The following is a 139,103-nucleotide window of genomic DNA, read 5'->3' as shown; positions in this document are numbered from 1 at the left end:
CCAGAGGGCCAGAGGTTTAGATGGAATGTAAGGAAGTTTTACTTTACTTAGAGGGTGGTAGATAAGTGGAACAGCCTCCCGGCAGAAGTGGTAGACGGTAATACAGTGAGGGGATTAAACATGCATGGGATAGACATACGGCTCCTGAATCTAAGACGAGACCAACAACTGATTCAGGTTGGAGTCGTTACAGAAGGAGAAACGGGCGACTAGACGGGGGCCGAATGGGGCCGATCTGCCGGTAAATTCTATGCGTCTGTAGGTCATATGGACACCAAAAAGTCTTAGTAAAGCCAAGTAAAAAAAAAAGTTTTCCCTCTTTAGCCGTTTGAAATGTTGGAAGCCATCTGATGTTTTTGTCTCTCTATCTCTCTGACTTCCTCTCAAAGTGCTCTCCCTCTCTCTCTTTCCCTCCCTCTCTCTCTCCCTCTCTCTCTCTCTCTCTCTCTCTCTCTCTGTCTCCCTCTCTCCCCCCCTCTCTCTCTCTTTCCCTCCCTCTCTCTCTCCCTCTCTCTGTCTCCCTCTCTCTCTTTCTCTCTCCCTCTCTCTTCCTCTCTCTTTCTCTCTCTCTCTCTCTCTCTCTCTCTCTCTCTCTCTCTCTCTCTCTCTCTCTGTGCTGTCTCTCAATGCGCTCATCTCTATTTTAATCAACAAGAGTCACGTGGCTTAATCTTAACTGATTAATTGCACGGTAATAAAAGAAATCCAGGATTATAAACTCTCATTAGACTGAATGGACAGAACAATCCAGCACACCGGGCAGCATACCGGGCAGCACACCGATCAGTACACCGGGCAGCAACCGGGCAACACACCGATCAGAGCACCGGGCAGTACACGGGCAACACACCGGGCAACACACCGATCAGTACACCGTGCAGTACACTGATCAGTACACCGGGCAGTACACGATCAGCACACCGGGCAGCATACCGATTAGTACACCGGGCAGCACACCGGCCAACATCCCGATCAGTACACCAGTCAGTACACCGGGCAGTACACCGGGCAACACACCGGGCAGCACACCGGGCAACACACCGATCAGTACACCGGGCAGTACACGGGCAGCATACGGGGCAGCACACCGGTCAGTACACCGGGCAGCACCCCTGGCAACACACCGGCCAACACACCGGTCAGTACACCGGGCAGCACACCGATCAGCACACCAGGCAACACACCGGCCAACACACCGGTCAGTACACCGGGCAGCATACCGGTCAGTACACTCAAGACCATGTAAAGCCTGTCGTCACCAGCCTCTTCATACTGTCAATAGTAGATCACCAGTAATCTGTTTATCGCGAAACCTGGATTGCAATTATTATTATTTATTTTTATTTATATAGCGCCAACAATTCCCGCAGCGCTTCTTACAGTCCCTACATTCAAAGGGTCTGACAGAACCAGAACCGACAGACTTGCAAGTAATGAATCTATTGCCAAATGCAGGATGGATTAAGGATAAAGGTGCTGATAATAACCAAAGTGTGGATTACTGTCAGTCTATAAGGATTGGAGTATCAATGGCGGCCTATCCGTCGATAGCGATGTGTGAGTGATTGTCAGTCTGTTATCACTGATTGCGGATTACAGACACCTTGTGCTAACGGGTGAGAGAACGGAGAATCTTCCATTGGGTAGCAAGGGTGAAATAGTAGTAGAGGGTACTTTAACATCCCTCTAACACTTGTGTTTTCCAATGTCAGAAAATAATTTGTTTTAGGGCTGTGGTAAATGCTCCTCGGGGGCGGGGCTTAATGACCCATTCATAGCTTTTTATGTAAATGAGACAATTAGAAGAAGGATAGTACATTTTATTTACACAATTTAATTTATAAAGCTGTTTACTGTGGTTTCTATAGGTTTCCTACAGAAGCATTCCGAGCATTCCTAGAAATGAGGGGCATCAGGGGAGGAATGGGGGTATTTAGGGCCAAAAAAGGGACAGTCCCTTCTAAATTGGGAAAGTTGGAAGTGGGCATACAGCACAGCTTATTTCTAGAGGATAAAGTGCTGTCACATAAACTTTGAAGACTCCAGAATGAATGAATTTAGTTTGAATGTTTTCTCTTATTATGTTACTCTGCTTATGAAACGAGGTGGCCCTGGCACTTTAAGGCCAGCGGTCACCTGATGATGTAAGCAAGGACGACAGCTGGATATCGCAGTTGGCCGCACGCTGAAACACCAGGTCTGCTGCCGGTTGAGTATGGGGTTGCCAATGGCCAGCGATCCACCGGATGGCTAGTCCGGATTTATTCAGTGAGTGAAGGGCTGGATTAATGGCCTCCTTCCCCTGCCCGCCGCTGACATTCCTATACACGCGCTATTAATTCATTATTCAAAGCACCTCTGGGGCCGGAGCAGACATTCATTCACTGCTAATTGCCATGAGAAGCCGCTTCTGTAAATGATCTGGCCGATAAATCAGTTTTCTGCCGCTGTCCCCAGATGTCGCATTGTATTAATTACCGTGCTGTTTGTCCTATTTTACTCCTGTGTTTGCGGTGTTCACGTTTAGATGACAGGCCCCTAATTAGGGGCAGCTGGAGCGGCCACTTACCTCCAGTACCAGAACCAGTTTTTCTTCCTCATGTTTCTATATGGATGTAAACGTATGTGCGTCTGCGTGTTCCCGCGTGTGCAGCTATCCGTGTCTGAGTTACAAACGACCCCAATACGTCTGTTTTTTTTTATTCAAGTCACAATTTATTTATTTTGTCGTCTTTTGGCTCATTTTCCAGTGTATTTGTTGTGCGTGTAAGGGGCAAAGGGCCGTGATGGGCAGCGTAAAGCAGGGTAGGTTAGGGCCCTGGCAAAGCCCTCTGCCCCCCACAAACAGGAGTTTTGCCTGAGAACAAGGTAATCGTTGGATGGGGGGGCGCACCCAGTGCAGCTTCTTTGTTCAGCTTGTGGGAGCCTTATGTATCGGGGGGTCTCTCTCCCTGGTTCGTGGCCCCCTTCGCTATGTTAAGAGCCCCCTCTAGAACCCTTTTCAGAGAGTGAAGCTCTTCGGGATTCTGGTGCCCCATGCGGGGCATTACATAGGGACAGGCGTCGCTCCCCGACAACTCCCCAAGCCACCCCTCCTTCTAGCCCCCTCCTTGGGAGGGGGGAGGGTCGGGGTGCAGTACGCACTTTATGAGGGGTCCCGACAGGCGACGGGCAGGGAGTGTCATCAATAAATGCTGTGATCTCATCCCGAAAGAATGAATTGTGGCCTCCTGCCCCAAATCCCGCAGGACCGCCTAAGCCCCCTGCCAAAAACTGCTGGAGAGAGGTGAGGCCGTCATCTCCCTCTACCCGGGGAGCTGAGTGTCGATTCCACTGATGATAGTCGTGTCCACGGCGGGGACTAGAAGGACAGCCTCCCCGGGCCGATCCATTCCCCCCTCGAACATCATCTGAGGAAGACCACCTGATCAGGAGCGGAGAGGAACGAGGGGGGAACATGTCGATTTCATCATGTGACATTCTCCGGGACAGAGGAACCTGTATAGAGAATAAGACAAGGTGAATGGAAGCTTGGCCCATATGTCATTCTGCTCTCCTCCATCACAGCTGTACGCCCTCCCGCTGCATCCCCTTCCCACTACTGAACACCTAAGGAACGGACAAGATGGGCCGAATGGGTCTGATTGTTATGTTATATACTTCTTGTTATGTCCTGTCTACCCATTGTACATTCCTATGGAATATGATGGCGCTATATAAAACAATAAATAATAATAATGATAATCTGTTGGCAGATTCTAAGTTTCTTTCTTTATGGCCCAACAACCTCACGTAAAGCTTTTTTTCACCCCTTCTGTAAATATGACTATGAATTGGGTATGAATCAAGCGATAGATGGTGTGATAGGCTGTCAGATTTTACCCAATGGTTTGGCTCAACCAATCAGATTGTTTTGTGGCTGCACTTGAAGCTTTATCAGATCGCTGAAACCGATACAAAGAAGCAAACTGTGATATAAAGCGTATCTTTTGATGGCATTTTGTTGGAAATCTGTACCGATTATATTTATTGTAGATTTCAGATTTCATTCTTTTGGATATTTTATATATTACATTTTCTCGATTAACTTTTTTTTCACCTTTATCTCAGGTTTGAAGTAACGCCCGGAGACCACATTTGTATATTACGCCCCCCTGTGGCCAAATTAGAATCTGCATGCAATGCTAATGTCTCTATTTTTCTCTGCCCTTTCCTCCTTAATCAGTCTTTGATCTTGGCTTGATTAGTCTTTACCACTGTTGATGAGAGGCTGTTCCATTAATCTACTACCTTCTCAGTAAAGCAAGTCGATCTCATCACCCACCCTAATTCCTCTATGTTTTACCGATAGGCTATATAGATAATCCCATATCCTGCAGATACTGCCAGTGGTTTAACCCAGGGGTAGACAATCTTTGGCTCTCATGATGTTGTGGACTACATCTCCCATAATGCTCTTACAGTCATAATGCTGGCAAAGCATCAAGGGAAATGTAGTTCACATCATCTGGAGAGCCAAAGATTGCCTACCCCTGGTTTAACCCATTGCACACAGTTCAGTGTGCTGGGATTGACAATATGATGACGCTACGCTGAGATAAACTTGGGCTGGCGTTACCTGGTGCCGATGGACCTGGAGATATTGGCTCCGATCCGTTGGCAGAAGTACGTGTCGAACCGGCATGTATTTCCCATCCCTCATATCGCTGCTCAGATAGTGAGGAGGTCTCTTTATGGTGGCTCCATTAGCATCAAACCGAACCTCGCGTAGTCGTCCGTCTGCGAAATCCTCCCGGCCGCTGTCTATGAAGGGTCCACGGGAGAGGAACACAAGGAGGAGGCACACAAATTTTAGTGAGTAAGAGTAGTTGCCAAAATAAAAAGTGTATTTTGTTTCTTTATATGCAGACTTGATTGCTGCCATTCTAAGCAGTCATGTGATCATTTGGCACCGCCCCCTCCTCACAAACTACACCGAGTGGATTGCTTTATGGCAGAATTTAGTAAATTCGTGTTACGTTCATTCCTCGCACTCCTTCCTTTATCTGATACAGTCCCATTTAATGTTAAGGTTCTATCGTTCTTCAGAAGACAACACGATACGGACTTAAGGGTTACGGCTAGAGAAAAGTTCTTCTAGAGCGTGGAGAAAGTGGTCTAATCCCCCATAACTATTCATTCACCACTGGTCCTAAATCTCTCTCCCCACCACCAGTGGTTCCCCATCTCACCATCATCCACCCCGCTGTCGGACAGCATGGAGGCGCAATGTTCCCACACCGTGCGCAGGTCAGCGCGGTATCGAGCGCAGGACCAGATGAACGATGGCAGAAGGAGCGTCTGCGCCATGGAGCACCACAGCACACAAAGCACCATCCATGGGGGGGCGCTGTCATACCGCAGGCTGACGAAACTGACCACCTGGAAAAACAATGGGACCCGGTTATTCACCAACCTTTCCTTCTTGGTTTTATTTAACTTATGCAAGAAATACATCGTTTCAAGACTTTAGTTTAGATGAGAAAGTCCTAAACATCACTGAGTGTGCACTCATCTTTAGTTCATCTTTAGGAATGCCACTTAAGGGGCACTCTTCCTTTAGATCGTATCTACTTGGGGTGAACGGCCTATCCTAGACATGTCCCTCATACCTGGAAACTTTCTAAATGAGCCGTCCTGAGACTTTTGAAATAGTAACCCTGGGGTGCATTCCAGTGTCTGTGGTACATGCCAGGCTGAGCACATGCCAGTCTCCATGGCACTTGCTAGGCTGGTCATGGCAGTTTCTGCGGCACATGCCCTGCGGAGCATATGATAGTCGGCATGGATCATGTCCAACGGAGCACATGCCAGTCTCAGTGGCACATGCCAGGTTTGGCACATAGAACTTTCAATAACACATTAGCTTTTGTGGCAAATACCCGACTCATGTCATATCCTTTGCCCCATGCCTGGTTCTACGCCTCATGCCAGGATCTATGCCCCATGCCAGAATCTACTCCCCATGCAGGGCTCTACACCCCATGCCAAGCTGTATGCCCCATGCCAGGCTCTTTGCCCCATGCCAGGTTCTACTCCCCATGCCAGGGTCTATGCCCCATGCCAGGATCTACTCTCTATGCCCCATGCCAGGATCTACTCCCCATGCCAATACCTACTCCCCATGCCAGGCTCTACTCCCCATGCCAGGCTGTATGCCCCATGCTAGACTCTGAGTGCCAGGCTCCAGTGCTCATTAAAGGGCCCGTCCCTACATTCTCCGTGTGGCTGTGTCCAGCGTTTCCCCCGGGCCCTGTGCCGCTGGCAGCTGTGATTATATGCTTTCTAGATATCGGCAGCCGCCGCTGCAAAACAGCTAATTAACTGAAACTGATTATTACGCTAATTGTTAAAATAATTAAAATAGTTGTTGGGGAGAAAGAGGGAAAAGAGAAGGGGAGAGAAAGAAGAGGCAAGGAGGACAGAGGGCGAAAAGCAAGACGGCAGAGGGCGAAACAGAGGGATAAAATAAGAGTAGGCAGTAGAGGAGTGGAGACCTGCGCAAGTCTCAGCATTTTGCATACAGCATGCTCTATATGCGCTATACATAATGTACATGATGATGGGGCGTGCTGTTCCCGCACTGACCCAGAGAAGCGGTGCCTGACCCAGGGTCTCTGTTTCCAGGGATGCCGATGAGCCACCATAGATGATATCCGTGGTTGGCCCTCTGGAACTTTTTTTTGCCAACCATGTATGGTATAGCTGATTGGCTATCAATGGGCTCCATGGATATTTGCTTGTCCTAAATCATGCATTTTACAGCTCTAAGCACCAGACAACCATGATTACCAATTAAAATAAGCCATACATGTAAAACAAGCAATGCATGTGTAATAAAAGCCCACCTAATGTGTATGCAGAGCTAAAAGTATCTTAATCTCCTTTCTTAGGGCCTGCAAGATGATTCCTCTCTGTTTTCCATGGACTCTGGTGCTTTTTACTGCATGCGAATTGGTGAAGGTATTCTTTAGTTATCGGAGTTAGAAAATGAGACTTCTGTGTCATTTAGCTCCTCCCCCAGCTGCTGCTACTGAAAGCAGACAGCATACCTCAGTATGATTCTTGCACATGCTCAGTAGGATAGAACCTTCAGTAACAAAATAAAATGGGTTAAACTATCTCTTTTTTTTGGGGGGGGGATTTAACATTAAAGGAACTTTCTAGTTTTTATTGCATGTTGTACCCATTTTTATGGTCCCAGAAGTGAGAACAGGAAGCATACTTTCTGCACTTGCTCAGTAGCGCTCCTATTAAAATCAATGGAAGGTCGGCTCCGATTGAAATCACTGGTAGCAGCAGCCAATAGCGTGCATCAAAACATCAGTGTTCACAGAGCGTAGATGTGATTGGATGATGTTACTCCCTTAATTTCAAAGGGAGCACATCTGCCATGTGCAAGGATTGTATCCACAAGGGGGGGGCAAATAAGACAAGAGTCTATCTTTTTAGCCCTGTTAAGTAAACAATGCCTGCCCTTATTGCATGTAGTAAAACGCGTTGGACACCACGCACAATGCCGCACGTGCGTTTGCTGTTTCCAAAATTGGTGGCGACGCTGGGGACCCTGATTAGCGAGACCGAGGGCCCCCCCCCCCGAGTCCCCAAACAGAGTAACCAAGCTGGGTGAGTGTGAGGTAGGATAGGAAATGAATGATAAGAAGGATAATTGACAAAGTAGATGGCGTTATTGGATACAACGTCTGTCTCACCAGAATTGGAAGCCCAGTAAGAGCGTCATACAGCAGGACAATGCCCCCAACCAGCCCGGTGACCTGCGCCGCGGTCCGAGGGGATTCTGACCCATCCAGTGATGAGCGTCTCTTTCCTTGGGCGTCCTGCACCACGATGGCTGGGACCTCCAGCTTACCCTCCGCTCCCCCCTCTCCTGTTCCTCCTCTATCTGCCGGGCAGCAGCAGGCATGGTATAAAGTCACCCCCAGACATCCAAGACCGGTGCCCACCCCTCCCAACAGCAGAAGTTGGAAACAGAGTCCGAAACCCAAGCCAATGCGGCTGGCTAGGAAGTGGCATCCGCGTGTGTAGAATCGGCGTGCGTTGTCATGCCACCCGATGGAGGGCAGCGTGGATAACACGAAGGAGGCCGCCCAGATGCCCAGCGCCCCCTGCAGTGCTTGTCTTCGAGCACCTCCGAGCCGGTAGCTGACTGGCCAACGTACCATCCACATCCTGTGATAGGAGAGGCAGGCCACAGTCAGGCACGTGGACAATGCCAGGGTGTAATACGTGGACACAAAGACCTTGCAGAGACCCTCGTTCCATTCATACCCCGGCGAGTGTCTCCGTCTCAGCTGAACCACCGAGAACAAAGACAGCGGCACAGCTGCCATGAGTAAATGTGTCCCGGCCAGAAGGCAGAGGAGAAGCTCCAGGGGTCGAGGGCGCTGACCGCTGCCTCCGCGGCTTGCCAGGCTAAGGATGCTCCAGCCGTTGGCGAGGAGTGAGAGAGCGCCGCATGCCAGCCAAGACATGGAGTTGTTCTGATACAGCTCGTCAGCTTCATCCTGCTCAGAGGCTCGTGGCATTTTCCGGGCCCCGGGGGCGACAGGTCTCTTCCGGATCCCGGAGTTCGTCCCTCTCCTTATCTGTTAATTATCCTACCTGCCTGACCTTTATCTTCCGGTCAATGATCTGAATGTATGCTCTTTGCCCCCAAAAAACCCTCTACTCACCCTTTTCTTCTTCCCACACCCACTCTGTCTCTGCTAATTTATACCTCCTCTCTTGGACCACCAGCCCACCGAATATCTGACTACTCACACAAACACTCAAATTCTCCCCGTTCTCCCTTAACCTCACACGTTCAGACCCTTTCTCTCTCTCCTTACACGATCTGTACCCCACTACTACCCGTGCAGGCACTACGCCACCCGCACCTTTCAACTCTACACACAACGTGCCCCCTACAAGATGCTCAGGCCCTGCTAGATGGGCAAATGTCTCGCGTGACATCCATTACCGGTCTGAGGAACGCTCAACATGTAATCAGCTACCAAAATACCCAACTGACTATTCAGCCTGTGCTGCCCATATCGCTCTCTGGTATCAGTCTCTTAGGAGCCTCGCGGAGCACTCTCTTTGTTTCTTGCAGAACCCTCTATTTTTCCTTAGGACGGTCTCGTGTGTTTCTCACGGTCTCTTTCCCCCCTCTGGATCCTTCGCTTTGTCGAAGGAGTGGTAGAAAGCCTTGCGATAATTGCAGCCTGTCTCAGGTGGACAGCTCATGACACGCTAGGTGCAGAGGACACGTTTCCAGATGGATGTCTCTACAGAAAAAAAAACACAGGAATTCTTTTTATTAAATGCGTAAAATCATACATACAGAAGGAAAGGAGAAATTAAATGAGCTGTTCCCTCTGCTTTCGTTCGATTACTCGGACTTAGAATTATGGGGGCCACTGTCCTTGGTGCGACAGAAATTAAGGAATCTGACCTCGCTGTATAGGGAAGCCATTTATTTGGCAGGTGTCCTCGTACTAGTAAATGAATTGGATGCTAGAACGTCTAGATTGTCACCTTTTACCATCGGTACGCACCAAAGACCCCGAACATAGCATAAAATCAGGAAAATAAGAGAAATAAGCATTAAAAGGGATTAAAATGAAATACACTACAAAAGCTTTAAAACTATAACATGACAAAATGAAAGATACGCTTCTAAACGATCTGAAATGTTATATTTTTTAAGCTAATAGTTGCATTCACTTCTGCTTCACTGTAACAGTAAAATACTACTATAAGTTTACTTTAAACATCAGAAAGATGGAGGACTGAGTGTTCCTGGTGGGGGGGATAATTTAATTTATAACTGGGAACTTTCAGGGTTCGAACCCGAGTGTCAGGGTTTTTGCCCCAATCTTAGGGTCAAAGGGGCAGATTCTCGGGGTCACCCAGTCTGGAGACTCCTTCCTATTCTACACGGCTGACATCATAAATAAGACTCCTAGTTAGTGCTTATATATACTATGATATGTGTATGTGTGTGTTAGCGTGTGTGTTAGTGCGTGTGTTAGTGTGTCTGAGTGCGTGTGTTAGTGTGTCTGAGTGTGAGTATATGCATGTGTGTTAGTGTGAGTATATGCGTGTGTGTGTTAGTGTGTGTTAGTGTGTGCGTGTGTTAGTGTGTGCGTGTGTTAGTGCATGTGTTAGTGTGTGCGTGTGTTAGTGTGTGCGTGTGTTAGTGTGTTAGTGCATGTGTTAGTGTGTGCGTGTGTTAGTGTGTGTGTTAGTGTGTGCGTGTGTTAGTGTGTCTGAGTGTGTGTGTTAGTGTGTCTGAGTGTGAGTATATGTGTGTGAGTATATGCGTGTGTGTTAGTGCATGTGTTAGTGTGTGCGTGTGTTAGTGTGTGTGCGTGTGTTAGTGTGTGTGTTAGTGTGTGCGTGTGTCTGAGTGTGTGTGTTAGTGTGTCTGAGTGTGAGTATATGTGTGTGTGAGTATAAGCGTGTGTGTTAGTGCATGTGTTAGTGTGTGCGTGTGTTAGTGTGTGTGCGTGTGTTAGTGTGTGTGTTAGTGTGTGCGTGTGTCTGAGTGTGTGTGTTAGTGTGTCTGAGTGTGAGTATATGTGTGTGTGAGTATAAGCGTGTGTGTTAGTGCATGTGTTAGTGTGTGCGTGTGTTAGTGTGTCTGAGTGTGTGTGTTAGTGTGTCTGAGTGTGAGTATATGTGTGTGTGAGTATAAGCGTGTGTTAGTGCATGTGTTAGTGTGTTAGTGCATGTGTTAGTGTGTGCATGTGTTAGTGTGTGTGCGTGTGTGTGCATGGATTCCACTCTCTTTCTCTGTCTCGCTCTTTCTGGGGCTCCTTTCGTAGATGAAACACATGGGTTTATAAGGGAACACGATTCATAAACATCTCATACACCCAGCAACGCCTGACAGATGGAGCCGCCTTTTAGAACATGAGACACGATGTTGCGTAATACAGCAGTATGGAGGATTTGCGGCCCCGGGTACTGTGTATTTCAAGATATTTACCCCTGACCCATGTGGTTTTCATTACTTTTGCCCCCTCTTTCGCTCCACTCATGCACCCTCTGTCCTTTTTTTCTAGAAAGTTTTGCACCACTCTATCCAGATACTTCTCAGCGGTTTTTCCCCAATCAATTTCTTCCTGCCTTTGTAAATATTCTGAATGATGTAATGTTGTGATGTCATCAAAATACAGGAGCTGGAACTTGGTGGCCCTGGCACCTGCATACATTACACTTTTGGCCCGATGGATAGAGGCAGTCAATGGCAGGGGCAGAATTATCCAATCAAATTCAATCTAACAATCGACCATCACTTACCGAATGGGAATCGCGTGTTTATTATTATTTATTGTTTTATATAGCGCCATCATATTCCGCGGCGCTGTACAATGGGGTGTATCTAATGTATGGGTCTGCCAAGTTCTGGTGCCAGCCATCGCTCCTCGGCTCTTGCCACGCTCCCCACCCCCAACACTGGTGTGGATACCGCGTGATTTAGGGTTATTTGTTCAATAAACACGGCTTTGGATTGGGGGGCGAATTTAAACTTATTTATAAATAATAAAAGTCGTTGCCAGAACTTGTCCATAATTAAGTGGATGTTTTTGCGAGCGGTGGGTGTGGGGTTTCCATAATCCGCTGAGATTCAGAGCCATCAATTAGAGAAACGAAGAAAACAATAATTAAAAAACTTTGGAGTAAGTCGGTCTCTTGTGTAACGCAGGCGCAGCTGCGGAAATAACCACCAGCTGCAGGGGGCGCTGTGCAGAGGGGCAGTGGTGTATGTACGTGTGTGTATGTGGGTATTACTTTGATGTAACCCCACACAATCATCACTGTATAACCCGCTGCCACCACTACATAACCCACTGCCACCAGTGCATAACCCACTGCCACCCAACCATCACTGCATAACCCAAACCCACTGCCACCCAACCATCACTGTATAACCCGCTGCCACCACTACATAACCCACTGCCACCAGTGCATAACCCACTGCCACCCAACCATCGCTGTATAACCCACTGCCACCCAACCATCACTGTATAACCCACTGCCACCCAACCATCACTGCATAACCCACTGCCACCCAATCATCACTGCATAACCCACTGCCACCCAATCATCACTGTATAACCCACTGCCACCACTACATAACCCACTGCCACCCAACCATCACTGCATAACCCACTGCCACCCAACCATCACTGCATAATCTGCTGCCACCCAACCATCACTCTATAACCACCTGCCACCCCTGTATAACCCACTTTCACCCGCCATCATTGTATAAATCACTGCAAATCTCCATTGCTTTAAATCTCTCTGCCACCAACCCATGACTACCTGCCACCACTGCATACCCAACTGCCACCGGCAACCACTGTATACCCAACTGCCACCGGCAACCACTGAATAAACCACTGCAATCCACCATCACCGTGTAACCCCTGGCCACCGGCCATCACCGTAGAAGTCACTGTTACCTATCATCATTGTGTAATTCACCTGCCACCCTGGCATATGTCATAGATAGATAGCCCTTCTGACATCATAACATACAACATTACTTGTCATCGTCACTATATAACACATATGATCCATAGTCTATCTCTCTATAACCCCCATACCATATATATTCATTATATATACACCATGACATGTCACTGGATAACTCCTTTGCAATATGCCCCCTAGCTTGTTTGCCTTCACTATATCACCCCAAGGCCATATATAACCCTATATAACCCTATATAACCCCTATGCCTTATGCCATCATTGTATAACACCACACGCTGTATACTGTACCCCCCTATATAACTCTCCACACCATTATACCAACACTATATAACCATACATCATTACTATACAACCCGCTACGCCATATGCCCCACTTACCATGACTATTTAACCCCTGTCGCCACCTCACCATGCCCTACGGCGACCCCGGCATAAACATAGAACTTCCACCGATACTAACTCACCGCTATCTCCCCCCTTCCACCATCGACATTTAACTACGATGCCATAATCCACCACTATGTGACCTCCAGCACAGAGCTCCCCCCCACCATACACACCGGTCAATATACAGCCCCCCCCCTACCACCACCACCTGGGCATCGGAGGGGGGCGAGGAGGGAGACTAAAGAGAGACGTGCCGGGAGATAATGATATGCAGGTTTATTAGAGATCAAAAGCATTGGATGAAAGAGCTGTAATTAGTTCTATCGCAAAAAGAAGTGGGGTAAATGAAGAACGAAAAACGAGAAAGACAAAGACCGGGAGAGAGAGAGAGAGAGAGAGAGAGAGAGAGAGAGAGAGAGAGAGAGAGAGAGAGAGAGAGAGAGAAAGAGAGAGAGAGAGAGAGAGAGAGAGAGAGAGAGAGAAAGAGAGAGAGAGAGAGAGAGAGAGAGAGAGAGAGGGAGAGAGAGAGAGAGAAAGAGAGAGAGAGAGAAAGAGAGCGAGAGAGAGAGAGAGAGAGAGAGAGGGGGGAATGGGAAATAGGGGCAGAAAGACAGAGACAGGCAATGACAGACTGTGACAGATACAGAAATAAGGAGAGATACAAAGGAACAAAGAGAGACAGGCGTACGGAGAGGTAAAATCAGCGAGTCGCGCGGAAAGCAGACTGACAGCATAAATAGCAGGAATTAGGGAATCAAGGGGCTGGGGACGGGAATAGTCTTTGGGGGTCCATGGATGGGGAGACGAGGGAAGGGGGAGAGCGCTGGGAGACAGAGCCTTACCTTCTAGTTACGGCTGCCATGGAGACAGTAGCATCTCTGTGTGTGTCAGCGAGTGTGGCATTACACAGCACACACACACACGCACACTCACACCCCCAGGGAGACGCACACAGCCAGCTGTATAGGAAACACACAAGATACAGAGAAGATGAGAGGGAGGAGGGACAGGGTGGGAGAGGCACAGAGAGAGAGATGGAGGGAGGGAGAGACAGAAAAGGAATGTGATGGAGAAGTGAGAGAGAGAGGGGGGCAGAAAGAGAGAAAGGAGGGTGAGAAGGGAGTCGGAAATAGGATGAAAAGGAAAAGAGTGGAGTGATGGAGGAGATGGGAGTGGGGAGAATGGACAAAAAAGTGGGGGAGAGAGGCTTGAGGAGAGAGCGAGACAGCGGACGGTGACCCCAACAATATCAGACTGGAAGAGGGAACAGGTGGCAGAGGGAATAGAGTGAACTGCGTGGGGAACGAATAACCGAGAGACAGCAAGAGAGAGAAGCAAGTTCACAGAGAGATGGGCTGGTGGAGAGAGAGAGGCAGACAGAGAGAGAGAGAGAGTCAAACAGGTGGGCAGGGAGAAAGAGAGTGAGAGAGACAGGCAAACAGGTGGAGAGATAGAGAGATAGACTGGGAGCGAGAGAGAGATGGAGAGAGAGAGACTGGTGGAGATAAATGCAAGTTGATAGACAGAGAGAGAGAGAGAGGCAAACAGGTAGAGAGAGAGAGACAGAGAGATGGACTGGTGGAGCAAGAGACGGGCAAACAGAGAGATACCATACAGTGAGAGACAGCCCTGCAAAGAGAGAGAGACAGTCGAGGCAGAGAGAGACAGTGGCTCAGCTTATGCACTCTGTTAACCCCGTCGCTGCCAGGTCACGGGCACTCAGTAAATTGGGTAACAGATGTCCATCACTGAGGGGGGGTGCGGTGGGCTTGGGTGGGGGGGATTAGCTGGCTGGATGGGGAGGGAATCAGCGGTGAATTAATTTCCCCCAACAGATTACAGACTCATTTGGGAAAGCGAGCTTTTCATAAGCTGTATCTGGCATCAGATGGGGTGGTTTTTAGGTCCGGGGGGGTGGTTTTTAGGTCCGGGGGGGGTGGAGGGGGGTATATCGTCAGGGGAGGCATTTCTCCGGTGACACGCTGCGTGGCACACATTTCCACCTCCATTTAATTCTCTCACTAAAGCCGTCCAAAAAAAGAAAATATGAGACACCCCCTCGTGCTTCCGAGCAACCCATTGATGACATCACCATTCACATTGTTAGCGATACTCTGTCATCCGACCGATCAGCCAATAAGATGGCTTTTTGGAAGAGTGGGGGTTGAAAGCATTGGCCGTAGGCATATCTAATCAAACTGATTCAACTCGATGGGCAGCGGATTGTCAGCTCCGTGGCACGAGGCTCATAGGATAACATTACAGTGATACGCAGTGATATATATTTATAGTGTCCCCCCCCGGGCTCTATATAGCTTTTCCCCAAGGTCCGTACATCGAATGACTGAAACGAGGGAGAAACCTGGATAATTATTTGTAAATACCAAATCAATAATGGAAGGTTCGACTTACGAGGGGGTGATGGGTGCTCGGCAGGGACATTTTAATAACAGGGCGAGAAGGGGCCATTCCGTATCGGAACGGAGAGAGATTTATGAGGTTCTGTATAACAAAGTATTCAGTTGCGATGCTTGAAAGGTGGTCTGGTGGTGGATAAGCGGAGCAGCTTCCCAGCAGAAGTGGTAGAGGCTAACGCAGTAAGTAGGATAGGCATATGGCGGCTGAATCTAGGACAAGATTAAGGTTTGGGGATAAGTACTGCTTTTCCGCTCATACACTGCAAGAAAACCGAGGAGAAATTAGTAAGGGGCGAGTGACTCTGCCCCGAGAAATGGATCACGAAACTCGATTTAAAGAAAGAAGCGCCGAAGCCCCTTATGGGCTCAGATGACATTGTCAACGGCCGACAGACAATTCTCTAATGGACTGATAGAGCCCCCGTCCCCTCGAACGCCCCCCGCATAAATGATTGAGACCCCCCAGGGGGGGCTTCTCACAGCCGTGTTGGCTTTAGCCTCATCATGGCGACTCGTTACACAAGAAACAGAACCGGATTTCAACACGGATTCATTTTAATATATGTTAATACAGAAAGGGTTAACGGTGCAATGTAGGTCGCAGGCAGTGCTGGGCAGAACCTCAGCCCCGAGTGCCCTCGGATGCCTCGGCTGGTCTGGTGTAATGCTCTGCAGGCAGCGGAAGGTTTAATGATGCAATGATCTGCAGGTAACGGGTAACGCGGGTATCTAAAGGTTTAATGGCGCAATGATCTGCTGGTAACGGGTAGCGGAAGGTCGAATGGCGCAATGATCTGCAGGTCTCTGGTAGGAAAGGGTTGTTCATGCAACGCTCTAGGGAAGGTTCCATTCAGAGAAAGGTTACAGGTGCAATGCTCTGCAGACAGGTGGCCGGCTGGTTAATCAGCACATCTCTCTCTCAGCCGTGATGGGGCAAATCTGTGGAAAACACAATAGGTGAGAATCAGAAACATTTCAATACAGAAAGGGGGTTAAAAAAGTAAAGGTCATAATCTAACTCTAGGGTCAGAGGGTTGGATGGTAGATAAATGGAACCATCTCTCAGCAGAGGTGGTAGAAGGTAATACAATGAGGGTATTAAACATGCGCGGGATCGGCATACGGCTCCTGAATCTAAGACGAGACCAACGACCGATTAAGGTTTGAGTCTTTACTAGATGGGGGGGGGGGAGAATGAGGCTGGTGAATTCTATGTGAGTGTGCACTCTCTTCTATCTCATCGTGAGACACTCACCCTCTGCATTCACATATCTTCTGCTGGTGTAACGTCTGTATGAGCCAAGCCCTGTGACTCGCCCGACGCTGGAAAAGGAAATCGTATAGTATTTAAATACATGTGATGACATCATAATAAACTATACCATATGTCATTTTTTGTCTCTTTTTTAAATTATGTAAATTATGCTAATTATCTGGAGGATTCTGATAGCTCTTTCTGTCCAGACTCCGTCTCCCTGCCCGCTGTGCAGCGCCGCGGAATATGATGGAGCTATACAAACGAATAACACTAATACATCGCATCACGCTGTGTCTGAAGACATGCAGGACTTCCTCATTTCTATATGTAGTGAAATTAGCTTTTTAGAACTTTTTGTTTGGCAATCTGTGTAAATGATTCGGGGATAACAGTCTGACTTGTGAAAAGGGGGCCCCCCAGGCTGGTCCAAATTCCTTAAACAATGTAACGCAATGTTACGTGACCCCCCGGTAATAGTGTAGCCGTCCGCACAGTGTGAAGGTAAGGGTGTGATGATGGTGTGATCTGTGTGAGAGTGAGTGTAAGGGTGTGTTAGCATGAGTGTGTATTTGTAAGCGTGTGTTTTTTATGTGTATTGGTGTGAGTGCGTATATGTGTGTTAGCATGCGTGTGTATATGTGTGTGTTTTTTTATGTGTGTTGGGTGGGTGTCCTGTATCGCAGATCCCATCCCGTCTCTTATTTAATCATTATTTTCTCTTTCTATTATTATTGTGTTGTGTATATGTTTTTCTTTTTATATATTTATGAAAATATTGTTTTTTAATCCCATTTTAAAATAGTATTTATTTACAGGACTCAGTGGGTGAAAAATCCATTGGCCCAAGAGCCCGGCGTAATGTTACAGACAGGGGGTATTTGCCCCTAGGCCAAGCAGACAGGCGCTGGGGTATCTGTCTGGATACGTGATTTGGACACCAAGGGAGCAAAGTGCCGGGAATGTTACCAAAGAATCAGACATTATTAACCCTTTGGTGGATGTATAACCCTGGGCCTGTCATGTGATCACCTCTAAATACGATCTAAATATGAGTTTTCAAAGTAGAAAAACAGACGAGGAGAATGCCTGGACTCGATGAGCCGGATCTTTATCTGCGATGGAGAAAACGCACAACTTTTTGAAAGTCACCTTAAGTATAATAACAAAAAGTGCAGCAGGAGGTGAGCGTGGAAAACGGCCAGTAAGCTGGAATAAAATTGGGTAAAATGCCATAAAATGGAAGAGGCAGGAAAGTACGAGACTATCATTAAGTCACTCCGCTTTATGTCTCCCTTGACGCGCTTAAAAGTCTTCCGTCTTATAGAAAACCTGTCCTGTTATTCATTCCGCACGAGTCGGGGCAGCGAAGGAGAGGAGAGTCTCCGTTCACGTGGAACGCAATACGATTAACCCCTAAAGGACAATGGGTGGTCCCTAAACCCATTGAAAACAATGCATTTTGAGCCCGTACATGTACGGGCTTTGTCATTAAGGGGTTAAAGGGACAGCCAGCTGCACCAAACAGCCTCCCCAGCCAAGAATGCTTATCAAAGTGTTAATAAGTACCTACTATACCCTCCTTACCGGCGAAGAAAAAGAAGAAGAAAGTACTGCAGGGCACCTAGGGGCCGAGCCTGGATTCAGGGTTTTTTTTCCCCAATAATAAACTTTTTTTTATTTCATCTGAAAAAGAGACCCCTGAGGTCCCAAAGGCTTATGTGATTATATATCTTCTTCTACTGGCTCAGTAAATTATATAATAAATGCTCCGTCTTCTCTTGGAACACTGAGGCTAAATCCATTTTCCTTACTAATGCTTTTTAACGAAAGAGCATTTTATGCCAATTTTTGAATTTACAGCCATATAGCATGTTTAGAACGTGTAGTAACTTTTTAAAATATATTTAGTCGTGAAGATTTAGTCTAGTTAATATCATTTTTATTAGGTGGCAGACGCTCTTAAATCTTGTGATTATAAGGATCTGTTTGAATGTTTTTTTTAATAAATCTAACAATTAAGATTGAGTGCAGTCTGCAATATGACCACTAGATGGCAGACTACAGCAACGCACATTTTATGGGGTTATGGAAGCCTAGAATTTGCCCCATTCGGCCCCCATCTAGTCGCCCGTTTCTCCTGCTGTAAAGACTCAAACCGTAATCAGCCGTTGGTCTCGTCATAGATTCAGGAGCCGTATGTCTATCCCATGCATGTTTAAATCCCCTCGCTGTATTACCCTCTACCACTTCTGCTGGGAGGCTGTTCCATTTATCTACCACCCTCTCACTAATGAAGCGATTCTTGTGAAAAGTTTGAAAGCTGGTCTGCCTAGCGGAGGATGGGATGGTCCCGCTGACCATTGCATTGGTCTAAGGCTAGTCGGGGTGTTGGCGCATGGCCGGCCGTAAGATTTTCTTTTGTAGCACCCTAGTCAAGCTTTGTCTCCAAGGTTTGTTAGCAGATACCTATCTGAGCGCTACTCACCCTTCTGCGGCACCGAGCCACAACGACTGTAATTATTAACGCAGCCGCCAACAGGAGAAAGACAGCGCCTCCGATCCCAGCCCAGAGCAGGACTCGTTCAATGGTCATTTCTTCCACTGTACAGGGAGAGAAAGTGTTAACGCGATGGTCTTTCAGTAAAAATACATTCAAGGGGACATTTTAACCCCAAAGACAAATCAGATATTATTTACTTGTTACTATTAATTAATAGGAGGTTCCGTTCCAAACTTGGTGTTGAGAACCCCCTAGATGCCCTTGAATAGGGTGACAATTTTAGGGAATCCTGAACTTTTCCACTGCAGTAGCCCCTGCCACCTCTGCTGGAAGGCTTTTCCAAACCTCCATAAAATCATATTTCCTATTTGTTCCTGTAAACCCCTCCGTCAGTTGGCTGCTTCTCTAGTCACTTTCTGCCGGCAGAGCTCTTACCGAGTTCTAGGTCAGCGCTCAGCTGTCTGCGCTCTTCAGTAAACAGACTACAGGTCCAGGTACCGACGGTCTCGGGTAAAACAATCATCGTCCACGCGAGGTTCGTCTGTCCCCTCTCCCCGGATGCTCTGGTGCGATTGTCATTATTGTGCCAGCGCAGAATCCCGTTCATTGGCATACAGCTTGCGTTACACGAGAGAGTGATTTGGGAATTCATGGTGAGGGGTTCATCGGTGTAGAAATTCACTGTGAGAGAAGCAACATGTGTCACTGCCATGACATTATATTATATATATATATATATATATATATGTCAACTGGAGTGTGATGGGAGCATTGTGTGGTTGATAGGTGTGATGGGAGTGAGATGTGATAGGTGTGATGGGAGCAATGTGTGGTTCATAGGTGTGATGGGAGTGAGGTGTGATAGGTGTGATGGGAGCATTGTGTGGTTGATAGGTGTGATGGGAGTGAGGTGTGATAGGTGTGATGGGAGCATTGTGTGGTTGATAGGTGTGATGGGAGTGAGGTGTGATAGGTGTGATGGGAGCATTGTGTGGTTGATAGGTGTGATGGGAGTGAGGTGTGATAGGTGTGATGGGAGCATTGTGTGGTTGATAGGTGTGATGGGAGTGAGGTGTGATAGATGTGATGGGAGCATTGTGTGGTTGATAGGTGTAATGAAAGTGAGGTGTGATGAGAGTAAGGTCTGTTATGATGAGTGTGTGTTCTAGTGAATTTATTAGTATATTAGTGCCAGTCCTCTCCTGTTCATCGATCACACAACCCGAGTGATCCACAACTCAGAGTGCGACTGAAGATGCCCCCCCACGATATTTTTCTGCCTCTCACCTTTAAGTTCAGCAGCACAGATGTCGTGAAACAGAAGCTTATTTCTGGCTTCCATCTTCAGGGTGAGCGCCATGCGATACCAGCCTCCGCGCGGCTTCCACAGGTGAAAATCCAAATCTTGGCCCTTCGCACTTCCGGCAGAGCAGTTCCTTGGCCAGCACACCCCGGGGGAGACGCTGAGGTTTGACAGCATGTGAAGTTCTCTCCCTTTCTCCAGGGAATAATAGAGTCCGCCGCCGGTGACCTCCACTTGGCCGGGCAGCGGGTCTCTCCGTACTGGGAAGTTGAACCTCCATGGAAGAGTCACGCTGGGACCCGATATATAGACCGTGTCAGGGGCTCCATAAAACCCTTACAGAAAGAGGCAAGAAGATAGAAAGGATGGTCTTGGATCCACTGGACTGGTTTTAGAATCAATGAGACTTTTCCTCTTTTTTTAAAAAAAAAAATAAACTTCCAAGTAGTTTAATAAAAAAAATCCCCTCTCCATCAATACATTGGCTGATGCTTTATGGCATTGCTAATGAAGTCCGTTCCTCCATAGACTTTCATTAGTCAGAGAGTCTGGCTGACGGATTAAGACTGAGCCATTCTATTATTTCCCACAGGCAGTATGATAAGGAGTGAGAACTCTAGCAAATTGCCAAAATGCAGCTTCTTGAAAATATGATATCATGGGTCTAAAAACTACAACTGGGGTAAAAAAAACAGCCGAATATTTTTGATAACTTATCTTTTATCTACATTTTTATCCGTATTTCTATCTATATTTTTAATCCAGAAAAAACAATTTGAGGATATCCCTTTAGCAGTCATAGTGATCGGTAAGGCTGTGGTACCTTTTATCTCAATGTCCTTGGTGTAGGAAAGTTCTTCTCCTCCCTCCGTCTTTATGTGGCAGGTGTACTTCCCGCCGTGTTCGATCCGAACATCGGGTACTTCCACCGACTTCCCGTTTGTAGGAACGTTCTTCACCGTGGCGGGCAATTTCCAGGAGACCAGCAGCCCACCCTGCTCCGGAGAGGACTTCAAGGTCAGAGCCAGGTTCTCCGACATTAGGAGAAGAGGAGCGGGGTTTACGGAAACTGCAGGACAAGTTGGACCGTTATTAAGACAGGAACAACGAGCTTGAAACGAACCTTAGATAAAGAGGCGCGATGTTCTCCTCGGCTAATAACAATGACTGAGACGGATGGGGAGAACGCATCGGCCCCGGAGCTGCCCTATTCCGTACTTTCAAAGACGACGAGCTTCACACGGACGGGCTTGATTTTATTTTCACACGTGTACGACCCCGACTCCTCCAGCCGCACGTTGATAATCTCCAGGGAGAGGCCGTGTAGTTTCGGACGCGTGGAGAGAGCTGTAAAAATAATGCAAAGTCACATAATATCTAAAATCCCTGAATCTACACTGAAAGCAGCTATATTCTCTGGCCGCTGGGTGTAAATAGGGGGTTTATTCCATAAGGTCAAGCGCATCACATTCATAAATGTACACGGAATGCTTAATTTCATATAAAAAAAAAAAACTCCTTAGTAGTTTCTGTCTTGGCTCCATATAATTACTTCAAAGATAAAGAATACAATGGCCCTGCTGCTAAGGTTTATTTTTTAACATGCTAAAAAGTGCAATTAATGTTTTAGGTGGAACAGCACCTTTAAAATGAAAGGTATAAGTATTAGTTCTTTCAATAATTTTTTGATCTTTATTGTTCCTCCATAGAAAGTTCCCATCGGTGTTGACTTCGCAGGGGAGAATAATGTTTTTCCCGACTTCGGCATACGTTGTGGTATCAGTGGCCACCAGGGTTAGACCTGAAACAAACGATAAAAGAATTATTACCTGCCCCTAGGATATCAGTTATATGGATGGAGGGGCCAATGTTATATGGATGGAGGGGCCAATGTTACATGGATGGAGGGGCCAATGTTATGTGGATGGAGGGGCCAATGTTACATGGATGGGATACCAATGTGATATGGATGAGTCAATGTTATATAGATGGATGGGTCAATTTTATATGGATTGAATAGTAAAAGTTGTATGGAGGACTCAAAGGTTGGATGGAGGACTCAAAAGTTGGATGGAGGACTCAAAAGTTGGATGGAGGACTCAATGATATATGGTTGAGGAGCCAATTTTATATGGATATAGGAGTCAATGTTACATGGATGGGGGGAACCAAGGTTATGGATGGTAAACCAACATTATATGGATGGAGGAGCCAATATGATATGGATGGAGGAGCCGGTGTCATAGGGATGGGGGAGCCATGTGATAAGGATGATGGGGCCAATGTTACATGGATGGAGGAGCCAATGTTAAATAGATGGGGGCCAATGTGATATCATATGGATGATGGAGTCATCTTTACACAGAAGATAAAGCCAGTTTTACATGGATGATGGAGACACAATAACAACGATGGTGAAGCCTAAATGGGTGTTGAACCCACTACACATGCATGGTGGAGGCAAATCACACATATAATCCAGAGTAGTAATTAGTACCATGTGTGTTTACATTGTGTGCGCCCTCTATCGGTTCAGCAACTGTTTTATCACTGGTCGTCCCTAGGGTGTATGCTATGTGCATGTACATGGCGGGTGTGCTATGGAAGGCGTCACTAGCACGTTGTATCTTGTACATGGTGGTGACAGGTATATTCTTTGTGGGGTTAATACCGAATTGCAGGTTATCTATATTTCCAGCCCTTGTACTGCCAATGGGTTCCGTAGCGGGGTTCACCCGGTATTACAATGTACAGCTTCCACTTACACATCAAATAAAACCAGCAAATCCGGTTAAAACCGTGAAGCGTCCTCTTCATTTTGCTGGGCTGGTGTCTGCTCTTCTCTCGGCTTCGGCGACACGTCAACACCGTGTGGTCTTTACGGGACCATCAGATTACCTGTAAATGGGAAATTATTAAAAGGCAATAAGGTTTAGTAACGCACATTATATAATATGGTATGGCCCAGCATGTCGCCTTTACGGAACCATCCGGTTATTAGTAAATAAGAAACTATTAAAAGGCAATAAGGTTTAGTAACGCACATTATATAATATGGTATGGTCCAGCATGTCGATTGATTCAGGTAGCCTTTGTAAGGTTGGAGGAGGAGAAGGAAGAGAACTTCTGGAGAGGAATTTGATGAGATAATGCAGCGATAGGTAGTTTTTTTAATACATTTATATAGTTATATTATTTATAGCAGGGCTGCACAACTCCAGTCCTCGAGGGCCGTGAACAGGCCAGGAATTCTAATTGAGATGCCTCGGTACAAGTTGGGGTATCCGACAATTGTGACCTGTTTGTGTCCCCCGAGGACTGGAGGTTTGACTAATATGTCTATCTATGGTAGACACGGTTAAACGCCAACCTAGGTAAGCGACGCAGCCGGTCGGTAACAATGTTAAGAGTGTCGACAATATGAAACAATGTATCCGTTCTTCCTCTGAGATTTTGTCAGATTTAGTTGGTTGGAACTGGGGTCTGTGGTTTTGTGGCCGCCTCGTCCTCCTCCAATTTCCTCCCCAATGATTCCCCATCCCTGTACGCACCGGGGCGACAATCACACTTCCTGTTTTTGCTGTGGGAGACCACAGAGGATGACGGGGGGGGGGTCTTAAGAGAGAGAGACTGCAGGTAAACATGAAAGAGACAGTGATAGTGGAAGAGAGAGGCAGTGGGGGGCATAAGAGATGGGGGAGAGAACTGGCATTTAAAATAGTTGTAAAGAGACAGGAGAAAGATAGTGGGGGGCGAGAGGGTGCGTATACAGAGGGGGCATTAGATGTTAATGGAGTGTCGGTAGGGTGGGACAAGGTTCTCTTTGTTGCCTGAACCAATCAACAACAACCAGCAAGTTGCCGATAAGGGAGAGATAATGAGCAGAGACGGGAAGCCCATGGAACACACATGAGTTGGGTTACTTTCTAGTATGTTTGTTTATTTTGCACACACGGTTAAGCAGGTTTATTGTACTGCAGATAAACGGAGGATTTGGGAAATTTGATGAATTTTGGTACTTATTGAGTCAAAAGTTATAAAAATAATAATAATGTGGGAGTTGGTACTTCAGAGACAGAGAGCGAAAGGGTTAATGTATATAAATATAAATACAGCAGGATATAAATACCTGTATGCATTGCACTCGTGGCATACGGTGTAGGTATATATAGGGGGGGATGTGGTGGGTTTTGGGCATGTTTGATGTTCACAGATACGCTCAGATTTACCAGTGACTTCCGAATATCAGAGACACTTAAATCCCCCACCGAAAGACCCCAGAGCCGCAGACCATGCACGCAGACACCTCCACACACACACGCTTTTCTTACACCGAGGACTCTTACAAAGAAGGCTGAATTCATCCCAGGAAACTTTTGGGCAATTTTATATTGATGTTTTGATTTTGACAGATATTTGCATCCCTTATTATAGGTTTGTCAGGCTGGGTGACTAAGACCGAGCCATTCTATTGTTAAGCGCAGGCACTGTGATAAGGAGTCAGAGTGTTTGTTTAGTAGATCGGGGCTCGGATAACAGAGCGAGAAATCATACAAATGGCTGATATGCATCTGCCTTAAAACATTATATTACGGGGCAAAAAAACTACAATTAATTAACTACAACTACAGCGCAATATGTTTTAAAACCTATTTTTAATCAGATACTAGTAATTAAAATTTGGTGGGTTTCTCTTTAACATTTTTAACCAAAACCTGTTCATTTTAACAACCAATTATTTATAAAACATGCACATGAATGTTAGCGTGTGTGTGTGTGTGTGTGTGTGTGTGTGTATGTATGTGTGTGTATGTGTGTGTGTGTGTGTGTGCGTGTATGTGTTTAGGGGTAGCTGGGGATCTTCCTCCGACTCCAGCCCTTCCTATAGCATTCACTCGCCTGTCATTGCCTCGACCGTAAAATGATTCCTGTATATTAATATATACAGCAGCTTTACTACTATATAATAACAGAGTTCTAGTATATAATAGTATAGTATATATAATAAAGATAATAATAATAATAATAATAATAAAAGAAGATTGAGATCAGTAAGGTCAATTTCTCTGGAAAGCATGTAAGCTCGTTTGAGCCGGGCCCTCATCACCGGTTGTGCTATATACTAATTGTTATGTCCGGTCCCTTTGTACAGCGCTGCGGAATATGATGGCGCTATATAAAACAAAGTACTTTAATATGCATTTGTTGGGGATCCGGCCTGGGACACTCTGGGGGTCCCTTTAATCTTTATAATTCACAGTGAGGACACTGAGCCGAAGCCTTCACTCTCCTGCAGACCTGCCCTTTAGTGAATAACCCTTCTGTCTACTGTACTGAGCACTGCCGGCTGCTCATGAGGGCCGAATCCCCTCAAGGGCTAGATCCGTGTTTGTTCTGGAGGACTCGCATTGTTTCTGCTCGAGGGGAAGCAATAACCTGCGCTTTTGGAGGTCTGCGATATGCTGCAGCACAGCGACTCTTCTCCCAGGTGCAGTGGCTTTTGTGGGAGAGATGTCAGAAGCGATTAGCACGTTGTTACAGGATATTGTCATCGCTCGCTGCTGGGGTATAGATGTTACATATGCTAATGAGTTCACCGTCAACAGGAAGTAGTGACGGGCACCAGAGAATTCAGCGCTATTTCCCTAACGAACCCTTCAGAATCCCGATCTACGTTCATAATAACATAAAGAATAACAACTGGAAATGTTTTAAACAAATCAAACATAACCCTTAGAATCCCAAACTAATTCACTTACAATAACACAAAATAATTTGCATATTCACTAACTTGTGACTTGCTGGAAAGGTCATGTGAGTTGAATGACCACTCGCATGACCTCCCCTACAACTCATCAAAAGTTAAAAAGAGAAATTAAACATAAAAATAAAACTGTAACTAATGGAGGGAGGATGAGAGGCATTTTACTTTACTGAGATTGTAGTAGTTAAGTGGCACAGCCTTCCAGTAGAAGTGGTAGAGGCTAATACAGTGAGGCAACACGCATAGGACGGATGGAAGGCATGGGGAGAGGTATAGGTTGACTCTGAGTCTCCCATAGATCATTTATATTTATTATTAATCTCTCTGGCACTGCAGAAGTCAGGAGGAATAGGGAGATGCGCTCGCCAGTAATTTGCATGACCTTGCCAGCAACTCACAAAATGAGTGTAGTGACTCGCGAGCAACGCACTTGTTAGCGACGGCACAAGCTGTTTTGCGAGTGTTCGGAAGTGAGAGGCTGCAACCTCAGCTAAATCTTTATTATAGATTATATGGGCTTTGCTTTTCGTTTTGTTTTTAATGATGGCGAGTGGTGGGTCGGGGAAGCTGTTTAGAACGTAGTATGAAAGTTGCATTGACTTTGGAAATATCCTCCCAATGGGTTTTATTTCCACCGAGTGCGAGTTACAAGAAGCACGTCAGCCGTTTCGGGACTTGGTCTAAATAACAGACGCCATTTGGCTTCAGTGGAAAACATCGTACATTTCCAGAAGCTGAGCCATGGCCGGTGGTCATCATACATTCATTCCTTTGCTAATTTCAGAAGAGAAGTCACCTAGATGAATTAGAGTGGGTGCTCTGAGTGGTAAGGGAGAAGGTGATGGTTATACCGGGAGCTGCCGCTCATCTCAAGCCAGGATATTAGAATACTTTTTCTTTGACAATATGGGTTCAGCCATTACCAGCCTCAATCGCAATGTCTGTGGGACAGTCTAGTTTTGGGCGCCTGCCCAGCTATCCCACAAAGGAGTCATCTGGTTCCCCCTCCACCATCTTCCTTTACTCACATACTGCGGGCACTCGGTGACCCAGAAAGACCTGGAGAGGACTGGTGTGGAGGGAGTATGTCTGCCCTAGGGGGTCCCGCTTCTCAAGAAAATTCCATGAACCCCAATAAACTATTATCGGAAACAGTACAGAGAATCAGTAGATTAAAGGCTTCACGTTATACACACACAGATCTATACATACCACTTATATCCGCTGCCCATTACTTTGACCCCCAACACAGACCAATATTTAGGTTAGAAAGAGAAACCTTCCCTCCCAAACATAGACATTTGAGCGTGAGGTCGCTCCTTATAAGTTAACTTAAGACGAAAGGCTTTTTTGCCTCCTCTGCGTCTTTAGTGCCCCTCTAGAGTGTTTACACTCTTGCTTGGCTGCTCCACGTGGTTAAGACAAGGAGCGTGCCTTGCGCTCTCCCTCTGATCTCCCTGACCGGCCCTGCTGTCTGTGTGGTGGCGCATGGATGCCGTCCACCCCATGCCCCTGCCGTAATGCGCCCTTGCATGGATTCCACCAAAGGCTTGCATAATAAAACTATTCATAAAGCTAATAGTAATACTGAGAATATGATCAACGGGGATTCCTTCTCACAAAAAACTATTACACAGGAAACAGAAACCTTTTTAAAAATCCTGTTTTGTTGAATTTTTCTTTAAATAACCTATTTAGTTACTGTATATATATATACTGTATATATATACATTAATGTTCTAGAGAGAACGTTTGCTCTTTATAAGCTTTAATAAGCTTTACTGTAGAAATGCTGTCCAAAAATGTTAAGGTAAGATTTGGGAAAAATTATGAGCTTTAAATATATTTGTTTACTTATCTTTTATTATCTCCTTGAAGACACTAAATATATACTCAATGGTGGGTTTTTTAGACACAAGTATGAATTTTTTTATATAAAATATTTTAATGTTAATGCATTAAAGTCTAACACACGCTTACACACGCTTACACACGCTAACTCTATCCCGAAGCTACAGTCTGAGAATGGTTACAAAATGATCAAAGTGTCTGGATGGCTTTTCAATAATTTTATCAGCATGTGAAAAATCGACAAATGTGCGTACTATAAAACCGTGCAACATTTGTTTCCACAACACTAATAAAATTGACGCTAAAACTGTAGCGTAAAGTCACATTTGAGGACAAAAAATCACCATTTTACATTTTTATTCACTAGACATTTCAAAATAATAACTGGAATACTTATTAGTTATACCAAAAATTCTAAATTACATATAAAGAGCAATTCTGCTGAAAAATGACATAACATTCTATCGGTTGCCATGGCAATTGCACTATTTCTCCATCTTAACACCACAATTATTCATTCTATATATTCTACTTCTCTAAGCCCTTAGTCTTCCTAATAGCATTTCTATTCATATTTATCCCTAACCTTTCGGATATTAGTGTTACCCCTCTGTGGGGTGGAATTAAGCACGAAATAGCCCCTCCTAATTATCCCCAGATGGATTTCGGTAATTTAAGAATAATCCCCGTGTTACATTAGTCCACCAACAAACACAATTTGTATAATTATTTTCCTGGACGCTGACCAATTCTTACATTTTCATTTAGATCTGTCACAGTATTTTCCCGAAATGGTGATTAACGCTCAGAAAAAAAAAAAACTTTACCTCTTATTTATTAATTAATTTATTGATTTACAAATAAAATATCATTTATAACAAGGCCAACAGATGCCTCTATATCTTGTTACTTTTGACATTTGAAGGTTACATTCTCCTCTTATCATTTATACGCTTATTTAAGGACATTCAAGCAATAAATGCGATAATAATGCAATAATATATATATATATAATATAAGATAATATTGCGCTGCGGAATATGACACTATGAAAAAAAATGTAAAAAAATAATAATAATAATAATAATAATAATAATAATAAAAAATATAATACATATTTTAGATTTTTTATAAAACATAAAAAAATCAGACATCATAAAGCGATAATATCATGAATATTGTGTTATAATGGGATATCTCAATAAATTGGTCAGATTATTTTTTTGGTCCTATGGAATTTTTTGGCATCAAAATAGAATCTTATAAACCGGGTACAAATATTGTCATAATTGCACCCATTTTTACACCTTTTGTAACTCGTTCCAGTATTGGTGGGTCTCAATGGACCCAGATCTAATATAAAGTATAAATTATGGGTATGAATATCATTAAATCTTAGCTTAATCGGCCATGTTTTGTGATGATATAATTTATTTAGCATTTTTTATTTATTTATTTATTATTTTCCCTCATTTTTTAATTATCATTTTGATGAGTTTTTATATGATATAAAAAACTCATTAAATATTTAAAAAAAAAAAAAATTATAAAAATTATTAATGAAACCAAATATGTTGTTAGTGGGATTAGTTATTTTGCTCTATTACAGTCATTTTATAGTTTTTATGTTTTTTCTACAAGTGGAATCCCTTTTTTTAACCTCCGTTGACAAATATATATCGTAAACCTGGAAAGCTGATGTATCTGCGGACATAGATAATAACTTGGGGTAAAAAGAGCAAAATGATTCTAGTGCAAACCCTTCCATTGGTTGCTATGGTGATAAGACTACTTTTCAAACTTTGCACCAAAATAGTTTTCTTAGACATAACCCCCAATGCTCTGTGTGTAATACACATCCGGCTGTGTGTGTAATACAGATACATACACCCTGCACTGTGCGTAACACGTGTGTACACACAAGCACATACAACATGTAATGGAAATGGAGGGCATTTGCCCAGTTGGCTCATAAACATGGGGGCCACTGACATGGCTCTGCTGATTGGCCTCTAGAAGTCGCCTTGGTCCACCACGAGAATAGGACACTCCTGAGATATACATGGCGTGATCATCTAGACACGGAGTCAACCCGTGCGATAGCGGAGATACGTCACGCCTGAGACACATGTTCTAATATTACAGATTACATTTTATTCTCCCCTCTCTTTTGAGCAGGACCCCCTCATCTTTTATTTCTATGAGACCTAATTCTTATACGATGAACTACTTATTATGTTCTGTGTGCCCATTGTACGGCGCTGCGGAATATGATGGCGCTATATAAATAAAACATCAATAATAATGGTGAAAGCGCTGCAGACAAAACGCAAAACCAGAGATTGTGAGGTTAACTAAACCATGAGTTGCGGGTGGGATGAGATCAGAATTGGACTAAAATGAACTTTTGAGGCACTTTCTGTTAAGCGCTATTATTTCAGTTGGAAATTGGAAAAACAAATTATTATATGGGAAACGATTAAAAAACCAAGTACTAATCCAACCGAAAATGGAACAAGGAAGACTAAAATATAAAGAATTTACCCAATTTACAGCCCTGGGGAATATGGTGGCGCTATCTAAAATAATAAATAATAATACTAATAATAATATTTTTATTATTAAATCTCCAACATTCTAATAGTTTAGAAAGATGAATAACAGAATTTGAGACTATTTAACCCGAAAATATCACAAATGTCATTGGATGAGTGATTAAAATAATTCATCTAATTCTTCTCTCAGGGGCCAATATGCTATTTTCTTCTGACTTCTAGATGTAAAATCTAAATAATATAATGTTTTTTGAACGTATTTATGTAATAATATTTTCATACAGATTTGATTATATATGCATATTGCATTTTTGGATAACTTATGTTTTTTTAGCCCAATTCACCGCCAAACATCATCTCATCAAGCTAACGAAGTCTTAAGAAGGGTCGACCTCGACTCACCTATGATCAGGGGATTAAATGAATATTAGGGATTAAACCCTGAGCGTGTTAGCAAGAATACACGGAAACAGGACTTCTTCCCCCAAAATGCTAATATTTTTTGGTGGCCGCGCACGCGGATTTGGGAACGACCAGACATCTCTGACCATGGCCATACATGGTACCTCTCATGGTTTGACCCTGAGTTTCGATATCTCTGCTTGAATGCAGGTGACTGCATTACCTATATCTCTAAATAATGGGAAGTCGAGGTTTCCGCGAGGGCCGGTATTTGAGCCATTCGGTTAATATATTTGGCGACTCGCTACATAGAATCTTCAGAACGCGAGACGCGCTTCAGTCAGGGACGATAATGGCGGGTGACCGGCCGCGAGTGCAACGTCTGGATTTTAAACACACAAGTGAAATATATTGAAAAGAGGCTGAAAACAACGCAGGCCCGCATTATGGGTATAAACCGGAGTTTTTTCAAAATTCCCAAATATTCCATAAATAATAAATAATATTCATTTTCAACATCAAGTAAAAAGGAATAATAAAACCCAACAACAGCGAGAGAAATCTACGATAACATTAAGGGAGTCGGGGGGGGCACTGAAATGTATATAAAACAGTAAAATATAGTTTATTACAGAAAACATGTTTTTATGTATTTTTAACAAAGAAGACTTCAAGTATCTTAAACTAAATAAATAGAAAGAATGCTTAAAACCAAGAAAAAGTCTGAACGTGAAGCTAGCACGTAACAGATGTAGTTACAGGGTAAAGTGTCTAATGCGGATTGGGGCCCCTTGGGGCCACAGTGCTTTGTAGCTTTATTTAAGGAGAGATTCTCCAGGAGTGAGTCTGTACGTCATAAAAAACGGGCCAAATGCCATCCAGTTCTATGTTTCTATGAATAAGAAGCTTCTACGCGTAGGTTCTAATGTATGTATTCTATACCAAGTACCTCGGCATCACATGACACACCTAGAGTGCTCAATAATAATGTGCGTCCAGAATTATATTATATCCCCTTAATATTTCTTAACATTTTCGATATGTCTGCCATGTTCACAAAGTAAATTTTTCACCAACGATACATCGATACATCACGACCGACCTTACTCATCAACCCTTTCTAACGAAGGTGACCTCATTCAAGAAGATACAAAGGTTCTGCTGCTGTCACCCAAAGCCTAACACCCCCAACAACCAGAAAAGTCAGATTAATATACATTCTGTGGACCCTCACGGTCTCATGCGCCACGTTACAGACCAGGAACAAAAAGATAAACACCCCGTCTGTACGGCTCCAGCCGTCTAGGACTGGTTACGCCGACGTTGTCTTTCTAATAAAATCTGATGTTTAGCTATATTTCAAGTAATTCCCCAGATTTAATCAATGATGCATTTTCAATACACGTCACATTCTAACGGGACTCGAGGACAGGAATGAAGTGTATTCATTATTTGACTGTAACCCCCCCCCAAAAAAAAATAACACACTTTATATCTTCAGGAAGCTGGAGATGTTTCCAAATTGTCTTCTCCACTGGGACATCATTCTGTGGACCAGGCAGATCATTGTGCCCGATGGTCCCAAGTTGGTCCCGAAGATGTGCCTGATTTGGGGTAATTATTGGTCACATCTTAGTTGATACAATGGCGGATTGCAGTATTTCCTTCCTAACGCAAAATAATTACTTTGAGGACCAGCATACTGCGAAGTTATAACAAAAATCCAAAAAACATTCACAGAGACACTAGACAAAGCTGACATAAACAGCCATTGTTCTTACCTCCAGGATCTAGGGCACAGATGTGTCTTCTCCTGTGTCGCGTCTCATTCCTTTTGGGGCGACCTCCCTCCCCTCGCCTCACGCACAGGAAGCCTCTGATCTCGGCCTTCAGATAATTTGAAGGAACGCAAGCTTTCAGCAGCTAAAGGGAAAGCAGTGATAGACGTGTTAAATAAATATATTTACACTCAATGGGATAAACACCCCTCATGATATTTAATTACCCCTTCTAAAATCTGACCATACCTGGGCTGGGAACCTCCTCAGTGTAGGTCACCTGGAGCTTTTCCTCTTCTGGGGTAGTGGCCTTTCCAAGGGGCGGGGGCTGGCAGCGCACACAGGGGCAGGGCTGATTGCATTTATGGGCGGGGCCAACCATGTGTATGAGCGAGGCTAATTGCATGTAGGGGTGGGCCTAGCACTGCAAAGCCTTTAGCGGAAAGGGGGTGTGTGATATATCAGCAAAGATGGCAGCCCCTACGCACTGCAGAAAATAGCAAAATTTAATGAAAATAAGAAAAGAAACTCGCCGTATACGGGTATAATTTGGTTTGAGGATAATCTAGAATGTAACGATTCTAGAACCATGAACTTGTTAGGCCTTTTGCTTTTGTGCATTTAATAAACGTAGCTGCCAGTTGTATAATGTTTCTTGTTTTATTTCTTAGATTTAGTGCACGATCAGGAGCCCAAAACTCTACGGCCAATGGTCCCTAAGGCGCTAATACCGTGTTCTCATCCCGTTACTGCAAACAACTCCTGAAACTACACCCGCTGGGGTCACCTTGAGGCAGATTCAGGATGTGCCAGAGTACCCTTTTTTACAGGAGACAAAGGAGACAACAAAGGGTTGTCTGTTTGCACAGGTGCTTGATGTGCTCGGATGGCTACCTTAAAGGTTGGGCAAGAAGGGCAGCTGCCCAGGGCCCGCAGGGTTACTAGGGGCCATCGATGCATCATCCGTAGTCAGGCCCGGACTGGCCATCGGGCGCACCGGGCATTTCCCCGGTGGGCCGGGCCGCGGCAGGGCCGGATCGACTTAGGGGCTGATGGAGCTGCAGCTCCAGGCTCCTACCTTAAAATAGGCCCAGTCAGGACCGGACTGACTGGGCCTTTGCGGCCTCATTAACGCAGGGCATAAGGGGCGCCTGCCCCTTAAGCCCGCTGCAACTGCGACCGGGTCCGCCACTCTAAGGGGCCGGGAAGCCCCCACCAGGGCCGGCCTTACGGGTGTGCGGCCGCACAGGGCTTAAATTAAAACATCGGGTTTTTTTATTTTTACGTTATTTAACATCCTCCATGTTAGATAAAGTTTTTGTTAACTTTATTTAACATGGAGAATGTTAAATAAAGCTAAAAAAAAAAAAAACCCGATGTTTTAAATAAAAATGGGCTGCTCTTGCTTAAATGCCCGAGCCTATTTTTTGTCCCAGTCCGGGCCTGTCCGTAGTGTGTTTTTTGTCTTACTCTCCAAAGGAGAAATGTGGTGCCAAAGGATAAAGAGCGGATCCAAGATGGAAATTGAAGAGATGGAATAGAAGGTGTAGAGATTGGGGTCAAGCCATTGGGTTTAGTCAGCAACCCCTTCTCAAGGCCCGGACTAGCCATCCGGCAAACATGGCAAATGCTCCATGGACTGGTGGCCAGGAGCAAATCTGATCTTTCTGTGTGCGACTACTGGTTGGGTACAAAACGTCAGCTAGTAATAGTAGCCACATCATTTAGCAGCCACTGGCCTTCAATTGGCAGGGCAACCTTATTTTACCAGTGTGGCCCCATGGCTGATCAAATTTTTAGGAGCTTTTGGGTGCCGCTCTGAGTGCACGCCAGTTTCTGAGGCACTTGGGGCTCGTAGAGAGATTCTGAAGCACTTACGTCATCAGGCGGCCGCTGGCCTTAAAGTGCAACGACCGCCTGATAGTCACCAGTCCGGCCCTGTGGCCACAGGCTGAATCTGTAGCGTCACAGTCAGAAAAAAGCATTAGCGAAATATAAATAATAAAAACATTTAGTCAAAACACTTAGTGGCTCGTTAACTCCTTAGTGACTGTTATTAGACGCAATTAGAAGAAGAAAAATAATGATGCTCAAGGGAGATATTTGGGTGCCCCCTAGTGTACAGAGACCCTTATTACAGTAGGTAGATGGCGCTTTGTCTTTTATAGTTCTTTTTATAGATCTTTATAGATTTTTAACATTTTCCACCACTGTGTGGCACCCCGCACCGAAATTATACAATAAAAACAGGACTGCAACAATTCTGTCTACTTCCTAACAGATTGCAAGCTCACAAGAGCTTCTCTACCAGGGTGTCTCAGTATGCGTTCATCTTATTGTTTAATTTTTTATGTTATTGTGCATTTTTATATGCATCTATTATAAATACATTTGCTGGCACTCCATGTGTAATAAGCAAAATTTAATGTAACCCAGAAAATGTAAATGAATAATTAATCAATTAAGATACCCCCTTACCCCAAATGAATAGGGGTCTTAATTGATATGTGATTATTATTGTTATTATTCTGACAGCATTGTTACCATTCTGCACCTTTTCATCGTTTATTATTATTATAATTATTATGAATCTATTTATTAGTTTTATGGCTTTTGTACTATCAAAGCGTGTGTAATGTAACAACAGGGACAGAGGAGGGGTCCTCCTAAACATTATCATTTTACATACGATAATTTACTATGTTGCCGTCTTTGTACAATTTCACATCAAAATGTTCAGGGATATGATGTCATACTCCAGCACTTTGCACCGCAAGGGTCACACCAGGGGACCCCCAAATCCAAGTGAACCACGGTCACAAAATGTGTTATTCTATACATCTACGTCCAAATCCTGGATGACACCGTGCATTGGTGTAGCTGCTGCACGTATGCTAATTTATTCATCTAAGGCACTGTATAGATCAAGTTAGGTACGTATATAAATTGAAAACAATTCAAAATGTAATTTTATTGTAGAAAACATTGCGATAGCACTTTACTGCTGCTCATCACAAGTCCTTCTTAAAGCCCCTTGTTTGTAATAACGTATAGTCGGCTCCGTGCACTTGGCTCAGTTCCCCCTGCTCGGGTCGTCATAGTTGGGAGCGCGGCCAGCCGAAGACATCTAGGGCAGAAATGCCATAATTTGGGAAATGGAGCCTGTCCTACAGCAGAGGAAGGCGGCATTTCACACGCTCAGACTTTTTCTGGCAGGCGTTGAAGGCACCGGAGGCATCAGCGCAGTAAGATGAGACAGCCGCCGCTAGGAATACAGAGGGGTAAGAGTGTGAGCAGCAGCCAGATATAACGAGCTAGACGGACGCGGAGAAAGGATCGGAGAAACGGCATGAATAGAGAAACAGCATGCGATAAAAAGGAAACCAGAGAAGAGATAGGAACATAAATGTAAGACACAGAGACGGTAAGGAACCAGCGAGAGTAGTGAAGACGGTGAGAAGAGAATGGAAAGAGAAAAAGGTAAAGAGACAGAGATGTAGAATCTGACAGCAGATAAGAAACATTCAGCCCCATCCAGTCTGCCAGATGTAGTCTAAAACTAGCCGAGCTGAATAGTTCAACCATCAAACTATACAAAGTAAGAGCGTTTTTATTTAGAGATCAAGGATGAAAATGCTTGAATGGCAGTAGAACATTTGTCCTAAACATGGGTTCTATCAGAGAGATAAAGCGGGGTTCAGCGACGAAGGTACGGAGAACGACGGCTTTCATACAGACTCACCCTTCTGTTACGGACGGATACAGCAGCGACCGCGGCTAATCCCGAAACCAGGAGCAGAGACAGCAGGAGGATGACGTACGTCTGCCAAGACGAGAGTTCACCAAAACCTCCTGCATAAGCGGCTGGAAGAGAGCAGAGAAACGGGAGATTATAGGAAAGGCGACCAAATCCTGAACAAGTAGGAAGAGGATGGAACGGAACAAGATACTCGGCTTCAGTAAATATCTAAAGAAGCCCCAATACTCCCACCAGCTGCTCTAAAGATCAACGAACAGTCCCGCCATCCACTCTAAAGACTGAGGACCTCTTCCATCTTTGGTTGGTTGCAGATGTTATCTGCTCTGAACATGATTTCCCAAGATCTGTTCTAAGGCTCTGGATCTGTCTCATCATTTGGTCTGCATACCCATGGACTCTTCCCTGCTGTGTATTTATAAAATGTATAAAGCTATTTCCCTGCTGTTTCTGTACAGCCCCTTTAGGGCTGTAGAACACTGCGAGACCCTCATACCCAACCCTCATATTCCATCCGAGCTCCTAGAAAAGAGGGGCATCAGGGGAAGAAAGAGGGGCACCAGAGGAAGAAAGAGAGGCATAGGGATGTGGGGCCCAATAGGATGACCTGCCTTTAGTAAAATGGATCAGGGGCTATGACCACCGTGGACCTGTCTCCTGCAAGATATCCCGCAGGCACCCCAAACAGCAACCCTGCTCTAAATACTAAAAAAGTGACATCATCAGCTGCAAATTCCCTCATCTCCTCTAAAAACTCAAGAACGCAAAAATTAGGTATTTTTTTAGTGAATTGTGATTTATAGTTAAGAATAATTACCCTGCACGTAGAGCGTATACTCCACTTTCCCCACAATAATATTTTCTCCGTACACAGAGCAGTTCCAAAGTCCAGCATCTTCTGTTCTCACGACTGGCAGATCCAACACCGATCCACGCTTTACCTCTCTACCCTCGATGCGCGTGGAAGGTCCTGTCCATTCATACCGTTCTCCACCGTCCGATCCTAGGACGTTACACTCCAGCCTCAGACGAGAGCCTTCCGTAACAAATCCGGGACCAGAAGGTAGCACTAAGGGGAAGATAGGACAAGATAAAGAATAAACAGTTATTCACAGAGCTTTATAAAGCAAAACCTTGTATCATCAGTGCTCCGAGAACGTTATGATAAAATGTATCTCCACGTTCTTCTGCTTTGGTCCTAATTAAGCGTATCTACTGTTTAAATCACTTTTCACTCTTTGTGGCCTCATTTCAGAATGGAGGTGGTCATTGAGTTTGTAGAACTTTGCACTGACCTTGGATGACCTTCAGATCAATATCTCTGCTCATCCGGTGGTTTCCATAGGTGACATCACATCTATATTTTCCAGCGTCTCCGGGGCTAACGTGATAGAGGACATACGTCTGCCCATTGGCATCTAACTTGTTTTGGTCCGTGCTTTTTTGCCAGCGCACGATCAGCGGCCATTCTGTCGGCGTGTGGGTCACGGTACAGGGTAGCTCCGCACGCGAGCCAACGGCAGTGTAGACGGAGAGAGACGGAGGACCTGAGATTGCTGGAGGAAAAAATATATATGTGGTTCAAGAAAAATCTCACCAGCCATGTCAACATCCACTGGGGACGAGTGAGGACTGTGAGTGGGAGGCTGTAGACCTCACTTACCCAACACTTTCAGAGTCCGAGTGGCTTTCACACCATTCTCCTGGCAGCTCCAGTCACCTTCATCGTCTACACCGATGTCTTTCAGGTGAAGTTCGTCTCCCTGAATCAAATACTTGGCGTTGGAATAGACAGGGACCCCGCGGTGGAACCAGCGGAGAGGATCGGCGGACAGCTTCGGACCGGCCCTGGAACACGTCAGCTTGGCCGAGCCATGCTGAGGAATAAGACCCCGAGGTGACTGAGTCACTGCGAGAGACAGAGGGGAGGTGAGTGGAGGGAGGCGCAGGCCATCAAGAAAAAGGTCAGGAAAGCCCACAAATAAGGGTCTCAACAGGCGGACCGAATGGTTGTTATCTGACATCATGTTCTATGTTTCAAGGGGATTTTTACGATTCAGGTTGCTTGATGGAAACTGTGAACCAGAAACGCCACCAGAGGGACCCCCCATACCTATATCTCCCCTCTGTGATCTGCTTTGTGAGTCAAAGAAGCCCCCCTACACCCTAGACTGAAAACAGGATGTGTGTAGGGGGCACGAAAACACCCGGGCACTGACACACGCACACTCTACCATCGCCATCAAACGCAACGCTTTCCGTTATTTTTCTTTCAAAAAACCAGAATTATTATTTAAAAACAACATTTATCACGTAGACGCGTTACGAGGGATTGACTACGCAGATTATTCTTTTTACGGACACATATCTGCCAATTAAGGCAAATTAATCTGGGGGGGAAAAATTATGTAATTGTTTTAGAAGAGAATATTCTACAAAATTATAAAAAAAAAAAAAATCCGCAGCCTTGGACTACGACATGATGGAAACGCACCCTAAAATCATCGGATTATCGAAGAAGCGGAAGGGAAAAAGGTGGAGAAACGCTGTATTTAGACGCGCATTAGTAGGTTTAAGGCGATGATATTAGCAGAGATATAAGATCTTGAAAGAGAATCAGTTGCCATAGTTACAGTGTCCACATGGCAGATACTTAATCAAAGAAGTGTCATTAAAATGTACATTTTTTCCTCATCGCTGCGATCCGTAAAATACGCCTCGCTTCGCGGCAAATTCAGGCATTCAGGCGATTTATTCCATTTAATTACCGTTCCCATCGGTGACTTTGTAAGGTTTGTAGTTGCGTTTAATAAATGTTAGAAGGACCAGGCTGGCCCCCGGCACTTTAAGGCCAGCGGACGTCTGATGATGTAACCGTGGGCGACGGCCGGATATGTTTTTATAGAGTTCCCACAATGCCATCAAAAAATAATACTGGCCATGGTATGAGTTGATGGTGGGGGCCACAGAAGGGTGGGGCCACGGAAGGGGGCGGGGCCACTGATGGGGCAGATTCACTCAATGCCACATCCAGCAGCACCGGCCGCCATGTCTGGAGACTGAATCCCGCACCTGGAGATTACAGATCAACCCCCAAATATGTCCGCCCTCACTTCTTAGAAAGAATTGTCTTAGACTCAAACCCCGGAACCAGCTTGAAACAAAGCGTTCCCATAGTTACTACTTCCCAGAATCTCTTTATGCTGTCGCTATGCCTGCAGCGCAGTCGCATGCACTGTATATAATGTACAGCTCCCCGTATCCTCCACCCATCGTATACCTTGTATAACAGCCAGGGTCACCGTACAGGTTTGCTTGACGTCTCCATATTGCGCTTGGCACTCGTACACCCCGGCATCCCGTTCCCCGACGCGCTTCAGGTGCAGCGAGAAGTCTCCCAAACCGAACAGGGGCTTACGGAGCGAGGCCCGCGTGGCCAGTAACTGCGCGGTGTAGGTGACCCCGCTGGGGCGTGCCACGACCACTGTCCTGCGGTCTCTAAAGGGAAAGGAGATGGAAGAGGCTATCGTGAGAGACAGGCATGCAGTGAGAATTAGACAGCTATGCAGCGAGAATTAGACAGCCATGCGGTGACATTTGTGCGCAGTGACAGGTAGCCATGCAGTGAGATTTATACAGGTGCGCAGTGACAGGTAGCCATGCAGTGAGATTTATACAGGTGCGCAGTGACAGGTAGCCATGCAGTGAGATTTATACAGGTGTGCAGTGACAGGTAGCCATGCAGTGAGATTTATACAGGTGCGCAGTGACAGGTAGCCATGCAGTGATATTTATACAGGTGCGCAGTGACAGGTAGCCATGCAGTGAGATTTATACAGGTGCGCAGTGACAGGTAGCCATGCAGTTAGATTTATACAGGTGCGCAGTGACAGGTAGCCATGCAGTTAGATTTATACAGGTGCGCAGTGACAGGTAGCCATGCAGTGAGATTTATACAGGTGCGCAGTGACAGGTAGCCATGCAGTTAGATTTATACAGGTGCGCAGTGAAGGTAGCCATGCAGTGAGATTTATACAGGTGTGCAGTGACAGACAGGTAGCCATGCAGTGAGATTTATACAGGTGTGCAGAGACAGGTAGCCATGCAGTGATATTTATACAGGTGCGCAGTGAAGGTAGCCATGCAGTGAGTATTGTCTATCTCACCGGTGCCAGTGCACAGATGTGGCAGGATATTTGGATCGCCGCACAGTGTCCAGCTGTGTTGTGTTCATGTGACACGGCAGGATAACACCGTTACCAGTGACCCCGGTCACCTCCATCACCGAACCTTAACGGGAAGGAGACTGATGAGACGCGGAAAGCAGGAGAGCCTTTTATTTATTACTAATTTCACTTTACGCAAAAACACAAAATGTTAATAAAACACAGCACTGGCAGAGATATACACACTGCACTGGCAGAGAGATATACACACAGCACTGGCAGAGAGAGATATATACACTGCACTGGCAGAGAGATATATATACACTGCACTGGCAGAGAGATATATATACACCGCAGTGTCTGAAATATATACTCTGTAGTTACTCACCTGCGCAGAGAGCTGGGAGGCAGAGGATGTAGAAGAGGTTCAGATGCATTCCTTTTCAAATCCTTCTGTATTACACGCCGTGTCTCTCTCTGTATTACACTTCAGTATTACAGTGTCTCTCTCTCCTTCAGTATTACACTGTCTCTACCTCTGTATTACACTTCAGTATTACAGTGTCCCCCTGTATTACACTGTCTCTCCCTCTGTATTACACTTCAGTATTACAGTGTCCCCCTGTATTACACTGTCTCTCCCTCTGTATTACAGGATCTCTCTCTGTATTACAGTGTCTGTCTCTCTGTATTACAGTCTCTCTCCCTCTGTATTACAGTGGCTGTCTCTCTGTATTTCAGTCTCTCTCCCTCTGTATTACAGTCTCTCTCCCTCTGTATTACAGTGTCTGTCTCTCTGTATTACACTGTCTCTCCCTCTGTATTACACTGTCTCTCCCTCTGTATTACAGTGTCTGTCTCTCTGTATTACAGTGTGTCTCCCCTATATGTGTGTGTCTGTCATACGTCACCTGCAGAATGTGCTGAGTGTCTTCCCACTTGCGAGAGCTGCAGATGAGAAGTGGCAGTCTCTGTGAGATGCTGGGAAGTGTCTCGAGGGCTCACACTCTGCGTGGAAAAAGTGAACGCTCTGATCTCTGTTTGTGAGCCGTCACCGAGTATTACTCCGAGAGCGCTCGGTGTCAGCCGGGACTGGTACTGGGGTAACTCTAGACATGCTTGTTTAGGGGCCCTGAAGGTTCCTATCTCGTGATACCCGGGAACGCGTGACCTTTCTATATGTATAACATCTATATGGAATCTTGCAGGGATCTGGAGTTTGCAGGAGAGCTGCAGCTTCGTCTCCCTGAGTTCACTTTACATTAAGAGATGCCAACCTCAGTGACCTTCTGCTCAAAGAAAAGCTTGGATGGCCCTGTATCATGTATATTTAAATCAGTGGCATGTCTGGAGAGTCACATCACTGATTGAGCTATACATTATACAGGGCCAGACAAGCCCTCCTTATGGGGAGACTTGCCAGGGACGGGCCTTCCTATCGCCCAGAGAATTCAGGGAGACGAAACTGTAACTTCCCTGCAAACTTCAGCTTTTTATGACTGCTGACAGGAGACGTGAATAACGTGGATAATGTTGTTATCGTGGCGTTTGTCAGTGTGTGGGGGGGGTTGTATTATTAGGCAACGGGTGAACATTTCGTCCTCAAAGTTGATGTTAGAAGCAAGAAAAATGGGCAACGAAAGAAATAGTGATGGCGAGACGACTGGGTCAGAATATCTCCAAAACTGCAGATCTTGTGGGGGGTCCCGGTCTGTGATGGTCGGTATTTATCAAAAGTGGAAGGAAAAGCGGGGAACGGGCAACAGGGCCATGGGTAGCCGAGGCTCGTTGATGCACGTGGGGTGTAAAGGCTGCGCCGTGTGGTCAAATCCAACAGACGAGCTCCTGCAGCTCAAACTGCTGAAGAAGTTAACGCCGGTTGTGATAGAAAGGAGTCAGAACATGCAGAGCATCGCAGTCTGTTGCGTTTGGGGGCCGCGGAGTTGCAGATCAGTCAGGGTGGGCATACTGAGCCCCGTCCGCTGCCGAAACCGCCTACAATGAACACGGGCAGAAGAACCGGACCCTGGAGCGATGGAAGAGGGCGGCCGGTCTGATGAATCCCGTTTTCTTTTACATCACGTGGAGGGCCGGGTGCGTCGCGTACCTGGAGAACATGCGGCACCGGGACGCGTCCATGGGGGCCGCACCTCAAAGCTTACAGGACCTGCTGCTAACATCTCGGTGCCGGATCCCACCGCGCAACTTCAGGGGGGCCGACACGATATTACGCAGGAGGTCATAATGTTACGGCTGATCGCTGTATATAACCCTCGCTGTAACTCTTCTGTGTCTCCATACACTTTCTCTCCATTCCCAACCAATGCAGGAATCCCTCTCAGTGCTCCATATATTCTCTCCATATAACTCCTATTATAACCCTCCATTATATATTGTCTCTGTACAGCACCATATCATTCCCGCCTATAAGGCACACAGCGCATGCCCTCCGCGTGATTCATACGACCCGAGGTGGGCATTAGAGGTCGGAACATACAGTATACATCGTTTGTTTTGAATGACATCGATGCTGTGAGTCACCATTCTGTAGATCTTATCTGCTGTTTGTGACTCACATGGAGAGGGGTTTGTATGTAATATATACATTTATTATACATCAGATCTGCATGAAATATAAGTGACAGATCTGTTTACATATAAACACCAAAACATTATTTCTACAATATGTCATCTACGTTACAGAACAAAAATGTGCAAAACGTGTCGTTTTGTGTTCTGCTAAATAAAGAAATAAGGATAACTGTCTGACATATAAGCACTGCTCCGGAGTTCCTTCGTAGGCCTTCATTAGAGTCCGGCTAGATTAAGACTGAGCCATTCTATTGTTTCCCACGGGCAGTATGATAAGGAGTCGGGGTGCTTGTTTAAGAAATTGGGGCTCAGATAACAGAGCGAGAACCTCACACAAATGTCTGATATGCAGCTGCCTGAAAACATTATATATTTAAAACACATTTTAAAGTAATATCTGTAATAAAAAAAAAAAAAAAAAACAGGCTCCAAAGTTTGAGTCTTAATCACCCAGCTGGACTCTCTGACTAATGAAAGTCTGCAGAGGAACGGACTTCATTACCATTGCCATAAAGCATCGGCTCAGTGTGACGCTTAACAAGGGAGCAACAGTTCCCAATAGAGAGAGTTTAGGACAAAATTAGATAAAACCAGGTTTTTGTCACCAACCGAAAATACTGCATACAGCGCTGGGGGTCCGCTGTCCCCTAGCGTGTGACACGGACATGCCCAATATGTCTGCAGCATTATTCAAGCTGAGGGTCACCAACACTTATAGCTCTGCGTACGTTCAGTGACACCTTCCTATCCCAAAGTATCTCCAGCATCATCTCAAATGCCACAGCACTCCATCTGGTTTGGGCTTCTGCTCGTGACCATGACCACCGCTTGTCTTGGTGACCCCTGACCATGCGCAGCTTCAGAGGTGAAATCTTGAGACAACTCTCCTGCAGTTGGAGAGCCCGGCAGTGGTGACTACATATCGGGGGATCTGGGCTTATAAAGACGTTATTGGCTTTGATCTGGAAATCTGCAACGAGGTTTATAATCATACCTGGAATCTCCGTCTCTGGCTACCAGGAGCCCTCCGTTTTTTAAAGCGATTGGCTTTGTGGGGGCATGGTTAGCCAAAATGTGGGCATGGCTTGCCACAAACACATTCCATCTGCATGGGGGTGGGGGTGGGGAGGGCAATAGGGCAGGGAGAGGGCATAAATGTTGCTCTCGAAGCGTTGAGGTTGACCGGAAGGGGATCTTCACCTGGACAGTTCCAAGGCATGATTATAATCCTAATCGGAACGTTCCTCAACTCACAAGCCAACGTAGATGACCATTGACCGGTACCTAAGGCTTGGCTATGCGTTGATGATTTCGGACTCGTTATTTTGATTAGATGTAGAGATATGTTCCATAAGTTATGTTTTGGGTCAGACTCTTCGCTAGCGACGGGATAAATGACTATTAAGTTTCAGTGCTAAAAAACATCAACCGACAGCCTAGCGATCGCGTCTCCACATCCTTTCATCAGTTCAATGTTTCCGTGACCACATAAAACAACAAATGTATCGCTGTGGCTTCTCTTTATGTTGCCTGTTCAATAAATGGCCAATTATCACAAAATCAGCCAGATTTGTTTTGAAATATTACATTTGTGGCGGCATCAGCAAGTTCAGGGCTGGAGGTTATTCTTTTTTTTTATATCATTTTTCAGGTGCTCCTCAGAGTAAAAGATCAACATAAAAGAATCTCGGAATTCCCAGGCGTCAGATCCGTGTTGAACAATACGAAGGGTAACATGGCAAAAAAGAGAAAAAAGTCCATCAAGTTTAACCCTTCCATTGATCCAGAAGAAGGCAAGAAAACACAAAAACTGATTGTGAATTGTGCCTCAAAAAAGGTGTTCCTGCGTCGCGGCAGCGGCGTTGTGACGCACCCCTTCCATTTTATTTTCCTAAAATGCATATCTTTTGCATTTGTCATTAAATGTCTTCCACAAACTGGAAGATTCAGGGTGTTGAACCGGAGAACTGGAGAAGCAGCGCTTCACCCGGAGATCTCCGGTAGAATTTAAAATCATGGATTAGGATGTTGAAAATAAGAAACAAAAGAGGCCATTGTTGCACAAAATTATCCCAAAGATAACATAATTGCGGCAATGTCCCGAAGATTTGGGCCGTCCCATGAAAAACAGGACACTTGGGAGGTATGAAGAAGCTGTCGAAGGTATGGGAGCTTCACGGTTTTCTAGGAGATAAAACTTGAGCCTAACAACTCACCAAAGTGTTCTGTAGACAAATTACCAAATTACCAATTATTAATCCATCCCCAGTATTCCCAGGAAGTCGGATCCCCTGTTTGAGAAGATGATTTTGAGCCGGTAGGAATTAGATTGTAAGCTCTTTGAGCACACCCCCACACACACACACACACACACCTCCCCACCTGTTGTCTCTGTAGGTCAGATTGTTATGTTATATACTACTTGTTACGTCCTGTCCACCCATTGTACAGCGCTATGGAATACGATGGCGCTATATAAAACAATAAATAAATAGAAAGAAGTCATTCCAAGAACGTAGCTGTGAAATAAACCAAATTCTATGCAAATTGGTAATTCTGAGAAACAAAAATCATGTTCTTTCATGTAACCCAATTTTGATGACATTGAGTTTCGCACGTGCCGAGGCGTACGACAGTAATAACTGTCCTGCCAAGTGACTGCGACCCGCGGTACATTTACAAAGCGGGTTCCCATTCTTTTTGCTACATTATTTCATTTGTTTTTTTTGGGGGGGGGTCAAAGCTTTTATTTATTTTTTATTTATTTTCAATCCACCCAAAAGAAACAGCTTTTCAGGGGGCGACCAAAATCACTGATCTTAACCACGGTCAGTAGAGGGGATGTTGGAAGGAGAGCTCGTCACTAACTCACCTGTGTACATTGTACAGCGCTACGGAATTTGATGGCGCTATATAAAACAAGTAATAATAATTTATTATTTACAGAGCAGCGAGAGACGATCTATCTGTCTGTTCCCGTCCCAGATACACCTCGTTTTCAGAGAATCAGAAATGGAAATAAAATTTTATTTTATCAGAGGAAGCCGGGGGTAAAACCTCCCCAATCCTCAACGCTGAGCGTAATATCTGCACCCCATAAGTCCCAAGTGTCCATATTTAGGAAAGCCAGTCTCTCTTTGGGTCCTTTTTTCCTCCCCTGATGCCCTCTTTTTTTTTTTCTAGGTGCTCAGAATTTCGCAGACCTGAAGGCCACAATAATAACGAAATCATCATCATATTCATAGAAACGTTAGGAAAATGTTATGCACAATATAAATAAAAATAATAATAATAATAATATATTACATCATTTAATAAATTAGGATAAATTATCCTCCTAAATGTTTCCTAAATTATTATGAAAAGGCGAAATAAGAAGCCTTGAGGCGAGGCGCTTCTCCTCGGCCATCTGAAAGATTCGCAGGTTATGCGACCAGCTGACTCTCTAAATGAGCGGCCGCCGAGTCGCTTAAAATATTAACCCTTTAATAGCCTATCGTCAATATACCTAGAAACGTTGTGGCGCCGGCTACCCGGAGCTCCCCTAGTGCGATGCAGGTAGGTGGTCCTGCAGACCGTGAAGGGTCGCAACGCTGTGGGACCCACTCTATTTCAAATGGGTAAGTGGTGGGGAGTGGGGTGTGCTGCAACCCCACTCCTGCATCAACCTAGAGAGTTCCTGGGTTTGGAAGCGTTGACTAGATACACTTAACCGAGTCACCTGCTTTCAAGGAGGGATATCAACCATAACATACTGGCACCAGTTGGGAGTTTTATGGATAATCACAACAGCCTATAAGAAAGGACAAAGCTCCAGAGCGTGTGACCCTGAGAATCTACCCCTTCACCTTGAGATTGTAGGCAAAAACCCCAAGAGTTCCTGGCTAACATTGTTGACCCGGAGTGACTGATTATTATGCACCTTGTTATGTCTCCATCAAAATGGCTCCTGTAATAAGAGACACTGAGATGACGCGGTCGTGACTCGTGCATTTAGAACTCGTAGTCTCAGAGTTCTAAATACGTAGAAAATATGAGCAACACATCCTGACGGGGGCCACGGTCCTGCGCCTCATTCCGGGAACACCACCATCTCTAGTGGTTAGAACTCGGCCGCAATATTTTCCCCTATAGCAAGAGTGATATTAATTCATTTCCGGCGTGACGTTTATACGAAGCAACTCGGGTAAGAGGAGAAAGAGCGCATCCCCCCCCACAGATAATGGAAGAGACCGTTGTATGACGTCACTTCCTGCGCTGGGTTGTGTTATTGTTATGTTATGATTATTGTGGGAATTAAATAGACGGATTTACTGGTAGAGTGATGTGCGGGAGTGGTTGGGAGGGTACAGAGCCTGGACTGGGGGTCCGGGGATAGCAGGTAGGGTGCAAATCCAGATTGGGGTGCGGGAGATAGTGGACAGGGGGGGGGGCTTTATCACTGGGGCAGAATAAAGGGAGGATGGTGCAGGAATAGCAGGGAGGGTACAAAGCCTGGAGTAAAGGTGCAGGAAAAGCAATCTAATACCTAACGGGGAAAGGGGTAGAATCAGGCCTGGGGTGCAGAAGGAAGAGGTTGTGGCTGGAGCGGTGAGGTGCATGCGCGCCAGCAAAGGTCTAAAGCCGTGTTTGTGTGTAAATGTATGTATGTATGTATGTATGTATGTATGTATGTATGTATGTATGTATATGTGTTAACATGCTGCGTAATGCTTATAAACATGTTTTTGTCACCTGCAGGCCACAACAGCAAACAAAGTAAAGCGGAGGACCGACGACATCATGTTTCGATTTATGAGAGACACCGAGCCCCAAGATCCGGCCATGTTCATGATGTAAGCAGAGATCGAAGTCCCCCTGTGTTCCTTTCTACCCCGTTTACTGCGTTGTGTCAGTCGCCGATACTTTCCTCTCTCTCGGCAGGGACCCCTTCGCGTTGCACCGCCACCATATGAGGAGCATGTTTTCGGGTAACTTTGGAATGTCGCCGTTCCTGGGCATCACGGATGGGAGCGTCGCCAGTCTTCCGCGTGCTGCTTCGCACCGTAACGTACAGGTAGTGTCCTCATGCTGCGTTCCTTGTGTCCCGTTATTAGGCCTTCTGATCGTCAGACAGAAGCAGATTCCCACACCTCAGATGTTTGTAATCGTATGTATTCCATATGTCACGATATCTTTACTCTGTTTCCATATCTTCCCGTGATCCTGGCGGTATCAGCCTGGCGCGGTGACGCCTTTTGGCATGATGGGGATGGTGAGTAAAATCATTTATCCTTTAATCTTTAGGCTCGTGCTGGAGATCATTTATTGCGGTCCCGCACGGGTCTTAGGTTTTCTTTGTGTTTCGTGCTCATGATGTCGTTTCGATACCTGTTAGGGAGGAGGCGGCTTCATGGACATGTTTGGAATGATGAACGACCTCATGAGCGGCATAGTGAGTATTTCTCTCTCGCTTAGTATGCAGTTTTTCACTATTTCCCCCCATTTTACATATAAAATATGAGTGTGAAAAAAAAATAGCAATGTCTTGTAACTGATGCTGTGGTCATCTAACCAAGAATCTGACAGATGAAGGCATCAATAATGCAGATCATGGTCTGTATGCTATGAAAAGGCAAAATAAGTTTACATACTGGGATTCTCATCCTTCTTAGTGGGAATTTACTTGCTTGTAAAGATAAGAGTAAAAAAAAATAAAAAAAAAAAGAACTTTCCGGTTCCATGCTGGAACATTTATCGTCTGCCTTATTCATAGAGTTCCAGTATCTTGCACCCTCTCTTTGCTCTCTGCTTGGTCAGGTCTCCCCCTGTAACCCAAAACCCTTCTGTTTCTCCCCCCCTTAGGATCAGATGTCTTCCGGGTCGAACTGTCAGACGTATTCCTCTTCCACTGTTATCTCCTACTCCAATATGGGCGGAAGCGGCACCCCAAAAGTGTATCAGGAGACGTCACAGACGCGTACAGCACCGGGTGGGGTAGGTATTCTGCGTGTGATGAGTGTTATACGGGGATATCTGTGCTTTCAGTGCAAGGTGCAGTTTATGGTTGCTAGAATAACCTCTCAGTGGAGGGAGGGCTCCGGGTAGCCTGCCTGGAGACGTTCCTGGGTATGGTCGTGAGACCAAAGTCTGTGTCAGGCCAGGTGCCACTTACTTGTTCCCCCCCCCACCAGATTCGCGAGACACGACGCACTATGAGGGATTCAGACAGTGGTGTGGAGCAAATGAGCATCGGGCACCACATACGCGACCGGGCGCACATCATGCAGCGCTGCCACAACCGCCGCACGGGCGACCGAGAAGAGAGACAGGAATTCATCAACATGGATGAAAGTGAGGAGCATGGCTTTCATCCATCCGCTGCCCTTTAATTTCCTCTCGTCCCTCCCCCGGGGGTTTTTTCCGGCGTCCCTGTTTTTTATCCCGAGCTCCTCTCATTCTGCTCTGTAATTGCTTGTCCTTTTCCTTCCACCGTTCGCCTCTCTGTTGACCCGTGACTCTGTCCTGGATTCCAGATGATGCCGCTGGTTTTGATGAAGAGTGGCAGAGAGAGACCTACCGCTACAGAGGGCAGAGAGGAGTCGCGTATCGCAGACGAGGGGAGCCAGAAGAGAGACTCGCCATACAAGCGCCAGAGGACAACACCGCCAGACCGTCCCGCCGCTATGACTGGTGATCAGGTGCGTTAACCACCTAGGGAGAGACATTGGACCTGATTGTTTCAGTTATAAATTACATTCCCTCAGCTCCCTCGACACAGTGCGGTGTCCTGAAGACTGTGTAGCATTGATGGGTTACCGTTGGGTTGTGAACCTGGGCTGTTTGAGGAGAAGGCATTGGTGATGAAGCTGTCAGGTGGCAGACGCAGGAAAGCAAACAGTGCTTGCGCTAACCGAGGACAGTGGAGCAAACTGGGTTACTGGTTCTAAAAAGGAGAGCTCGGGTGTCTCTTTACTGCTTTACGTCTGTTAAATGGTCGGAATTCAGGTGGTAGCTTAGTAAGCTGGGACCGCGATGCTGTATTCACCCAACAGCTGAAGGAGACAACATTCATGAATGACTTCTAAACCCTCATCATAAATAGTCAACCTTTTATTACCACCCCTCCCCGTCATGATCTCCCATGTCTGCTGTTTCTTTACAGCTCAGCGGTTGGACCCAAAAAAGCGGAACAAGGACCCCTGGAACATTGTGAAAATTCTCAAAACGGGACCACCTCATCATATCGCCTGTTCATCCACGGAACCTGACTTTCTCCACCCTCCTGCCCTTCCTTTATTTATCCTCTATTTTGTCATTTAAGTACTCAATGTTTGCATATTTTACCATCATTTTACCTCAAGTTAAATATTCTTAACAAAACTGTATTTCTACAGAGATGGGGAGGCGGTGGAGATTTTGGGGGTGGGGGGGTAAATATTGTGCACTGCATAAAGGGAGGGATAGAAAGGGCCCACAAAGGATATTAGAGTAGCGGGGATAGCTATAATAGATATTTAGGAAGGGGGCAGCGAGGGGCAGATTTTAATGGGGGATGTTTGGCGGCTGGTAGGACAGAGAACGTCTCCGGCGACCGGCTGATGAAGAAAAGGTTTTTTTTTTCCAAGAAAGATCCTGTGTATTCCTATTACTTCGAGGCGTGAGTAAATACCTTGGATTCAGGATAAATATCTTGTTCGGAGTGGTATGAGTAATGTTTGTGCTGGTGGGTTTAGGGATTAGATTAAGTGATGCTTTATCTCGTAGGGATTGTAGTAACTTTTATTTTTTTTCCCCCACAATGTTAAATTTAATTATACACTTAAATTAATAAAAGGAGAAGGTGTTCATCCAGCGTCTGCCTGGCTGCCTTTTAAATCACTTGATGATAAACTGAGCCGTGTCCCGTCTAGATTGTCAGCTCCCTGGGTGAGTAACATTACTTAGGCTTTTACATTGGATACGTGGAGGCTCTTGTGCAAGCTCCACGTGTCCTGGAGCAGCTTTAGAAGTCGTACGGGTGGAAAGAATGGTGTAAAAAAACAAAACAAAAAAAAAAAAAAACTTCCCAGTTATTGTACCCGGGACAAAGGCTGCACCGGTGACGCTAACACCACAAGCCTCATTTCTGAACCACCGTGGCGTACACTTTGCAGTCTTGTTGTATAAAGTGGATGTCGCCACACTCCGTAGGACAAGTTGGTGCAACACCAATGAACCCAAATAATAGTAATAATCCTCAAATTCACAAAATTTGATGACTTAAATGTTCTGGGGGTGCACAGAGACTCCCGTAACTGGGACATCATCATGTCTGAGGACTCCCAAAACATTGAAATGATCTGATTAAACATTTTGTGTTAAAATCCAGGGACGCTGTGGATTTTTACCATCAATAGAGACCTGGACTGACAACAGCCAGCCCTATTTGGACCTTTATGTGTTGTTGGCACACACACAATAACCCTGCAAAGATACACAATTTACTTAGGGCCAGCAATGCCAAATTAGTGCTTATTGTGCAGGAATCCGTGACGTGCCGCTTAGTTAATGTGCGCCACGTGTTTTCACTAGTGCAGGTTTGGCGTGAGCACGTTTGAACCCTGCTGGCTGCCATCCACGCTGAGCATGCCATCAATGCAAAAGGGTCGGCGGAGCTAGAAGAGTATGTTTTATTTATATAGCGCCAACCATTCCTGCAGCGCATTATACAGTCCCTACATTCAAAGGGTCTGGCAAAACTTCAGACAAAGACAACCCGATACATTAGGTAAAGAGGGCTCGGAGCTTACAATCTAGAGAAGAAATCGCATGGCTGTTGCTTTAAAAGCGCTTGAATCTCCGTTCTATGCATAGAAACTGGACGGCTTCTGTATCAGAACTCCAGAGGAGGGTTCTAGACTCCTGTCTTGAATTCGACTGTTTAATTACCTTCACGATTAGCGATAAAAGGATTTCCTTGAATCGTTTGCTATTGATGCTTGAGTGTAAATGGGCACAGGAGTGATGATAACATTTTATACGTATTTTTTATGTTTTCTGGATGATAGCCTTTTTCCCACTCCTAACAAAATCATATTTTTATTTAATTGGCAATAGAGGTGTAAAAATTAACCTTGAAAATATCTCTTCCAAGACGTTAAATGCTGCCAAGTTCATCAAATATTTTTATATGCTACGCGGTTCCAAGACGTCTGAAAGCCGGGCACGTAATTCATGGTGTTCGGAACTTTAAAGGGAAGGAACCAGAGGTGTCTGAAGATGTGAAATTCTTCAGTAAGTTCGCATTTGGCGTTTGAATTCATCCAGATGCCGATACATAAGTTATTATTGGCATCGATAAAAGATGAAACTTGAAAATCTGTAGGTCTCTGGGTAAAAGGGAGCTCTCTGGGTATCACCTGGAGTCTCCGGCTGAGGAGCCGCTTCCGTGGGTCACTGGGTCCCTCTGCTCTTTCTCCTGCACGGCAGCGATGGTCAGCCATGCTCACTCCCTGCCCTATTCCCCTCCCTCTCCCACACCTTTCTAAGCTATCTGGGGCTAGTCCTGCCATTACTGGCAAGCCCCACCCCTCGTGTGACTAACCCCACCCATGAGTGCTGATAGCCCTGCCCCCTCAACAAGCCATTTCCCGTGAAGAGGGAGTTGCTCCAAGTTCCCAGGTATGTTTATATCCGCCTAGCTGCCATCTTGATGAAGAGTCATCGTTATTTGTGATACGGCAAAAAAAAAAATAATCCGAGGCACGGGTGGGATGCAGGAAGCAGGTACCACCATACCGGGAAAGTTCCCGGAGCTCTCCATCTTCAAGGCATACCTGGGAACTGAGAACTCGGGGTCCTCCCCCAGAGAGAGACTCCAGGTGAAGCGCTGCTTCTCCGGGTCACTACAGGGAAACTCGTGGGAGTGGCATTTCCGCACTCCCCGCCCACTTCCCCTCCAACAATAGTACAGCATCAGCAGGACCGCCCACAAAAGTCAGGGAGGCCTCCTACCTGCATCCCGCAAGGGGGGGGGGAACAAGGTAGCCGGAGCCAGAGAGTTCCCACCTATGCTACTAGAAGAGTGGCTTCGTGAGGGGGCAGGACTAGCCCTGTTTGGGGTGGTGCTAAACAGCAGTGTAAGGAGGTCTGACTGCATGGGGAGGGGCTAGGAGGTAAAGTGGGTGTGGCCTGAGGTAAGCAGCGCTTCACGCGGAGAGTTCCTGGGTAAGTTTACTGATTTCTGAGTTCTGTCTGTAAATTGAAATCTAATTTGTATTTTTCGGTTCATTTCACTTTTATACGTTCAAAAACAGATGCTCTGGACATTTTTTTTTATGACATTATGATTAAAATCCTTGACGGCACATAAAGTGCTGCTCGCTTTACACCAAATGTTAATTGAGCATTAAACCTGAGCAGATGTCATTTTATTATTTTCGCTGTAGGTTAAATCACTTAAAAACAACACAAGCTTTTTTTTTATTTTTTTTGTTTCTTTGGCAACAACCTTTGCTTCCCCCCCCACCCCACCCCACCATAACACTTGTTAAGCGTTCTGGGTCAAAAATACGGTAAATTTTATGTATTTTTGGTCATTTTGGGCAGTACTAGAAATGATGCCAGCCAGGGGGAGACGGCGGGGGTGGTAGCTAAATTTTTCAATGCATCGTACTGGTGATGACGGGAGCGCTTTAAGGCCAGCAGCCACCTGATGGAGTAGGTCAGCGGGACCCCCTATCCACGTCCCAGCAGGGTTCTTCGGTTCGACACCCGAATCCTCCGATGCCCACCGACGTCTGCAGGAAATCCCGGGTGGTCCTGGTCCGGGTAGCCGGACCCTAAAAGCCCCCAGATATGCCCGTTGTTTCCCAAAAAAACCAGCGTTAGGCCGCAAACTGTACACGTCACTAAAGTGTCTTTGCCACTCCGATTAAAAATGCATGTAGCATTTGGCCTTTTGTGTGTTCTCCTCTGATAAATAGCTTTAATTATTAACGGTACACGCTGTTCTTTCTTTAATGCGGGATTTTTTTTTTTTCTTTTTACTCGGCCGCAGATAAACAAAATTATATTTTATATATTTTTTTTTTTTTAGCACAGACGCCGGTCAATATTAACAATAAGAAAAATATCCAAGAACATTTTAAGCCGCTAATAAAAATGGCTCTTTTTCCAAAAAAAAAAAAAAAGAACTGAAACTTGGCCAAGAAGCTTTATACCCAACCTCTATATTTTATTGCCTCTCCCGGGGGTAAAAATCCACATTGATTTCCGGCTCTCTTTATAATTAAAAAAAAGTACATTATCTGGTTTCCATTCAGCCGGTCTCCATAACTTTTCTACGTGCGGACGCACTCGGAGGAATTCCTTGTTACTTTGTCAGCTCTTAACTTAAAAATTAATTTCCTTCTTCGGTGCCGGAATACTTTTATTTTTTTTTATATTTTTTTTAGGGCTTTTTTTCATTATTTTTAAAAGACATTTATGAGCGATAGCTCTGGATTGTGTAATAAAAAAAATTAAAAAAAAGAATACCGACATGCTTCAGTTTATCCTGAGGCTGTAAAAAAAAAAAAACCACTTCCCTACTAATCAAATTAACCTATTCCGATGCATCATTAATGCTTGTAGAATTGAAGTTCTTTTCATTAAGATACCAGCTTGGGACCGCGAATCACATAGATTACGGGAATGACTTTTGATCTGGTATAACTTGTCGTTGGGGAAATAAAACAGCCAGGGAGCGTAGTGGTTACCGCTAGAAAATCACACATTAGATTGATTCCTCTTCAAAAGCGTGTTCTTGCTAATTATCTTGACGAAAAGATATAAGACTTAAAGGGGAAGTATTGCCCCGTCACCCCCTCTGAGCGTGACGAGGTAGAGGCAGAAGTATAGTCCAGGGCAGGACCTGATTTGCGATGATGGGGTGGCACCGGCGCTTTAAGGCCATTGGCTACGTCCAGCCTCAAGTGACATTTTTATGCCGTTGGCATATCCAGCTGGTGGCTGCTTGCAGCAGATCGGGTGGGTATGGGACATGTTGGCCAGCTACATTTGCCCAGGGTGCCAGATGGCCAACCTGGCCTTGGCATAGGGTAATCCAGACTGGGGGTTTATTCACTAACGGCCAATAATACCAGTTTGTAAGGGGCAATGCAGTCCCTCTCTTTGCGGAAACTCACCAGGGTCCATTGCTACCTTAGATCCCAGCAACCAATGTGCCCAGCTGGATCACGGAAGGCTTACAGGGGCAGATCAATGATCAGGCCCCTGAGCTCTAGGGGGTCTCTTGACAGGGGTCAGCTTCAGAAGAAGCTAATTGTTATGTCCTGGCTACCCTTTGTACAGCACTGCGGAATCTGATGGCGAAAGATAAAACAATAAATAATAATAATGTGTGTATGTGTTAGAATGAGTGTGTATTAGTGCATCTTAAAGAGTGTGTGTTAGCATGAATGTATATGTGTTAGCATGAATGTGTATGTGTTAGCATGAATGTGTACATGCCTCTGTTAAAATGGGGCTGTATATATAAGCATGTGTTGGCATGGATATGTATGTGTAAGCGTGTGTTAGAGGAAGCGTGTGCCAGCATGAATGTGTATGTGTACGTGTGTTAGAGAGAGTGGGTGTGTTAGTGTGAATACGTGTTACATACATGTGCCCTAACTGAGCAAGCGTTCCCAATGTGTGCGGGAAAACTAATGTATGCAGAGAAGGAGGAAATTCAGTGTTTCGGCTGTAAGTATATCATTAATTTATTATCCTATTAATTTTTTTATTGATTTTAATTACTGTATTATATTATTTGTGATATTATCGTGTTTATTATTTTATTGATGTATTATTTTTATTATTTATTATATTATCAGATTCCTTATTTTGATTTTATCATTTTGATTATATTTGGGGGGAGAGACATCGTGAGCTGCATGGATAACGCAAAAGGATGTTTTTTGTGTATGTGTAGTATTACTCGTGTGTATGGTGTTGGATAGTGTGTGTAATTGTGTATGTGTAGTATTACTCGCGTGTATGGTGTTGGATAGTGTGTGTATTTGTGTATGTGTAGTATTACTCGTGTGTATGGTGTTGGATAGTGTGTGTGTATTTGTGTATGTGTAGTATTACTCGTGTGTATGGTGTTGGATAGTGTGTGTATTTGTGTATGTGTAGTATTACTCGTGTGTATGGTGTTGGATAGTGTGTGTATTTGTGTATGTGTAGTATTACTCGTGTGTATGGTGTTGGATAGTGTGTGTGTATTTGTGTATGTGTAGTATTACTCGTGTGTATGGTGTAGGATAGTGTGTGTGTGTTTGTGTATGTGTAGTATTACTCGTGTGTATGGTGTTGGATAGTGTGTGTATTTGTGTATGTGTAGTATTACTCGTGTGTATGGTGTTGGATAGTGTGTGTGTTTGTGTATGTGTAGTATTACTCGTGTGTATGGTGTTGGATAGTGTGTGTGTATTTGTGTATGTGTAGTATTACTCGTGTGTATGGTGTTGGATAGTGTGTGTATTTGTGTATGTGTAGTATTACTCGTGTGTATTTGTGTATGTGTAGTATTACTCGTGTGTATTTGTGTATGTGTAGTATTACTCGTGTGTATTTGTGTATGTGTAGTATTACTCGTGTGTATGGTGTTGGATAGTGTGTGTGTATTTGTGTATGTGTAGTATTACTCGTGTGTATGGTGTTGGATAGTGTGTGTATTTGTGTATGTGTAGTATTACTCGTGTGTATGGTGTTGGATAGTGTGTGTATTTGTGTATGTGTAGTATTACTTGTGTGTATGGTGTTGGATAGTGTGTGTGTATTTGTGTAAGTATATGGTGTTTGAGTGTGTGCATGTTTATTAGGATATGGTATTGTGTGAGTTACTGTATGACGTTAGTGTGTATGTGTGTCAGCATACAGTGTTAGCGTGAGTGTATGCTGTTAGCGTGTGTGAGCATATGATGTATTAGTATGTGAGTCAGCGGATGTGTAAGTCTATGTTAGTGGATGGTGTTAGCATTTGTGTGTGTGTTCGTTAGTATTCGGTGTGAGCACATGGGTGTCAGCCTATGATGTAAGTGTGAGTGTTCGTGTCAGCTTATTGTGTTGAAGTGCCAAGCATGAGCCTTTGCTTAATTGTGCCTGGGAAAGGGGAAGGGGTGGGGGGTATATGTGTAAGGGTATTAGAGTGTTTGCATGTGGGTTGGCTACAGGGGCCACTAGTCCTGGGCTCACTGGTGGCTGGAATTAAATGGTGTATTAGATCAGCGCCTCTACTCACTCTTATTCAAGTTTACACTAAGCTTTAGTGAATTAGCCGAGGCTAGGGCCTACTAGATTAGAAGGAGCTGGAGAATAGATGGAGCTGGACAGAGAGCGGAGAGACATCAACACCCCCAAAAGATCAAGGATGAAGCATTATATGATAGGCCTACTGTATGTTATATTTGCGTATAATAGCTGCCAAGAGTCCTGAATTGATGTCCTAATGATGCCTCCCAGTGGGCAGACCAGCACTTAACATCATGGTGTCCCACGCTGAGATATTTTAAAGTCGGTATGCAGGCCCAGAGAGCCCAGTGGGCCGCTGGCCGACAGCGACGCTGCATAAAAAGTAGTGCGTGCATCAATTCAGGACTCTTGGCACTTACATTATCAGACAGCCGCTGGCCTTAAAGTGCCGGAGATGCCCGTCATCGCCAGTCCGGCCCTGTTGGTTAATACGGCATAGGTATACCTGGGAACTCTCTGCGTTTGACCTGAAGTCTTGGGGTCACTCTCCTCTTTTTCCCTACTCCCAACCCCCCTGCCTACCATGCGCCGACAAGACCCCAAGATGCCCGCAGGAGCCCCCGCAGCCGATTACACAATAGAGACACCGACGCCAGGAACAGTTTATTCATATGACTTCTGCTCATTTCCTCCAAGTTCATTAATAATAATAATAGTAATAATAGTAATAATAATACGTTAGTAATTTAAACAATGGAACAACCTGGCGCTGAAAGCCAGCGTGAAGAGGAACAATTACTGGCATTGGGTATGAAATGTAATTTGGTCGCTTCACGGCCGGCTGCGCGTTCAGCAGAAGAACAAACTGATAGCGGATTCCGGGCAGCGGCCCCCGACAAGAAGACGTTACAAGCGCCAGATAATTAGAACGCGCTCTGCTTTATTCCTTTAACAAACCGTTACTTCTAGAAATCCTTCAGCACCGAACCTGTGCGAGATCCGGCCCGATAGATAATGATTGGAAATCACCCGTAAACTGTATCGACCCGGGATCATCCTGATTGATAACGTGCGCCCTGAGCATGCGCAAAAATTATATATATATACTGTATATATACACTGCCGCTCAACGGTTTGGGGTTACTCAGCTGTTTTGGTGGAAAATTCTGGCTGTAAAATAATTACAAAAAGGGTTTCTAACCATCAATTAGCCTTTTAAACTTAAACTTGGATCAGCGAACACAACGTGCCATTGGAACACAGGAGTGATGGGAGTGATAAAGAGCCATTGGAACGCAGGAGTGATGGGAGTGATAAAGGGCCATTGGAACACAGGAGTGATGGGAGTGATAAAGGGCCATTGGAACACAGGAGTGATGGGAGTGATAAAGGGCCACTGGAACAAAGGAGTGATGGGAGTGATAAAGGGCCATTGGAACACAGGAGTGATGGGAGTGATAAAGGGCCATTGGAACACAGGAGTGATGGGAGTGATAAAGAGCCATTGGAACGCAGGAGTGATGGGAGTGATAAAGGGCCATTGGAACACAGGAGTGATGGGAGTGATAAAGGGCCATTGGAACACAGGAGTGATGGGAGTGATAAAGGGCCACTGGAACAAAGGAGTGATGGGAGTGATAAAGGGCCATTGGAACACAGGAGTGATGGGAGTGATAAAGGGCCATTGGAACACAGGAGTGATGGGAGTGATAAAGGGCCATTGGAACACAGGAGTGATGGGAGTGATAAAGGGCCATTGGAACACAGGAGTGATGGGAGTAATAAAGGGTCACTCGAACACAGGAGTGGTGGGAGTGATAAAGGGCCATTGGAACACAGGAGTGATGGGAGTGATAAAGGGCCACTGGAACAAATGAGTGATGGGAGTGATAAAGGGCCATTGGAACACAGGAGTGATGGGAGTGATAAAGGGCCATTGGAACACGGGAGTGATGGGAGTGATAAAGGGCCATTGGAACACAGGAGTGATGGGAGTGATAAAGGGCCATTGGAACACAGGAGTGATGGGAGTGATAAAAGGCCATTGGAAAACAGGAGTGATGGGAGTGATAAAGGGCCACTGGAACACAGGAGTGATGGGAGTGATAAAGGGTCACTGGAACACAGGAGTGATGGGAGTGATAAAGGGCCTCTGTACGCCTATTAGCAGAAAGTAGCGCTTTCCATCTCAGGGAAACAAAGCTACATCTCTGAGGCCTCTAACAGCTCGCGGGTCACCATATCCACTCCACAATTCCTGCATTGTGTGCGAAATGTTAGGACAGGAGGCCATCATCTAAAACTAGAGGGTCGGAGGCTTGGATGGAATGTAAGGAAGTTTAACGTTACTGAGAGGGTGGTAGATAAGTGGGAAAGCCTCCCAGCGGAAGTGGTAGAGGGTAATACAGTGAGGGTATTAAACATGCATAGGATAGACATACAGCTCCTGAATCTAAGACGAGACCAACGACTGATTAAGGTTTGAGTCTTTACAGCAGGAGAAACGGGCAGATTAGACAGGGGCCGAATGGGGCCGATCTTGCGGCGGATTCTATGTTTCTTTTTGTAAACAGCTGACAATTTTGACATAACTCTGGTCTACTGACTACAGAGACAGATAGAGTGCTGATACACAGAGAGAGAGCGAGAGAGAGAGCGAGAGAGAGCGAGAGAGAGCGAGAGAGAGCGAGAGAGAGAGAGAGAGAGAGAGAGAGAGAGAGAGAGAGAGAGGCATTCAGAGAGGGAGCATCGGACATGTGGGAGTGATGCAGAGACAGCTGGTACCAGTCCCAGGCTCTCCTCTGTTTCCATGGTAACCTCTGGGCATCCTAGAGGATACAGGATGCAGACAGTGTGAGAATCTTAAATGGACCACTTAACCTCTGCCTCACCACAGCCACGTAATAACATCCTCGCTGTGTTAACTCCTTAACTGACAGGACAGCGTTAACACGTTCTTTGCCAGAACACAGAAATGCTCTCTGTTAAGTAACGACATCCGGTCAGAAGCCACATTAAGGGAATGTCTGCAGGATATCACTTCCTCAGACCATTATGCTTCCTGCCACTTGTTAGTCAAGTGAGTGGAGAACAGAATGTTATGTGAGTGGAGGGTGGGGGGGCAGTATGCTATGTGAGTGGGAGGTGGGGGTACAGTATGCTATGTGAGTGGGAGTTGGGGGGACATAATGGTATGTGAGTGGAGGGTGGGGGGACAGAATGGTATGTGAGTGGGAAGTGGGGGGACAGAATGTTATGTGAGTGGGAGGTGTGGGGACAGGAAGTTGTGAGGGTGGGGGGGCAGAATGGTATGTGAGTGGGAGGTGGGGGGCAGCATGTTATGAGCTTGGAGGGTGGGGGACAGAATGTTATGAGTGTGGAGGGTGGGGGGACAGAATGTTATGTGAGTGGGAGGTGGGGGGACAGAAAGTTGTGAGGGTGGGGGGCAGAATGGTATGTGAGTGGGAGGTGGGGGGCAGAATGTTATGAGTGTGGAGGGTGGGGGGCAGAATGGTATGTGAGTGGGAGGTGGGGGGCAGAATGTTATGTGAGTGGGAGGTGGGGGGCAGAATGTTATGTGAGGTGGGGGGCAGAATGTTATGTGAGTGGGAGAGGGGGGCAGAATGTTATGTGAGTGGGAGGTGGGGGGCAGAATGTTATGTGAGTGGGAGAGGGGGGCAGTGTGAGATAGACAGTATGTTATGTCAGTGGAGAGAGGGGGCATTATATTGTGTAGGTGGAATGGAGACAGTTGTTAGGTGAGTGGGGTAGGGACTAGGGAGGATAACTGTGTTATGGGAGTGGAGAGAGCAGACAGTATGCAGTGTGTGTGGAGGGTGTGCTGTGTATGATGTGAGTGGAGGGTAGGGGACAGTGTGTGTTGTGAGTGTGTGTGTGGGGGGTGCAGTCCATGATGTGAGTGGATATTATATGATCTGAGTGGAGGGAGAGGGACACTATATGATGCAAGTGGAGACAAAGAGAGGACAGAATGTTATGTGATTGGAGAGAGGAAGGGAGACAGTATATGATATAGGGGGAGGTGGGGACAGTATATGATACAGGGGGAGGGAGGGGACAGTATATCGTATAGGTGGAGAGATGGAGGGGACAGTACATGACATATGTGGAGAAGAGGGGACAGTATATGATATAGGTGGAGAGAGGGAGGGGACAGTATATGATATAGGGGGAGGGAGGGGACAGTATATGATATAGGGGGAGGGAGGGGACAGTATATGTATAGGTGGAGAGGGAGGGGACAGTATATGTATAGGTGGAGAGAGGGGGCGGTATATGGTATGGGTGGAGAGAGGGACAGGACAGTATATGACATATGTGGAGAAGAGGGGACAGTATATGATATAGGTGGAGAGAAGGAGGGTCAGTAAGTATATGATATACAGTAAGTGGAGGGGGCACTATATGATGTGAGTGGAGGGAGGGGGAGAGTATATGACTTGAGTGGAGAGAGGGAGGGGGACAGAATGTTATGTGAGTGGAGGAGGGAGGGAGCTCAGTGAACCTGCCAGACAGAGGGAGAGAGAGAGAGGGGAGCATCAGGCTCGCAGCTGCCCTATCATCACTCCAGAAATACCCCGCACCCCTCGCTGAGGTTAGCGCTCCTTCTCTTACATGCGCACCAGTTGCTTGTCTGTAAAGCAGTTGGGGCAGATAGGTGTGATGGGTGTCACTGGTGACCCGAGTCTGTCTAACGCTGTGTGTGACATGACACTGTGTGTGTGTGTGCGATCTGTGCTGTGTGTGTGTTGTGTGTATGTCTGTGCTGTGTGTGTTGTGTGTGTTGTGTGTGTGTTGTGTGTGTCTCTGTTTAAAGTGCTCAGTTATCACTTGCAGAGAGACAGAGCTCAGGCTGGCAGACAGAAGGACCAGTTGCTCTGACCGTCTCAGGTATGGGCTGCTCCTTGTGTTAATCTGCCTGCTCCTTGTGTTGTTGTGTTAATCTGTGTGTATCTGTATGTGTGTTGTTGTTGTTCACCTGTGTGTAAGCAGCAGCTGTTTATCCCTGCTGTGTTTGTGAATGAATGAGCTGCTTGCAGTATTGGAGTAATAATGCCTGTGGATGTGATGCTGCATGAAACGCACTGTGAGTATCAGGCAGTCCATGAATGCCACAGGTGCTGGGGCAAAACTGGGCATTGGGGGTGTTTTAATCAGGGATCTGGGGCAGAATGTCAGCCAGGGTTATGGATGATGAATTAAATGTGCAGTTTAGGTCACCAAAACCTGCTATTAAATACCCCTCACCCCTGATTTAATGCCCCTTAAGTGTAGAATTAAAGACCTGGGGCAGTATTCTGTTATTGGGGTGTTGGGCTCAGTTAGCAGATAGGCTTTTGTTTTTTTTAACCTATTGTTAGGGCGTGGGGGCAATTATTTTGTAATATATGCTGTGTTATGGGTAAGTAGAATCTGAGGGGGGCTGATATTGGGGGACAGGCGCACCATGATGTAATATATGATCCATGCGGATTGTGGAGCAGTATTAGTAGGAGATGGGGGGTATTGGGCAAATAATGGGGGTGTGGGGTGCTAGAGCTGTAATGACATTGGGGTATCATTATTAGTAGGGGCTAGAACAATGCTGGGGCTATTAGGATTTGGGGTGGTAACTGTATATCCGAGATGTTTAAGGGTTCCTCGGTTGTCTTTTAGTAACCGTATGACCGTCCCGCAGGACATGACTGTTTCATCGTGCGATTAACCCTGCGCTTCCCAAGATGGAGTGGTACGTAAAATTGCCTTTCAATGATAGCATCACCATGAATCAGGTGTGAAGGAGTAGTGTAAGAGGGGTGGGCCGAGGGCTGGTAAAGGGGGGCAATCAGGTCACTTCTGTGAAGTTGCAGTGGATGGGAGTTGAAAGCGCGCATGAAGCCGGATTACCCTTTAGGCACTCCAGGTGGACGGCTAGTAGAGATGGGCAAAAAAGTTGTATCCGTGGTGACCTTGTGTTTTTGCCTCTCGCGGGGCAAAAACGAGTTTAAAAGCTGGCGGAAACAACAATTTCATTTCCAGTGATGTCATGGCACATGCAGTGTTTCCTGAAGCATCATGATGTCATGAGCAGTCACGGAACATAAATTACGCAACAAATTCAGCAACGCAGCCATGAAACATGATTTTTTTTCCCCCCACTAGGTGGAAAGTGCTATTTTCTGCTGTTTGGATGATATAGGCAAAACTTTTTGTCCAGCTTTACTGCCTATGGGCATAGATGGGGGCCAGAGGAGGGACCACAAAACATCGAGACCCTGAGCAAAGAGATGAGAACAGGGAGAGCGGAGTAAGATAGGTGGGGCAGAGGGGGCAGTTTGGCAGGGTAGAAAGTATATTGAGTGGGATGTGGGGTCTTTGGCAGGTGGACTGTAATTGTAATCTACATATAAAATAATTGATGGAGAAATTCTGACTATATGTTAATGAGTAGAATTTGAAGGTTCGTCACTAACCACCACCCTTTCTCTCAGGTCGGGCTCTACAACCATCGCCTGGATGTTTTATTGTTGTCTCCTGACCGGATCTTGTTCTTGGCTTCCTTCAGCCGTACAAACCTCCGCCTTGCCCCAGTCCGGTTCCGTTCACCCTCATATGCCGGACACCTACACACGTTCTCAAACAGCCCTCCATTCTGCTCCCTCACATTCTCCATCGCATACCCCCTTCCCAGCCGCACGGTCGCAGGACTTGCCTCCGAGGGTCCCATCCTTCCGCCATAGGACCACCCAATCTACCCACCACCATTTGGTAGCCACAAGGATCAAGCGTCAGTCCTCCGCTGCCAGTTTGCTGCTTCCGGCTGCCCTTGAAGGTGCAGTTCCTCCTTCTCAACATCCCTGGGTCATTTTGTGGGGGCCCACAGTAGCAGATGAAGATGGAGTGGCCCTGAGCTCCGACTCTTCAACCTCTCGCCCTGGCTCTTATCGCGAGGGAGATCCTCAGCTACACGAGGAGCCCGCGAGAGGGCTGGACCTGAGAGGAGCGCCCACAACTCTGAGACCTCCCATGTTCCCACCAACTGATGAAGGTGAGCGGCTGTCTGGATTACCCCTATGTATTTATTTACGTCACCTGTCAATCGCAGCCTCCTCTGATCCTCTTATTTTTGCCAGGGACGGACCCTCAGCTGTACGTGACAATAGTCATCTCTGTGCTCATCGTTTTGGTGGCCACCGGCATAATCATCAAATTCTGGTACGTCCACAATCCATTGAGGTATATGTTTTTTGCAAACAGGTGGACCTAGTGTATCCTGGATAATAGATGGGGCGGGGTGTTTAGAAGAAGGGAACCTAGTTTAAGGCATGAGCGGGGCACTTAGTAAAGAAAAGAGACGAGAGTATGCCAAGATGGTGAGGAGACCTGTCCAGAATAATGTGGTGGAGGGACGATGGAGACGGATATTTCAGTTGTGGGAAAGTGGTGTAACGCCCAGGCGCAGCACACCGTCTATTGGCTTTGGGTTAGTAACACTATACCGTAACAGTTGTTCCTGGTCATGTTGTAGTTGCGAGCGGAGGGACAGGAGGCGGCGCCACCGGACAGAAAGATGTCCTCTGCCAGAAGAAGGAAGCCTCCAGCCCCTCACGGACCTCTCACCAGATACAGATATCCCAGCATTTCAGTCTCTGAAACTTGGTGACCTCAAAAGTGTGAGCGACAAGAAAGGAGGTCTTTACAGGACAAGCAAGTGAGGAAACCCCATAGCCCGTGTGCCACTACCTCAAGACATGTCTTGTCAGCCTCCATGTGGCCGACTGCATCTCTCCATCTGCCTGGCAATGCTTCGCTGTCTGCTTTTCGTTGTTACTTGTGTTCTTGGAGCCCTCACGCCATCTGCCCATTATCACTCTCTGTGCTTGGCATCAATCCCTCTACCCACTGTCGCTTCCCTGCGTGTTCACGGTCACTTTCTGTCTATCACTCCCTGACGTGACTCCATCTGTTACCCTATGTAGAAATCTTCACTGTCCGCATCATCCCTAATCCTACACGTTTCTTGACCATAGGATCCCCGTGGTGACCATGTGATAGGAACGGTAATCCGAAGAGCTCACCTAGGGCGATGAGTGAAGGAACGTACGCTAGCAAATGGGCAAAACCCTGGTCTGAAAAACCCAAAAGCCAGATTTTTGTGCGTTGAAGCATAAATTATCCGGAGCTGGAAGAATATAAGAGGAGTTTGAGATGGAAGCAGACAAGCCAAGGAGATCTTTGGGTGAATCCTTCGGAGGAGCCCCAATAAACGAATGACTATATACAGTACTGTGCAAAAGCTTTAGGCCAGTGTGAAAACAATGCTTTAAAGACAAATGCTTTCAAAAATAGACATATTTATCGTTTATTTTTATCATTTAACAAAATGCAAAGTGAGGGGAAAAAAATCTAATCAATATTTGGTGTCACCTCCCTTTGCCTTCAACAGATCAGTTCTTCTAAATCTGTGGAGTTAGACAGCCCCATTTGCTTCTCTCTCTTCATGTAACTCGGTGATGTTGAGATCAGGGCTCTATGGAGCCACCATCGGACTCCTTGTTCTTCTTTACGCTGAAGATAGTTCTTGATGACTTTGGCTGCATGTTTAAGGGCCGCTGCTATGCTGCAGAATAAATCAGATGCCTCCCAGGTGGTTTTGCGTGATGGATAAGTATCTGCCTGTACTTCTCAGCAATGAGGAGACCATTAATTCTGACCAAATCCCCAACTCCATTTGCAGAAATGCAGCCCCATCTTGCGAGGAACGTCCGCCATGCTTCACTGTTGCCTGCACTCATTCTTGCAGGCAAACGGCCTTCTTTTACAGCCAAATAATTTTTTTGACTCATCAGTCCGGAGCACCAGCTGCCATTTTTCTGCACCCCAGCTCCTGTGTTTTTGTGAATAGTTGAGTCGCTTGGCCATGTTTCCACGTCAATGGCATGGCTTTTTGGCTGCAAGTCTTCAATGAAGACCACTTCCGACCAGACTTCTCCAGACAGTAGATGGATGTACCAGGGCCCTCTATTTTCTGCCAATGCCAACTTTCCTTGGCCGACCACTGCGTCTACGGTCCTCATTGCTCGTTTCTTTGTCCTTCTTTAAACAAGCTTGAACAGGACATCTGGAAACCCCTGTCTTCCTCACGTTTTGCCTGGGAGGGACCGTCCTGGTGCGGTATAGCTACCTTGTGTCTTGTTGCTGTGCTCAGGTATTTAATTATTGTCTTTCAACTTACATATTAAATTGATGATCAGCAGCACCTGTTTAGTATACTTATTTATTCATAAACCTAACTATATGCCTACGAAATAGGTGCGAGTGTACCTAGAAGAACTGATGCTGTTTTGAAGGCAAAGGGCGGTCGCACCACATACTGATTTCATTTAGATTTTTCTTCTGTTCACTTACTCTGCATTTTGTTAAATAATTTTTTCACACCTGCCTAAAACTTTTGCACAGTACTGCGTGTGTGTATATAAATTATATATATATATATATATATATATATATATATATATATATATATATATATACACACACACACACACACACATATACAGAAAGTCTCCGGCTTATGTAAGTGGTTTGTTCGGGAAATCTGTGTAAATTGAGTTTTACGTAACTCTTAAGACATGTTTTATTATATACCGTACTTTATATGACCAGTTTGTTCTGTAAATTCCATTTACTGTTTGCATCCAAATTATTTTATGCAAGTCTGGATCTATATCTGTATGAACTATGTACTGTAAGTCGGGGTCTGGCTTTGTGTGCGCATATATGTGCGTGTGTGTGTGTATGTGTATATACACACACACACACACACATACATAACTATATACACACTATGTGAAAGAAAACACATGTATATATAAATGTACATAACTCTACTTGCATTTATGTATATTTAGTTGGAAGAGAATAGCACCATTCCTTGCCAGCAGGGGGCACTGTACTAATGTTCTATATCTCAGTATTACGCGCGTGTCTGTGAATACATGAGAACCGTGTGCCACCTGATAAAGGGCTTATGTAAAGAAGTATTGTCTGTCTGTATCAACAGGAATCCTCAGCTCTTTGTGCACGATATACTGATGTTTTAACATTTTTATTTTTAATAAAATAAACTCTGAGTGGTAAATTTAAAGGCGCGACCGGGGATTAAAAATCATTACACCAGCACGCACCACTGCCACCTCTGTGCGTCGCTTTGTACATTTACTGGCTCCACGTCCGTCTCCCATAGATCCGAATCTACAAAAGAAAGTCGTGTTACATAGTGTGGGGTCTTTAGGCTTTTTATCTTCTCTATGCTGAACGCTAAACACATTTGGTGGCAGATCCGACTCGTACAGCCCGTATAACCAGCCAGTAAAGACCCAAACCTAAACCACTCCTTGGTCTCGTCTTAGATTCAGGAGCCTTATGTCTATCCCATGCATGTTTAAATACCCTCACTGTATTACCCTCCTCTACCACATCTGCTGGGAGGCTGTGCCACTTATTGACCCTCTCGGGAAAGTAAGCAAAACCCTTGCGGTTTGCATAAAAGCTTAATGAGGAATCAAAGACATATTTAAAAACAAAGACAGTCAACCCAAGAGTTAATAAATTAAATCTCAAATTAAAAGATGGCAAATTTAATAAACACTGACTCTGCTGACAAAATAAGGTGTGGTGAGACAGGTGAGGGTTAATCTCATGTACCGAGCGCTACTAAACGGAAAAGCTGTGGCCCCAGACATATTTTGGGGTCGATTTTTAAATTTTAGGAGCAATATCAGTTTATTTTTATATACAGAACAATACAAGGTGCCGGAGCGCTGGGGCTCTTCAGGCCGTTCCCGTTCTCTCTATTGAATTATTGCTTCAATTTAAAATGATGCACTTGGAACATAAACCCCCAACGGCAGAATACGGTAGTAGCGGTGAGAGCGGTCACCCAGTAAAGGGATTTAGGAGCGACTGACGGCTACTTCAGATCACTGGTCCCGGAGAGGCCCTCTCTAGAAGGGTCCACGTATATATATACAGGGTCTACGTATTCAGGATAAGCATTATAGAAATATTTATGGGATCTCACCAGACACAGCGTGCAGGAAAATAAGAGACGGAGTGCAGTAGAAGCACTTAAAACGGGTTAAATAAAGTTACAAGATGGCGGTCTACAACTAGGGGGTCAATGGCTGCCCAACTGTGGTCCATGAGGGCCACAGACAATTTCTGGATATCCCAGCTGGAGGACGGGCATCTCAATTACAAATCCAGCAAACTAATTGCTTTCAGGCAAAGGAGACACAGAATTCCTGGGCTGTAATTTTTCAATGGGAGTGGTGGATAGGTGGAACAGTCGTCCAGCAGAGCAATTAGAAGTTAATACAGCCCTATCCTGAACAAAATAGGCCACAGTTGGACCATTATTTAGAACATTTCAGAGCAGATTACACTGCTGGTAGGTACGACTGAATTCTTATAGCAGTAATGATGATGTTTGTGTCTCCGGTTAATACGGTACAGCGCTGCGGACTATGGTGGTGCTGCATAAATCCATAAATATGTTTTCTCAGTGAATAAAGGACTATATTTGTGGTGGGATTTAGTGACCTCTGACTGTGGGGTCAACAAACAGATGAATGTTTGATGTCCTTGACAGGCACACCGTCTACAACTCCCAACACTAACTGCCAAAAATACCCTCCTCAGAACCACAAAAACAAAGTGATGAACCTGCAGGTTTTTTTGGCAGTTACAGAAGCAGATGGGAATTTTTGAGGATGATTAACAGGAAAAAGAAGAAAAAAATCCTCACCTTCCTCGTCTTCTGATTCAGTTTCTGGAGGCGAACTGAGGAATCCAGAGCAGAACTGAAACCGAACGGCATCCCTGGAACGAGACACCCCCAAACACAAAGTATATGTTTACAGAGACACCATGGAGGGGCCGCAATACATACAAACATACACGGGGCAGATGGAGGGCAGAAGGGCGTTGTGATTAAACACTCACCCATCCAGCACCCGCTTCTTTGGCTGTTCCTGCCACAAAAGGAGTTCTTTTCCACCAGTCACCCACAAAGCGAGACCCTCGGGGCCGTGCGAGACGGTGAGACATAGAATCCTCGGAGCATCGGGATGGGAGAGAGTGCCCAGGTAACGGCCTGTCTGAGTGCTGCGAACTGAAACAGCGAGAGAGAGAGTGTGAGTGAGTGTGAGTGAGCAGTGTGCCAGCCTCACCCCCCATACCAACGGAGCAAATAGACATCAGGGATAGCAGAGAAATCACCAGGCAGGCGGACGAAAGATAATAAGAACCAGAATGAAATCCACGGCCGCAGCACTCTCACCGTTCAGGAATCCGTGTCCGCGGTCAACGTTAAACCCGGAAGCAACCAGGAGACCGTCTGACGTGACAGCTGCCGTGTCTACAAACCCAGCGCCAGACGTGTGATTGGTCAGACGCGTGAGACGGTCTAGCGGAGATGACACGAGAGGAAAAAGATAAAACGATCACACGATGCACCACAAAAAAGCCGCGAGTTACCGGCTATTGAGTTTGCTAACACAAGTTGCAGAGTAACAGAAAGAAAATGTGCGATTCCAAAAGGGACTAATAAAAGTATTCAGAAATTGGGCAGACCAGATGGGCCGAACGGTTCTGATCTGCCGTCATGTTCTATGTTATTTATATTATCACTTATTATTTTATTTAGCGCCATCAGATTCCGCAGCGCCGTTTAAACCAGTCACTCACCTTGCTTCCAGCAAACAGCCTTTACACACACTCCCTGACAGGCGACGTATACTTGATCCTCTGTGACACAAAGCGAGCGAAGGCCACACAGCGAGTCTGTCAGGGGATCACAGGAGTGCAGGAGTATTAGGGAACCAGGAGAAGACACCCTCCAAACTTTCAGACAGCCATCCGAAGACCCGGAGAACAGCAGCCCGGCGTGAATCTGAAACGAGAGCAGAAGGAGACTGGAGCCTCATCCCTGCCTGGCCATCTTCACCCCACACTTAGTCCTTTCACTCACCTGCAAGGCGGTCACTCTGTCTTCGTGAACTCTTTTCGACTGCACATTCTCTTTGGTTTCAAGATCCCAAACATCGACTTTGCCCCCATCTAAAAACATGTAAGAGGTGACATTACACACACAAAACGTTCATACATCGAGCACACAAAACACGCAGTATAGAAAAGAGAAGTACAAAACACAAGAAAACCGCGTGTCAAAACATATCATCCACGTAAAAGCGGCTGACACGGAACAGTTTGGGGATCGCTGTGCCGCAGGAAGACGTCATTCTAGAACATGAGTACCAGAGCTCGGTGCTCGATATTCCGCGTTCACTCGGTAATTTGTATATGAGATGTTTTGAGCATTTCTCATGTCATCGAAGAACCCATTACAAGTGAAGTTAGCCACGTGCATCGGCTCGCACCGGCCCGGGTGACATTAGTCTCTTTGCAGCACATCTGGCAGCAGCATGAAGTCTCTTACCTGATCCAGAAACCAGGCGTTTCGAATCGGGGATGTGAACCAGCGAAGACACCTCTGAATAAGTGTAAACGCTGAACGCGGGGCGACCTGTGTGACGTAAACAGCATAGTGAGGACACCAAAGGGGAAGGGAATCTGCGCTCGGCTTTCATATTAACATCCCTTAAGGTGCTTCCATACCTGCCCTGTGGAGTTCAACACTTTTGTAACAAAAAGCAAAATAACATATAGCCATTAAACATATGCAGAGATCTAAGCGAGCCCCCCCCCCCACCACCTTAATGTACGGTTCCAGTCCATCTGTGAGATTTCACACATTTATAAAGCATCATTAGAAACAAACGCTCCCCGGAAATAATTATTTGATCATGTAAAAATCCAATTAATTGTGTTTTAGAGAATAATATAACAGATTTGTTAAGGTTAAAGTTAAACTGATGTTCTGTCTAAAGGGGAAAAGACATTTAACCTTCATCCTTCATCTATTTCCATGACCGTTAGCTCCATACCCCACATCCACTCAACTCCAGCCACTGCCAACTGCACCCACTAGTGTCATTTACTGATCCAATCGCTCACACTTCGCATTCCCTGTCACCCCCCACATCTTCATCACTAGCATCCATATATTCTCACCTATAGCCAAACCCCACACTATGATTCTGCAGTCTGAGGAGCCACTGGCCACAAACTCCTCATTCGGCGAACAGTCCGATAAACCTGGAGAATGATAAAACGACGATATTACAGCGTTTTTCGACCACCCAAAATCAGGAAACGCCAACCCAATTAAATCCCACGCTCGGGCAGGAGTAATTTATCATTTACCTAATGACTCCGCTCCCACAGAGAGAGACGCCAGACAGGTGACCGCTCCAGAGTGACCACACAGCGTCTTCTGCTCAGAGCGCGTGTGGACATCCCAAACACGGACGGTCGTGTCCCAGCTAGCAGAAAAAGAAGGGAGAGACAGGCGGTGAGGGAGAAATTAAACAACAACAAAGGGAGATAATATGGAGTAAGAAACGCAGCAAACAGCAGCAATCAGTAAAGGGAAATAAGGGAGGCAGACATGGAAGCTGGCGTGGGGAGCGGCTAAAACAAACCCAAAAGAGGCTTTCATTGTGGCTAAGGGGTAAATACAGGGAATGCTTTCCTTCAGAGGGTTAAAGAAAGTGAGAGCCCACCACAAAGCGAGAGGAGTAATAACTCAGTGGGATTTTAATACAGAAGTGACTTACCTCCCGGAGATAACGGATGAGCCGTGGATGAGGACGCACGTCACCAGGTCACTGTGTCCTTCCAAACAGTGAACCAGAAACGCAGAGCTTTGTAATGGGAAGGGGTCTGCGTGGAGGAGAATAGTGTGACGGACGAGAAATTAAACATTTGAGTCGCGGGGTCACGAGGAATAGGCAGCGATTGTCAGGTATCATAGCGTAGAAAGGGAAATTGGGCAAAAAAGCATTAGAATGAAGGGGGGGGGGGGCTGTAGTTTAATGGGGATAGGGTAGGGTACCAACACAGATTAGTAAGAAACACAGTCTTTATTGAATTCAGTTGTAAATCTAGATTAAAACTAATGGGAAATTATTATTATTATTGGAAATTTAGACACCAACATTTGCACCTTTAAAAACTAAACGATAAGAGGTGTGCGCATCACAACCTTCATTAATTATAGGATCTTAAAGAATAACAATTATGCCAATAAAACCACAAATTAATTAAATAAAAGGCTTTGAAACATTCAATTTCCGTTTCCCTGTACTGTAGAACAAGGAACGATAAACTCCTACCTGGGGCTTTCTGTGAGCTCTTTGCAGCAGCTTTCAACGGAGGGGGCTCGGGATTCTGTGATTCGGGGTGTCTGGAAATACATCACAAAGCAAATAAACCCCAATACACAGAAACACACAAAGCAAGAACCATGTTATAGAACATTATGCCTCTCCTGATCTCTCAGATTCTTTAAATTTCTTATTTTCCTGGAAGATTTTACCAAAAACATCCGTTCAACAACAAATCCAGACACTAATCCTTCACAGTGACGTACTCCTGGGACTTACTTGTCATTCATATCACAATTGCAATAAAGAAACCAATATATATATATATATATATAAAATATATATATATATATTTAATACCGTATGGGCTCCCACTTTTCCCCCCACAAGTTTTTAAAGTGGGGGTGCGGCCTTATTTATCCCTGCTGCGGGTAAGCAGCAGAGTTTGGATCGAGATGCCCCGCAGCGCTGCAGGGGACCTGGCACTTCCGCTGGGGCTGGAATGATAGAGCGCTGGCGTTACATGACCTTCTGGTGCTCCACCATAGAAGCACCAGTGGAAGTACCAGCAGCAACGGGGGTTGTCTGAGCACATCTCGCAGACATTCACCAGATGCCGAAGAGGAGGATGCCCTGCAGCGCTGCAGGGGACCCAGATCCCCCTCTCCGGCAGCTGGTGAACGTCTGTGCGATGCGCTCAGACAACCCCCGCTGCTGCCGGTACTTCCGCCGGGGCTTCTATGACGGAGTGCCTGCATAGAACCCCTGGCGGAAGTGGCTAACAGCAGCAGAGATTGTCTACGTGCATCGCGCGTACGTCCAACGGCTGCCCCCCTAGGCAACTGGGAGTCATTGGTAAGTCGGGGGGGCGAGTGGCAAAGTTAGGGAGCACTGTTTATATATAACATATACTGACTATGCTGCATAATAGATACCAAAAATGTTAAAATACATGTATTCCTATTCATTAGATAAAATACTGTTTTACCATTCCATAAATGTGTAATTTTTTTCTCAAAAAATATTTTTTTCTTGAAAATAGCACCAAACGATAAGGGTGCAGCCTATAATCGAGCCAATACGGTAAACACATTACTTGATCTTGCCATCGTCTTTTGGTTTCACGGCTGCATTTTGCGGATTTGCAGCAACGTTGCTTGATAAAAGCCGCTCCAAGAGACTTCGCAGCTCCAGCTTCTGCGATACCTGCAGACAGACACGTAAAACACGAAGGAGTGCGTCAGAATGCAGCGTCTCTCATCCTTATTACGATAATGAATGAAATCACGTCTGACCTTCGCGACCTCGCTTTGGGTGAGCGCTCTGGGAAGATGCTCGAGGTTCTCGATTTGTCTCAGCTTCTTCCTCAGTTTTCGGAGATGGGCGGCATCCATTATAGAGACACGTGTCCTTAGACAACGAGAGGGGGGCGAAAGAAGATGTTAGCGGCACGTTCTGCTCCGTACAGGGGGAACCGGAAAAAGGCGACGCAGATGCGTTATGTTATATACTACATGTTATGTCCTGTCTACCCATTGTACAGCGCTACGGAATATGATGGTGCTATATAAAACAATCAATAATAATATAACAAGTATATATACAAATTAGTAGCGCCTTATCTTATGACAAAGCGAACAGCACTCTGGTTTTAATAAATAAAAAATTACCACCCAAAAATCAGGATTAATATAAAAGGCTTTTATTATACCAAAAAAAAAACCAACCATTAAATAAATAATTCATATAAAAATACATACAAATATATTGGCAGGAAACTGCACAATCATATAGCAATTTATGACATATACATAAAAAAGGGGTTTCCTGACATTCATTTACTGCCACTATATTTGTCTGGATTTTTATATGAATTATTTATTTATGGTTGTTTTTCCTGTATTTTTTTTTGGTATAATAAAAGATTTGTATATTATTCACGGGTATAAAGCGATGAAAAAGGGGGGTAGACTGGCAGGGGGTATCGGGATGACGGATGGGTCACCAGGAGAATGGGCAGCAGGTGGTAAGAAGGGCAGACAGAGGGGGCATTTAGAATGAAACAGATATAAGAGGGGTTTAGGAGGCCGGGTGTTGGATAAAACTATTACTTTTTTATAATAAGTGTTAGTTATAAAGCTATAATAAATAACCCTACCAGCTTTTTTTTTGCTGCGCCCCGGAAGGAAAATAAATCCACCAACCGGAAGTTTACAAAATTGCCGGCGTGGACACTGCGAAACCGGAAATAGAGGACTCGGAAGGCGCCATTTTGGCTTTATAGCTTGGCGCTTCCGCTCCTGGGGTGTTTGGGTACGGAGGCAGTGACACGGTGGCGGTTATGGCTGATATCGGTACCCGTTACCATGGTAACGGTTTCAAACAACAACAAGAAGTACTGTAATAACAATAGTACCCCCCCCTTTTTAGAAGCGGTCAGAGGGGCGCTTGGCCCTACAGGGTGCCGTAAAGTGTCTGAGGGCAGCGATAGATGCCCTCTATTTAAATGGCCCAGAGAATTTCTCTTTTCTATAACATATTAGGCGCTTCTCTAATAAATAAAGTTTTTTTTTTTTCTTTACATTTTAAATATATAAGAAATATATATATTTAATAATAAACATAAAATCTACGGGTGGGTGACATTTGAAATGTGTGATCGCCGGGTGTAATCAGCTTTATATACGCCCGCTATTTAAAAGTTCACTGGGAATGAATGGTGAACGAGAGCAAAAAATTTAAGGGCTCCTTCGTTTCACGACGTGCAACATTCTTCCGGTGAGCGTGTAGTCTGCGCATGCTGATGCATAGAATTTGCCTACAGATTGGCCCTGTTCGGCCCCATCTAGCCTGCCTGATTTTCCTGCTGTAAAGACCCAAACCTTAACCGGTCCTTGGTCTGGAGCCATGTGTCTATCTCAGGGATGCTTAAATTCCAACGCTGTGTTAACCTCCACCACTTGTGCTGGGAGGCTGTTCCCCTTATCTACCACCCACGCGCAATTGCTTCGGAGATGTTTGCCAAAATATAAACATTACCTGGTGCCCGTTACAAAAACACAATAGTGACATTTAGGAATATAATAACACATTTTACGTGTTACAGCTGGTATTTGTGTAACATGAGAGTAATTTACTGGGTGGAGGAATAACCATTTACTAGCGAGTCTTCATGATAGAGAAGATAGAAGGACCAATTAGCCATTATTATTATTATTTATTCTTTTATATATCGGCATCATATTCCGTAGCGCTGTACAATGGGTAGACCGGAATTAACAAGCAGTATGTAACGTAACAATTTGACTTGCAGAAACTACAGGTGAGAAGGGCCCTGATCCAACGAGCTTACAATCTAGAGACTACTGTAAGCTTGTGCTAAGTAAAGCTCTGGACTCCCTACATTCAATTCGTTTTTCTCGGAATCCCTAGCAACTGGTTATTTGTCATGGCAACACATAATTAGAAAAAGTTATTGCTTTTTCTTTTTTTTCCTAGCGATATTATTACTATGTAGTAAATGGAAGTGGTGTTGAGTCATAAAAGGGTTAAACACACCTGTCTGTGTACCTGGAAGCAGTGAAGAGGGTCCCACTGAGCTGCAGCTCCTCTACATCTAAGTTCAATTTTTTTAACTTATTTTTGCTGCTATATACAATGCATTGTAATATATTTTATCATTATTTTTTTTGTTACATTATTTAATTTAGTGAGAATGGACTTCTCTTCTACACAGACACAGAGGCCGCCATTATAGTCCGTTGTGCCATATTTTTAGAGACTGCTCAAACCCCACACTGAGCGGATACTTTATGGCAATGCTAATGAAGTCCTCGTGTAATCAAAACCTATGTTTTGTATAGACTTGTATTAGTCTGAGGGACCATTTGATGGTGATTAAGATTAAGGCATTCCTTGAGGCAGTATAATAAGGTGTTTGTCTGGAACACGTACACATGACAAACATGCACGTGGAATTGTTTTGGTGCAGAAAATACCGTAATATACATTTTTAAAACTTGAATATAATACCACTATAAAAAAAGAAGGAAAATGCAACGTTTAACCCCTTAAAATCAAAATGCATTGTTTTCAATGGGTTTAGGGATCACCCATTATCCTTAAGGGGTTAACATTCATAATATCCTCTAAAATGTACAACTCTTTTGATGTTGAATATCAAATGAACCCACATCCAGGGACTGTGTCTGTAAGTGTGTTCTGTATTCCAGTATCGCATGGGTTAATCCCAAGAAACACACATTTGAGGAAAGTTGTAGTTTTAACTCTCACTTCACTATTCATTATGCAGGGTAACACTGGCAGCTTCCTCCAGCACTAAGGGCTGAGATGGCCCTGTATACTGTATAATTCAACGTGAGGAGACATCTTGCTGACTTAACTATACGTTATAGCTCACTAAGGATGGCCCTTCATAATGGGAGTTGAAGTCAAGGAGCTGAAGGACAACCTGTTAGCTCTCCCTTTAGTGAGTAAACCCCCGATACCGAGAGAGGAGTCCAGAGCTCCAAGTCTTCATTCTCCTGAGTGTTTGGAGGGCCGACTCTTTCCGCATTAAGTTCACGGTCAGCGGCTCGGCACCCGACAAAACCTATTGATCTGCTTTACGAAATTCTTGCGCAACTCATATATTTGTTATGTTTGAGTTCAGTCCCTTGTTGTATGTAATATTGGAGGTAATGCCAGGAAGTTTTACTTTACTGGGAGGGGGTTAGATAAGTGGATCAGTCTCCCATCAGAAGTGGTAGCGAGTAATACAGTGAAGGGATTTAAACATGCATGCGATAGGCATACGGCTCTTAAATCTAAGACGAGACCAACGACTGATTAAAGTTTGACTCTTAATAACAGCAACTAGATGGGGGCCGAATGAGTCAGATCTGCCAGCAATTTCAATGTGCCTTTGTATAAGGAGCCAGCTAACCGTCCGCACGCAGCGTGAGCATAAACACCTGACGAGCGTCTTCTCTCATCCAGCCGTCGGCTGCAGTTACTTCATTGGAGGCTGCCAGCCTTAAAGAGCCAGGGCTGCCTCATCACCCCCAGTCCAACCCTGGTTCTGGGTATCTACGACGCTGTAAAAATCCCGTGTAAAGTTAATATTTGACTGCTGGTGTTACCCTCAGACCTCCCTATCTGCCCGTTCAAAGGATAAAAGCTCAAGGAGTCCAAGGGCCCTACGTAAGAAACTATTGCAGACTCCACATTGGAGGGACGTTGCGGAGCGAGCCTCATCCATATTATCAGTTACTGGTCGGAGAAAGGGTTAATATCCGAAGTAGTTCTATCTCACTGTATCAACACAGATAAAATAGCTGTAAATTTCTTAAAATTCGTCTTTGTAGTAAATCTGACGCACGATATAATCCTTTTAATAAGGAAAAAAAAACAGTTTCTGGGTTTTAATAAAAAAGATACCAACTTTTTTTTTTCCGTGTTAATGCATAAAGGTAACATGATGGGCAAAATGCCTAAAAATCACAATTTTATATATATTATATGTATATAAAAAGAACTGCATGCCTTCAACGTGCGGATACAATGCTGCCGTTTAGAATTGTGGTTACATAGTTACGTCATTTGGTTGAGAAAAGACATAAAGTCCACCAAGTTCAACCATTCCACCAACCCGTATTAGTTCATCCAGAAGTTAAAACCCCACCGAGACATTTATATCATCTCAAAAGAGAAAAAAATCAATTTGGGGAAGACCCTTTTCTATTCCAGCGTGACTGTGGCCCCGGCGCACAAAGCAAGCTCAATAAAGACGTGGCTGGATGAGTTTGGGGTGGAAGAACTTGACCGGCCGCACAGAGCCCTGACCTCAACCCCATCGAGCACCTTTGGGATGAACCGGAAAGAAAATTGCGAGCCGGGCGTCTCGTCCAACATCAGCGCCTGACCTCACAAACGCTCTACTGGATGAACGGGCAAAATTCCCACAGAAACTCCCCAAAATCTTGTGGAAATCCTTCCCAGAAGAGCGGAAGCCGTTATACCTGCAAAGGGGAGACCAACTTCATATCAATGTCTATGTATTTAGAATGTGATGTCATCAAAGTCCCTGTTGGTGTAATGGCCAGTTGTCCCAATACTTTTGTCCATATAGTGTATGTTAAAAGGTTTATCAAATCCCTGTGAAAACGTCTTTTCTCCACAGAAAACAATCCTATTTTGCGCAGCCTTTCTTTGTATCTGAATTTTTCCACTCGTTTAATCCTTTGTGTAGCCTTTCTCTGAACTCTTTCTATTTCCAGTATGTCTTTTTTTTTTTGTACTGGTGCTTATTGTAAATGTGGTATTACCAGTTAATTTTGGTCATTAAAAAAACCAATAAAATATTCATTGGTATGATGCGCCAAATTTTTTGGAGTGATTTTTTATGTTTTTTATTTACAAATCTATTTTTGGTGCCACTTTTCTAAACTGACATTTTTTTAAAAAAAAACACGTAGTTTGGTGGAATTTCAATTAATCTCTATAGAGTAACATTGATTATTAAATTGTGTGTTGCTAAAATAAGGGAACAAAGGTTTTTCCTTAATCTGGGTGGTTTTTCCTTTATTGGGGTGTTTCTACCCAGCATTGGGGCAATTACTGGCACTTCCCACTACATGCATTGACCGCACTCATAATCCATCACTTTACAATAAACTGTTTGTTTTACTTTGTCAATAAAGATAATTTGCTGTAAAAAAAAAATGGCGGATAAAAAAACCCGCTCTCATCTAGGAATGACTGGGCGTGGCTTGCGTGCAGGTGAGGACACACAGAAAACATCAATGCGCATGAGGGAGTGTCCGCCATGTTGGAAGTTGGCAGCTTGCTGTGTTACAGGGCTAATCCGGGTTCGTCACCGTTTCCCGACTCCCGAGTCCCGTACTTGGCTTTGCATGATGCTAAGAACGTTTAAGGCCACACCGGCCAGAAGATTATAACGCCCGGGGTGGTTAATCACTGCCATTAGTTAAAATGGCGTCGAGAAGGCCGTGGCTCGCGCGGTGACGCGCGAACGGAAGTATCGAGTGCGAGCGAGATGTGAGCGCGCTTCCCCCGCGGGGACCGGAAGCGGAAGCGGCGCGAAGAGCTGGGGGAACCGGAGTCTGTGAGGGAGCGAGGTAATAACGCGTGAGGTGAGTGCACCCTAAATTACACTGTTGTTTTGAGTTTGAGCGGGTGTATGTGTTTTCCTGGTAGAGAAGAAGACGACAAATATTTCCCTCGCCTGTTTTACATTCTATATAATGGGGCTTTATACCCACAAACTCTCTGTAACCGCGATCTCCCCTGAACCCGGTTTACATTATGCATAGGATATCTTTGTACAAAGTAACCTATACGTTCAGAAATATTAATGCTATACATATACATTATCCATATTACATATCGCTGATTTGTGTGAGGTATAAACCCATAAACTGTGCAGCAGTATATATGTGTATATTATATGTATACACAGACATTCTCATTATCTTTACCCCCTCCCCCCATCATAATTGGTGTGAATATTGTAGAAATGGATCATCTTTACATTATATGGAATCATTCTGGTATTATTTATCTCTGGACACAGTGAGTCGCAGCTCTGAATCCTACTTATTTATACTGAGTAATGTATCGGTAACCTGTGATGTCATCGATGACTCGCAAAGTTTATTCATCAACTTTTGAGATCATTGTAGAAAGATGGACAGTCATCAGAGCTCCTTTAATATTATTAATGCTATGTTTATGACCATTGTATTCCGCAACACTGTACCTAAACATTCTGTAACGTGTCGTCTGCCTTTAGGAAACGTTTTTATTTAATGTAACATTTTCTCAACCGCATGCTAAGTTTATGTACATGCAGAAATCACCCTGTATTTACTTTATATCAGCTGCTATTGCTGCTTTTACTAAAATAGGCCCACCCAGGGGGCAGTAGGGGTATATAGTGGTGTGTGTGTATATGTATATATATATAATATGTAATAACTCAGAGATGAGGCCTCAATCCTTAGCTCTAAATCTGTACGTAAATACATATTTAATTTTTCTCATATAAATGTATTTTTAATAAAGCTGCATAAATTGTTGGCAGTATATAAATAACTGTATTTAATCAATACTGTCAAAATCAATTATTACGTTCCTCCCAGTTCTTGCCCCATAAGAGCAAAAAGCTCTTGACGTTTACATTTTTTTTTTTTTTTTTAATCCTCGCTTCTACTAAAAGTTCAAGGAGAAATCTTTGGGGGGCATCACTTCTATTTCGCGCCCCAGATATTAATTCTATGGGTATTAGCAGAGAATCACATTGTTAAAATGTCCCGGTTCTTAGCATAAGCAGAAGTTGGAGAAGCTGCGTTTTCTCGTCTCCCTTGCCGACCTGTGGTTTTGCGCTATACCTCTCCTTCCGCCGCTGCTGTGGTATGTATCTAAATCTAGCCGCTAGCTAGACCACTGCTCACGAGCCCTTGTAACGTACACTTGGTAGAGGGAAGAGCGTTAACGCTAAGAAGGCAGAAGCATACTATTCCTAGTCCGAGTAAGAGGCCTTTGCCGGCCCAGATGATGATCTCCCCAGATGCAGACAGACCGTCTATTCCTCACATGATGAGAGAAGGACAGAGAATCATAGTGTTAGATGAAATGCCCTTTGGCATACAAGTTCATCCTGTTTGCCCTGGGTGGGGGTAATATTCAGTACGCTTGATGCCATGTATGAGGTCCTTGCAATTTAGGATTGATAACACGTGAACGCCCCGGAGCGCTGCCTTTGGCTGGAAACCTGCAATGTCAACACAGAAGTTGTACGGAATACCGGGAATTATTATTGTACGATGTGAAATCAGGCAAAGGTTTTGACATGCTTTGTACGCGTTGCCACCGATTGCGTACATAGCAATACAAACGCATTCATGGGGATCTTATACATCTGGCCACGTAACCTTTCCGGGATCCGTACTGATGAAATAGTTAAGGAACGCAACATTTTAATAGAAATTATGAATAAGCAGCTAATTCGTATATTATTCAGGATAAAAGCAGCTTAAACCGTGACGTGGAATAATACAAAAGTAAAGTTTTTAAGCAGCTCTGGTGTTAGTTTAGTGCAGTCCGTTTAGGCTTTGTGTGCGATGTATAATAAGCGGTCACGTTGGGCGTGAGATACACTATCTGGTCCTCCTGTATTTATGTGACATATAGAATAGTTTGATTGGAAGATACTTCTATCTGTAGCAGAAGTTAGACGCTCCGGGAGTCGGGGAGCTCTGGCTCTTAGGGGTCCCCTCGATGTAGCCGAGGGTTTTATTGAAGTCTTTGGGGATCGGGTTCCTTCTGCTCATCGCTGGGACCGCAGCACCTTTATTACTTGGTACCTTCATGCAAGCTCACTTTTATTATTCATTTCAGTATATTTGCCAAACTGAAATTAACCATAAATTATTTTTTTCCCCTCACTTATAATGGTGACTTTACACCTTATTCATAGTTCATAAAACTGATTGACCCGAGAGAAGAAAGTCCCCTCCATTTTTATCATGGTTTTTTTTATTGGTCCTGTAGTTTTCTGTGTATAAATTCCTCCTTTCCACAAAGGTCTGTTCACATTAAAGAAGAGACCTCTGAGGTCCTACAAGCTTATGTGGCTGGTTTTATTTTTCCTTTACCTCCATCTTCTCTTTGGGGACTCTTCCTTCTCTTTGATCCTTAAGGTTATATTCATTCTCCTTATTAATATAACCATTAAATACATTAATTTGTTATGAATTAGAAATGCACTTTTAAGTCTCAAACACTGTGTGGTGACAGATTGTAGCCGCCAAAAAAACACAAAACCAAAAGAAGTTAAAGTGGATGCACACGAGAACACAAGATCAACCCTGTGTGATTTAAAGGGACCGTTTATCGTCCCTGACATCCCCATGAAAAGTAATTTATAGTAAAATGCTCCGTGAGCTCATAACACGTTGAAGACATAGACTGTCCCTTGAATGTTCATTGTCTAAAGTCAAACGCTATCCACCTTTCACTCCTTAAGTTTGATGTTGGATGTAAAGTGACAGCTTAGGGTCAGTCAGGGAGCCAGAGGTATGTATGTATGTATGTGTGTGTGTAATATATATATCTATATATCACACACCATCCTATATGTGGTATGAAAGCCAGTTCCTCCAAGCTCAGGCTTGTATAAAAATAAAGGAAATGTGTTGACCAGCGTTTCCCCAAACAGTTTGTCGCTGCCTAAACCATTGCAGAATGTGTCTGATCTCTTCTGCTCGATGCTACTGAGGATGTTGTGCGTTGCCACTATATTTTTGAGCTCTGACAATATCACTGCCTCCCCGGGTACTTCGCACAGAACCGCGTTCCAGGCGCAAGTTTGGGTTATTTTGTAGATTGCCATTTATAATAAAGCTATATCCACGGCTTTCTTACACTGATGATAAAGGCACTAGCACGTCCGATTCAGAGCTGTAATGAGAACCTTCTCATTTACTCCTGGACCGTGAGATAACGTGTGAGGGGGCTCCTCTATCCCCCCCCCACGCTGTGACTGGCGGGTTATTTCATTTACTCGCTGTAGTACTTATGTCTGCGCATCTTTTGTCACAGATTGTGGAGATAAACCTCATCCATGAATTGACAGACCGATCGTAACCCCGTGAGTGCTGAATCCCCCCTCCCCCGAAGTAAGTTAAGTGTTGGAAGAAAAGGGGGCGCAGTTGGGTAAGTGACCAACTCTTTAATAAACACTTACAGAGGCAGGGTATTAATGCTTTCTCCCGTTAATGGATTACATCTCATGCCGGGGCATTAACACACGCATCTCTGATGAAAAATAGTGTATTTGGGTGGATGATATGTTAGACCCCTACACTGTGTGACTAGGCTTCCAGCATGTGTATGGTTAAATTATTTTGGACCCAATGTCTACTATAAAGTACAGCTGTGTTTACAAAACACTTGGGATAGTTACAAAAATAAATAAAAGAAAAAATAATAATAATAAAAATATATATATAAATAATTGAATCGGGATATTCAGTAGCAGAAGTATAGGTTATCGTCATTATATTCTCAGCTGAAAATGTACATCCCCACCAGTCATTGGGATTTCTGAACAATATATAGATTTCTCCATTTCTGGCATAGATTTGAGTCCACGTTAGACCCCCTTCGCCCATTAGAAATTATAGATTCAAAGAGACCCGAATTACTAACACAGGGTATGTTCAGATCCAGCAGCACCGTATCCCAAGGGGTATAATTTGAATCATTTGCGAGCGTCGGGTGTGAGACGTGGCACGGGGATCTTTCTACGTTTTCTGATCCGTCGCTCCATTACACATCGCTTTGTGCTTTAACGCCTTCGACTGTTTGCTTTCTTGCTCAGGAGCCATGGAGGAATCCCACTTCAACTCCTCGTACTTCTGGCCTGCGGTCCCCACGGTCTCCGGACAGGTAAGTCTGTTTCCGGCAAGCCTTTTCTGTGTTGATGATCTGTGGAACTTCCTGCACGAGGGAGTCTTGTTCCTTTTTTTTTAAACCCTACTGAAGATTTCTTCATCGTGGAAAGTGTTCTCAATAATTTCAGGTTCTAAACCTTAATTTTTTTATAATAATGTATACTGAATGCATGCGAGTTTAGACAGTCATCCTGTCTTTATATTTCCATAAATTAGTTCATATAATACACAGTGTGGAATATTTCAATAATCCAGCAGATCCAGTATAAACATTGAAACGATTACTAAAAAGCTAAGCTTTGTACCACAGCCCTAAGTGGACCTGCCATAAAAACATGTCTTACATGCTGAGATACTACAGGTATTAATGGGATTGTGAAATCACCCGTGTGTTACTTCTATACCTGTAGTTTTTTATTTTCACTCCATCAGTAGCAGAAGGCTTTTTCCTTAGAGTAGCATTAAGAACCACCAGAAAGATTGCACAAAAAGCATGGTCATTTATTGAGGATGGAGAAGCAAGTCCTCCTTACTGATTAATGCCGGTCTCTTCAGCCATAACTCCAAAATCCTTACCACCAGATTGACAACTCCATGTTCCTGAACAAGGTGAAGGAGCAGTTGATTCAGGAGAAAGGCTGCAACCTGGGCTCCCATTACCCGGCCCTACTGACGGTGCCCACCTCGGTGTCTCTGTCTGCCGGAATCAGCATGGATGGAGATAGTAAAATGGAACTTCACGGGATTCCCCATAGCCAAGCGTCCGTCACCCAGAACATCACCGTGCTTCCCGTACCGACCACCGGCCTTATGACAGCCAGTAAGTGAGACAAACTCTAATAACTCAATGTACCCGTTAGTATTGTGGTAGGCCACCTGTCCCGTATTTGGTGTCTTTTCGCCCCACATACCCCAGCGGTTGAGGCCCTCGTAGCCTACATCTCGTGGCTGTCCATCCAGATGATAGAGTAATGCCTGTACTCTATAGAGATACTGGGGTGCTTGTCAGGTTTTTTTCTGTCCTAATTCATGCTTTCTTTCCTGCGTCTCGCAGCAGGTCTGGTGATCACGTCTCCGTCAGGCTCTCTGGTCACCACGCCATCCTCTTCGGGTCAGACGTTCCCCATCTCTGCACCCTCCACCATGATTGTGTCCACGCTTCCGGGCTCGCAGACTCTGCAGGTGGTTTCGGAGCTCACAAAAGCCAAGCTCTCAGAGATGGGGGGACAAGGGGGTCCGAAAAGAGGGCGGAAGAAGAAGCGGCTTCCGGAACCCTCTCTCCCTCATCTCAATGATCCTTATGACCTTTCTAATGAAGATGACGATGATCATCACAAGGATGGGAAGACTTACAGGTATCTGGGGGATTTCAAGTAAGGTTTGCCGTTTAATATCTTTGCTGATTTGTGTAAACTAATTAACACTTAACTCCTTCCAGCTCTGTTAATAAAATGATGTAATACAAATATCTTTTGGCTTGGCACAGGCCTATAATGTACACGACGTGTCCCTTTAGTATGCAGTATTCTGACGCCACGTGGGCACTAACTGTTTAGAATAATGTGAATTTAATTATTGTATAGGGAAATATGTCCGGTGCCAGGGGGTGGCTGCTTAACCTACAGCATGGTTTGCAGCTCTGTTTTGAACACTGGTTTGTTTTATGTATCTCTTACTTGGGCTGTTGTTTTTAAACATTCATGCATATGTTACTAAGAAGCAAGTAATGTATAGATTTTTGTGAAATGAGACATACCCATAGAAACATAGAAAACTTAGACCTTAACCAGTCTCTGGCCTCGCCAGGGGGAACATATGCCTATCCCATGCATGTTTAAAATTCCCTCACTGTATTAGCCTCTACCACTCTTGCTGGGAGGCTGTTCCACTTATCTACCACCCTCTCAGTAGAGTAAAACTTTCTTACATTACATTACTCTTTTCCTCTAGATTATGGCTTCTTGTTCAAACATTTCTCTTCCTAAGAAATATCCCTCCTTTGCTTTGTTAAATTTATGTACTTTAATGTTTATCACATTTCCCCTTTCTCCACTCCTTTAACCCCTTAATGACAAAGCTCGTACATGTATGGCCTCAAAATGCATTGTTTTCAATGTCCTTAAGGGGTTAAGCTATATTGAGTCTATACGTTTCTCCCAGCACCCTGTGTAATGTGTATAGAGTATATTCCTTAGCTGTATGTCGCTCCCCTATCTGTCTGAGATTGGTAGATGACATTTATCATCCTGATTTCAGACGGGTATATGGTTAATATTTGAAATAACGCTGCAGCTTCTGATTCTCACCAAAAATAAATGTATAAGCTTTGCTGTGTGCATTGCTAGTAAATAACGGTTATTGGATAAGGAGAAAGCTTTTTAGTCATTGTTTGGGCGATCTCCTGTCCTTGTGTTAAACATTTTCAGCCCTTCATGTTTAGATTCATATGAAACGCACATAAAATACATGTATGTACATCCTCTGCCAGCGGGACATGCGTACAAAAGCTGATCATATTCCCGCTTCTGTGTTTTTAGGTGCCGCATGTGCTCGCTCACCTTCTTCTCCAAGTCGGAGATGCAGATTCACTCCAAGTCTCATACGGAGGCCAAGCCGCACAAGTGCCCGCACTGCTCCAAAACCTTCGCCAACAGTTCCTACCTGGCCCAGCACGTGCGCATCCACTCGGGGGCCAAACCGTACACCTGCAGCTACTGTCAGAAAGCCTTCCGCCAGCTCTCTCACCTCCAGCAGCACACACGGTAAGAGACGGCCTGCGATGCCATCGTAGTGCAAGTCCCTTTATTAAAAGCCGTGTACCTGAAGCGATTTGCACCGGAGGGACTAGATATACCGAGCTGGGGATTTCTCTCTAGTTAGAAACCTATTTTATTTTGTGAAGGGATGGAGGGGATCCGGTAGTTGGAGCTGCCATAGGTGTATAGGGAGTACCTTGGAAGCGGTTTATGAAAGGTGATTCTTGGGGCATTGAAACCATTCATAATCCCATACGGACGGGTTTGCAGAAGGGAAATTTGTCACCATAGACGTTTAAGTTATGTTAGTTCACGATCAGGACATCTTTCCAGCAGAGGTTCGCCGTAGAATATCCGGCAAGCGGATCCATTTAAAGTCACCCTGAGCTGTGACGGTGCGACCTCTGGCAACAGAAAACAAGTAGCATCGAGGCGATAACCTTCATTGAGTAGAATTAGAGTGAAAGTTTTCGTGGACGCTTGGGGTTATAGAGGCTCACCTAAAGAAGAGACCCAAGCTGTCTAAAAAACACTCTAATTCTACAAGGTTAATAAAGAGTATCACTTGTGTCCAGTGTCTCCACGGCCATCAAGCTAGACCTATCCTGCAAGCTGCCTTTGGCAGGGGGGTTGTATGTGATAAACGTGATATAAGCATGTGATGTGTTTTATTTGTAGCCGGTGTGTCAGAGGCACAGGGGGTTCCTGTACTCTTTCGTCCGTATGGTTGGATTCACGCCTATGGCCCCTGCAGTTCTCTCATGTCTCCCCTTAAGCAGCTGTTTTTTTTAAAAAAGGGGGGAGGGAGCGTTTCCATTCAGACACTGTGTCACGTGTCCTCTCCCCCCTTACGTTTGCATAAACTTGCCTCCCCCCATATAGTCTGTCCTGCTGAACACTGTTGTCACTTGCCTTTACTCAACTAGTTTAGCTACCCTTACCAGATACACACGGGGTATTGCATCCCTCCCCGTGTGTATTATTTTCTCTCCTTATGTACGCCAAATGTAATTCTCCATCCCACCTGCAGCGTGGTGTTATAAACCTTTGCAGTACCTGCTAAGTGTCACAGTCCCATACAGACATACAGTTTAATCTTTCACCTGCTTGAAAACAGGTGTCGTTTCTAGCGGTCATGCGACAAGCCTATATGATTATCTCCCTATAAGTCCCAACCCCTGTGTCGTTCTGGCAGGATCCACACGAAGGTGCCTAATGTTGTATCCAAGCCCCTCAAGTGTCCGCACTGCTCCAAAACCTTCGCCAACGGCTCCTACCTGGCCCAGCACGTGCGCATCCACTCGGGGGCCAAGCCGTACAACTGCAGCTACTGTCAGAAGGCCTTCCGCCAGCTCTCTCACCTCCAGCAGCACACACGGTAAGAGGGCAGGAGGAGAGAGCTGGGGGAGCCCCGAGACCAGCATGTGCCCTCTCCCCTCACCCCACTCCTGCTGCATGCACACGTGTCTGAATGGAAACTGGGTCAGGGGAGGGAAGCTGCCCTGTCTGCTCATTTCACCCCATTATCTACCCCACCCTCCCATGCCCATTTCCCTTTCGCCCCTAAAATCGGTATTTGTCTTGGAAAAATAACCCGTTTTCTCTTTTTTTTTTCTTTTCTCACTCAGGATTCACACTGGAGACAGGCCATATAAATGCGTGCATCCCGGCTGCGATAAGGCATTCACCCAGCTATCTAATCTACAGGTGCGGACATGTGACATTCTTACTCCGCCGGGAGCTCTTGCGTGTAACGCCCCTGAGGATCTGTCCACTTATTACTACTAGGCGACTCCCCCGCTGAACCCCAGCGCTGTTAGGCAACCACCTTAAATAGCCATTCCCTGAAAATATTCCTTATTCTTGTATTTAGAATTGTCCCTTATGTTTGTGTTTCTGCCAGTTTGTGTAACTATGTGCAACTTTGTCCTTCAGTCTCACAGAAGACAGCACAACAAAGACAAACCATTCAAGTGCCACAACTGTCACCGAGCGTACACGGACTCGTCTTCTTTGGAAGTCCACTTGTCTACGCACACGGTCAAGCATGCAAAAGTGTATACGTGTTCCATCTGCAGCCGTGCGTACACTTCGGTGCGTACCCACCTGTTCATGCAGACTTTCCGGCTTCTGCTTTTATGATGTCTTTCTTCTTCTTCCCCCCCAAGCCTGTTCTCACGCTTCCAATCTCGTTTTGCAGGAGACCTATCTGATGAAGCATATGAGGAAGCACAATGCTCCGGATACTCAGCCCCAGCCACCTTCGCAAGTCTTGACCTCGCAGGGCCACTTTACCCCGGTGTCGCAAGCTCAGTCTTCGGAAGGACCGCAGTGTTCCTTCGACATGAATCCCTTCAAGACTGACCATCACAAGGACTTGTGTCTGACCGTTTCCACCAGCGCCATCCAAGTGGATCATCTCTCCAACTCCTAGTTCTATTCCACGGGACAGAATATTGAGGCGACGTGGAAATGATGGACCAGATCCATTTGGGGAAGGGTAGAGAAGGGAATTCTGGGCCAGCCTCATCGTGGGGGGTGGGAAGAAAGAACAGTATATGAACTCTGCCATTGAAATGTTGAGTATCTGGGTTACCCCGCAGCATGGCTGAGACAGTAGACCACGCTGCGACAGCCTTCACATATAAAAAAAAATAAACTGTAGCGGTGATCAGCTGGGGCGTCTGAGGACAGACCCGGAAAGTTGCGCATCCCAGCCTGAAACCTTGGGACAGAGGTCTCTTGAAGAATCCATTGAGTGGGAACCAAACTCCATTGGACGCCTAGGGGTGACTTGGCTCAGAGAGTGAAATGAAGAGGCTTTAGTCCACAGCACATTGTGGGGCGAGGATGTCCACGTTGGACTCGTTGGGCGGGAGGAGAACATTTAAGCTTTTTCAAAACTTTTCATTTTATACCCTGAGTTACATAGGTATTGAGGGGAGGGGGGGGTTATTAACTGTTATTATGTATTATTTTATCCTTATTTTGTTCCTGCTCTGCCTCCCCCAGTGAAGCACACTGCAAAGACTACCGGGAGGGTGCTTTTTACGAACGGACGCCACTGCTCTCAGATCATGGCTATCGGAGTGACGCTCTGCATTAAACCTTATATTAGCTAGTCTTGCTGATGAGCCGGGCAGGGGCCACGGAGCCCGCGCCCTGGATAGAACTATGTATAAATATATACGGAACAAAGTGTATATATCCACTGTAGCCTAATTAGTGGTATTGTTTTATTCCAAAGGGAGGGTTGCATATGGGGGGGAATCTGATTTATTATTGTTTTTATATCCTAGATGGTGGAAGCTCGGTGTGAGCCTCCTCCAGCCTCTTAGCCAAGTTTCTGTTTTATATATTCCTCCTTCTCTCCCCCCTCCCCACTAAAAGCTGGTCTCTAACCCCATCAGTCTTTTCCTATAACCGATGCTCATCACCTGGCCTCTCATTCAAAACGCTTTCTCCCATCTGTTAAGACTTTCCACCACCTGCGGAGTCTGAAGCATGACCCTACCCAGCCTCACGTGTTCTTCGTTCCCCGTGTTCCCTTGCCGTGTTTTGCATAAACCGCGTAACCCGTATGGCTTTTGCCCAATTCTTTTACGTGTTCCCTAGTAGCCCGAGCGGCTACGGCCCCCCCGGCCTTTCTCACATTTCTCTTGCTTCGGGACTCGTTTCTGCCCTGCTTGCCGAATGCCTGTTCCATCCTTCCAACAAAAATGACACGTAACATTTTCTACCATATTTTAAAATGTTGAATTTAAGAAAAAAAAATAATTATATATATATCCATTGTTTATAACAGAAACCGGATTCTCCCGTAAACTGACGGCATACTGGAGGTGATGTTTCTCAATGTCATCTAAAAGCCCCCCCATCCCGATTTCGAATACATTGCATAGAAATAAACCTCTGTATACAGTGTGTCGGATTCTGTGTAGATGTTGTACTGTTCAACCAACACGTGTGAGACCTGAATGATTGCCTTTTACATACGTGTAAGCGTAATGTTTCTCATAATACATCTATGTTGATGATGAGACCCGAAGAGTTCCTAAATGTTGGAGCCGACCCGGCGTGCGTCTCCGGCGAGTTCCATGAAAGCTGCGGTCCGCTGGACCAAATAGAGTTCCTCGCAGGCCGCGCTTGCTGGGTCCGGAAAGACAATGGACGCCCCAGGACCCCGCTTCCAACCTGCGGGGCGGCCGGCTGCCATCGATGTAGAGAGAGAGAGAGAGAGAGAGAGATGCGTTGGATCGGGTCGGCCGCTGCTGTGAAGGTTATTGTTGGTTGCTTTAAACTCTTCAGCGGCGTTTTATGCGGCAAAAACTGCTTTTGTCTACACCGGTTGGGTCTCACGAAGAAACGCGTGGGTGATATGAAGCTTTGTGTGTCTCCAGCACTCTCTCCGAGACCCGCAAACTGGAAGAGACCCTCAAACTGGAAGAGACCCTCAGGATGTCACGGATACGCATTCAGCCACGTTGGTGCTGGACTGTTTGTTACAGAGCAAATACGCATTGACCATGCAAAGCGATCGCACGCAGTCTTATGGCGCTGTGAGCGTAGGATGGATGGTTTTTTATATATATATATACACGCCATCATATTCCGTAGCGTTGTACAAAAGGTAGACCGGACGCGGACGTAACAAGTATATAACATACCTTTACTTACAACAACAGGTGAGGAGGGCCCTGATCCAACAGGTTTACAATCGTTTAAAAAGTAATCCTTGGGGTATCCTGAGTGGGGAAATCTTGGCTGGCTGTTTATAATGTATAGTTAAATAAGCAAGATTTATTCAGGCTCCTTGTATATTGAATTATACATTATACAGGGCCAGCTCAGTCCTTCGCAGTGGAGACACCGCTAGCATTGGCCCTTCATAATGATTAGTGAAGTGAGGGGGTTCGGACCCGACTCTCCCTTCTCTCAAGACGTTGAAATGCTTTCTTGCAATCTCCTGGGTTAGTGAATCTGCTATTTTGTGTATTAGCCAGGTGGGTCACGTGACTTTGCATCTCTTGACCCCGCGGGAGTTGCCTGTGTCTGTCTGAGTGTGTGTGTCTGTCTAGTTATGTTACTGTGTGTATGTACGTGTGTGTTAGCGTGGGTGTGTATGTACGTGTGTGTTAGCGTGTGTATGTGTCTGGGTGTGTTAGTGTTTAAGGTCTAGCTGTGATACTAGTGCAAGTGCCAGAGTATGTAAGTATGTGTACATGTGCGTGTATTATTTCTTGTGCACAGTTAGTGTTGAGTGTGAGGGTGTGTGTGAGTGTAATTGCCCCTCCCGAGCCCAGACTCTGGACCCTCTCCTGCACCATCCCAAGCCATGGCGCAGGCAGTCTCGCTTTACGGCTGTGTAAACAAGGTCTGCGGCTGCCGTTTTACATATCGTCCACTAGAGGGCCCAAGGAGGCGGGGAAAACGCCTCCTTCCGCCCCAACTATCATGGCGACGAAAACAAAGAAACCATAGAGCTGTAGAGCGGGAATGCAGGTCCCTGTCATGGACCGGAAGTTAATATTTAGGCGTTCAAGATGGCGGCTGGCATGTATCTGGAGCATTATTTGGACAGTGAGTGAAATCTCTGTGTTGTTGCAGACGGCTGCTTCTTTACACCAGTCCGTAATAGGCAGCCATAGCCATGTTTTATATACAAGTCATGGCTTATTTGCCGGCTTACTGTGTGGCACAGACACAGAACCATCTCCCCCTCCCTCTATATAACGCACACCGCAGTGTCTGTCTCCCTGTATAGCACCTGTGACAGTCCGGATATCTCTTCAGGACACACACAGGGCTGTCTCGCCCTCGGTGCTTTTGGGAGGCCATAGCTTACTCTGCTCCTGTGATGCCTCATCTATCATCAGGTAGCCATAAAGCAACTGAGCATCATGGGAGTTGTAGTTTCACAGCAGTTCGAGAGCTATCTATTGGCTGCTACTACTTCTTCACATGTCACCGAGAGCCTTCCGTGTGTATCTCTGTATATAACACCCCCCCATCCATCCACTACTCTATATAACCCACAGGCAGTGCAATCATATGTTTTGCCTCCTAGCTATATTAAAAAAGGCAGATTTCTGATATATTTAGTGACTTAACCCCTTGCTAACTTGTAATTTAATGGAAATGTGTTTATAAAAGTCCCCCAATGGACCCATCTCTGACCCTAAACTATACGTGAAGGGTTAAAAGGCTCGCGGTAATAAGGGATCCACACTGCTTTCCCCACTCCCGATATATATCCCTGATAAATCAAATTTGAAGAAGGGACTCCAACCATTTATATTCCTCGTATCAGATTAAAAATCAATTTTCAAAAATATTGTTTTTATTTCTTTTTTAAATTGGTTTTTGCCCCATAATATGTTTTCAGGCAGCTGCATATCAGCCATTTGTATGATTTCTCGCTCTGTTATATGAGCCCCAATCTACTACCCCCCCCCAACTCCTTATTATATTGCCTGTGGGAAACAATAGAATGGCTCAGTCTTAATCACCCAGCAGGACTCTCTGACTGATAATTATGGAGGGAATGCAATGGCAAGTTTCACCAGCAAGAAGGTCTGAGCTGGCCATGTATAATGCATAATTCAATGCTTTTAAGTTTCTTGTTGATTTAACTATGCAGCGTACAGGGTCAGCTGCTGTTGTAAATGTCCAGCACTGTGTTTAGTTTAATATGCATTTAATAGCATATTCTTTTTCACTTGCTTGGCAGGTATAGAGAATTTGCCCTTTGAACTTCAGAGAAACTTCCAGCTGATGAGAGACCTTGACCAGAGAACAGAGGGTGGGTTAACCTCACTGGAAGCTGGCGTGTGAGGATTTGCGTGTGCGCACGCTCATACAGTGTGCGGGGGTGATGTATGTAGACTTGGGGAGACGCATGCGCCTTCAGACCCCCATGACCTTTTTGCTTTCTTCGTACAGACTTGAAGTGCCATATAGACCGCCTTTCCTGCCAGTACATGAGCAGCGCTCGCACTCTGAGCTCAGACGAAAAGCTGCAGCTCCTGAGACAAGTCCAAGAAGCCTACGGAAAATGCAAGGAGTACGGAGACGACAAAGTGCAGCTGGCGATGCAGACGTACGAGATGGTGAGAAACATGCGCAGAAAAACCCAGCTGAACTGAATAACATGCGGATTTACAGTGTCACTTTCTGTTGGTTAATCCCACGAGCAAGGGATGACTGGCACCTTCTGGCCCAGGGAGCAAGTAAAGCCCATCAGCCCCCCCACATACAAACTAGCACGCACAAGTACACTCACTTACACAAAGGCATGCTTACACACACACACACACACACACACACACATGCTAACAAACACTCCGTCTCAAACGCATATTCATCCACGCTAACGCACAAACGCGCACGCATCCATGCAAACGCGCACGCATCCACGCTAACACACAGAAACACACTTATACCTACATTCTCATTCTAACATAAATACCTATCTTGTGTTATATGACCACACTGCGTTCCTGGCTTCCTAGGCCGGTCCAGAATAGTTTACAGAGGGACGGTCCGACCTTAACTGGCCCGGTCTAAGTTGGACCAGTCCTTTGTGAACACTTTTGGGCCACGATGCGCATCCAGCGTTTGATGTAAATTCACGCTCCACGAGGCTTCGGTAGAGAATTTCCCGTTAAGGGATGGTTACCCGCTGGAGCCACAGCTTCTCTATCACGTCTGATTTATGTACGAAACGGTTTTCACGGCCTATTCTTGTTCATCAACCCATCAGGTGGACAAACATATTCGGAGGCTGGACACGGACCTCGCTCGCTTCGAAGCCGATCTGAAAGAGAAACACATTGAATCCAGCGACTACGACAGCTGCTCTAGCAAAGGCAAAAAGAGTGAGCCCACAAGCCCAGCGCATCGTGTGTGGCCTATGCCCCCTACATCTCCTCACTATAGCATTCTCCTTCATAGCCATCTTACCGCTGGGCAAATCCCTGCATAAAGACTGGACGGCTTAACACTGTAGTGGACGATGTAATCTAGTAGTAAAAATGAATAGATTTTGGGGGTTATGTATAAAAATGCCTTGGTCTTGTGCCAGCTGTGCCAAAAGATAATAATTCTGTTTCAAATAATTATGTTGCAAACTATGTATTAAAAAAAAAAAGTAGAATCTGCATGATTTTAGATCACTTTATAGCGGTGATCTGTGCTTCCCTGTCCTGGAAAATATTTGTGATGTGGACAGAAGTTGCACTATAAGGAATAAAAGTCAACATTTTTTGCTTCTTTTTATTCTTCTGTAATTCAGCAAGTTGGATCATTCCAGAGGCAAAAATAAAAATGGGAACTAGCGCCACGTTTTGTACATAACCCCCCAGCAAATTATCAATGCTTTTTTTTCTTGCCCCCCAGATCTGGTCCCTTACCCCTTTTGTTCCTGCCCCAACCCTGGAATAAATATTTGATTATCCTCCCTGCAGAGGGCAGAGGTCAGAAGGAGAAAAAGGCAGCGAAAGTCAGGTCAAAGGTGAAGAACTCTGATGACGAGGCATCGAAGAACAACCAGAAGAAAATTAAACTCGTGCAGACGTGAGTGTGGGGCGGAAGAGGAGATTCCGGAATCGTATTATGGCGTTTGTGTACGGATACTGGGGATTTGGCTAAATGACGTCTGTATCTCTTCTATCAGGGCAGAGTATGGGACCCCGGTGGCAAATTTTGGGAAAGTGACCCCGTCTGATGTCCTGGACATGCCTGTGGACCCAAACGAGCCTACGTACTGTCTGTGCCACCAGGTCTCCTACGGAGAGATGATTGGCTGCGATAATCCAGACGTGAGTTAGAACATACCTGTCCCCCCCCCATGCGTTGTGATATCCATATGACCCTGATACGCTGATGAATGGGAAGCAATTCCTCTTGCTTCTTTAGTCTTTGGCGTGGTTATAACGAAGTATCTCTCTATCCCCCCCCCCACAGTGCTCTATTGAATGGTTTCATTTTGCTTGTGTCGGACTTGCCACTAAACCTCGTGGGAAATGGTGAGTATAAACTGCCCCCTCCGTCACCTCATTCCTTCTGCACCCCTGCCCTCCTTTGCTGCTCGACTGGCCCTCTCCCCTCCTGATTTTTCACCCTTTCGCTCACTCAGGTTTTGCCCCCGATGTTCCCAAGAGCGGAAGAAGAAATGAGATTTAATCATGATGTCGTGACCTCCGAGGGGCGAGCAGTGTGTGTGTGGGGGGGGTGTACCCATGCCCCCCTTTTCTGGGAAGGGGGGTATTCAGACTTTACCTGCATGGTTTGCAGACAGTATTAAGCCCCTCTCCGGCTGTTCCCATGGATTGGTGCTGTTCTATCGCTGTGTGTGGGATACTCTCACCTCTGCTATGACTCTTATCGTGTCCCCTCGTTGTATACCTGATGACCATGTTCCCCGATAGCTTCTCCTCGCTCAGCAACTTCATCTCTGCCGCCGACCACCCATCTTTTGTGAAGACTTCTATTCTTCTAAATCCCAGTATTAAACACTACATAAGAGCGCCTGGACCCAGGACCTGGTCTCCAACCTTCACCTCAATTTAGCCCTCTGTGCCCTTCTTATATTTACAGACTTGCCCCCCCCCCCAAGATGGCATTAGACCTCACACAGCTTCCCCATCGGGAAAAAGAAAGCTGTTGCCTCCGCCGTGTCTTTTTCCAAGACCCCGACATAAAAATGTCTGCCGCTTAAGGCCGTGTGGTCAGCGACCATCTCAGTTTCACTACAATAGCCCCTAGGCGTTCATATACAATACGGTCACGCTTTACAGCCTTTCCACCGGTAATCCTTCATCTTCCTCCACGTTTTGGTGCTGAACACACTGTCTTCCGATGCTTTTTATTCATCGGGTTGTAAAGATATGTTTACAGAACAGAAGGAGGTTACAGGATAAGGAAAACTGATGGAATTCTGCCCTTTTCTGCATTCCAAGAGAAACCCGTGGATGGTTTGCGCGTGAGACCGTAGTGAAGAGGCATTGCTTGGGGGCGACTAAAGGAGGCTGAGATCCTAAATGCGTTGGGGAATACAAGAAGCAGGTAGAAAAGCCTACAGTGGGTGGGCATGGTGTATTTTGGGGGGGTTGTCTTGTGTATGCGGTTAATGGGTGTAATTAGAAACATAGAATTCAATTTCAGATAAAACCCCGTCAGCCCATCCATTCTGCCCCTGTCATCATGGTGCCCCAGGTCCCCCCGACGGACCTCTAGCTTTCCAGAGAAGCCCCCGTCACACAGATTAAACGGTCGCTGTGACTTTTAGGTGCTATCAGACCATCCGTTTCTGTTACATTGCGCAGGACAGTTCTGCCATATTGATATTTATGTTCTAATTGTTTACAGAACTTGAGTTTTTATTGTGTTCAGAATTTGAAGTATGAAAGTTTTTAATGAGAACAAAAACACTATTCTTTCTCAAGGAAACACGTAGGTGTATCTAGCACTGCTTTGCCCGTGGCATTCGTTATATTTCATGTAGATGATCATTTTTTGGAACAAAAAAAAAAAGCTCAGAAATGCGAGTGAGGATTACTTGAGCTCCTGGAGCCCTTAGGGTTCATACTCTTAGAGCCACAAGCCCTATGTCATTTTACATCTTTTGGACCCAATGTTTGACTAAAGACTCCATTTTCTTATTAACTCTAGCCAATGGAGTTAGATCTTACATGCCGTCAGCGACGTGCGGTTACACCAACAAGCCAGTGAAGCCGTCGTATTGCGGTGGGATTGTTGAAGACGTTAACTCTTAAGGACATGAATTGCTTGATGTGTTACAGACAGGACAGGTACATGTGCCTGGCAGGGCATAGAGCAGAATGAAAGGTAGCTTTCTAACTTATTGTATCATCGGAATAACTGTATTTATTGCGCTTTCTCCTTGACGCGGTTAAAACTGCATTACGTTACTTTATCGTCCATGCGCAAGCAGTAGATACTTTCCTTCAATTGACAATGGGAGGTGGAGGTGGCCTGAAAATGTTTCCTGTTACTGTCTACCTGGATAAAAAGAGAAAGGAAAAAAAGACAATGTTTGTACGGTTACCTCCGCCCCGTGGCTCAGATCTTTAGGAGTTGGTTTCTTCGCAGTGTGATTATTACATTATATCCTGGCCTGGAAATCTTCGGCAACTATTTGGATTTAACTGATGCATTTTAGGAATGGAATAAATAAAAAGGATCTTGCGTGCGCCTGAGAGTTTTTATTTGTTTCATGTTGTGATTGTCTCTACTGAACCTACTAGTGCAAGGGCATAATGTTAACTAATTGTATGTTATATATATATATATATATATATATATATATATATATACATATGTGTATATATATATATACATATATATATACACAGAAAGGGGCGCACACCCTAAAATCATACACATTCCGGGGGGCTGCTAAAATCACCAACATGTACACAAAGCAAGAGGCCAGTGTACGCCCAGCTAATACTATTTAGGGGCATGAGGGTTGGCAGCTCCAACAAGCGAGTGGACGGGGAGATACTTATTCCGCTGGCAGTGACCCAACCAGAAATGTTTAACATTAATAAAAAAGTAGTTTAAAAAGGGGGGAGTAGAAGGTCCGAGCCGCATTCCCACAAATACGGATCTGGTGTTTCAGTCACAACGTACATAAGGTTAGGGGGGCTGGAGGCGTAACTACAGGGGTCCTGAGCAACCCCTGCAGCCTGAATCCTCGTGTCGCTTCACAATTGTTCATGAAGGGCCTTTGCCATGTCTGTACGGAAAGGCCCTCAGTGATGACTTAATACCCGATTCATACTACATTCTGTGTCATCTTTTCTGGCCTAGTTGGGTTTACTGGCAGCCATAACTGTAGACAGAAACCATTGCAACGGATGGAATGGCACATCCTGCATCATCTTAAAAAATAAAAGGTTAGCAGAAATTTTACGCACCCTCCGCATTATTTAATATTCTCTCCCTCTTGGAGTCTCGTATATTTCTAAATATGAAGCCCGTATCAATTGGCCCTCGAGCTCCAAAAGCTCAATATATAATAAATTGCCGTTAAAAAGCTATCTCAAGCTTTAGTGTTTAACGCTCTGGTGGTTCCATTGCCGCGCTCTTCCATTGGCTGAACTTTACCCCCTCATCGCTTGTCTACTATTGGCTGTTCGCTTCACTTCCTGTTGTTATTTCGCCTCCTCGACTATTCTGGAATCTCTTTGGCTTCTTCGTCGCTGCTAGGTTTTATTGGCTGCCGTAGACGGGCTTCTGATTTGTCAAATCCACATCGCGTCTACCATTTCAGTGATTGGTTGATATCGCAGTTACGTATGAGGCTTGCTGCGGCGTGATTGGTCTGTTTTTGGCGGGGTGACTGAATTTGAGCTGTGGGTTTGCCGCTTCCCTGATACCGTCGAGATATTTTGGGTTTATCTCCGTGAGGCGTAGTTACAGCACCGGGCCTCGTTCACTCAGGCTTACGCGGGCCGAACTCCTCAACGCGCGGTAAGTAAGGGATTGTTTTCGCATATTAGTGTCGCACCAACTGATGTAATGCATACATGGACAGAGGTTTCAACCATAGCTGTGGTAACCTGGCAGCAGTCTTCCTAGAATAAGGGGCAGAGGCTAACTCAGAGCATGTGTCCGCAGGGCAGCACGCTGATGGTGAGACCAGGCGACCCTCCCCTCCAGCAGCTCAGAGGCAGGAATCTATTGCAGAGGCACAGAGCCCTGAATTCCAGCAGGCCCAACAGACAGATCCCACACTAGAAATACTCAGGGAAGTGGCCTAAGCCGCTATAGAAAAGGAGTGTCTTGTTATCGTTTGGGCCTCTTAAAAACTACAACCGTACCTACATGGTGCCGGTTTACTGTGATTACTGATCACAACCCCCCTACACTGGTTACACAGAGTGGCTGGGACAAATAGGAAACGTCTCCAATGGAGCCTAGTTCTCCAGCCAGCAATATGAGTTTGCCATACAGCATAAAAAGGAGTACACATGGCAAGGTCGATGGTCTGTTATGCCAAGGGGAGGATCCCACCTAATACGCAAGGTAGAGGCATGTGAGTCTCCTCCCACTGCGTCTCTTATTTGGGGGAGGAGTCACAGCAACTGGTGTAATGCATACATGGACTTGTTACCTGTATGACCAACTTTGGCATGAGAGGGGTTAATTTGACTGTATAGGCATATGGTGCCAAAAGGTAAAGATACATTGGTCTTTTGAAGCTGGGACTCCAACCAGGGCCCTCTGCAAGGTTTTCTGTAATTTCTCCTTTTTATTTTATCTGTTTGGTGTTAATATATCAACCTTTTTTTGTATGCACTGTGACTATTTTTTGTTCATAATATTCTTCAAAGTTCTGCCTTTGTCTGGTAAAGACTTGCGTTACCTGATTTTACCGTTTTATTGTAATTTGTATTCGCGTAATTATTGTGTTACAATATACTGTGTGGGTTTTTAATTAGCTTGGGGTACCAAGACACCCTATTTATAAATTGTCTTGGTGGTGACAGCGTTATATTAGTTATATCATTATAGTTAATTGTGGGTGGTATTAAGGGTGGATATTTTTATCACTATTTCCGGTCTAGGACAGACAGAGGCTTACAACCCTCCGAGTGTTTATAAGAGCAGATAACTGATTTAATGTCTTCCTACAGTGACCCACCATGAGTTTCAACTTCCACATCCCATTGTCCTTCAGGGACCTGTTGAAGAGTGGAGGCATTGGACAGTATGTGGTGCAAGAAGTCCTACCCCTGCGGCAGCTGGAGTCGCAGCTTAGCGGTGAGTCGTCGTCCTTTGGCTGAAACGTCCCTCTGTAGGAATTAGTGGCGTCTGGAGTTATATGTGTAACTATCTGGACTTTTTATTAACCGGTCTGTCTGACTTTTCTGATTACAGCCTTCCAGAGTTCATTCCGTGCCGAAGGCCCCCTCGCGGTCCTTCAGCACTTTGATGCTTTGTACAGCATAGTACAGTAAGTGTACCTTTTGGATGCTGCTTATGATGACCTGAAATTCTGTTTGCCAAGTGATGAGTCCAAGGCGAATGTGACTCCCTTTCCTCTGGGTCCAAACCCTGGCCTTTGCTCTCGGTCTGTAATCTTGGTGGCTGTGCAAGAGTTTCTCACTGCTGCTGTAAGGCCAGACCAACAGCAGCATCTCAAGCTGGTCTTCTCCGTGCATTTAATTTGCCCACTGAAGTATGAGTGTGAGCAGATGTCGGGTGACCTACAGGATGGATAGGTAACATGAGAGCGGGCTAGGGATTGTGGCTCTTAATGGAGGCTAAAGGGAGATGTGAGCACATATCTTTGGTAATCTGATGGCATTTGGGAGTGTGATGGAGAGTGACGGTACATGTGCCATGGGGACTGGCGTTTTTGTTGGTTCTTCTGTGACTTGTCTAATTCCATGAAATACTGTATTAACTAATCAGGTGTCGCAGACATCAGAACCATATAGGTCAATTAATGTAAGCAAGGGATGTTGACAACTTGTTACTACAGAGTGGAGATTGGCATGGATTGGACTAGTGCATCATGACTTGCATTGCATCTGTTGCATGTCATTTTTGTGTTGCTCTATAGTGTATAATAAAGGGGGGAATAGAGAATGCAAGGCCGTTCTGTGCAGATAGGGTTTTATTCCATTTCTTTAACCTCTACTTGTTGTCTTGCAGCCACTTTAGGTCCCTAGACACTGCTCTGAAAGAAGACATTCTTGATGTGATGGTAAAAGGTACGAATGTAAATAGTAATGTTTCTTTGCTTTTGTGGAAGAAATTAATGTATGCTTGTGATGTAATAACACAATTTAATAGCCTACTTGTCATGTATACTCGGATCACATTGTGTAATTGATATCTGTCAAGTGATGAGTCCAAGGCAAATGTGACTCCCTTCCTCTTGGTTCGACCTCTGACCTCTTGCTCTCGGTCTGTAATCTTGGTGGCAGTATAGAAGCTTCTTGCTGCCGCTGTAAGGCCAGACCCACATCAGCTTCTCAGGCTGGTCTCCACTGTACTTTTCTGTCCACTGGAGTGTGAGTGGTACAGAAATCAGGGGTGACCTACAGTATGTTTCGATACCGCAGAGAGTAGTGGTCAGCGGTTGTGACTCTTAATGGAGGCTAAAGGGTGGTATGAGCACGTATCTTTGGTAATCTGATGTCAGACTCTTCTGTTTGGTTGGTAATGTGTCGGCAGAGCTGAAGGTGGGTGGCATGTCTGCTCCTACCTGCATTTCACTGTAGAGAAATACCAATTAATATATACATGTCTAGGTAATGTTGTGCTTTAAACCCAGTCTCAATCTGTTCCAATCTTTCCCAGTTACCTCACGGCATGCCAGTGAACTTCCTGCTGTCTTGGAAGATCTTTCTTTGCCTCAACCCCAGCGCAATGCCCATCTCAACACTTTGAAGATGACCTGTTTCCTTCTCACACAGCTCACAGAAGCTTTTGAGGCGGAGACATACAAAGCTGCATTGGGGAACGTGGAACCCACTGGGAAGGTATCTTGGTCTGTGGGTAGGGTTCATGACACCTGTAAGTGTGAGGCACACTTAACTCAAATATGCTTCTTTCCCAGGGGAAGAAGACAAAGTCCAAAATGGATGGCTTCAACTGGGAGATGGAGAGAGAGAAGGTCCTGCAAACACTTACTCACCTCTTGCAGCTTGATCTCCGCCGACTCTGGAGCATGTCTGTAGTGGAGGAAGAGTTTGTTAGGTATGATGCTGCACTTTGACTTCATATGAAGCTAACTGGAAAAGTCAGATATTACAGTGGAAGATAATGATATGGATATTATTGCTGTAGCTCTTTAGGAACTGTGATACACTGACATCTGCCCTGATCTCTCCAGCATGGTGACCGGCTGCTGCTACAAAATGATGGAGAACCCCAACATAGGCCTGGCAAAAAACAAGTCTGTACGGGATGCACTGGGACATCTCCTTGGGGTGATGGTGAAACGTTACAATCACATGCTTAGTAAGTGCAAGTTGTATTTGGCATTTGTTTCCTTATTAGAGTTGGCTCTTTAACAGCTGAAGGTATGGAGCCCTCTGGATAAAGCAAACAAAAAAAATCCTGCCTTACAAAGGAAACTGATCTCATTCCTGTTTCTAACACCAGTTGGTACCATAAGTGTGTGTGGTTTTTTTTTTTTGTTCCCCCCCCCTCATGTGACCTCTATACTCTACCTGCAGGTGCCAGTGTGAAAGTGATTCAGCTGTTGCAACACTTTGAACACCTGGCTTCTGTTCTGGTCCAGGCTGTGAGTTTGTGGGCCACAGAATATGGCATGAAGCCAGTGGTGGGGGAGATCATGAGGTAATAATTGGCTAACGATATCCTTAAACATTACATATTTTTAATGATGCAAATGGACCATTCCCTGGCTGCTCTTGCAACTGTCTCTGTGTAAATTATCTTCCCTTGTCATGTCCTAGTCTAAATTGCTCCAAAAATCGCAAAACTGTTTCTTCTGCCAAAAACATCAGCGTTTTCCTTTTTGTCCCCTTTTGACCCCCCCCGTTCCATGATACCACCTGGCAGGCTTTCTGTAAGGTCTTCCTGCTTTCAATGTTAATGGCCCCACTGGTCCTACTTTAATTATATCCTTATATATACTCGGATCACATTGTGTAATTGATATCTGTCAAGTGATGAGTCCAAGGCAAATGTGACTCCCTTCCTCTTGGTTCGACCTCTGACCTCTTGCTCTCGGTCTGTAATCTTGGTGGCAGTATAGAAGCTTCTTGCTGCCGCTGTAAGGCCAGACCCACATCAGCTTCTCAGGCTGGTCTCCACTGTACTTTTTTCTGTCCACTGGAGTGTGAGTGGTACAGAAATCAGTGGTGACCTACAGTATGTTTCGATACCGCAGAGTAGTGGTCAGCGGTTGTGACTCTTAATGGAGGCTAAAGGGTGGTATGAGCACGTATCTTTGGTAATCTGATGTCAGACGCTTCTGTTTGGTTGGTTAATGTGTCGGCAGAGCTGAAGGTGGGTGGCATGTCTGCTCCTACCTGCATTTCTTTCTAGAGGCTGTTCAACACCCAAGGCATTCATAATCATAATAATTTATAATGTAGTTTGTGAAATACAGCTGGGTCAGACCTTTTTCACCAATAACCCTTTTCCATCAAGTCAAAATGCACTACTGCCTGGCAGGCTCTCTGTAAGGTCTTTCAATGTTAATGGCCACAATGGTCCAACGTTTTCTATGTTTTTAATCTTTGGTTGTGTCTTTTCAGGGAGATTGGGCAAAAGTGTTCTCAGGATCTGTCTCGGGAGAGTTCGGGAATAAAAGCTATCGCTGCCTTTTTAACAGAACTATCGGAGCGTATTCCAGCCATAATGATGCCAAGTATCAGTGTCCTGTTGGATTACCTGGATGGAGATGTAAGGCCTTAGTAGTATGTAAGAATAAATAATGTGGCAAATGCATCTGCTTCAGAGTTTTCTTCATATCTTGGTTTTTTCTTCATTCACTCTTTAGAATTACATGATGAGAAATGCAGTGTTAACAGTGATGGGAGAAATGGTTATCCGTGTGCTCAGTGGAGACCAACTGGAGGAGGCTGAAAGGAACACACGAGATCAGTTCCTGGACACCCTGCAGGAGCACATACATGATGTGCATACGTTTGTGCGGAGCTGTGTCCTGCAAATATATAACAAAATCGTACAAGAAAAGGTAAGAAAAACGCCTAGCTGAATTAAGACTAACCTTGGTGTATCTTCTCCACCCTCTTAATTGTTCTGATGCCAATATCTTCTGCTCTCACCCTTTGCTCTATTAATCTGTTCTCTTTCCAGGCCCTTCCTCTGACCCGCTTCCAGTCGGTGGTCACTCTCGTTGTTGGTCGTCTTTTTGACAAGTCTGTTAATGTTTGTAAGAATGCAATCCAGCTCCTGGCTTCATTTCTAGCAAATAATCCCTTCACGTGCAAGGTAAGAATTTTACTGGCTTTTGTCTGCTCTCCATCAGAGTGCCCCTTCTGTTTTCATGGTATGACCCCTCTCCTCAACAGCTAAGCAGTGCTGATCTGCGGGAGCCGCTTGAAAAAGAGATCACAAAGCTCAAAGAATTAAAAGAGAAACTCCAAGAAAAGCGCCCAGGTATGTAACTGACTCTATGTATACATCTTATATTCCCCATCACTACAGCAGGCAACAATATTAACATTAAGACTCCCTGATGTAGAAGGTGACCTTGTGCTTCTGAGGTTACAAACTACTTCTAGGTGAAGGAGAAATAAGAATGAGGGACTGCTTGGGTGAGGATCATTTCATTGTAGTGTTATGTGGCTGCTTTTCAGGATCAATGAAAAGAGTAGAGTATGGATAAAATCCAGTGTGAAGAAGTGATGAGTTAAAAGAGATAACAGAACAGGCTTAAAGGGTTAAGCGCTCTGCTGGTAAGGCTCAGGAGATGCCATTAAAACACTTGGTACAACCAGATCTCTGTACTTTATTTCTCTGTGGATAAATAGGCCTCCAGCTTTTCTGTTGGTTGCCTTGCTAGGTCTCTGTCTTATTGAACCGTATTTTTTTTTTTTTTTTTTTTTTTTTTCCTGCAGTTGTGGTCATTTCTCCTGAGGAAGAGTGGGAAGCCATGTTTCCAGAGGTGCAAGAGGCTTTCCACGTTCTAAAGGATGAGGAAGTGGAAGGCGATGTCCAGGATGATGCAGAAACACCTGAAGAGCTGTGTGAACAAATACTACTACTTTTGAGAAAGACCAGTTACAAGTAGGTTTAGAACATGATGATAAAGTCACTGGCTGTTTGGTTTGCTGCTTCTAACCTAGTGTGTCCTGTTCATAGGAATGCTATCCTGCTGGTCCAGAGAGGTGCTTCTCGTTTCCCGGGACATGCTTTATTTGTAGGATCCACAGAAGATGAAGCAATGTTGGGCATTCTGGAACAAATCTTTCTAGGTACCAGCTTCTAATTGCTGCCTTTGTTTGTGAAGTCCAATGTAAGACAACTGCCTATATCAAAGTACATAATCTTTTCAGTCCCCGGAGGTCCCTTTCATTGTATTCTGTCCAAATATAAGTATTGGCTTCAGCTATTCTAAAAGACTCGCATTCATACATTCAGGAACAGTCTGTCTGACACATTCATATGTTGTACAGGGAAGCTGCCTGGTTCAGAAAGCACCTCAAATGATGAAGATGACTCGGCCAAGGCAGACCCCTCAGAGGAGTCCTCTGAGCAATCTAACCAAGAAACTCAAAGCGCCGATTTGAAAAAACTGGAGATGCTGGTCCAGTACCTGACCGATGCTTACAACTTTTCAGTGAAGATTGAGGAAGCAATTGATGTGATCAGCAAAATGATGTATGAGACTGCTGTTTCAGGTGAGGACTCTGTCACCCTGCATGAAAAGTGCATCTCTTTCCTTGCTCAACATGCAAAGGACTTTGTAATACTGTTTCTAAAGCTGCTTGTACTTGACATTCTTGCTAAAACTAAATGCAAATGTGTACCACTTGAAATAAAAAGTCCTTGCAGGGCAAAACTTAATAAGGTGTCTGGCTTTTTTTTTCCCCTCTTCCTTCTACCTGTTTAGTGGTGCAGGAAGTCATTGAGTTCTTTGTCACGGTGTCACAGTTTGGGGTGTCTCAAGCTGTGCTTGGAATTCGACGCATGCTGCCCCTGGTGTGGTCTAAGGAGCCGGGTGTACGAGAGGCTGTGCTCAGTGCTTTCCGGCGGCTATATCTCTGCGCCAATGGGGAATCTGACCGGTAATTATTGGTGCCACAGTTGAAAACACTCTTAAATTACTGCTTTTTTAATGTGGTGCTTTCAACTAAACTGTATACGCTAAATCATACAGCAGGAGCTCCAGGATGCATGTGCAGGTTTTGTACTTCTAGAGTGGTAGTGTATTGGTGCCATAGTTGGTAATATGAATATTTTGAGCTTGTCAACACTACACCATACATGAGCCTAGTGTTCTAGTATACTGGACCAAGGTAATAGACCTTGAAAAAATAATACAATCTTAATCTCCCGATTAGTGTTTTTATTTTTATGAGTAACTGAAGCAGACTGATGCCAAACACTGGATAACAAACATGAGTTTTGTGGCTGAACAGATGGAAAGTTATGTGAGGCGCTCCAATGAGCATAAGTAACCTGCATTTTACTGTTAAATGTGAGCAATCTTTATACAGCTTAACTCGCTTTACAGGGGTTCATGCAAATATTTTCTATAGGCATAAATGTCTACTTGGTTAAACGTCGGGGTGTGTAGGGAATATTTTTACATGTCCAAATCTTGTTTATAAGCCTGCTTCTAATCAGTCTTCAAACTCTCCCTGTTCACAGGGTGAAAGCTCAAGATTTGGTTCGTAATCTCTCACTTCTCATGGTAGATTCTTCTGCTGCAATGATCCAGTGTTTGGAGGAGATAGTAAGTACATAGTCTAGTTTGTGACTTCACTTTGGCTCTTCCGGTTCCTTTAACCACCTTGATGCTTGTGCTTCCAGGTTTCTGAATTCATCACAAAAGGTGAAATCCGTCCCTCTGTGATACAGCTGCTTTGGGAAAAGTTCACCCAGAAGTCTGCTTGTTCACCATTGGAGAGGCAAGCAGCTGTTATGTTACTGGGAATGATGTCTCGGTGAGTCTTTGGAACGCGGCATCCCCTTTTAAAATGTATGAACGCTTGTCCTGACTTTATCCTAACGCTTCTGTTCTCTGCTAGAGGTCAGCCAGAAATTGTGGTCAGTAACTTGGACACTTTGGTGGCGGTGGCACTGGGAGACAACGTGCAGGAAGACTACCAGCTGGCCAGAGACGTTTGTAATAGCATCTTGAAGATAACAGACGGTCAAAAGGTAGCTGTCAGAAAGCATTCATCTTGTACCTTTTTTGTTAAGCTGTTTCAGAAAGTTGCTATGTATAAATGTTCCTTGTAGCTCAGTTTAAAATCTATCAGGAAATACACTGACCGCTGAACACACAAGCGTATCTTGCCAATATGATTGTAATGCACACAATTTCTGTGTTTGACTCGAGCTTGGGTTTTGCTTTGCAGTCATCAATTGGCAAGAGCGGCACACCCTTCCGGCTGCCGAAGGATCACTCTCTCTTTGTGCGTCTAACAGCAGCGGTGGCCGGTGGTTAGTTTCACTCTATTTTAATATATTTATATTATACTCCAATATTTCTACGTGTTGCTTAAGTAAACCTTGGGTTTCAGGGATTGGACAGCCGGGCCTGTATTGGCTGCCCTTTAAAGAGACCGCAGTGAAATTGGTTTATGAACTTGCTGAAGAGCCAGACGAAATCTGCGCGGAGATTCTTCAGCGCTGCAGTCGTATTGTTCTGGAGCAGCTCGATTCTCAGGAAGGTGAGTTGCTTTATTGAGGGTTTATTATTGCAGCGCGAAGTCATGCGCCTTGATGAGAGTAAGGAAGTAATCCATCAATGCAAGTTACGCTCAGTAATATCTGATTTGATTATACAGATGCTCACTGTATTGACAATCTCCAGGCTTTGCACTCTATTACTACCCTTCGCCTGTTTGAATATTTCCCTTCAATAGGCTCTACCCTGCCGGCGTTTCACCTTACTCACTTGCTGTCACTGGCTGGAGATATTGCGTTACTCCAAGTTGTCTATCTGGAGCGGGCAGTCAGCTCTGAATTGAGGCGAAGGAGAGTATTAAAGGAAGAACAGGAGGCTGAGAAACTGGGCAGCGGCAAGCAAAGTAAGAGCAAGGTAAGTGTTGGTGAGGGATTCTTTACACGAGGGTGTTTTGCGTGCCTTGAGTATATTAAAGCCTTCCCTGCGTACAGACCCTGGAGGTCTTATATGTGACTGGATGTATACACAAATGGTGGCTTTCAGAGAGCAGTATGGGGGGGGTCGTCCATGAAGCTCAGACACTGAAGGGACAGGGATTCTCCAGAGGCTTATATGATTTGTATCCTTGTCAGGGGAATGAAAGCACCATGGAGGAAGAACTTGGGTTGGCTGGGGCTTCAGCGGATGATATTGAGGCTGATCTGATCCGGAAGATATGTGACACTGAGCTACTTGGGGGTAAGTAGACTAATATATTTAAGGGGTATTCCAGTCATCTGCACATTAATGCAAACGAACGCTAAGAGCTTCCTTCACATTTTGCTGCATTGGATATTTGGCCTTCGATGTGATACTTGCTGCCAGCCAGCTCCTGTAATATGTTTAAATTTTAAAATGGAATAGGGTGAACATGGGCTGTAATGGACTTGTGCAGGCGTTGTTGTTAGGCAACACGGGGGTGTTGTGGCTAACCCATCTAATGTATAAGTGCCGACCGTGGCGCTCCACCCAAGCTTGATGCCATGTTTTTCCCCTCATACGCTTTCTGTATTTTCACAGGGCAGCAATACCTCTCTGCTTTCCTGCCGCTGGTGCTCCAGATCTGCAGTAATCCTGGGAAATACAGCGATCCCGATCTCTCCACAGTAGCCACACTGACTCTCGCCAAGTATATGATGATCAGGTATGGTCTGTGTTCAGTCACCCATGCTTGCATGTCCTACTGAAAAAATATTCTGAGAATTTCACAACAGTCCGTTGGGTTTGCAGTATCTAATCTTAATGTTTTTGTGGGCGCCCTATGCGTTGCCATATTTTGCGTGCATTCACGCTAGGTTTTTTCCCTCTTAGGGATTCCTCCCTCGCATCTTAACTCTAACTTTTTCCTCCAGCTCAGATTTTTGTGACAGTCACCTGCGATTACTATTTACTGTACTTGAGAAGTCTCCTTTCCCAAGAGTCCGCTCAAATATTATGATTGCCCTTGGTGACCTTAGTATCCGCTTCCCTAACCTCATTGAGCCGTGGACGCCGCATCTCTATGCCAGGTAACAAAACCCCGAAAGGTGACCGTATACTGCGCTCCAAAGCATGGTTCCATACACTAACAATGTACCCCGCTTGTCTCGTCAGATTGCGGGACCCCTCCCGAGATGTTAGAAAGTCTTCTAGCCTGGTGATGACCCACCTAATCCTGAAAGACATGGTGAAGGTGAAGGGTCAGGTCAGTGAGATGGCTGTACTGCTCATAGATCCAGATCAGGAGATCTCTTCGCTGGCCAGGAATTTCTTCAACGAGCTGGCCAACAAGGTGAGACTCTGGGAATGGGCCAGGTGGTGTAGAAGCTATTGCACCTTTATTTAGACCTCTCTGAGAATGCTGGTGTTCTGTACTTGCAGGGGAATTCTGTGTACAACCTTCTGCCTGACATAATTAGCCGCCTGTCTGACCCGGACTGTGGGGTTGAGGAGGAGGCTTTTCGCACGATCATGAAGTAAGTGAATTAGGCTGAGTGCATGTCTTCCATATTCATTGTATAAAAAGAGGCTGGGTACAGGTGACATGATATAGGTGTTTTCTGCTAACACTCCTGTGAAAAACAATATTTTGCAACTTTGCATATGTCACTGAGCAAAGTCCATGTGTTGTTTTGTTAACTTGGGTGCTATTGCCCAAAAACACAGCTACACTTTGCATTTCTCTTGATTTGCGTTGTAGTACTGATCGCTAGCTTGCATAAACTGTAGCGCTTGGAGAAATTGGTCTTTAGGTATGGAAAATATCCCACCGGACCCAGAAGTTATGGGATGTTATAGGCTTGACTCGGTACAAGATGTGGCCTCTATCAGAGAAACCCTTTAAAACAGGCAATCTAGTGTGCGTAATGTATCTGACGAGTGCGGTCTTCATATATATTTTCATTCATATTCCTGAATAATTTAATCCAGCTGTAAATCAACTGTCAGATTCAGCACTTCCCCCCCCCCCCCAACTGTTGTACTCTGGTGCTTTCATTACGCCCAGGAATTCGTGTATTCTGTAACTTGCAGTGCTGATCGACGGCTCGTTCATGTTGTGCTGTTATGTATAGTCTGTGACCTTTCTCCAGTAATTCTAATGTTTTGAAGATATTTTGTTTAAACATTAACTTAATGGAAGCTCGGATCTGTCTACATGACAGCCGTGTTTATCTGACCCACTTTCTTTCCCTAAAATAAAAATAAACCTGCCTGAACCAATTTACCTTAAAATTTAAAAAAACAATGAAGAAATAATTATGCTGAGACGGCAAAACCTTTCCCCGTGACGTACACATGAGGTGGATTTTTAATGTCCAACAAACACGAAAGGGTAAGGTGAAGGGGTTAGTGTGTGGAACTGTTAATATTATGGTGTCCGTTCACATGATTTCTAGTCTACTTGCAATGTATGTCGTTTGTTTTTTTTGTTTGTACGTCGGGGTCTGTTTTATTTTTGTTCTGGTTGGGCTTGGATTCTCCAAACTCTCCTGCTTGAAACATCCAAGGCAGCAGCAGCATCGGCATGAGAGTTCAGGGGCAAAATGGGTTTTCTGTTGCTTCATTCGGTGTACAGGCTCCTGGCATGAAAGCTGAGGGTGATCATAATGCCCCCTCTGTTCACGATTCAGAGTCTGAACTATTGACACAAAACCGTTCTTTGTTAGGCAGATCCCACCTTGGGCACAGTGTGTGATTTCTCGTCCCGGTTCAGTTTGCTGGCGCTTGTCTAGATGTTGGGTTGCAGTGCTGGGTATCCAAGTCTATTTTCTCTCCTGGCAGCTGAATGAGTGGCGCCCCTTAAGCTGCTACATGGGTTAATGTGCATGTCTGTGTGTTCTTGTAAATCTCTGAAATAATGGCTAGTGTATCAATTAAAACCCTGTATTTAAATAAACAAAGTCTCCTGAAATGCCTATTGTTACACATGTAATGTCTTGTATGTATACTACATATGATCTATATAAATCACAAATGCTGCTTCTCGCTCTAGCTTGTACAGCCGTAAGCCTATGGTGCCGACTCCTTTACCCATAGGGATCCCGGCCTAAGCTAAGCATTGAAGGCGTTATTTTGCTGTAAGAATTAATCTAAACCCCGCGCTCTGCGCTTGCCGATATCGTAGATGAAAGCTGATGTTCAGTGGCAGGGAACCAGTAGATAATGTAACTAGTAAGTGTTTCTAAGGCCGGTCCAGCTGGATCACTGCCTGGGGTAGGTGTTGGTTTAAAAGTAATGGAGACAAATGACTGTCTCCAGCCTGCTGTACATGCTCTCATTCCACTTATGATAGTCGCCTGTCAAGTGTTCAAACGTGAAAGATATACATGCTCCACAGCGTGTGTGTATATAATGTCCCTTCTTGGCTCATATGTTATGTATGTACAATTTAAAAGCTAAATGATTTCCACCGGTCAGTGGGGGGGGGGAGACTGAGTATTACTTCAGATCTGTACTCTGTTTTGTGATTTTCTAAGCCATGGCAACATGCAGAGCGCTATATACCTGGCGCTCTGCCTGTGATCACTCCTAAGAACTTTACAAACCTCTGACTGTTTTAAAGGTGCTGTTCCAGTTAAGACACAACTTGAGCTCTCTAGCAGGTTAAACAAATATTTGCCGGATCTATCTTATTCTATTCTCAAGGTGTAATGCCATAGAAACACAAACGCAAGCATTTTGTTCCTATGGCAACAACCAGCACTGGTTTGTCACAATTTTACATGATTAATCCCCAAAATCTTGTCAAGTTTTTTTTCTTTCCAAACAGTACTGGTAATTTTTGTCATGTTAAATATCAAATTCCGCAGCGGTAGAACAGCAAGTCTATTAGATTCCTTCCTCAATCGTCTGCAAGCACCTTGCTGTGTAACCATTCATAGTCTGTAGTAAAACCGGCGGTTAGAGGGTTAAATTACAGGCATTGTTGCGTTAGGTCTTGCTTCATCTCAAGATATGGTGGGGAAAGATTGCTCAACTCCCCTGACTTTGTTCAGTCATGTAGGGAACTATTAGTGTCTGGCGGCTTTAAATATGGGGCATTGTAACTGCGCTTTGATATTCCTCTTAACCCTTTAGTCGGTAAAGCATGTAGTCTGTCCTTGACTGTCCATGTCCGCTACATCAATAATCCTTACAGAAGGTGAAGGTTTAACATGATTTTCTGTGTCCGCTCTGCAGACAGCTGCTCTCCTACATCACGAAAGACAAGCAGACAGAAAGCCTGGTGGAGAAGATGTGTCACAGGTTCCGTACGGCCAGGTAATCCAACCGCCTGTAATGGACACTAACAGATGCCGACCCCGTTGACTTGTCTGGCCCTCTTTCTCTTAAGCATAGATGGGAAATGCCCGTCCGAACTCCATTCTGCTCCAGTATTGATTTAAATGTTATCCTGGCTGATGGCGTTTCTCTTGTGCGAACGCCAAACTTCCTTCTCCAATGAAAGTTATTGGGCATTCATTGAATTTACCGGGTTCTATCCTCCTTAGGACGGAGCGCCAGTGGAGGGACCTGGCCCACTGCCTGTCTCTTCTGCCCTTCTCGGAGAAAGGTCTGCGGAAGATGCAGGATTGTTTTGACTGTTATGGTGACAAGTTAAGTGACGATGACGTGTACAACTCCTTCCTGAATGCTGTGGGGAAAATGCGCAGAGGAGCAAAACCTGAACTCAAGGTACAAAGCTGTGGAAGAGATCAGGGGAGAGAGTAGCCTGGGTCTGGCGAACATGAACTGCATGGCTATGAAACGCCAGCATGGTTCCTGCTTCCCATCTGGAGTCTTATTCTTTTTCTCTTGCCCCCAAAGACCCTAATTGATGAATTTGAGCAGAAGTTGCGCAAGTGCCACAACAAAGGGCTGGAGAACATGGATGGCCCTGAAGAGCAGATTCCAGAAGAACCGCAGTCTGCTAGAAAAAATCCAACCAGTAAGCTCTATGTGCAGGGTTCATACTTTACACGTGTGGCCCCCATGGGCATGTGTACAGTCACCCCCCCTCCCCCCATGCAAATACTTCCCTGGCATACAGTGCGAAGACCAAGTCGGTGTGTGGGGTGCGCAGCGGTTCCCTGGGCTCTGGTCCATTTCTGAAGTATTCTGGTTTGCCTGTAATGGGTGCGTGGGGGTTTTTTTTCCTTCAATCTGTCCTTCTCTGCACGCAGCAAAGAGACGGCCGATGTCTTCCATCAATGGTACGCAGAAGCCTAAAGATGACTTCCAGACGCCCAAGCCGGCCACTCGCAAGAACACCCGCAAGCATGTCGTCGTGACGTTCTCAAGTGATGAAGAGTCTGGTATGTTTTTCAAGAACTTTGGGGCTTTATCATCCTACTGTGTGTACTGGGTTAGGGATTTGTGGGGTTTGTTTGGCTTTTATATATATATTTTTTTCCTTTCCCAGATTTGGAGGCTGAGCTGAGTGAAGCGGAGACTCCAAAGAACCCAACTCCCATCAGACGCACTTCTACGCGATCGAGAGCCAAGTGAATGTGGCTTAAATGCTTTGTGTTTTTTAATGTATGTTTTAATTGCGCTTCTACCCACGGGGTGGGTAACTTTTTAACTTGTCTATAATATTAAATCTTAACTATGTTTTTTATACCTTCCAGTCTCTTGCTGTCCATCTCTAGTTAAGGGTCGTTTGCACACTTGGGTATTTAGGTAGAAATCTCTAGAATGTGTGACTGTCATGAGTGAATTATGAAGCCTGGATTCAGAGTGTCGCTTGGGGCAAGCGTGTGTACATCATGATGAATACAGAAGGGGTATCTGGGGGTTTGTTGGGTCTGCAGGTTGATTTGTGCCAAGTGTGCGCTGTTCTTACAATGAGCTTTGAATGTAAGTGTGATGTAAAAGCTGGCTGCTGACTTGGTCTGAGTTTGATAACTGATTTGGGTTTTGTGAGGGTGCGTGGGGAGCCGGCTTCTGCTGGCCGGCGGCTGCTTGTCGTCGTGATTCTGTGTACATGCTGGTGTATAGATCCCCAGCAGACTGACCAGCGTGCATCATCAAGGCACGTTCTGTACCGCATTCTCATGATCTGCGCTACTGTGTAAAAGTTTAAGGCAATACTTTAGTTTTCTTTTTTGCAAAAGGCAAAGCAAGTGAACAGAAGAAAAAAAATCGATATTTGCTGTACCCACTTTCTGCCTTCAAAACCTCAATTCTTCTAGGTACACCTGGCTTTTTTTTTTTTTTTTTTAAATCTGCATTGAGAAGATCATGCCTTCTGACCGAATGCCCAGCTCAGTTTGCAGAAATAAAGCCCCAAACTTGCAAGGGACCTCTGATGCTTCACTGTTGCCCGCAAACTTTTTCCCCCCTGCCGCAAACCTTCGCACGGTCCTGTCGCTGGAATCTTGCTCCACGGCCCTGACCCCTCACCTGCTCCTCCTTGTGACTTTGCTGGAGGCAGCTTGACTCTTATTCTGTTTTTTGGCTGTAACGGACTACTTGTTATGGCTGCTGGGGCTTCAACTCTGACATTCTAGAGACCCATCCGGACTCCTTAGATTTATCAAAACCAGACATTAAAGGGACTCTCCGGCTGTATGACGGCTGCTTCTGTGGCCTAAATCGATCAGAGGGTGGCAAATAAAGCCGCTGTCCTGGGCATATATATTTATATAATTATATTACTAGAAATGTGTTCTATGGAACATGGAAGTAACTGATAAATGTCCCAAATTAACCCTTGTCAGTTTCTATCTATGTAGTATACATCGTGTATTATTAATGTTCACTCGATGCAGTTGTTACTGTAGTTGCTTGTAAGGTGGGACTTTTTGTGCGTTTCCCTGACGATCGGCTCTGTCAAACTATCGACTTAGACGCTGAGGGTTGTTAAGCTGTCCGTTCGTGTCTCCAGGGGCCGGCATTGAAGGTCTTGTAAGATGAGAGACTGACCTCTGTTCTACCCTCGGTATGTCGGGGCTGGGATTAGCTTGCTGCGCGTCTCTGCAGCGGGTGCCACGGAATGGCTCGGTATTTGTTACTAACGATAACAATCGTGGTGGAATCTATTGCGAGTAACCCCTAAAAAGCTATAGCACAGACAGAAATGTGTGGTACTGGCTATGGTTTATACTAAACTAGATCATGACCTCAACCCTATGACATCACTGTCCATTACAAAAGGTCTGTTATTTTGCCTGTTTTTCTCTCACCGTTCCGTGACATTTACCCGTATAGGCAATTCCAATCCTTCTAATGGGGGTAAAGATGTCCCAGTCTACAGGGTTACTGCACCTGTCTTCACGACCACGGGGCTCCTCGGGACGCCTGCGTTCGGCCGCTGGCCCTGTGATGTTGGGAGGCAGCCGTGTGGAATTTCATGCGCGACCCTGCTCTTTCCTCGCGTGGATCAGAGGATGGCGCTTAGTAACAGTTTGTCCATTCTGCCTGCTAGTAAAAAACCAAGATCAGTAAAGGTGCTCCTCGAGCCCCTCATTAGATCTGGAGCCGCGAACCTGCGCGAGGCTTTTATTTGTTGCCTGTGAGTTATTTTTAGGGCCTGAGTGCTATAGAAGTGGCTTCTCTGAATTATTAAACGTGACCTTCCACGCTTATTTCTTTATAAACCGGAATCAAACGCCCGGCATGTAGGAGGCGATCAGCCTGAAGGACCCCCCCCCCGAGCCATTAACTGGATCAATAACATCGGCTGAGGCCTCTCGTGCGGAAGACACAAAATCTATAACCGCTCCTTTACTTTATTACCGTTAAGGACATAACCGGTTCTCTCTGGAACCACCTTTAATGTAGGGATGGCATGGAGAATGAATGGCCCTATATGATCTATACATTAAGCCCCCGGTACCGGGGACTGTACGGCTGTGTAAGGCATGCGCCTGTTACATTAGATACAAATGGCTTCCTCCCTGACTGCGATGGGGAAGGAGGCTTTGTGCGGCTATGCTGCAGACTTTTTCCTCCCCATTGTAAGTGACATACATCGCCAGGGAATACGCTTATAAAACGTGTGCTGTATGAATGCTCGTGCGCGAATGCTCGTGCGCAAATACCCCTACGTTCTACCCAGCGTGTGCAGACACGATGATGTTACACCCAGACGGAAGCGGACGGGGATTAGACCTACTCCTTCTGAGAATGAAGGTGAAACAAGTCTGTCGTGAAGCAAAGAATTATGTATTCTATAAAACCGGGCTCATAACAGGGTAATTCACGGGTAGTAGTAGATACCAGGAAAAGACTTTCAGTAGAAGAGCACGGGGAAAGTATCTATGGCTGTTCCGCCAGCAGAACTACGTGCAGGCCGGTGTGACCCATGCCTTCTTAGCACTGACTGACTGACGGTGCTGAGCTATGACATCATGTACTACATCCAATCACAGTGAGAATCAGAGCTGCAGAGGCCTTGGGAACTGCCCCATTAACCCCTTCCCAGTTAAAGCTGCCCAATAGGGGGGGCAGATATCTCTGATCTAGGATGCCCAGAGGCCCCTGTTTTCAGGTGACAGTCCCTGCATAGAGACTTCGGTTCTTGTGTCAGTATGGGCATGATGGGAGTGGGGGCAATCGTTAGCGTGTCCCCGGGTTTGGGATCAGCTACCCACATACAATAATGGGGCGACCAATAAGAGTATTGCCCACACTCTCCATATTACTCCAAAGGGATCGGCACAGACAGAAACGCTTGCCTTTTATTACATTAAACCGGGGGCCACATTCAATACTCCCACTCCCATCATGCCCATTGCTAAACCTTTATATCCAATAACCATGTACTTAATATCAAAAATAGAGGCCATTTACTCCGACGTCTTCTGCTGGGCGACTATGGACAGAGTATAGGGGTATTGGCCCTTGGCAACTCGACCCCCCCCTCCATGAAACCTATAGGGGGATCCTCATAAGATATGAGGCCAATCTAGCGACGCGTTTTAAGCATAAAAGGTTATTTTTGGGACGTGCTGGCAGGCCGGGAGATAAGAAGATGCCACGGGCTGCCTATGGGCATGCTGGTTCGTTTAATGTGCCCGCGTTATGTAACCCTGCGTCCGAGCGATGGGTCTGTGACCCCTGGACAGTCCCCACCTATCCCCACCTGTCTGACCTTTACATAAAGGTCGTGGCCGCGGTGGGATCTATATTAAGCCCGTGACCTTCAAACACTCGCATTCCTCCGGGACGCCAGGAATAGTGACAGGGACCCGAGGGGAGGTCATATCGGAGAGATCCGCTCTCCGCTCTCCCCCCTGCCCAGCCTACAATAAACAAGAAGCACGTTCAGGGGTTAAAACTGCCAACAGATTATAAACGCTCGGCCCATCAAGGGTTAATAACAAGTACGTAGCAACTAATGCACCTTGTGATTAACACTTTGTATACCGGAGAGGGATCCCCTACTGCAGCCCATCTCTCTCGCTCTGTATATGTATGTATGTGTATATATACAGTATATAATATATATAATATATATACAGCATGCACTTATATACTATGAATAATATAAGTAGTGTATTGTCTCATTAACCCCATCCCAATAGGATCAATACAATCTGACCTCATTTATGTAACCAGTGAAAAAACATGGTGCATACTGCCTCCTTAACCCTAAACATGCTGCATACTGCCCCTTAACCCTAAACATGCAGCATGCCTCCTCATTAACCCCTAAACATGCAGCATACCTCCTCATTAACCTCTAAATATACCGCATACTGCCTCCTTAACCCCTAAAAATTCTGCATACCACCTCCTTAACCCCTAAACATGCAGCATACCTCCTCGTTAACCCCTAAATATGCTGCATACTGCCTCCTTAGCCCCTAAACATGCCGCATACTGCCCCCTTAACTCTAAACATTCCACATACTGCCTCCTTAACCCCTAAATATTCAGCATACTGCCTCAGTAGCCTTTGATTGAAATATCTTGTCCCACTTTCTGGAGAGCATTGCTTTATTAACCCCTCCTTTTCCATAGTAATCTGTGTCCTGGACTGATGATGTGAAATTCAAATCTTGCGAATGTTGAAGATCGGCATGAACGAGAGTGGCCTGCATAAAGACTGGCTTCTTAGGGGTTAATTGATGCTGAGGGCAAGCAATAAAGAGTTAATGTGCTTTATTAACCCTTTCTATAGTAATCCGTGTACAGGACTGATGATGTGAAATAAATTGTCAGTATTTTGAGGGTAAAGCTCTGATGCTGGGAACTAAATCCCCAGTGGGTATGTGACTGGTGTGAACAACATCCTGAGTGGGTCTAGGACTGAAAGGAATTAAATCCCGAGTGGGTATAGGATTGATGGGAATGAAATCCTGAGTGGGTATAGGATTGATGGGAAGGAAATCCTGAGTGGGTATAGGATTGATATGAATGAAATCCCCAGTGGGTATAGGACTGATATGAAGGAATCCTGAGTGGGTATAGGACTGGTGTGAATGAAATCCTGAGTGGGTATAGGACTGGTGTGAAATATACCCCCAGTGGGTACAGGACTGGTGTGAAATAAATAGCCGGGGGGTAATCCTCGCCTGACCTGTACTGATCGGCGGAGATTGTAATCTATAGTCTGCAGACAGATTTGAAGGTTACCAATCCGGGGTAAATCTATTATTAGTCGGGGGCCTGGGGCGTTAAACGATTCAGAGGGAAGTCCAGTAAAGTGACGCACATAGCATGGCAGCAATGAATGTGGGGGGCAGTAAGTTATCTGAGGGGGTAGTAAAGTACTTGGGGTATCTGGGGCTTATTTGGGGGGCAGCAGGTTATTGGAGCAGGTAGCGCCCGGGGGTACCAGGGATTTATATGGGGGCAGTAAGGAATTATGAGAGGTATGTAGTGAACAGTACGGTATCTGGCAGGGGTGATTAAGATGTGTTCCCAGTTTAAATAAAACCGGCGCTTCTATGTACAGAGTTACGGTAGCACGTAGCCTGTCTTGCAGTGACAGGAGCCGGGGCGGAGCAATGACTAAGTTTTTTTATAACGGGTTGGTAGCTGTTGGTGGGCGGTACCTGTGCTCTCCTGTTATTTGGCGGGTATATAAGGCCGGTGTTCGCTCTTTTCGTCACTCTGCAGCAGGACACGAGTGAGGCACAGGTAAGGGCATGGCCGAGGGGGTGTTAGCAGGTGGCACCGAGGGGTGTGAGGGGGTACTGAGTGTGAGGCTTTGGGGTGGGACGTGCCCTACCTTGGGTTACGGGGTAGTTTGGGTTTTCTGTGGCAATGGGAAGCAGAAGGGGGTGTGGCAGCTTTATTGGTCTGCTGGGGGGGTATTTCGGGGTTACTTTCTAATGGGATGGTGCTATTCCTTCAGGTGGTGTAAGGGTTAAAATTTGGTTTGTAGGGGAATGGCTTCGGGCCTGCCTGCTTCCAGCCTTCTTGCATAGTGATTGTTGTGTCGTGGTGGGTGTTAGCTTCCTGGCTGAGGGTGCTGGGAGCGGGCCCTAGATAGGTCTAATGTGGAATTTTTTTTTTTTTGGGGGGGGGGGTGTTGTACTGTGTGTGTAATCTATATTTTTTTGCTTCCCCTTTTTTTTTTTTTCTTCAGGGCAAAAACATCTCAGCAAAATGGTGAAGATTGGTATTAACGGGTGAGTGGCTGTCTTTTAAGGGGTTAATAAATTATTGCTATAAGATTTAATTATCGGGGGGGGTTAACTGTCTATTTGGGCCATCAGGTTGTGAGGGTTAATAGATACAGCTGAGGGAGCTTGGTGATCAGGGAAACCGTGCTTGAGAATTTAGGGGTTAAGGATGGAGGCTTATTGATTGGGTTTAATTATGCTTTTAACCCCTTAATGACTCCAATCCATAACACAGTATCTAGTTATGGGGCTTGAATGACGTTGGGTTGGTAGTATAAAGGGTTTTTGATTGTCTCTGGCTAGCTAAGGGTTAATGGTCCAGACTGTTTCAAGGTGCACGTTCGCAAGATGGCTGCTGTTCCTGAAGCCCCTCCCTTGGCAGAGCTGAGTGGTGTTTTGTCACGTCTCCCAAGTCACCCCATTGCCCCCTCCCTCACCTCCTTTTTCCTTTTACGCCACCCTGCATCTCCCCTGGGGGGGCATCAGGCTCTGGTGATGCTGACTAATACCCCCCTCCGGCTGCGGCATGGAAAGGATGCCTCAAGGACGATCTGAGGTCACATCAATGGAGCTGTGTTACCTGCTGCACAGCTCCCGGTCCAGGCTCCGCCCTCTCCCAGTTGCTGTAATCCAATGCTTGGCAGTTACTGGGCTGCTGACTCACGTCCTGCTGCATGTATCGCATGTAACCCGCAACGGATCATCCTGAAAAACGCTCTACAAGCGTGTGCAGGATCCGCGTATAAAGCCTTTCCACCAATGATATAACTAGTTAAATCTGAGCTGTAATGAGGCTCCATTAACGTGTGGGTGTCTGCATCAATCTGCCCTGCTCTTGGCGCCTGTATTTGCCCCTCTGCCCCACCCCCTGCTGGAGCCAAAGCTAGGCCTCTATTAATAGAGGGGGGGCCATCTGCTCCCCTGCTAACTGGGGTGTGTAATCTGGCAGCGCTACGGTCTCGCACTTTGTGTGTCTGTCCTCATTCCACTACCCTGGTCGGGACTTTGCCCTATAGGTGGCGTTCTGTTTTTCTTGCATGCCTGCAGGCTATTGCACCACTGTAGATTTTGGACCGTAATCACAGCTTGTTATCTTTGGGACCGTGGGAGACAGCTTTCTGAATGCTGACTTGGCAGCTGGGAGGGGGGTAGTTTGTTTTACACCATTCATAGGGTACATACCAAAGCTGTGGCACTTCTGCTGACCAGCTAGGTACCAGTCTAAATAACAAAGGGTTAAACATGGCCAGTTGCCTAAATCTTTACGGGATTATTGCAGAAAAATCTCTGCCGTATGTGTTGGTCTTCCCATAATGTAGCGCTAGGGCTCTCTGCCGTGTCTAACGAGCCTTTGGAAAGCCTGCTTAAGTGTGGGGTGAAAGTGTTTACTGCCACTATACACATGGTGGCTCGTAATGGGATGTGCTCTAAGCCACCAACATCTTGTCCCTGCAGTTTTGGTCGCATTGGCCGTCTGGTGGTTCGTGCCTCCATCGCGTCTGGGAAGGTCCAGGTTGTGGCCATCAATGACCCATTCATTGATCTGGAATACATGGTGAGAGAGCTCTTCCGGTTAAAATACCTCCCGAGCTGGCCGTCTCCCCGTGGTGGGAATGGCTCCTCTGACCGCTCGCTGTTCTAACACGGCTCACGCTTACTTCGCAGGTTTACATGTTTAAATATGACTCCACACACGGACGCTTCAAGGGCACCGTGAAAGCTGAGAACGGCAAGCTTGTTGTGAATGACCAGGTTATCACCGTCTTCCAAGAGTAAGTAGTGGGTTTGTTGGCTACGGCTTCTGCCCCAGGGTCACTGTGCCAACCTGCTATGGGGTATTAAATTAGCATTGTTATTGTGGAACCTTAACATGTGTTCTATTGATTGTAGGAGAGACCCCAGCAACATTAAATGGGGTGATGCTGGAGCTGATTATGTGGTGGAGTCTACTGGTGTCTTCACAACCATTGAGAAGGCATCTGTAAGTATCTGCCGTCTTCGTGGCTTGTTTCCCCGGAGCTGCCGGTGACTTCCAACTAAAACTTATTTCTATCCGCAGCTTCACTTGAAAGGTGGCGCCAAACGTGTTATCATCTCAGCTCCGTCTGCTGACGCTCCCATGTTTGTCGTTGGTGTGAACCACGAGAAGTACGATAAGTCCCTGAAGGTTGTCAGGTAAGCGCAGTGGGGGATCTTATGCCGCGTGGGGTCTTGCTGTAGAACTCAAGGCTGCCAATTGGTCTCTTTGAGACTTGGCTGGGATTAAAGCTTTCTTGTTCTCTTCCAGCAATGCCTCCTGCACCACCAACTGCCTCGCTCCCCTCGCTAAAGTCATCAACGACAACTTCCATATTGTGGAAGCACTGATGGTGAGTGCCGGCGATGCCATTTAATAAAGTAAGAGCCGCTTGCACTGAGTGAGCCCAGCTAATGATCTTTGTCTTCCCTAGACCACTGTCCACGCTTTCACAGCCACCCAAAAAACCGTTGATGGACCATCTGGCAAACTGTGGCGTGACGGCAGAGGCGCCGGCCAGAACATCATCCCAGCATCTACCGGTGCAGCAAAGGCTGTCGGGAAAGTTATCCCAGAACTGAATGGGTGAGTGCCGTGTGGATTCGTTGTGTTGAGGGAGGTTCTCTGGTTCTGTTCCTACAATGACAAAGTTTGGTTTTTCAGGAAACTGACTGGAATGGCTTTCCGTGTCCCCACTCCAAATGTATCTGTGGTGGATCTGACTTGCCGCCTGGAGAAGCCGGTGAGTTGATCTGGACAGGGCGATACCTCCTGGAATGCGGGTCCTCAACATAATTTGGTCTTGACTTGCTTGTCCTCTACCCCCTCACACAGGCCAAGTATGATGACATCAAGGCTGTGGTGAAGGCAGCTTCTGAAGGTCCTCTTAAGGGAATCCTGGGTTACACAGATGAACAGGTGAGTCTTTGGCTTTGGATTGGAAGGTGGGTTTGCCCCCCATTGCCGTAGCCCCGGAACTCACAGCTTCTTATCCTTGGCACGTAGGTCGTCTCTAGCGACTTCAACGGAGATACCCGCTCATCCATCTTTGATGCAGGCGCTGGAATCGCTCTGAACGATCACTTTGTGAAACTAGTGGCCTGGTAAGTGTTGGGTTGGGCTGGTATGTGCTGAACACGAGCTACAGCTGAACACGATGGGAGTGGCTGTTGCATCACTAGACCTGCCAGAGGGTGGGGTGGAAGTCTGTCTGTGGTCACACCGGGTTTTAACGGCTGCCTTTCCCACAGGTATGACAACGAATTCGGCTACAGCAACCGTGTGGTGGATCTCATCGTTCACATGGCATCTAAAGAGTAAACTGGCCTGTTGGTGGTTAACCCTTCTCCTGTCACCTAGTGATCGTCTCACTGTAGGGGCCCAGAGTCGCCCTCACTAGCTGTCTGTGTCCGTTTCTGCGTAATAAAAGTTGAAAGAAACTAAAACTGCCTAATTGTGTTTTGTGGGTGGGCTGCTGATGCAGACACTGGGGGTGTCATTTTGGTGCTAAAGGTTACTTATTTGTGACAAAATGCCAAATCCTGCTGGATTCCCAAACACTCTACAGAAATTATCTAATCTAAGATTCTTGTAACTTCTGCAAAGAATGCTTAATTCTTGGAACACTGTTTCTATAGAAACAGCACATGTAAGATTAAGCCTTCAGAGGAAAACATAGTTATGGCTCCTCATAATATCATTATCCCCCTTATCTTCGTGTGTTTAATTATGCTTTGGTCCCCAGTACCATACAAAGTGCTATAGTGGAGGCTTGGGCCTGCATGCACCTTTTTATCGTTGTATGCGTCTGCCCCAGCCTTTTGGCACGGTGTGCTGTATACATGATAAACAATCACACCAGCCTAAGGGTTGGGGCTTCCATGGGCAACACTTGCATATACTTGGGCTAGTGTGGGTGGAGCTTAATGGCCCACACTGCCTACAATCTGTGTCTTGATCCCATGTGGCTTCAAAGCTGGTCTTGGGCCACTAGTCCTTTTAAGTATGCTAACAATTTGTCCTGAGAGCATCTATTGGTTATTTCTGCGATGTGGTGTGCGCCGTAATGAAATATTCATGCCCCAAAAATCCCTGCGTAAGCCACCTATTGCAGAACGCCTCAGTATTTGGCAATACTCGGGCTTCATACAGTGTTAAATATGCCTGGTCAGGTAATCTGCTTGGCACATGTTGCTAGGCAACAGGCGATATAAATAGGATGCCTACAGAAAAGGTAGTGTTCCCCTTTAAGAGATCCGGCCGATACCTCACCCCCGCTAAACCTTACTTGCTGAGGACATCTAGTGGCCAAACTCCGTGGCGCTAAAATCTGCACTAACTTTTTTTTTTTTTTTTTTTCCTCAGCATGCATTTCAATATACTTTTCTGGTGACGCTATTAACCTGTTATTGGGTTTGTTAGTATTATTCGCTATATAATTATTGCTGTGACCACTCTACTGAACCAAAAAAAAATATCCAATATTTCAAAGAGCAAATTAATACCGGTTCGAGGGCCCGCGGTAGTGTCCAGGCAGTGGCTTATTGTCCCGGGCTGTACTTGGCGCTGCTCTCACCTGCATGAAGCCACAGCAGTACCTGGTTATATGTAGAATGACATCATTGTGACTCTACAAATAGCACATAAACACATGTCATATCACTCAGTCCTGATCCCTTGGGCCGTCAGTCTGTCCGCTTTCGGAGTGCTCCAAATATGTCCAGGAACCGTCCCAGACCGGTTGGCGCCCAGGCAAGAATATTTTGATTCCTCTCCCCTTGCCATCTTTTTATTTTCTTAATTTTTAATGCAATTTATAAACGTATTCCCTGCTGTTTCTATACACATTATCGGGGCTTTTAGGGGTGTAGAACCCTGCGATACCCTCATATCCAGCAAACATTCTGAGCGCCTAGAAAAGAGGGGTGCTGGTATATGGGCCCTAAAAGGTCGATGTGCCCCTAGGAAAGCAGAAGCAGCCCCCCACACACACTTCCCAACACCCCGCCTGATTCGGATATTAAAGAATAAGCAGAAACGAGGCATATTATATAGATTTGTATTTATAGAGCTGTTTATTTACACTGTCATATAAGTGGTGAAATACATAGAATATATGCACATACTTGCCTGTTTTAAATATTATTGGGTCAATGGCTTCATTGGTAAAAAAAAAAAAAACTATTTAGTGATGGATATACTGTATGTTCTAATGAAGGAAACGTTTGGTGATTGCCGGGAGTTCCTTGTCACCTTCTGATATGTACATGAGATGAATCCCATAAAAAAGACATTCAATTTCTCTATTCTTATACATTTCACCTATATATATATATGCCAGGTTTTTGGCAGCATCGCACCTAATGTATACCCCATGTCGGCCAGCACCTTACCCTTTATATACACCGGTGTCAGCATTATATTGCACATTTAATCACGTCCGGATTCCCCTGTATATATATATACATATACAGTATATATATATATATTTATATATACATACAGCCCACACAGCATCGTACCCCTATATGTACAGTATCTGCATATTGTGTACCCTCGGTGTCGATGGCTATATATACAGTATATATATATACACACACATACACATGCACGCTTCGTACTACATTCGTGTACTGCACCCTACTCCATACACCTGGCATCTGAAAGCATAGCGCCTTATATATATTTTCGGCATATCAGTCACACCGCCGTACGGTTTGGTCTCGGAGGGGCAGGTCCCCCCCCCCCGCTACGCACTCAGTGTGACAGATCCAGAGGCAGTGGTTTTGGGGGGCACAGGGGTGCCCTTTATCATCTTGCTGAGCTGTCCGAGGAAGGGGGATCCCGGTCGGAGTCGTCGGGGTCCTCGTTGCAGTTCGATTCGCTGCTGGGAGGAGGAGATCTGAGCAGAAAGCGGGACAGGAAGAATTAAAGCTGCTGTTCCACCTACTCTACTGAATGTAACACTTTCACCTAAATGCAGCAGTAGAAACAATGTTCCCAGTACTGCCGAATGCCCATACGTTTCCCCAAACAGTTCCTTTATCATGTAATTTTGCCTCATTCATATTTATATGGCACAGAAGCAGGCGCTGATAGGCTGTTGGCACAAATTGGAAAAGATAAAGTTTGGATGGACTCTCCTATCTGATGGAAGTCTTTGATTGTTACGCCGTAGCTGCTTCTCTGATTAAATGAGTAGTCCCTGACCGTTACTCTGACTGCATGGCTTGTCCTTAAGAGCTATCGTGATTGGTTGAGTAGTTATGTTTCTGATTGGATAGCCAGCCCAGTTGCCATTCATCAATATTGTGATTGGATAACTGGTCCCTGGCCATAATTCTAGCTTCATGGCTGCTTCCTCACCACTGTTCTAATAGAATGAGTTATCTCTGATTATTTTTATGAATGAGGGTCTCCCTTCTACACACGCGCATCCCCTCATGGACATCCCTCCATGTGCTGGTCGTTCCATCGCCTTAATCTACCGGTCAAATGCTAAACCTTATTTTTTTCCAGCTGGATGATGCGTTACCGATGTTGTATATTATCCAGGTAACCTCTCACCTGTTTTCTGATTGGTTAATTAGTCTCCTGCATGTCTCCATCTGCACATCTAAGCCCCGCTTCATGCTGCACATTTCCATGTACTCGTGGAGGTGACGCGTCATGTCGTCCTTGGCGGTGGCGAGTTCCAGCTGTGAATGGGGAGAACCGACATTCATGGGTTAACAGCTATTCACAACCGAGACTACTTAATACTTGTATCTATCCGGTAGATTCCACAACTAATATTAGAGCCACCTCAATGCTTTCATGACGGAGCAGTACTGCCAAGGATCTGCCCACCTTAATGAAAGCCCCCTGACAACTGGAAGCCCCCCGACAGCTGGAATCCCATAGTCTTGGACGCCATGTTTACCTCTTGTAAACCACATGCCCACAGAGAAATGCTGTGTGTTTTTTTTGGTGATAATTGCCCTTTAAATAAAACACCAGGGGAAATTTCAAGATGAGGTTGGTTACAATTCGTGAGGACATGTTGGGTTGGGTTGTCCCCAATCTTGCTTGTTCAGTACATCTGGCAAAGTTCTACTCATAGAACACACTGAATATGGCGTTAATAACGTATGTACTGGTGGGAAAAGGGAGGCTTATATTAAGGCCAATACGGTATTTCTTTTTTCGGGTTGTAACTTCCGCTTTCTGGCGTCATTTGGTCGATTTTTAGCCAGATATGGACATTTCCCCATTCAGCTATTAAACGTCACCCATTGTGATTCCACAGCTGGCGGATCCCTTCCCAAAGCCCCCCCGGAGAATTGTGTTAAATATAAGAATCATTAAATACGAGATTTAATAACACAGATATAAAAAATCTAACAGCAAAAAAAAAAAAAAAAAAAACACAACAAAGGTTATAAAACATTGTGTGAAATAATAAAAAGGGACAAATGTAGTTTTGATCTCACTAAAGTCCAAATTGTTATGTCATGTTTACCTATTGTACAGGGCTGTGGAATATGACGGCGCTATATACATCAATAAAAAGGGAGCTTGAAGAAAATAGAAAAGAGAGGATAAGAGTTTGGTATTTAGTAATGCGGAACGGGAAATCTCTTTGCACCCCCTGCAGGGAGGTAATTTTTGGACGACATTCAGCAGCAGTGATTCATGGTGTGATAAGGAGCAGGACTGTCCCCTAAGAATCCCAGCCAGACCGGGGCAATCTGTATGCCTCATATCAGCGGCCGGTTCTCATTGGACATCTGACTCACCTCAATTTGGTCGATGGTTTCTTGATATTCTTTCTCTCGGTTTTTGAAAAGAGATTCCGTGTCCTTTATGACCTCTTCCAGACTGTCGTCCTGAGCCTGAAACACCGAAAGACGGAGTACAACCAGATTCCCAGATTCGTGGGGCAACAGCGGGACCTCGGGAGGGTAAAACTATGACTATGACTATCTCCCAATTGGAGAAATATATATATTTGGCATGTTATGTTGTAGTCTACAAATGTTATGATTGGGGTGCAATAGGTATGAAGACATTAGGAAAGGAGGCCCCTGTCCCGTAGAGCTTACAGTCTAAGATATACTCTCTCTTGGATATATAATTCTTATGTCGAGCTGTAGAAACCTGGCTTACAGAGTAAGGGGGTATCTGGGGTATTTAAAAATTGGGTTTTAGGCGTCAAATTATGCTCTGCCTGCCAAAGTCATCCAGCATCGTTATTCTGGTGACGTGGCCTTGCTTGGTACATCACCCCGTTTTATGACAGGATATGGGATATGGGATTTTATGGCCAGATATGGGTTTTGGGTGGATATGGGTTTTTTTGAGTGGATATGGGGTTTTATGGAAGAATATGGGGTTTTATGATTGATACGGGGGGGGGGACAAACTCTCACCTCTCCTTGAGACTCCACAGCGGACATTGTGTAGCCGGAGAAATCCTCCCACAGTAAAAGGGTCTCTTCAGTCTCTTCCCAAGCAAGACTGTCACAGTCATCCTCAAAATCATACTCCCTCCTGAAAGACGGACCGGGGTCAGCAGGTGAGCGAAGAGAGGGGTCTTATGTGTATGATACAGAGGGGTGCATTACAACAGAGGGGTGCATATTAATAGAGGGGTGCATTATAACGAGGGGTGCATATTAATAGAGGGGTGCATTATAATGAGGGGTGCACATTAATAGAGGGGTGCATTATAATGAGGGGTGCACATTAATAGAGGGGTGCATTATAACAAGGGGTGCATATTAATAGAGGGGTGCATATTAATAGAGGGGTTAATTATAATGAGGGGTGCATATTAATAGAGGGTGCATTTTAATGGGGGGCAGATTGTGAAGCACAGTATATAGACACTCACAGCTGGTTGAGCATTTTCTGCATCTCCTCGTTGATGCTCAGTGCTGTGCTCTCGTCCTCCTCTCCTCCCCGCACACTCTCGCTCTCACACACCGATGAGTCTTCATCCGCTGCCGGTTTGCGCTCCTTCTTCCTGCTCAAAACCTTCATAGGAGAGAGGTGAACTGTCTAAAGAGAGAGAGGCGGATGGAATGGTTGTTAGAAAAATGCTTATGTTATAAATATTGTTGCTGACAAAGACAGTAGAAAATGTCTAGTCTATGATATATCACGAGTTGCGCCAACATATCTACTAAGAGGCGTAACCTGCTTAAAAAGTAACCAATCAGAATGACGCATGCTATTAGAAGCAGATAAGAAGTATAAGAAGTTATATAAACCATGTAATCCAAATATGTAATTAGACAACGCTTCGACTTTTGTGTGTTGTGTGCCTTGTCTCGATTATGCGTATGATCTACATAAAGAAAACTCTTTCTGAGGAGAATTCGACCATTAATTCGACCAACAATGGTGCACAGAGAGACAGCGCAAGACGCGTATGAGAGAGACAGAGAAATGAGTGGATGTAAAAGGAAAAAAAAGAGAAAGAGAGAGAGAAAACCAATGAGACTGATATATCACACACACTATACACACAATACACACAATACACACACTACATACACTACACACACTACACACAAACTCAGGAGCGACAAACATTATTAAATGATTCAAATGAATCATAAACCCCAAAATAAATGAAATAAATATATAAATCTATCTGCCGTATATATACGCCAACTGTCCCTGAAGAGAAGGGGCTTTCCACCCTCACAAGCACTCTACAATCATTCGCACACGCACATTCACACGCACATTCACATGCACGCCTACATACCTGCAGCATGTTGATCACGTCTTCACAGCTCCGTTGCTGCGCTACATCGCACAGCTTGGCCGTGATATCAATCCGCCGGCAGATGTCCATGTCCACTCGCATGGCTTTCTCCTGGATCTTTGTGTCCAGGTCGGACAGGTTCTGGAGGGAAGAGAGCAAATATGAGTGTGGTGGAGAGGCATAAGAGAGAGAGAAGGAGAGGCTGAGAGAAAAATGCCAAAAGGTGTGAGAGAGAAAACCAAGGGAAGAAAATAGAGAGGGGCGACTTTGGAGAAAGAAATAGACTGAGGGGAAGATGTGAGCGTAGGGGCGGATAGGGCAATAGACAGCATGTGCGAGGAGTGATTGATGGTTGGAGAGGAGGAAACATTTAGAAAGAGAGCGATTAGAGGGAAGAAAGTCTTGAGTCGGGGTGTGAGAGAAAAGGAGATTGGCCAGGAAATCGAGGGAATTAGAGAGCAGGAAAACAAGATATAAGAAGAGAAAGAGCTAAGAGAATGGAGGAAAGGGGGTTCTTTTCTCATTCTTCCCTTGCATCCTTATTTATTTTCTCGCCCTCCCTTTTCACCCCTATGTTTCTTGTCCTCACTCCCCCACTATCCAATGAACCTCATTCATACCCTCCTCTCTCCTTGCTCCTTACCTTCACTCCCTCCAAATCCATATCCACTCACATTTTCTCTGCTCTCTCACTCCAGCTCACTTCCACACTCTTCCACCATCACACCTCCGCTCACTCCTCCTCTCCCTCCTCACTCTGTACACTGAGCCCACGCACCGACACGCTCATATGTGTAACCCTTATAGGTATATCACAATAATAACATGTATACTTACATTGCTCATTAACCCTTTGAAGACAACCAATTCCCCCTTCAGCTGTTTCACTTTCATTGCCAGTTCCTCCTGGTAAAGAGCGGATTCCTGAGCCTCCTGCGGGGACAGAGACATTAACACGCTACACGTATGTATTCATTAAGAAGACATAAAATGTTTCACTTCACGGAAATGTTTGTCAGTCTGTCACAAATGTTTACTCCGCAGCATGACAACAGGGTGACACACAGTATGACTACAGAGGGGCAAACAGTTTGACAACAGGGGGGGCAGAAAATACAAAGGGACAATGTGACAGCTTGGAAACGGGGTGGGCAGAGAGACTACATGGTGACAAATAGAGTGCGAGAGAGTGACTACAATGATGCAGAATGACGTATGGAGTATGAGTATGGAGTATGAGTATGGAGACAGTATGTCTACAGAGTATCACAGCGTGAGAGAGGTAGATACAGAGACAGTGGGACAGGTAGATATTGAGACAGACCATTTGAAGAGACCCCCTCCCAGGTGCGCTCACCTCATCCAGCTCAGTCACCCTCTGCTGCAGCTGGACCCGGGCCGTGTATTCTTCCTCCCATCTGCAGGAAACAAAAATACATTTCACTAAAATAAACCGGCCACAAAAATCAACACAGATTAGGATTCAGGGGTAATAATAGAGGCGTCACTAGGAGGGTGCGGTGGGAGCAATAGGCACCAGGTGACACTGGAAGCTGCCTTCCTCTGGCAAACCCCTCCCCTGCGGAGCTTGCAGCTTGCAGCGCTGGGAGTTATTACTGTATACAGAGCTGGGGGTTATAGTACTGTATACAGCGCTGGGGGGTTATTACTGTATGCAGCACTGGGGGTTATTACTATATACAGTTCTGGGAGGTTATATTACTGTATACAGCGCTGGGGGTTATTACTGTATGCAGCGCTGGGGGGTTATATTACTGTATACAGCGCTGGGGGTTATTATTGTATACAGTGCTGGGGGTTATTACTGTATACAGAGCTGGGGGTTATAGTACTGTATACAGCGCTGGGGGGTTATTACTGTATGCAGCACTGGGGGTTATTACTATATACAGTTCTGGGAGGTTATATTACTGTATACAGCGCTGGGGGTTATTACTGTATGCAGCGCTGGGGGGTTATATTACTGTATACAGCGTTGGGGGTTATTATTGTATACAGTGCTGGGGGTTATTACTGTATACAGCGCTGGGGGTTATATTACTGTATACATCGCTGGGGGTTATATTACTGTATACAGCACTGGGGGTTATTACTGTATACAGCACTGGGGGTTATATTACTGTATACAGCGCTAGGGGTTATATTACTGTATACAGCGCTGGGGGTTATTATTACTGTATACAGCGCTGGGGGTTATTACTGTATACAGCACTGGGGGTTATATTACTGTATACAGAGCTAGGGGTTATATTACTGTATACAGCGCTGGGGGTTATATTACTGTATACAGCGCTGGGGGTTTATATTACTGTATACAGCGCTGGGGATTATATTACTGTATACAGCTCTGGGGGTTATATTACTGTATACAGCGCTGGGGGTTATATTACTGTATACAGCGCTGGGAGTTATTACTGTATACAGCGCTGGGGGTTATATTACTGTATACAGCGCTGGGGGTTATATTACTGTATACAGCGTTGGGGGTTATTACTGTATACAGCGCTGGGGGTTATATTAATGTATTCAGCGCTGGGAGTTATTACTGTATACAGCGCTGGGAGTTATTACTGTATACAGCGCTGGGGGTTATATTAATGTATTCAGCGCTGGGAGTTATTACTGTATACAGCGCTGGGAGTTATTACTGTATACAGCGCTGGGGGGTTATATTACTGTATACAGCGCTGGGGGGTTATATTACTGTATACAGCGCTGGGGGTTATATTACTGTATACAGGGCTGGGGGTTATATTACTGTATACAGCACTGGGGGTTATATTACTGTATACAGCGCTGGGGGTTATATTACTGTATCCAGCGCTGGGGTTATATTACTGTATACAGTGCTGGGGGTTATTACTGTATACAGCGCTGGGGGTTATATTACTGTATACAGCACTGGGGGTTATATTACTGTATACAGCACTGGGGGTTATATTACTGTATACAGCGTTGGGGGTTATTACTGTATACAGCGCTGGGGGGTTATATTACTGTATACAGCGCTGGGGGGGTTATTACTGTATACAGCACTGGGGGTTATATTACTGTATCCAGCGCTGGGGTTATATTACTGTATCCAGCGCTGGGGGGTTATATTACTGTATACAGCGCTGGGGGTTATATTACTGTATACAGCGCTGGGGTTATATTACTGTATACAGCGCCGGGGGTTATTACTGTATACAGCACTGGGGGTTATATTACTGTATACAGCGCCGGGGGTTATTACTGTATACAGCACTGGGGGTTATATTACTGTATACAGCGTTGGGGGTTATTACTGTATACAGCGCTGGGGGGTTATAGTAATGTATACAGTGCTGGAGAGAGATATTTTTTTTGCAGGCCGCACTACACAGTGGAGGATTTTGTCACCTTTTCCCACTCCGAGGAAGTAGAATCCGTGCGGCGCCCAAAGCTATGTATAAAGTGACAGACACGATGGGGGGGCCGAGCACCCAGAAATGTTAAAGTTCTTTGGAAAAGCATTGCCCGTATTAACCCCCTTTAGCCTCCCTTTCCTGATTCTAGCGTGGGGGGTGATCGGTGACACGGACCTCCTGACTATTCAGTGAAGGAATTTGGGTACTTGAGATTCTCACCCAATGCGCCGAGCCGGCAACGAACGGAAATGGAAAATACTGATACGGTGAGATAAATGGCGGAGAGAACAGCTGAAGCTGGGCTGCGATCCCCTCCGGCCGACCTATTTAAAGCCCGGACTGATAAAACTCTGCACGCCCTGATCGCAGCCCCCCGCTGGCGTCACCCCCGCCGCTGGGCTTCCTGCCAGCTCAGAGGAACCAACACAATGCCCCAAATATATATGTAACGCCCCATATATCACCGCATCCTGTATGCTTCCTGCCAGCACCGCCGTACAACGCTCTGTATATATATATATTATATTGTGCAGCTTTATGGAACATAATGGTGCAATATATATCACATTGCACAATGCTACAGAATATGATAGCGCTATATATATATATATATATATCACATTGCACAATGCTACAGAATATGATAGCGCTATATATATATATATATATATATATCACATTGTACAATGTTACAGAATGTGATGGCGCTATATATATATATATATAAATCACATTGAACAATGCTACACAATATGATGGCGCTATATATATATATATATATATATATATATAAATCACATTGAACAATGCTACAGAATACGATGGCGCTATATATATATATCACATTATACAATGCTACACAATATGATGGCGCTAAATGAATCCCATGTACAGCACTGCAGAACAAAAGTTTGTTTAAAAAATGATACACGGTCGTGATAATAATGTGCGGAATGAGGAATCGGTATTAATAGCCCCAGCGGGCCATAAGCAGCTGCTTTAGCTGATGTACGGTGGCGCCCCCCTCTGGCGGGGGGATGGGATTTTCAGCTGTTCCCAAACAGTGAATTCACCATCATTTGCCTCATTCGGGGGATGAAGGTTTAAAGGGAAGCCGGGCACACGGAGACCTGCGTGGGAAATAATCACGCCTGCGTCGCTCTGCTCCCATTGGTCATGCGTGTTCTGGATGCTCTATGTGTGTTTATCTCTGCATACATGTAAATACCCCGCGGCTTTGACTTTGTATCACATGAATGAAGACAACTTATTAGCTGTGAATACAGGAAACAATCACGCGTTTGAAAAGGGTTCTTATCACCCTAGCAACACAATGGGAAGCCCTGATTGGAAGGACCTTTCCATGAGTTGCTATGGTGATAGGATTGCGCCAGAGTCACTTTTTGTACATAAACACCCCCCATGTTTGTAAACATCTAGTTAAAAAATGGCTATATGGGCCGCTATATATAAGAGTTAAAGTGAAGCAATTAACATAAACATTCCACCGGTTGCTATGGAGATTGCATCACTCTTTCCACTTTGCTTTAGGACTGCGCTTCATACAAAAACTCGGTGATGTCATAGCACATGTGTGGATAGAAACACTGCATGTATGACGATAAGATGTTGAAATACCTATGCAGTTTGCTGGTGTTGGGACACGTCTGTACGAGCGCATTGTTAGGTTACATTGTATGCACTCGGCTATGTATATCATGAACATACGTGACAATGTATATGTATCATGCTGAGGTAACGTGTGCATGTATGTGCTTGTCATACAGAGTCGTGTATAGAGATATAGCTCACCTTTGCTTGTAGGCGTCACGTTCCCTCTTCACCTTCCCCAGAACATTGTAGAGCGCGCGGATTTCAGGTGTGATGGTGTCGACCTGAACCCCGACTCCGTCCGCATGACCCCAGTAAGCTCCACTACCGACGCTCACGGATCCGACATCAGGTCGGGACCCCAACCGGCGCGAGCCGTATACCCACGGCTGGGGAGGTGGCGCAGGGGTGGGTCGGGTGAGCCCCAGTAAAGGTGGAGGTAAGATTGGACCTACGAAGCCAGTCTGGACAGCCTGGTCCCTGGTCAATGGCCTGACCCCCTTTGCCCGCTCCAGCGCCCTCTCCAGCGAGCGGTTCTTCCTCTCCAGCTCGTGGACTTTGGCCAAGAAGCAGCGGAACCGTAGATTGAGAGTCTTAAGAACGCTGATGTTGGAGCCAAAGTCATTGCGTAGCGCCGAAGCCCCCCCGCTCTGCGGATACGGGGTCCCGTGAAACAGAGAGGACTGCGACGGCGACGGGGGGCTGTCCGCCGACTGTAGAGGGGGATCTGAGGAAAACAGGAGAAGGTTAGGAGCCATGAGAGGGTTCATCGCTCTGCCGTCTTCAGCACTGCAGAGAGGAGGGAGCGAGGGAGGACCAGGACCAGATGGTGGGAGGGGGAAGAAAATAAAAGTGACTGCAGGGTGGAGGCAAAAAAATCAGGGGGCAAAAAAAAAAAAGAAAAAACCCAGAAAGAAAGACGGGATGAGAGAGGGATGTGATCAGCCAGGAGGAGGCCCTGGACACATCATCCGTGACGCGTGGATGGGAGAGAAACTGCATGGATGGGAGAGAAGGGGGAGCGCATTCCATCCACCATCACCGCAGGCTGCAGAGAGAGAGAGAAGGGAGGGAGGGAGAGAGAAGGGAGGGAGAAGGGCAGCGAGGACACATGGCTAAATACATCAGCGCGGACAATAGAGAGGTCCTAAAGCCGTCTGTCTCATTCACCAAGAAAGAATGTTGATGCCCCTTCATGCCATCATCGTAGACGAATGGAGACAAAAAAAAAAAAGAGGAGAGCCGATTACTCCAGCCCCGCAAGACAATGGGGGCTATTTATATTTATGCATGAATTAAGAGTAATTCTCGGCTTATGGTGGGGGAGGGGGTTAATCATGGCTGCCCCGCGGGATAAAAAAAAAACAGAGTTTATGTAAAAGAGTCAGTTCCTCAAAATCTGAAAATGCTGAGAAATGCTGAGCGTTTTTTTTTTGTCTGCTGCTATGGCAACATCCTATCAGTGCCCTCTGTTTCGTGTCACATGGCTACATCCCGTAATTAAAACGGAAAACAAGAGCATTTGAACAGGGCAAAAGCCGCCATTTCTGGGCAGTATTAGAGGAATGTTATAAAGTAACTGCGCTGTATTCACTGGGGGGTCATGGGAAACGGGGGGGGGGAATTGCATGAAATTTACATGAAGGGGCAGAAAAATGAATAAAAACCCCAGCAGCAGGGAGATGTCCCCCTTCGTCCACGCACCGCGACTCATACAGAGTATACAGAACGCGCGTCTTCGGCCCTCAGCTGTTACCCGTTAACCCTTCCCGTACCGCCAGCATTTCAGAGAGATTCTGAGCAGCTGGTTATCGAATTTCAGGTTTCTATTCCGGCGATGGCTCTGTCACCGCGTGAAACCCGATATCCGTTAATTAAGTCGCCTTAAAGGACGTTCCAGTCCCCGATTTTATATATTTTTAACGCGCTTTGGAGTCCGTGACGACGGGACGTTTTACCGCGTCTGCTCATACTGAGACCCCTGTACCTGCTGCCCAACAACTCCTACCTATAAGGGGCAGGAGCTCTGGGGTACCGGCCCTTGGGGCTTTCTAGGTATGATATCATAGGTCATTCTGATGACAGCGTCATGAAACTATTACTACTATTACTACTAGCCGTGTGTAACTGGAGAGCTGGGGATTCCGCGTGGAATGAGACCCACGCCTCGTGTGTAATCGGGTCCCACTCACTCATTCATTCACTCACGGAAAGGTATTGGTGGTATTTACTGAGTCAAGTGACAGGTGTTGGGACTTGTCTGTAGCCCAAGCTACATAACGAGGGGGGTCAACCCTGTCCCGGAGGGCCAAACGGCTTCCAGAGTAAGATTCCCCTAAAGAACAGTCAGTGAACACGTTACATGTATGTCACAAGTTACATGTGTGTCGATTAGCCCATGAGGACAGAGTTGGCCAATCCAGATGGCATCAAAGCCCATTCGGCCCCCGTCTAGTAGCCCGTTTCTCCTGCTGTAAGGACTCAAACCTTAATCAGTCGTCGGTTTCGTCTTAGATTCAGGAGCCGTATGTCTATCCCATGCAAGTTTAATCCCCTCACTATATTACCCTTTACCACTTCTGCTGGGAGGCTGTTCCACTTATCTACCACCCTCTCGGTAACGCAAACAATAAAATAAAAATCCCCTTTAACAATATGAGTGAAAATGCATTTATTTGAATTCTAACGTTCACAGAGAACGTGTCATCGCACCGCAGAAGGTAGCATAATAAATAATCTGTAACAAGATATCTGTGTACGCGAGGTGTGCGATCGCTCCCCGAGGCTCAGAACACGAGGCGGCTCGTCCACGAGGGCCGGGGGCGAAACGAGAGAGGAGACCAAACCGCTGCTGCAGGTTTTAAACTTCACTTTGAAAAAGATAGATAGATAGATGATAAATGATAGATACATGATAGATAGATAGATAGATAGATAGATAGATAGATAGACAGATAGATACACGATAGATAGATAGATATTAGATAGATAGGTGATAAATGATAGATAGATGATAAATGATAGATGATAGACAGATAGATACACGATAAATAGATAGATATTAGATAGATAGATAGATATTAGATAGATAGATAGATAGATGATAAATGATAGATAGATGATAAATAGATGATAGGCAGATAGATACACGATAAATAGATAGATAGATAGATAGATATTAGATGGATAGATAGATGATAAATGACAGATAGACAGATGATGGATAGATAGATATATAGATAAACAGATAAATTAGGAGATTTTTAGCGATCAGCTTGATTGTGGAACAAGCTTTGTTCCATGCTTATGAAATGCCAAGTTCGGTTTAATGGATTTGTTTATACATGAGGCAGGCCATATCAGGGCAGGGTTTTCGGTGGTTGTCAAGCAAACATCAAGGGTCCTCATTGGGACCCCACAACGACCCAGCCAGTAGTGTGGGATTGCGTATGGTGGCTGTGACCCTGTATACCAACAGCGGTCTTTAAGGAGAATGTTAGTTTTTGCATTAAATGTAAGACATTACAATGTATCTTTATTTATACTTCAGCGGATTCGCCAACCTTCTGAAAAAGTCCTTCTGGACGCCCAAACCACATACGAAGCAGCTCTCCGCCCATGTTATTTCATGCACGTAAAATGCCAACGAAAATGCAGCAAAAAGTTATTTTAAGTAACTACTGAAAATTCCTTATTCACATTCGCCAGGAGATAAAATAGTAGTGCTATTCCACGAACATCCACTAGAGGGAGACTGCTGCTCAGCCATTATCAGCAGTTATCTACTTCTGGGATTTATTATCATTTATTGAGTCATATGGAGCCATCATATACCGAAGCGCTGTACAATCAGTAACCATCATATACCAAAGCGCTGTACAAACGTTA

At 45.4% G+C, this 139,103-nt stretch overlaps 10 protein-coding genes and 3 non-coding genes across 24 annotated transcripts; 9 read left to right on the top strand and 4 right to left on the bottom strand.

Moving 5' to 3' along the window:
- Positions 1–2,692: 2,692 nt before the first annotated feature.
- Positions 2,693–8,790, bottom strand: GPR162 (G protein-coupled receptor 162). The gene is made up of 4 exons (XM_053450229.1): positions 7,752–8,790; positions 5,232–5,421; positions 4,619–4,803; positions 2,693–3,498 (listed from the first exon to the last, which is right to left on the bottom strand). Exons 1-4 carry the CDS (start codon positions 8,583–8,585, stop codon positions 2,977–2,979), a joined length of 1,731 nt encoding a protein of 576 aa, XP_053306204.1. The 5' UTR covers positions 8,586–8,790; the 3' UTR covers positions 2,693–2,976.
- Positions 8,791–35,749: 26,959 nt separating this feature from the next.
- LAG3 (lymphocyte activating 3) lies at positions 35,750–41,124 on the bottom strand. The gene is made up of 8 exons (XM_053450000.1): positions 41,076–41,124; positions 40,688–40,811; positions 39,802–40,019; positions 38,185–38,430; positions 37,817–38,077; positions 37,339–37,590; positions 36,507–36,628; positions 35,750–36,029 (listed from the first exon to the last, which is right to left on the bottom strand). The coding sequence occupies exons 1-8, from the start codon at positions 41,122–41,124 to the stop codon at positions 35,955–35,957; spliced, it is 1,347 nt and encodes a 448-aa protein (XP_053305975.1). The 3' UTR covers positions 35,750–35,954.
- A 6,170-nt stretch (positions 41,125–47,294) lies between these two features.
- MLF2 (myeloid leukemia factor 2) lies at positions 47,295–51,113 on the top strand. Of its 6 annotated transcripts, none has more exons than XM_053450235.1 (9): positions 47,295–47,465; positions 48,020–48,114; positions 48,203–48,335; positions 48,498–48,533; positions 48,657–48,713; positions 49,124–49,255; positions 49,453–49,612; positions 49,795–49,959; positions 50,424–51,113. In XM_053450235.1, the coding sequence occupies exons 2-8, from the start codon at positions 48,062–48,064 to the stop codon at positions 49,953–49,955; spliced, it is 732 nt and encodes a 243-aa protein (XP_053306210.1). In that variant the 5' UTR covers positions 47,295–47,465; positions 48,020–48,061; the 3' UTR covers positions 49,956–49,959; positions 50,424–51,113. The 6 variants fall into 6 exon arrangements, with proteins under 6 accessions (XP_053306210.1, XP_053306211.1, XP_053306212.1 ...); XM_053450236.1 differs by lacking the exon at positions 47,295–47,465 and adding an exon at positions 47,479–47,540; XM_053450237.1 differs by lacking the exon at positions 47,295–47,465 and adding an exon at positions 47,537–47,660.
- Positions 51,114–61,994: 10,881 nt separating this feature from the next.
- On the top strand, positions 61,995–65,961 carry PIANP (PILR alpha associated neural protein). 2 transcript variants are annotated; one of them, XM_053450919.1, is made up of 6 exons: positions 61,995–62,096; positions 63,158–63,230; positions 63,973–64,529; positions 64,615–64,696; positions 65,010–65,192; positions 65,512–65,961. In XM_053450919.1, the coding sequence occupies exons 2-6, from the start codon at positions 63,223–63,225 to the stop codon at positions 65,531–65,533; spliced, it is 852 nt and encodes a 283-aa protein (XP_053306894.1). In that variant the 5' UTR covers positions 61,995–62,096; positions 63,158–63,222; the 3' UTR covers positions 65,534–65,961. The 2 variants fall into 2 exon arrangements, with proteins under 2 accessions (XP_053306894.1, XP_053306895.1); XM_053450920.1 differs by lacking the exon at positions 61,995–62,096 and adding an exon at positions 62,286–62,392.
- Positions 65,962–67,557: 1,596 nt separating this feature from the next.
- LOC128468473 (F-box/WD repeat-containing protein 7-like) lies at positions 67,558–74,218 on the bottom strand. The gene is made up of 13 exons (XM_053450213.1): positions 74,067–74,218; positions 73,868–73,977; positions 72,781–72,851; positions 72,223–72,328; positions 71,810–71,928; positions 71,618–71,701; positions 70,983–71,069; positions 70,515–70,603; positions 70,232–70,436; positions 69,825–69,950; positions 69,488–69,656; positions 69,291–69,364; positions 67,558–67,735 (listed from the first exon to the last, which is right to left on the bottom strand). Exons 1-13 carry the CDS (start codon positions 74,163–74,165, stop codon positions 67,653–67,655), a joined length of 1,422 nt encoding a protein of 473 aa, XP_053306188.1. The 5' UTR covers positions 74,166–74,218; the 3' UTR covers positions 67,558–67,652.
- Positions 74,219–79,762: 5,544 nt separating this feature from the next.
- On the top strand, positions 79,763–89,657 carry ZNF384 (zinc finger protein 384). 5 transcript variants are annotated; one of them, XM_053450602.1, is made up of 10 exons: positions 79,763–79,925; positions 83,395–83,508; positions 84,176–84,243; positions 84,831–85,068; positions 85,306–85,621; positions 86,786–87,010; positions 88,200–88,382; positions 88,633–88,711; positions 88,940–89,098; positions 89,205–89,657. In XM_053450602.1, exons 3-10 carry the CDS (start codon positions 84,181–84,183, stop codon positions 89,436–89,438), a joined length of 1,497 nt encoding a protein of 498 aa, XP_053306577.1. In that variant the 5' UTR covers positions 79,763–79,925; positions 83,395–83,508; positions 84,176–84,180; the 3' UTR covers positions 89,439–89,657. The 5 variants fall into 5 exon arrangements, with proteins under 5 accessions (XP_053306577.1, XP_053306576.1, XP_053306579.1 ...); XM_053450601.1 differs by having other exon boundaries at positions 79,810–79,925; positions 85,303–85,621; XM_053450603.1 differs by having other exon boundaries at positions 79,816–79,925; positions 85,303–85,603.
- Positions 89,658–92,459: 2,802 nt separating this feature from the next.
- On the top strand, positions 92,460–96,393 carry ING4 (inhibitor of growth family member 4). The gene is made up of 8 exons (XM_053450362.1): positions 92,460–92,584; positions 93,735–93,806; positions 93,947–94,113; positions 94,767–94,881; positions 95,470–95,578; positions 95,679–95,823; positions 95,969–96,030; positions 96,141–96,393. Exons 1-8 carry the CDS (start codon positions 92,548–92,550, stop codon positions 96,178–96,180), a joined length of 747 nt encoding a protein of 248 aa, XP_053306337.1. The 5' UTR covers positions 92,460–92,547; the 3' UTR covers positions 96,181–96,393.
- A 4,280-nt stretch (positions 96,394–100,673) lies between these two features.
- Positions 100,674–114,464, top strand: NCAPD2 (non-SMC condensin I complex subunit D2). 2 transcript variants are annotated; one of them, XM_053450355.1, is made up of 31 exons: positions 100,674–100,795; positions 100,913–100,988; positions 101,693–101,751; positions 102,344–102,525; positions 102,603–102,742; positions 102,879–103,006; positions 103,225–103,348; positions 104,275–104,422; positions 104,520–104,717; positions 104,840–104,974; positions 105,055–105,142; positions 105,604–105,772; positions 105,848–105,960; positions 106,162–106,386; positions 106,599–106,773; positions 107,360–107,444; positions 107,522–107,655; positions 107,740–107,872; positions 108,073–108,157; positions 108,238–108,387; positions 108,583–108,758; positions 108,977–109,082; positions 109,404–109,527; positions 109,736–109,891; positions 109,977–110,154; positions 110,244–110,338; positions 113,043–113,123; positions 113,354–113,537; positions 113,670–113,790; positions 114,026–114,157; positions 114,265–114,464. In XM_053450355.1, exons 1-31 carry the CDS (start codon positions 100,678–100,680, stop codon positions 114,348–114,350), a joined length of 4,104 nt encoding a protein of 1,367 aa, XP_053306330.1. In that variant the 5' UTR covers positions 100,674–100,677; the 3' UTR covers positions 114,351–114,464. The 2 variants fall into 2 exon arrangements, with proteins under 2 accessions (XP_053306330.1, XP_053306329.1); XM_053450354.1 differs by having other exon boundaries at positions 108,580–108,758.
- Positions 101,037–101,341, top strand: LOC128469537 (small nucleolar RNA U85). Its single transcript, XR_008345958.1, has one exon. It is a non-coding gene; the product is annotated as a small nucleolar RNA U85 (small nucleolar RNA).
- LOC128469540 (small nucleolar RNA U85) lies at positions 101,879–102,184 on the top strand. Its single transcript, XR_008345960.1, has one exon. It is a non-coding gene; the product is annotated as a small nucleolar RNA U85 (small nucleolar RNA).
- Positions 103,676–103,981, top strand: LOC128469539 (small nucleolar RNA U85). Its single transcript, XR_008345959.1, has one exon. It is a non-coding gene; the product is annotated as a small nucleolar RNA U85 (small nucleolar RNA).
- Positions 114,465–119,837: 5,373 nt separating the features above from the next.
- GAPDH (glyceraldehyde-3-phosphate dehydrogenase) lies at positions 119,838–123,883 on the top strand. Its single transcript, XM_053451171.1, has 12 exons — positions 119,838–119,933; positions 120,385–120,427; positions 121,877–121,976; positions 122,087–122,193; positions 122,312–122,402; positions 122,481–122,596; positions 122,709–122,790; positions 122,872–123,023; positions 123,102–123,180; positions 123,273–123,356; positions 123,444–123,541; positions 123,689–123,883. Exons 2-12 carry the CDS (start codon positions 120,405–120,407, stop codon positions 123,756–123,758), a joined length of 1,002 nt encoding a protein of 333 aa, XP_053307146.1. The 5' UTR covers positions 119,838–119,933; positions 120,385–120,404; the 3' UTR covers positions 123,759–123,883.
- Positions 123,884–125,924: 2,041 nt separating this feature from the next.
- Positions 125,925–136,146, bottom strand: IFFO1 (intermediate filament family orphan 1). The gene is made up of 9 exons (XM_053451170.1): positions 135,417–136,146; positions 131,552–131,612; positions 131,032–131,127; positions 130,195–130,335; positions 129,313–129,479; positions 128,849–128,969; positions 128,216–128,311; positions 127,005–127,135; positions 125,925–126,339 (listed from the first exon to the last, which is right to left on the bottom strand). The coding sequence occupies exons 1-9, from the start codon at positions 135,983–135,985 to the stop codon at positions 126,249–126,251; spliced, it is 1,473 nt and encodes a 490-aa protein (XP_053307145.1). The 5' UTR covers positions 135,986–136,146; the 3' UTR covers positions 125,925–126,248.
- Positions 136,147–139,103: the final 2,957 nt, after the last annotated feature.

Source organism: Spea bombifrons, chromosome 11 (genome assembly GCF_027358695.1).
Source record: "Spea bombifrons isolate aSpeBom1 chromosome 11, aSpeBom1.2.pri, whole genome shotgun sequence".
NCBI lineage: Eukaryota > Metazoa > Chordata > Amphibia > Anura > Pelobatidae > Spea > Spea bombifrons.
This window is presented reverse-complemented; position numbering and strand designations above follow the sequence as displayed.

What these genes read in the sequence shown, in the direction of transcription:
- GPR162 (XM_053450229.1), bottom strand. Translation starts at nt 8,585, where the DNA reads ATGCCACGAGCCTCTGAGCAGGATGAAGCTGACGAGCTGTATCAGAAC. An exon ending in TTACTGGGCTTCCAATTCTG is followed by an intron (nt 5,422 to 7,751) that starts GTGAGACAGACG and finishes TTGTTTTTCCAG; the next exon opens with GTGGTCAGTTTCGTCAGCCT. An exon ending in CGACAGCGGGGTGGATGATG is followed by an intron (nt 4,804 to 5,231) that starts GTGAGATGGGGA and finishes GACCCTTCATAG; the next exon opens with ACAGCGGCCGGGAGGATTTC.
- LAG3 (XM_053450000.1), bottom strand. Translation starts at nt 41,124, where the DNA reads ATGCATCTGAACCTCTTCTACATCCTCTGCCTCCCAGCTCTCTGCGCA. An exon ending in GACCCTGGCTGTTATACAAG is followed by an intron (nt 38,431 to 39,801) that starts GTATACGATGGG and finishes TGTCTCTCGCAG; the next exon opens with TGACTCAGTCACCTCGGGGT. An exon ending in TCGGACTCTGAAAGTGTTGG is followed by an intron (nt 38,078 to 38,184) that starts GTAAGTGAGGTC and finishes TTTTTCCTCCAG; the next exon opens with CAATCTCAGGTCCTCCGTCT.
- MLF2 (XM_053450235.1), top strand. Translation starts at nt 48,062, where the DNA reads ATGTTTCGATTTATGAGAGACACCGAGCCCCAAGATCCGGCCATGTTC. An exon ending in GATCCGGCCATGTTCATGAT is followed by an intron (nt 48,115 to 48,202) that starts GTAAGCAGAGAT and finishes CTCTCTCGGCAG; the next exon opens with GGACCCCTTCGCGTTGCACC. An exon ending in ATTCATCAACATGGATGAAA is followed by an intron (nt 49,613 to 49,794) that starts GTGAGGAGCATG and finishes CCTGGATTCCAG; the next exon opens with ATGATGCCGCTGGTTTTGAT.
- PIANP (XM_053450919.1), top strand. An exon ending in GGCATAATCATCAAATTCTG is followed by an intron (nt 64,697 to 65,009) that starts GTACGTCCACAA and finishes GTCATGTTGTAG; the next exon opens with TTGCGAGCGGAGGGACAGGA. An exon ending in GGTCTTTACAGGACAAGCAA is followed by an intron (nt 65,193 to 65,511) that starts GTGAGGAAACCC and finishes TCTTGACCATAG; the next exon opens with GATCCCCGTGGTGACCATGT.
- LOC128468473 (XM_053450213.1), bottom strand. Translation starts at nt 74,165, where the DNA reads ATGGATGCCGCCCATCTCCGAAAACTGAGGAAGAAGCTGAGACAAATC. An exon ending in GAGCTCACAGAAAGCCCCAG is followed by an intron (nt 72,329 to 72,780) that starts GTAGGAGTTTAT and finishes TCCTCCACGCAG; the next exon opens with ACCCCTTCCCATTACAAAGC. An exon ending in ACAGAGTGACCGCCTTGCAG is followed by an intron (nt 70,437 to 70,514) that starts GTGAGTGAAAGG and finishes CTCTCGTTTCAG; the next exon opens with ATTCACGCCGGGCTGCTGTT.
- ZNF384 (XM_053450601.1), top strand. Translation starts at nt 84,181, where the DNA reads ATGGAGGAATCCCACTTCAACTCCTCGTACTTCTGGCCTGCGGTCCCC. An exon ending in TCCCCACGGTCTCCGGACAG is followed by an intron (nt 84,244 to 84,830) that starts GTAAGTCTGTTT and finishes CCTTACCACCAG; the next exon opens with ATTGACAACTCCATGTTCCT. An exon ending in CACCTCCAGCAGCACACACG is followed by an intron (nt 88,383 to 88,632) that starts GTAAGAGGGCAG and finishes TTTCTCACTCAG; the next exon opens with GATTCACACTGGAGACAGGC.
- ING4 (XM_053450362.1), top strand. Translation starts at nt 92,548, where the DNA reads ATGGCGGCTGGCATGTATCTGGAGCATTATTTGGACA. An exon ending in CGATGCAGACGTACGAGATG is followed by an intron (nt 94,114 to 94,766) that starts GTGAGAAACATG and finishes TCAACCCATCAG; the next exon opens with GTGGACAAACATATTCGGAG. An exon ending in ACTAAACCTCGTGGGAAATG is followed by an intron (nt 96,031 to 96,140) that starts GTGAGTATAAAC and finishes TCGCTCACTCAG; the next exon opens with GTTTTGCCCCCGATGTTCCC.
- NCAPD2 (XM_053450354.1), top strand. Translation starts at nt 100,678, where the DNA reads ATGAGTTTCAACTTCCACATCCCATTGTCCTTCAGGGACCTGTTGAAG. An exon ending in GCCAAGTATATGATGATCAG is followed by an intron (nt 109,528 to 109,735) that starts GTATGGTCTGTG and finishes TTTTTCCTCCAG; the next exon opens with CTCAGATTTTTGTGACAGTC. An exon ending in ACGCCGCATCTCTATGCCAG is followed by an intron (nt 109,892 to 109,976) that starts GTAACAAAACCC and finishes TTGTCTCGTCAG; the next exon opens with ATTGCGGGACCCCTCCCGAG.
- GAPDH (XM_053451171.1), top strand. Translation starts at nt 120,405, where the DNA reads ATGGTGAAGATTGGTATTAACGG. An exon ending in CTTGCCGCCTGGAGAAGCCG is followed by an intron (nt 123,181 to 123,272) that starts GTGAGTTGATCT and finishes CCCCTCACACAG; the next exon opens with GCCAAGTATGATGACATCAA. An exon ending in TGGGTTACACAGATGAACAG is followed by an intron (nt 123,357 to 123,443) that starts GTGAGTCTTTGG and finishes CTTGGCACGTAG; the next exon opens with GTCGTCTCTAGCGACTTCAA.
- IFFO1 (XM_053451170.1), bottom strand. Translation starts at nt 135,985, where the DNA reads ATGAACCCTCTCATGGCTCCTAACCTTCTCCTGTTTTCCTCAGATCCC. An exon ending in CAGAAAATGCTCAACCAGCT is followed by an intron (nt 128,970 to 129,312) that starts GTGAGTGTCTAT and finishes TCCGTCTTTCAG; the next exon opens with GAGGGAGTATGATTTTGAGG. An exon ending in ATTAACCAATCAGAAAACAG is followed by an intron (nt 126,340 to 127,004) that starts GTGAGAGGTTAC and finishes CTTTCTGCTCAG; the next exon opens with ATCTCCTCCTCCCAGCAGCG.